Raw genomic sequence first — 144,179 nt, 5'->3', positions numbered from 1 at the left:
CCTATTACACATCTGCAAAGTGACTACTCTTATATGACCACTTCCTCCTTGTCTGCCATGGTTTCTCCATTAGCTGAGGCTGCAGTTACCTACTAACAGCTGTGTGAGCCCATGAGGAGCTACCTGTGTCCTTGAGCAGCTCCTCTGGCTAGCTGCACTGGGTGACTGCATGCACCAAGGCAAAAAACCAGGAGGTAATAAAAAAATGTGCAACCTAACACACAGGTTAATGACTCCTTCTTCAAGCAACGTAGGCCCTACTCCCTGCGACTTCACCCCTGTACCCATCATATATTCCTATGTGTTTTGTACATATCTCAGTATTTTTAGGCCTCATTAAACAAGAAGTAGTTTGCTTCAAAATTCCACCACACACTATTTGTACCATGTACATGTGAAGAAACTGGCCTCTCCTTTGGAGATTTATCTTTGGAATGAATTTCCACGCTCATGGTCACCACAACCACTTATGCAAAGAGATATTTGGGGTGATTTTTTCAACCAGGTTACTCAAAAATTGTTAAAAAACATATTAGCTGTATATTCTGGGTTGTTATTCTTTCCTGAAACATAAATGCTGGTGGAGAATAAAAAGGGGACCAAAGAAATGTCCTGCAAGTCAGTCTGTGTGGGAGCATAGACCTTTCAACCAAAATGAATCCATCCTACCCACAATCTATAAAATAATCTGTAGCAATTTTCAGCCATAACTGGAAAATTCCTTTCTGTTATTTTAAATTTCTGTTGGTTAGATTAAGGATGAGTAGTAGCATTTACCAGGCTTAGAAGTATATTACTGCTCCTGCACTTATTCTTTCCTAAATGTGACCTTAAAAGAAGAGTTACTCAAATTTCTTGTTTGATCAATTCTTAGAGCTGGCTCTTTGGCTCTTAGAGCTGATCTTTGCCTACTTCAGGCTGTTCCTAAAGCTCAGCTCTCTTGGGTCTTCTTGGTGACTTCTTAGAAGGAGTAGAAATCAGATTTTGGATCTTTTGAGCTCAATCCAAATTTGTAGGAGAGGGCACGCTCTGTGGGAGAGGATCCTTCACAGGCCTGTGAGCATGTCAGCTCCATGTGACAGCTAGAAGCATTTTGGGCAGGAAACACTTTCACATATCAAAATTGAAGATGAGTTGACTATGCTGTTTGGAAATGAATGGGTAGCACCGTAGCAAGGGGAGAACAAATACGTAGTGAGACTTTATTATACCAATATGTATATTGGTATAATACAGTCTCACTACATATTTTATACCAAAAAGATTCTTGGAAGAACAGATAAAAACCTGAAGGTTTTTGTGCTGCTTTTAAATGGGTGTATAGCTATGGTGTTAGCCTAGCTGGACCCTCAGAGATATTGCATGAAGCTGGAAAATGGACAGCCAGCACAGGCCTCTCATCAACTCACTAAAAGAAAGTTCACCACCCAGAGCATCATATTGTTTTTCCTCACCTTAATAATTCTATGATTTGAGATACACTGGTATAACTGATATACTAGTCTATTTTATTCTTAGTTCCTGAAAGTGTTTTCACAGGCAGAGCTATTTACTCATAGCTTTTTATAAGGTTAAAGCAACCCTTCAGTTTGCCTAGCAGCAATTCTCATCAGTATTCAGGAGCAGAAAGACACAGTAAAAGAGACCAGGCAGCCAATATGACAGTGCCTGTTCCAGTATATTTTGAATTATTAAAGAAATATTTTTTATATCTAAGATAATTACAAAGGCAGAATATCAAGGTCAGTGCATGAGAATGTTAAGAAAAAACAATAAATGCCACAGATAACTAATTTATCTCTTGGGAATGTTATTTCACACACTGACACATTTTCCTCTTTATCATCAATCTATAAGACTGAGTTCTGTGAAGTACTTTAATTAAGCTATCATCAGGTACTTATTTATGGTGTCTCCAAATGATGTTATCAAAATGCAATAGTTTTTTTCCCTACCTCCACTCTATAAAATATCCTAAGACCAGAATATTTTACAAACAAATATTTTCAAGCCTATTTTATATGTTTATCTTGAAAAGCTGTCAAACTTTAATTGCCAGCAGCCAGGGAAAGCATATACTCTTGAAAAGTAACAAGTCCCTGTTACTTCTTTTCATCTGGCTATCTGATAAAATTCCTTTAAAATTTGTATTCAACACCTCAGAATCCATGCACACAGGGCTGGTATAATTTGTCTTTCTGACACACTTAACCCAGCAAGTGAGTTCCTTAGTCTCTTTGATAGAACAGTAAGATTAAAGGCAATTATTTCACTTTCTCTAAGACTTTGCACAGTGATACAAGAATCACTACTCATCCCTGCAGTAGGTCAGACCAAGCTTATTCACTTTCTGCAAGTTTGATTTAGCATGAGTAGAATGATCATATGAAAACCACTCAAACAATTATATATTATTTCCCATAACTTTTATAAATGTTGTCTGTGAAAACATTTGTATAATTGTATGCTACTTTTACCAGCCCAAGATTTTTCTTTTTCTTAATTGCCGAGGAAAAGCTGTCTCTCATGGATTCCATAGTAAGAGCAGTCTTCGCTCTGAGTTGACAATATGCTCAGCCTTAGTTCATACCGAGAGATACATGGTTAGTAGCCAAAGCAGCAGATAATAGCAGCTTCATCTTTTGAAAATTACATTTGAGAAATCCACACCTTGCATTCGAATACTCGCTACGGTTTGCTTTGAGAATGTTAGTTTTTATCAGTACTGTGAGGCTCAGGAATCCAGTCATTAGTGCTATATTCAGTCTCAGACTTGTATCTCCCTGCAAAGTTTAAAAGTCAGTGTTGTTAACTTCTAATGATGCCATCTCCTGGTGACTGGTGCTTATGCTGATGTTGTTATTGAGGAGCAGTACAGAGGAGATGGAAAATAAACAGTAAAACTCACAGGACTCATGAAACATGACTGAAGTAGGTGTGTGTTCACACTAAGGATTTTGTCTTGGAATATGGAGCCAGACTGCAGTGGCGAGTGCTCTGTTAACTGCAAGAAAATAATCAGTGCATCAGTTGCTGAGGGCAGGTTCTCTCTTCCTATGCACTTGCACAGTGCCCAGCACAGAAAAATCTCAACCTTGGTCAGGGCTTGTAGGCACATTAGAGACTACAGGCTGCAAATACTATGACTGTGTTTTAACACAATGGTGCTGATTGTAATTCATGTACATGGATTTTAATGTTAGTGTTTACAATTAATCAGCCCACAGCTACCTAATAACGCCTCATATTCTTTTGTTTTCTGCAGGATTTCTCTTTCTTCACTTGTGCCACCTCCATTGATTGTGACATCAAAGCCTGCTCCAGAACTGCCCTCATTTGCTGGACATGTATGCATGTACACACACTCCCCAACATTCATGCCACAGTGCCAGCTCATTTGCTTTATAGACTTTTAACAAACAGCCTTTCTGCAAATACTAAGTGAATCTAAATTCTTAACACTGGTGTTAACACTGGCATTTTTGTCTCCTGGTGAAAGCTGCACTGTCTGCATTGGAGTAGTTCTGTGTAAAATAGTAAAAATGGCTCTGTCATTTTAATAAATTTATGGGCTTCAGTATCTTCCCATGTGATCCTCTGGGAGAACAAGTTACTCATAATTCTTGCTTTTATAATTAACTGAATTTGCTACATCTTTCACTGGAGTGTCTATTTTTGTATGTTAAATCATACCTGTCTATATTTTTTTCCTGAAATTTCTACACATTTCAGCATCATTTACAAAGAGAAAATGACAAAATGCTATGTAATATTCTGTTAATAGTGTCACTACTGCCAAGTAAATAATGATATTTTTCTCTTGTTCCCATGGGATTTTGTACTGCCTAGATACTATAATGGAAACTCAGGAGCAGATTTTTTGCCCACTGGCATTTAGTTTTCACATTGTCTCTGCATGTTGATGTACTTTTGAAGCTAAGACTGACAATCTTTCTAACTAAGCTGTTAACAGTAAAGCAATGGTTACATAACCAGTTTTGGCTTGTCTAACTGTGGCCCCCCCTTCACTTTTGCTGCCTGTCTCTGTTGCATCCCTCTGTCAGTAAAGATCTGGGAATTAAGCCAATAGAATGAGAAAAGAACATTTCGGATGGAGAAGTGAATGGACCTGTCTGACTGTGGATGATACAACAACAAAGAGGACAGCGGACACATGCCTTTGTGGTCCTGTTGTCTACTCAAACTACTTGAGAAAGTTGTAACATTGGGTGCATATACTTGGCTCCTTGAATTCATGTTTGCTACTTCGTTTTACCTGCATGGGTGATTTCCTTTTCTGTGATTCCCTGAGTTGTTAGACTGGAGTTTGGCCTCCATATATTTTAGCACTGTTGAACTTTTGCAGTTGTTTTTGGTTAGCATAGCTAGTGATAAGCATATCATGTGTGCTCAGATAAAAGAACAACGCGCATAAGAATGAACTTAATTGGCTTTTGTTTCAGGTTATTGCACTGCTGGAGACGTACTGCACAGCACATCTGCACAAGTCTTTTTCCACACAGAGAGTGTCCACACAGAGGGTGCTGGGGTATAGCCTCTGTGAAGAAGAGTGGAAGGCAGAGACACAGAGCTAAGAGCATGCTGCAGTATTATTTCCACTAAGAACTGATGTTAAAAGCAATAAGAAATTTCTGTCTCTGTTACCAAAATGCATCATAAATATCATTGACATGATTTAGCAAACCAACACCAGCCTAACAGAGAGGAAAATCGAGCTCAACCCATTTTAACATCACATGGCCTCCATAACACACCTTCAAAGCTAATTAGGTGTACTGGCACATTGTTTCCCAGGAGATTTCCTTCTTGTGCAAGAAATATCTTCAGTACTGGTGCTATATTAAACAAATTTGAGGTGAGGAAACATAATGTGGGGATTGGAAGAACAAGACCGACATGTAAGCATAGGACTTGACAAGTCTGATAATATTTTGGTTTTTTTTAAAAAAGGTTTTTGTCCAAGAAACACTCCTTAAAAGAATTCACGTACAGAGTCAGGTGGAAAGGTTCTTTGACACCAGTTTTTATTTTTGATCCTGACTCTCTGCTTGTGGTGCATAAAGATGCTTTTGCAAATAGTGTCTTTTCATCATTATACCACTTCTTTAATTAATTTTTTTCCTGATACTCCTTTTCATATTTTTGAAAGGACTTAATCTTGATGATTCAAAAACATGTAACACTATTTTCCCCACAAAACTTCCTAGAATTTGACAAGAGCTTTTATGTCAGCACAGGAGATAGAGCTATTTGTTTCTTTGGTGAGAAAAAGGTTTCTTTGTTCTTTTGTTTCTTTCTCATATATATGCATATATGAGATTTATTCTTGTTTGTAACACTTTGTAATGATTTATAAGTAGGATGGATCACAGGAATCTTTCTGTTTATTGGGAAGATACAAACATCGTATTGTGGAGAACAGGCAGAAAGACACATTGCTGGTAAGAGATGCAGGATGTTATGTGCCATTCCTACAAAGGAATTTAATGATCAGCACTGTTTGCTGTCCAGTGACAGAAAACTCTGTGAGGATGGGTTGAAAATGACTGTCATAACCCTGCCAGAACCAGTTCTTTGATTTGGAGCCTCACAGGTTGAATGTCTATTTCTGCTCACAGAAAGCCAGTGAAAGGTAACAAGCCATGCCCCAGACAAAGTGTGAAGCTCAGAGAGGTGTCTCAGCTGTCAGAGAAAGAGATCTGAGTCCTTGGGACCAGCTGCTGGAGGCTCAGCTGGACAGTGTGCTTCCTTTAACTGTAATGCCAGTGCCTTTCTGGCTGTTTGCTTTTGAGACTTTACCAGTGCTTCTGCCCTCATAGTACATTCCCAGCATTTCATCCAAATGTTATCAAACAAACAGTACCTGAACTGAAGCCTCACTTCATTTTGATTATAAATTGTAGTTTTGTAAAGATATGGTTGGGTTGCAGCAGATGAAGACAGCTGCTAATGCAGGCTATTTCTGTACCACATGTACCTGAAGATAAATGCTGGACCCAACATGCATAAGGCATCTGGTTTTATTCCAGTGACATATGGCAGCTTCACGACCTTATCAAGAAGTCACCCTCACAGCAGCATAAGCCAAGGGCAAGGTCAATCAGCCAAATGCAGCGGTAATTACAGGTTTTATTATCTTCTCTGACCAAGAAGGTGCTTTGCAATCACAAGGAGTACTCACAAAGCTGGGTAATTTTGCAGAGGGCAAGCATACAGCTGCTGTGTTGTCGTTAAGTCTCCCATGTTTGTACATGACTGTGCTGTAAAAGATGAGGCAGACGGTGAATTACAGATGATGATTGCAGGGTTAGATAGGTTTCCATGACATATACTCCTATAACTTTGGAAAATGCTCCTAAATATATGCTTTAACTTTTACCTTCTCCTGTGTGGATACAGGAGTTGGACTTGATGATCCTTTGGCTACCTTCCAACTCAGAATATTCTATTATTATGTGATTCTAATTCACAGGGTTACTCAATATGTGAGCCAGCCTGCTGTATTATATTACCCTTCCAACTGATGGAAGACAAAATATAAAGTTGCTGTATATTTGCTCAGCTGTATGAAATTTGTGGGTGTAATGGCCTGACACTATGAGAGTTAATGAGAGATGAATAGCAAAATACAACCTTAGCAATCTCAAATATGCCGATTAAAAACAAAAAGGACCCCCAAATAACTCTGGATAAACAAGTGTGGGAAATTGCTTCTAATTCTGTTTTGGCTGGCTTCTGTCTAGGTGAGAGAAGGCTATTGGCACCTATAGGTACCATTAGCACTTCTCAGGGGCAACTGAAACCTTGATGGGCATAAAGTCATCTCAAGAGATAACCATCAGATACTCAGAGAGACACATAAGTGACACTTCCTCAGTATCTGGTACCTGGAAGTTAGCTTTTACAGGTTTGAGTGTGCACCTTGGTGCACTACATGGCCTTATGCAAAACGAATCCCTTCCTTTAAACGGGCAGCGTGTTAAGGGCAGATGGCAGCATCGCCTGCAGGTCTGTGCCTAGCAGCAGAGCTCCAGCTCCCGGGCTCTTGGCTGCAGAGAAGGCAGCCTCTTCACCACGTTCTTACTCGGTTTGGGCTCTTATCAGCTGTGGCATGCCCCTAGGAGTGATGGAGGCTGGAGCAATTGCAAGGGCGAAGCCACTGAGACCAGCTGCAGGCAGCACCATTTGTTTTAATTCTGGAGTCAGCTGCAAGGAGGAAAAGATCTTGGGCTCTTGGGGCCCTGTGGATGATCCGATAAATACTTCTCTTTGAGGGCCTTCCCGCTGCCCAAGTGGAGCTGCATATAGAGAAGGCACATGCATGAACTTGCTGCCACAGATGCCTGCTTTGCTGGGATGTGCCATGTTTGACAGAGTAGTGGTCTGCGAGTTAGCATGGTACTGAAGAGTAAGCATTGCTGTTTGCTATAAACAAACCTTGGCAAAGTGCCTGTAATTGCACTATTAGAAGGGAGGCCAGGCCTAGATGGTAACAGGGGAGGAAAATAATGCTTTCTTTTATCTGCTCTTGCAGACAGCTGGAGACAGATAAAAGCGGAGACAGTTTTAACCTAAGCAAAGATTGTGACTGTATGCTTTCCTTTGTTCCTCAGTGCTTTCTGTTTTCCTCCCTCTAAGTTACATTTTTATTTGCAAATGAGACTATGCATGGGGCAGCTTCTGCATGCTTTTTCATTTTCCACTCTTCTTCTTTTACTTTAACTTAAGGAGATAGGTTTTTCTTCTAATTTGACTCCTGTGGCTGCCTCTGCTTCAGAAGTATGTGAGTAACACAGACTGAACTTCTACCTACGCCTCACCAATTCCAGAGCTCTGACAAAAAGACAAGATGAATACCATCCACAACTGACACTGAGGGAGTAGTTTTGCCATAGTATGGTTGATATAAAACCATCCTGAAGCAGAATTTTCAGATTTTCCAGTAACAGAATGCAATGGGATAAGATAGAGAGGAAGGGAACTGTTATCTTAAAATCAAAGAAACAAAAACTGTTTTTTCATCCAGAGAAAATTTTCAAATTCTGGCATTCAGAGTCAGTAATAAATTGCACTGACATAATCAAAACTACTTATGCATCTAAGTTCCCCATGCAATGCTTTGAGACTGTAGAAACAGGACCATGCATCTAATCTGATGCCCTGCACTAATATTTTGGTATGGCAGAAAAATACTTTTTTTGCTAGACATTTCAGTTTGTCTAATTCTGCAAATCAGACCAACCCAATAATGAATAGCTTCATTGGGGTGACTCTTGCAGGCACATAGGTTCACCTGCATACAGAGTTATTCCAGTTCAGATTTTCATGATTAAATCTGCTGTGGGTGTTATTGAAACAGAAATAGCTGTAAAACCTGTATTAAAACACCTTTTCTTTTGCTAATTGCAATCTTTAATGGCTCTGTATATTTTCTACAGGGATAAAAAATAAATATTACTTCAGATGTATTTTTACTGTGCTATGTATTTTCCTTTAAAAAGTAAAGACCATTTGAAGACTTTACAAGATGTATTGCTTACAGACTTCTCAGGTATACTTGATGGCATACCTGAATGATATGGCAGACCAAGATGATTTCACAATGGCATTCCTGAAATTTCAGCCTCTGTAAAATAAAGGCACAGATATTTTCCTCCAGGTGTTCTCTTTGATATATATTTATATCCTAAGATGGTCTGTGGAAACACAGGCTGATGGGTACAGACCAATTTGTGTGAAATAGTGACAAAAGGACCATTTCTAGTTAGTGTATCTTATGTGAAGTGTGAGAAGCCTTGTCTCTCAGCACAAGTCTGGAGTTGGGAAGGAGTAGTCTGAATATTTGCAGTATTGAACATGAATATGTTTTTATACAGTAACTCTCTATAAAAGTCTGATTCTGAGTAGTCATATATTTAAAGGCAGGCACTACATTGTGTAATTTGTTGGTATTGCATCCTTTTCTCCTTAAGAACTGGATTGGCTCGATTTGCAGCACCTAATTAATAAAGGATTAAAATTTTAAGGATTAAATATATTGAATTTTTAAAAGACATTAAGAATTTTCTTTATCAGTGATGTCTTTTTAGTCAATAAAATTATGAATCTGATTGTTTCAATGTGGTACTTCCACTCCAAAAGGATGAAGATACATTTTAGGTTTTTCTTTGTTTTTTTTTTTTTTTCAAAACAAACCTGTTTCTGCTTTATAAACTTGCGTTAAAGTGCACTTACAAATATTTTGTATTTTACAACCAAGATATACTAAGTTTTAAATTATATATAAATCAATATATAATTGGTTATTGCTGTAGAAAAAGTTAAGCAAAGTTGCCCTTCGCTGTCACTTTAAAAAAGGAGACATTCATATTTCTAGGGTATAAAAGTAAATCCCCAAAAGACAAATAACCATCCCTTATGTGTTCTTAATAGACATACGATTCCTGCCAGGCAGATTATGCATATGTACAATTTTGCTGTAATGAATAAGAAAGAAGAAGAAAGAGGAAGAAGAAAGACTATGTAACTTTTACGATTCTTTATATTAGAGCTTGAAAGATATCTACTCTTAAACCCCTCCTTATGGCGTCAAATTACTGTTTGCTCATTCTACCCTGTGCTTTTCTTACAAGATAAAATATAATGACAAATGGTAGATAAGAATTTTCAAGTTTAAATAAAGTTAAACAAAAATTTTCAGAAATGAAATAAGTTTTATTTGTTATAAGAGTTGTACTGTGTACAAAAGAAATTACTATAACTTACAATACTTCAGGCATAGAATATTGGGGGTGTTGCTTCCACTGGAAGAGCAGTATTTTGAGAATAAAGAATCGTTAGAATCAGACACTGATAGCAGTATTAATATAATAATATAATAATAATAAATACTTCATATTCATATAATCTGAATTTATAATAACCCAGGTATTTCAGCATTAACTAATACATCTTAATCTGCCTCCAACATGCAGGTAGAAGAGTCTTCTGTAGCTCATAGAAGAAATGTATGATTCATGGTGAGCGTTCCATCAACCCTGAGTATTTCCCCTTGTCCAGTTTCACAGCTGCCAGCTAGAAGAACTCCAGAGGATGGCGAGCAGGCAAGTGACTGAAATCACTGTTTGCTGTAATCTTAAACCATTAGAATACAGTCTGATAATTTCCTCTGTTTCCGATGTCAGTTCTTAAAAGAAATAAAATCAAGAAAATAAAATGGCTAATGAGTAAGTAGGTAAATTTGAAAACATAAGGTTTTTCAACATACTTGAAAAGTCCTCTGACATCTCACAGGTACTTAAGTTAAAGGTATCAGCTGTTAAAGCCAATCAAAGGGACTATTCTCAGGGGAGAGATGTAAATAGATGTCCCATCAATGATCGTTTGAGGAGCAACTGATAGCACTTATCAGCTCTTGCAGGCAATAATCTCAGAATAATCAAAAGTAAATACCAAGCAAAAGCAAGAGGAAGAACTTCACAAGAGGTGAGCACCCAAGCCTGAATGTCGGCTTTTAACCCTTCCTTTAACAAGGGATTTAGCTTTCAGCAAAAGCAGAGAAGCCATACCCTCTTGTACGTGAAAGCCACGGAGTCCCTGCTCAGAGGATTCTCTCTCTACTGAGACCTTAATTGCCTCTCTTAAACTGAGTTCAAGAGCAGCAAGCAGTTGATTGCTTTTACAGAGCATAGGGTGACCCATAATGTCTTTTGCTCCAGTATGAGGAGCAATAGGGCTGATTCAATGCTAAGCATGTAAAAAGTTTAATGAGCATGTTGTGTGATAAATTTAACTGCTCAATACAGAAGACTCCGAGGAAAAAGCTGTTCTGGTGGATTTCTTTTTTTTCTGTCTAGGGTTACAAAGGTAGGAATGTCACCTTTTTAATGTTTTGATTTACATCTGAGATGGTGCTACAACTCAGAAGTCACAGCTTCAAGGCATTGATACTCAGGTAGGAATCTGGTCAGGAAACAAGAGACTGCTTGGGGTGCAAATGAATCTTGAAACCCTTTAGGTCTGTTGTTTTCTTACCCTGCTAAGGAGTGATCTTGGCACAACCGAAGGAAAGCACAAGATAGGATTGAGATATTATGGGTGGAAAGGGCAAGAATATTTTGCACTGATTTTGCCACAGAAGAGAAAATATTATTAAATCCTTATTAGTGATCTTAAGAGTATTGAGAACTGTCTGGATCAGTCAATTCTCCATGGAAAATAATACCAATATAGCAATTCTTTAAATCCTTGTGCTAGTTGATAGACTATTTTCAAAAATATTCAACCATTTATTCAGGGAATTTCACAGGCTGATGTAGTAAGACTACACTTAAAATGATAGAATGCTTTTTAGGAGACTAGGTGGCACAACTTTACATTGATCAGAATAGTGGTTACACATTTTTTAGTGATGAGTGTGTTCAGACTTTAAAACTCATACAAGAATATTCTGAAGATTGAGATACAGATCTTAAAAAAATATTCAGATTAGTTTTGAGTCATTTAAGCATGATGATTGATGATTCTGTGTATTTAGTAGACACAACTTTATTCTCTAGTGAAATCCCAGTTTCTATTTCCTCCACACCACTATACACTACTGTTTTTTCTCTTTGCCTTAGAAACATGTGTTGTGCTTGGATTTAGTTTACTTGTACAAATTGTCCCGGTTAAGTGGGAAATCATAGATGTACAGATTTTGCAGAACAGATAAGTGTTTAACCTCTGTAATTTTCAATTGGAACGGTGGGAAGTTTCCTACTGCACAGAATTATGAATATCTGAAAGTGTCTTTTGTGCTGTACTATATAGTCAAAGAGCAGTGCTTCTTACTGTCTCACTAATTCCTTCTCTAAAGCAATGCAACCCACTGTAGAAGTCCAACTAGGGCTCATACTGCATCCTCCAAATACCCCACCACTGCAGAAGGCAATTCTGCCACCCAGGAGTGAAAAATGCTTGATTGAATGCCATTTCTTACCGCAGTTACTCCGCCTTATTTCCGAGAGACAGTGCAGTGTTCCATAGGCACACCGACACAGCCAGCAGTCCTTCAGCACCCAGACGCCGTGGGGAATGCTGCCGCAGTTTCTGTCAACGACAAGGGAGACATTCCGTACATCCCTGACCCCAGCACAGAAAACAACCCTTCAGAGCACCACACTCATCTCCTCTGATTTTGGACTGGTTGTTTTTACCCTAGCCGCTCATCATATTCGCAGTGTCTGCCGGTGAAGTACTTCAGGCAGGCACAGAAGGTCCCCAGGATACAAGTCCCTCCATTCTGGCAGCAGCGTCTGTTCAGTTTTTTACCTGCAAGACAATATTTACAGAGGTTAACAAGCATCTCAGGGGCTCTGGACCTCACCTTTTCCTCTCTTGTTCTCTCAGGTCTCTCCAGTTTCCAAAGTCTCTTAAGGATATCTAGTTTTATTGTCTTTAAAGACAATAAAATTATATGCCTGTTAAGAGTGTTTGTTCAGCTAAACCCAGTTTGTTTAGTTAAGGATTAGAAACAAGCTACTAGGGATTACAGGGTGGTGAAGGAACAACGCCTGGCAAATTCTGTAGCAGTAGGACGTGTTCAAGTGAAATATTTCACTGTGACAGATGCAGGTTTCAATCACACTAAGAAATGAGGCATTTTTATTGGGAAGTGACACCTATTTTTGAATACAAACTGGGAAGTTACTTGGTTTTGAGGTGGAGGAAATGCTTCCTTAAGCTTTTCTCAGAGTCCTGGGGTTGAGCACCAATCTAAAACTTTATATATGGGAGGAAACAGAATACATTTTTTTTTTCCTGTTAGTACTGTTGCTTTCAGGTAGCTTCAAACTTTTTTATAAAATTAACATTTTTATGGCCATTAAATATCGTGAATTCTAAACAATGAACAGAATGTTACAAAATTTTACAGATGCTCTTGTAAACACGAAGTGCCAAGAACTTCTTCATTCTTAGTATCCTTCCTTGTTTTTCCTTAACAATTTTGCAAGTGAGAGATCTTCAGTTCTACCTTAAATTTTTATCACCACTTATTAAGTGGCCATGGGTATAATTGAAATGGGTGGTCACAGAAAACCAACAGGCTGGAATCTTCCAGGACAACAGTTATAGCAATACCATATTAAAATTTTTAAAAGTAATTTTATGTCATTGTTTACAAAAATAATGTTACTTACTCTCTGTAATTCCAGTGAAAGGTACTAAAGACCTGGAACTCTGTTGCTTTCTACTTTCGTAACTCTGATTCATATCACTGAGCGCATTTGTAAAGGTCCCTTCGTTCTTGGGCTGCTGCTTTAGCGCTGTAGCATTGAGACCTTTCACAACTTCTTTCCGTTCTTCTTTTTCAGGGCCTAGACAAGAAGTGCAAATATGTCAGGGAAAGGTAGTTTGTGATGAAGAAATGCGTACTGTAAGTGTGGAAGAAAAACACAGCGTAGCGGGGAGAAATATGAAGTTCACTTACTTTTTTCTAAATGAACAGCCTGCCAGACCAGAGTCAAAGTGAAAAGAATTCTGTAAAAAAATAAGAGAGAAAAAAAAGATCAAACGAGAAGTAAATTTGTGCTAATAAGACACAAAACGAATGGTGAGTGTGTGAACTTGTAAAAGGAATGAGCATCCCTGGCTAGAGAGGGTCCCCGACATCTCAAGCCAACTTACCTAACATGATTTCCCCAGCACATTTTCCTGCAGCCAGAAATAGCCGCGAGGTCCTCCGGGAGAGCTTGAGCAGAGGAAGAAGTCCAGAGCCCTCTGCTTCAGGCTGTTGCACCGCAGACACGGACGGACAGGGAGAGCGGGGCTGGCGAAGTTTCCCTCCTGCCGTGCAGCTCGCAGTAAGGCTCAGTCTCCAGCCGGCCGAGAACATCCCTCGGGGCTGGGACTCCCCGGCCAGCCCCCGATTTACATGCACTGCTGGAGGGTGGAGCAAGGTGGGGACACCTACTGCTGGGGGCAGAATTAAGAGCCCATGAGCCCAGCCAAAAGCACAAGGCGGCTGGAAGATCTCAGGCCCAGTGTATTTCTCAAGACAGAAAACTTTGTACCACCATATAGTGCATAGGAAAAACAAACAAACAGACAAACAAACAGACAGACAAACAAACAAACATTAACCAGAACTGCAATAGGTATATCATAAATGGGAGTAGGTATACATGAGGAAGGTTAAAAAGCCTCAGCTCTACCTACATGCCTTGCCTCTGCCAGGGTTTTCCACCAGGGATCTGCTTTATGAGATTGTACTGCTTTGCAGCAGAGATCCTTAAAACCTGCTTTTGAGATTTCTACTAAATATACTGGAAAAAGCTGTATAAGGTCCTTGAGGGAGGATTGTTGTCTCACCAGAGCTGTTAATAACTGTTTTAAACATTTTCTGAAAATTTTTACTGTTAGTAAAATCAGACCCTTTAGTGGGTATTCCTACTCTGAGTTTATGCAGTAGCAGCAGATACCTGGATATAATTTACTGTGTGTACTGAAATGCGCTAGGACCACACACATGGCTTTGCCATGGCTCAGTGTCATGAGCAGAAAGACCTGCAGCTGGGCAGTGCTAAAAAAACAGCCCTAGGCAGGCTTTTCTCATCACATTTCCACATTTTGTACCACCAAGTGCACATGGCCTTTGCTTAAGTTGTGGCAGGAAACTGAAGCAATACAACTTGTTTTGTTTTGGAGGGGCATTAGAAGAGGGATGTTTTCACTGTGTCACCGCAAACCAAGGTAGTACAAGTTTCACCTTGGCTAGACCCAAGATCACATCAGAAGTATGGGTCAGACCTCACTGAAGAAATGGCTGCACTGACTAAAGACATCATCCCTTGTTTGTAAGTCCCTGTGGCTGTCACTTGCCAGATTTGCCCCATCTGAATGAATGGTTTGGAAGCTGTAATAACTTCTCATCCAATTTGGTACAAAGACTGGCTTAATTTACAAAGATAGCTGTCCTAATTAAAGTTAACCCTCTTGGCACTAAAGAGGCACGAAAGCAGATGGAGGGTGTTTTTAAGACAGGTTCTCTTACACAGCTGTACACTGCATGGGTAACAAGCAAGAGGAGTTGGAAACTATTGTGAAATTAGAAAACTGTGCTGTAATTTCTATCATGCAAACACCGGGGAAAGTCATACAACTGGAAGACTGCAATCAAGAGCTTCAAGATATTCAGAAGTTCTTTATCTCCAAATTGGAGACACTGGGATTTGATGGATGGACAGTTCAATGGATAAAGAGCTGGCTGGCTGTAGCCAGGGAGTTGTGGTCATGCCTCTGTGTTGAGGTGGAGGCTGGTGATGAGTGATGTCCTCAGGCTCTGTTTTGAGAACACTGCTCTGCAATGTTTACCTCAATGACACAGACGGTGGGATCGAGTGCAATCTCAGCAAGTTTGCAAATGACACAAATCTGAGCAGTGCAGTTGGCACAACAGAAGGATGGGATGCCATCCAAAGGGACCTGGAGAGTCTTGAGAGTTGGGCCCATGAAATTCAACAAGTCCAACTGCAAGGTGCTGCACGTGAGCTGGGGCAATCCCAGACCTGAGAACAAATGGGGAGAAGAACTTACTGAGAGCATACTTGTGGGGTTGGGTATTCTAGAAGATAAAAGCTGGATATGATCCAGCATCAAGTGCTTGCGTATCAGAAAGCCAAAAACGTCCCGGGCTGCATCAAATATGTGTACTACAGGTTGAGGGAGGGATTCTTCCCCTCTGCTCTGCACTGCTGAGACCTCACCTGGAGCACTGCATCCAAGTCTGGGGTCCCTAGAACAGGAGGGATGTGGACCTGTTAGAGTAGCTCCAGAGGAAGCCACGAGGCGTTCCAAGGGATCTGCACCTCTCCTACGAAGAGAGGTGGAGAGATTTGTGGCAGTCCTGCCTGGAGAAGAGAGGGCTCTGAAAAGCCCTCATTATGATCTTCCAATACCTTAAGGGAACTTGAAAAAAGGAGAGTGAGGACCTTTTTATATGGTGAGATAGTGACAGGACAAAGGATAATGGTTTTAAACTGAAAAGGGGCAGGTTTAGATTAGCTATTAGGAAGATATTCTTTACTGTGAGGGTGTGGAGGCCCTGGTGCAGATTGCCCAGAGAAGTTGTGGCTTACCTATCCCTGGTGGTGTTCAAGGATAGACTGGATGATGCCCTTAGCAAACTGGTCTAGTGGAAGGTATCCCTGACTATGACAGGGACGTTGGAACTCACTGATCTTTGGGGGTCCCTTCCAGCCCCAGCATATTCTATAATTCTATGATCACATGCTCTTTCCTGTCTTCTGGGGATACACTGGTCTTCAGCAAGAGGACAGAAGAGCACTGCTGAAGATTTAAAATGGCTCTTTCCTTTGGGAATGCTTGCAGGGAGTGCTCTGCAGGGCTACACCTGTCTTAGGGGATCAGGCATTCCCTGTGTTGATGCAACAATTGGCTCCAATTGTTCTAAGCTCAACCATTTTCTTGTAGATACAGGCTAACCCTTTGGCTTCATGGCCTCTTGTTTCATGGTGTGCTTTATGTTGCTAGCTTAAACAGATTTAGATGAAGCTATATTCTTGTTCCAGACTTTTATTGAAGTATTGTGCCTTTTAGAATTGAGAGTGTGTGATGTACGTTGTGTGCAATTCAGCTAAATCAGCGCCAGAACTTTTATCCTAACATTTGTGGGTAAGATGTTTCACTGAAAGCATGTTATGATAAAATCACAACATGTTAATTCAAGAAGGGACTTTGGTTTTCCTGTCTTAAATAGCAGCACTTTTGATTGCTCTCACCATTATGCTGTCTGCCCCTGCCTGCTATGATTGACAAGGGCTTCTAAACTAAACTTGTAAAACTTTAGGTGCTTGCTTAAAACATATCATATTTTAAATACTGTCATAACAAGAGATACTGTTCTGAATTAGGACTATAAAATGTTTCACACAAATAACAGAGATGTCATTTTTGCACGTATTCAGAAAACATGTATGTGTTATCCACACTTGAAAATGTTTACTTTTAGAACACTTACAATTTGAATAACTCTTGTTTTCATTTGAGGTTCTCTAACTGTATAATGGGGCTAGTATTTTTACTTTTAAAAGAAGAGCTGTAGTTACAGTTATTCTAGGGTTTATTTGCTAGTGCATTAGGAAGAAAATATTATTTTCAGTTAGGTCTAACCAGTAGTATCACTTTAAGTTACAATATTCAGATACATAAATGCTGTCACTTACTATTTAAATTCTTGTTTCCTCATTCCACAGATGGAAGACAGAAAAAACATAAAGAGAGATACATAAATAGAGGAACATCACATAGTATTTTTTTTTCACTAAAATGCAGTCAATGTAGTTCTCCTGGAGAGTTTTATGGGTACCAAATTCCCTGCCCTATATTAGTGGTAACATTCAAAATGCAGCTGCCAGTGAAGAAATATTGATCAATTTTCCTACCCTGTGCTATTTGCTTAAGATCAGAAGCCATTCCTGCTACTGCAGGAGCCAACAACCTAGAAGAACTGTAAATGTCTAAACATTTCTTGCTTTTGGTACCTTGTTTCTTTCTTCTCCCCACAGCCTCACCATCACGGCAGGCAGAGGAATGGGGACAGGGAAAGCTGCTCAGATGCTGCTGTTGCCTGACTGCACCAGCGGTGAGATCGCTGTGACGCTGCAGGAAAGTGCTGCTGTTTGTTGTTGACAGAATCTGCCAGGGAGTGATTGCTTCTGGCAGAAGGATTTGTGAGGAGCGGCAGTAAGGGTAGACGCACTCCTTTTATCAGCTTCGAGTAAGATAAGAGTGGAGCCAACCAAAGTGCTGCTGCTCCTGAGCATTTCAATCAAGCCCTGCATACACAGGAGATGGGTAACCATTAATTAGGGGTGTTCAGCACAGTTAGTTCTGACAACAGATCAGGTAGCCTGTGTGGCTAAGTGTGATAGGAAAATGTGGTGCTACTTTATTGGTGCCCAAAATTCCTCTTGTGCTCATGCCAGGAACTGTAGGTCGGTGGCCTGTTTCTTCTGGCCCTCTCCCAAAATGCAAGTGAGCCACTGCACTGAGAGCTGAAGTGTGGATAGCACACGCTGGGTTTTGGTATTAGTGTTTCATTCCGACTGTATTGCTCTGTAGCTACTCTGTGTTTTTGTAAACTTCAGGATAAATAGATGCCTAAAGCCTGGAAGCAGCATTGGAGCAGTCAGAAGCAAGGATGAAGAAAATGTGAATGTTCCTGGTAGCACTTTGAAAACCTGTTCAGGGTCTGCTCAGCTCTGGTCAGTACAGTCAAAATATCTGCTGACTAGAAATCTTTGGATTCCAAAATTCCAGCTTTGGGTTAGCACTAGATCTCTAACCACACTGGGCAATGTTAAATCAGCTATGCAGAGTATTATGGAAAATATCAAAAAACATTGAGCCTCCATGAATATTTATTGAAATATTGGAATTCTAGGCTTCTGTGAAGGAAAACTCTCAGTCAGGGTGACTTACACTTCTCTGAGGAAAGGGCAGACCATGGGAAATCTAGACTGGGATGTCTCAGAGAGTGTTTAACTCATTATATTTTGAGCATAGTGGAGAGAAAGACCTAATACTAGCCAGCCTGAGAGTTGTTTCTTTTTTTTATGCTCTTTGGCTTGCCACTAAGGCTTTTGACATCTACCCAAGTGTTTTTTTCTTTCTAAAGGCTAGGTAAGACTTTGACACAGTTTAATTGAATGATTTTACAGCATCACAGAACTTTCTCAGCAGAGGCTGGTCAGACTGGCTCTTATTACTGTCAGGAATTTCCTATAGGATCATGTAGACGTTACTGCAGTTGCCTCTGCATTTCTGTGTATGCATGCACCGTGTGAATGAGCAGTATAAATTACCCAAACAGCTTTTTTCCATTCCACGTTAAGAAAGGTTTACATTGGCTTAGTTGGAATTGGCCACTAATTGACTTGAGAAAGTAATATGCAGGAAAGTTAGATATTGTGACTGGCACCACTTAACTAGTGCCACAGGTCCATGATGAACTTAGGCAGGATAAATGGCTGCTGCTGCTGCTAAAAGGGCGAGTCCCACTTTATCTTACACCATGGGCTGTTTGTACTGCCTCCCTCCCTCATGCCGTCACTGATGTTTGCTCAGCCATGAATGAGCTGAAGCAGAGAGTTTATCTGAATGAAAACTCAGCTTTGGGAAAAAAAAAATAAAAAACAACCAACAGTCTTCTGCTGGATTTGTTCCCTGATGTGATTTGCCAGACGAACACTAGGGCTGGCAGAAGCAGAAGGCAGGGAGGCTGTGTGACAAGCAGCCCCTTTCTGTAGCCGAGCTGATTTATAACAGATTAAATTGACTATGGAATGTGTAAATAGATTACAGTGCCTATATTTAAATTGTTCTTCTCTTCCCTAGGAAATAAACCATAAGTAATGTAGCTGCTGATACAATGCTGCCTTCAGTGCTCTCACCCTATTACCATTATACACAGAGAAGTACAGCAACATCCCACATCTCTCTGACAACATATGGATGAAGTTTACTACAAATGGGATGGGATCAATATTACCAAATGAAAGGAAATATCTACAGCTCTCCCTTGGAAAGGGAGCCTTATGCAGATGTCATACAAAGTAACACACTGTCACAGACCAACACAAATTCGAGGAATAAAACAAGTCTCAGAGCATCATGTAGCTTTTCCCTCCTTTGAGTCTAATGGTTAGTCATTAACAAAATACAATATGATTTTATCAAGATTTTGTTATGAAAATAAATGTAGTTCATGTCTTTTGTGTAGAGGAAAAAAAAAATAAAAAAGAGAATTTGTCAGTACACATGGGAAGTGATTAAGAAGATCCCAGTCATCCTCCTCTGAGGGAAAGGTTCTTTGGCAAATAAATCAACACTAACACCAAGATACTGGAAGACTGAGACTTTTTTTTCTTCTTCTTCTATTTCAAGTAAAAGCTTTTAGTATTTTATTGAATAAAAATCAAGTACTGAGAGAAAAGGAATTTTGCATAATTATTTATTTTGAAGTTTGATAAGATGATGCTTTTAAGCACCACAGGCTCTGCAGAGAGACAGAAAGTTTTTTTGAAAAAAAATTAATTTTTGAATTAGTAGAATTGTGCCCAAATTTCTGGCTGAGTACACTTCTCTTCCATATACTGTCTGGTGTGTATCTCTATCTTGTTAACCATCCAGGAAGTTGTTTGAACATTTCAGTTTAAGAATGGGCTCTTTCTGTCTGCATAAAACTTACAAGTCTTGTGGTGTCTTGTTATGGGGCCACGTGGGGATGCAGTCTTAGTGCAATCATGCACTTAAGCTATATTTTGCTTGCAAAATTACTTGAAAAATCTGTCTTTACCATAGACAAAATACAATTGCTTGAGTTTAATGGCATATTTGATCTGGCTCTGCAGTCTTGTTTGGTGCTCTCAGGTGAAACTAGAGTGAAATTTTTACCCAGTGAAGTGATTCACCCTAGCAGTAAAAGCAGAAACAATTTGAAGGTTGAATATCTGTCAGTTGTTTCCATCACTGTTTTCATTTGTAAGTATTTTGGTGTGGTTTAGCCTGCTGTTAACAGTCCTGCAGTAGGATATGGCACCAGAAAGCTTTCTGGGTTTATGTAGCAAGATACAAACTATGAATTTCATAGCAGCCTTGAAGGAATCCCTGAGGAAGTGATGATCCCACAGCCCAGTTCAAGGATGGAGATGCATATCCCAGGCAGCCATGAATGGAAATCCCTGCATAGATCTTGCATTTGATCTTTAAGCTAGCCAAATATGCTGGCATTTCTTTAAGATGAAACTACACATGAAAGCTGAAACAATGTTAGATAGCAAATTCTCAAGTCAAGCATAGACAGAGATTTGCATTGGCAATAGTGGCATTTAACCTCTTATGGAAATGGATCAATTTGTGTACCTGGAATAAACCTGTCTTCTTTATTTTTTTTTTTTCTGGAGCTAGTTTTCTGGCTTATGAATTGAAGCATCTAAGCAAGAAGTCTTGTGGGGAAAGGGGGAGTGAGGGAATTTGTGGCTGAGAGATAGAAGGAGGTAGGCAGGACATCTTTTCAGGTGTTGTGAGCTGTCAGATTATCCTCAAAATTCCTCAGTACCTTGCTTCATCCTTCTTGGACTTAGCCTTTTAGGCGGCAGGGCTAGCAGGCAAAAATGAGAGATTCAGCAGTTATTTTAATCAATGGTAATAACACTTAAATGTTAGTGTCAATAGAAACACTATATCATAATCTGTAGTGGTGTGAGCAGGCCAGCCCTTCCTTTTGTCTCTGGACCATTGCTACACTTGAGGGATCCTGTCCTTTGTGCCAGGCTGGGGCTCCAGCTCGGCCCTGGCCCAACAATCTAAAATGTGCTCCATGTGACGGGGCAGATGGCTGGTGCTCAAAGTGAGAGGTGTGTGTTGAAGCCGAACTTCTGCCACTACAATGGCTTCATTTCTGCTCCATACTAGCTGGGCAACTGCAGGAGCTGAACTGGAACTGTGCAGGTCAACATCTCTAAAAACCATTTTTATGGAGCAGAGGCACTACAGATGTAATATGCTTGGGAAAAGCTGCAAAAATAAATTTTAATATCTTCATCCAGGCATTCAGAACAGGTTGCTGTCTCAAAGTGCAATTTTGAAAGTTTCTAGGGTCTGGGTGTTGGCCACAGCCTGTGAACTGCTTCTGAGAACAAAAAAATCCTATGATAAACAACAAGCAATATTTCACTCACCCCATGAGTGAAATCTGGAATACAAGGGTTATTTTAAGGAATTAGATTACACATGAAGCTCCAGAAGGAAATGAGCTCTCTCTCCTTCAGCAAGGCTGGACTCCAGCATGCTGGAGGGCTCTCTGCTGGCAGTGGGATCAATGTGGGAGAAAGCAAATGCAAAAGTGGGATCTGCTCAGATGGAGTCATGCTCTTAAGTGCAGAGCACATCTCAACATCCTGTTGGCTTGAGGATTCTGGCGTCACTTTTCCTTATTGGTTTATGTGCAGATTTAAAGAAAAGTGAATGTTGTAGTTCCATATCTGTTACTAAATGCAAATAGTAATTCTTACTCTTGTTCTTCAACAAGAAGGAAAACAGCTATGAGTAACATAACTAATTATGACAAAGCCTGCCTGATGGCATTTGTTAGTTGAGAATGGATAGATGGATTGAGAAAACCCAATTTTCTAGGTATTCTTCAGGTTAGGAACATAACATTGGTGTGGTAGGCAGTCACTCAACCACAGAAACCAGTGTTTTTTGCATGAACATTGTTAATATGAATTCATGAAGACTGTAGGGTAGAAAAAGTCTGAGTCACTTAACACTGGTATATTGTGAGCAGTTATGTTAATGATATGATTGATATAACATTGAACACTCTGAAGAGGTACTTCTTTAACCCAGGAATGGTAAATTAAAAGGAGTTTTTTTCTGGAACACAATTGTTCTTGATAATGAGGGCTACGAAGGGCACAAAACAGGATGCCAGCTTCAATTCCACCCTATGAAATTGTATAGTAGTGCAAATTTTTTTCTGTGATTTTTATGAGCCCTCTGACTTACTTCTCATCTCATAAGCCGTTTCTCCTCAGCTGTGCTGCCAGATCAATATGGTCATCCTTCACTGCAGAGTAAAGATTAAAGATTCCAATAACTTAATTTAAATTTGGTCCTTTAACAGAACAAGCATAGAGGACAAAAAAGTTTAATTGACATGACCATATTTAAAGAAAGTCTTCATCCATGTGCTCAGCTTGTTTGAATATGAACACCTGAATGACTGAAGAAGGAAACAGAACTTTTGAAAATATGGTGATTTTTCAGTAGTGTTTACCTTAACGACCTTTAGGGTTTAAAAAAATATATATTGAGCAAGTTTAATAGATTACCACAGTGTCCTGAGTCTCCAAGAGACATAGAATCCTGAAATGAGAACTCAGTGTGTGTGCATTTTGATTATGTAGTTTTGTGTGTCTAAAAATGAAAAGAAATAGCTGGGGAATTCCAGTGAGCAATAAACTTTATCTCAGGCAATGGTAGCAAGAAAATATCTGCAAATTTGGGATGACTTTACAGTTTGAGTGTGTTTTTGACATTTATGGTGGAACTTGGCTTGGCTTAATTAATTTCTACTGGTGCATAATGGTTGCTCTGGGAACAGTTATAAATTTCCTTTTTAAGTGAAAATCTACAATTTTCTCTGTTAAATCTTCCTGTGTTTACAGGGACACAGGAAGATTTCCATGGGGCTGTGGCAGTTCATCATTAGAAAACTGCCCTTCATTTCTACACATAAAAATTGACAAGACAAAAATGCTTTCTTTTCTTAGTAAATTGTGCTGATGTTTATCTAGTGATATAAAATCTCTTCTTTGGTCTTTTCTCTGTTTATGAGTGTATTAGTAATAGATTAAATCTATTCAGTGGACCAGATTCTGCTCACAAGAATAAAGCCACAAACATTTGTGGGAGAGAAACACAATTCCTGATGTAGGTAAAGGAATCACATCATCATGATATACCCTCTGATATATGGAAGTGTTGTTCAAGCTGGAGCTAATCTCATTGAAGTACCCCTGCCCACCAACCCCACAGTGATAAATCTGTACTTGCATGCATTTGTGTTATGTGCTGTTGTCAAAATTATGGCTGTCTTCTATAAACTACTGCAAAACATCTGGCAAAAGAATTAGCAAGTTAGATGCAGAGCTACATTAGTGAATATTTAGTCTAGCGCTCTTTTCTGGGTCATGTTAGCACCCACATAATGATCAGATCCAATGCCATATGCACGCCTGACCTCAAGTGATTACACCACGATAATTTTTATGTGTCTTGTCTTTGCTGTCATTTTATTCTGAGAGTGCTCTCTCCAGTTAGGCTTGTGTTTTCCCTAAAATTGCCACAGCTGAGTATATAGATGTCTTCTGAGCACACATTGCTATGTTAACTATTTAGGCTCTGGCTGGAGTTTTTCAGGGCTGTGTTGGGATTGGAGGCTAATGTGTGTCTTCCTGCACACAGTAAGGATCAAAGTGAGTTGTTTTGGTGTTTTTAACCCCTTCCTACACTGACTGTGCTGGCAGGTTGGTCAGTATTTATCACAGTGGCTGAAGATTCACCAGGACGTCCCAAGGCCAACCTCTCACCAGGCAATATAGTTTGCATTTCATACTTTTGCTGGGCAATACCACTTCTCAGCTTGGCTGCTATCAGCCAGGGTCTTGTAATTATGTTGGTGAGTGTCTGTGCGTGCTTTTGTTCAGGCTGGGCAGAGCAGCACGGCCAAGCAGGGATCAGCAGAAGGTCTCAGAAGGGTACAGAGTTACTCTGCACAAAGTCAGTCCAGCTCCTCATTAGTGACTGGGACTTTTGCAGCATAAGGAGCTTTGGGAAAGCATCTATAACCTTCTGCAGATAAAAAGACCAGAACAATGATCTCATTTTGTACGAAACCGGTCTTTCAATGAGCCATCCACTTCTGTTCCCTTATGTCCACTTGGTCACATTCCTGATAGCAAGAGATTTATAAATATTTATATATATATATTTACACCAACAAGACAGAATGCCAAGCATACTCAAAAAGTTTTGAGAGAGTATTTGGGAGATTTGGTTTTGTGGGGTTCCCCTTTACAGACTACAGAATATCTCGCTTCTCCTCCAGCTGTGAAAAGACTCCCTGTCCATAAATTGCCATCTCAGGAGGTCTCAGTCTTGCAACTCCTAAACTGGGTGGCAATACTAGACACAAAAAAGTGTTGTCTAATGAAGAAATTGCACTTAAAAATAAAAAAAAGACAAATCACAGGGACTACTGGAGTACTTTAGTGAGGTTTAGAAAGAATAGGGCAAATAATACATATCCAAGGTGACAAAACCTGTAGTCTGTAAACTATGCTACTACATATACCAGAGGTAGTTAATTTATCTGTTTTAGGTGAGTGGTGCTTGCTGCTCAGACCACACAAGGCAACACCAGTGGGTGTGGCATTACCGCTGTGGGCTTGCTTTTGCCACAGGATTCCAGCCTGCTTCAATGCGTTTCTGAGAAACTAGGTTTGCTGGTATGATGCTATCATGGAACAGGAAGGATTGGGTGTGAGTTTTCAGTTGCCTGTGTGTGATCAGCCTGAGCAAAAAAAAAGACTTCAGGCCAGAGATCAGTGAAACTGTGAACAAGAATTTCCTGGTTTCTACTCAACTTTACGTCTCTTAGATAGTGACTTGTTGGTGAATTTTTTAACCAAAAAGAGGGAGGTAGGTTGACAAAAGATTTTGCCATCATTTATTTTCCAGTCTGATAATTTAGTCCCATCTGGTTTACAACACAGCTTGCCAAACACTTGAGTAGCCTGAGAGGAAGGTGAAGTAGAGGAAGTGGGAATATTGATAATTTTTATTGCTCCAGAAAGGGCAAATGAATGTCTAGTAGGGAGTAAAAGACAGAAAAACCACAACTAATTTGAAAACAATCCATTGCTAAAAATTCAAATAAAGGATTTGTTTTGGTTTTTTAAAAACAGGGTCCTATTGTCAATATAGCTTATTCTGTGCAAAACTTTCATTATGTCAGAAGTTATGTCCATTCCCAAGTGTCCATTTAGCAAAAAGAAGATTCATCTTTGGAGGGAAAGGTAAAAAATAAAATGCTCTGTGTTTATGACAGAGAATTTCTGTGCTTGCTAGAGGTACCTTCAGGCAGCCATTCCACGAGTCTGACAATAAGCATGTAGTCTGTAACTATGGTTTTTTGGAAATGTGACAAATTGGAGAGGGCTTGTTTTCTAAATGAGATCCTGTGGAAATGTATTGTTTTGACAGAGTATTGTTCAGGAAGAAGGACTCACCTTCAAAAAAAGGAAAATAACTTGACAGTTGAAGCTCTCAGCTGGGATTTGTGAGACCTAGGTTTCAATTCCTACTTTTTCTGATTTAGCCTAAAAAATGAACTCAGACTTTCCTAAAATCTAGTTTTAGTGACCTATCTAAAAGACTATCAGTTATTTCAAAACTTGTCTGTGCTCATCTGTTTCTTTCTCTTTTTTTTTTTTTCAAATTATTTTTTCAGTTTTTAAATAATAATAGTAAAAAAAAGAAAGTAAATCCTTGGCTTTGTCCTGATGCAAGACAGGAATACATTTTACATCTCAACATTTGCAGGACAGGGAATCAATTTTCTGCCCAGCTCTGTCTGGAATATAATTATGGTAATTTTAATATCCTCAGCTTTAATTCTTTTTATTGATCCTGTTATTGACCTGTGTCTTCTTGTTACTGTGTAAATACTGGCAAAGAAACAGGTAAAAAATAACAGTTACCAGGTGGCATCAATTAGTTTATTAAAATTTTTCTGAATAGGGAAGGAAAGAACGTTTTTTTGGTGGAAGTCCAAACCTTTCCCATTCTCTTCAGTGTAATCTTAAGTCCCCAGTGTAATCATACCCTTTCTTAATTGCAAGTATGATCTAACTCTGCTCTCAGATTCACACTGGTGCCTAAAAAAATCTGTCATGGCCTAAAGAATGCTAACTGGGGTCATCATAAAACAAAAATAAAAGTCCTATGTCCATTTTGAAGTCATAATATAGGGAAAAAAAAAGCCAGTAATGGACACTGCGTTGACTGCAATGATTTCCATAGTTTTTCAAATATTACAACAGAATTAACTGCTTTGCTTAATGGTTGCAGAAATCAGGGGTGGAAAGGAGATAGGATACCCTCACTCCGATTGCGAGTTTACACATGATATAAATTCTTGACTAGCTGCATCTGGGCCATTTCTGAGCTTCTTCATTTCAGATGTCAGAGCACATCTGGCATCCAGGGCATACACACCACAGTCCTTGGATCCCGTCTGTTTAAGTATGTTTTGTGCATAATTAAGTGGGTGAAGGGGAGATTGCCTTTGTCAAGCAACTTGGCAGATTGCTTCTCCTGCACAGTCAACGAGAAAAAAATTTCTATACCTGTGTATGCAGTCAGACATTTGTTTGGCAGAAATGTACACCTTTTCTCTTTGGGTAGTCAAAGCCAGCTCTTCCCACAAAAGCTAACTGCAACTAAACTGTTGGTTTTGAGCAGGATTATTTTCACTGGTTTTATTCTAGTAGAATTACCTCATGCAGGCAAAAGGCATTATCTCTTAACTAACTAACTAACTAACTAACTAACTAACTAACTAACTAACTAACTAGTCAAGCTGCTTGTTTTCATGATGGGAGTGAATGGCTTTGATACAAGCAATTGCAAATTGCAATTGCAAATGAATGAAACAAATCCAGGGACCATTTGTCAGAGGGGGTCTTTTTCTGTTGCTCTGAGCTTTTGTTGCTCCTGCTGGTTCTTCTGATTCCCATGTGTAGATGTGGGAAGCTGGAGGGAGGCAAAACTGTAGTGCAACATGGCAGTCGAAGGATGTGCAGCTCTATCATGTACTTGGTGTGCATGAGGATGGCCAGGACTGTGTCCTCTGCATCTGGCCTGGGAGTTGTCTATGGTGGTGTTTTTGGGGAAAGCCAGGAATGGGTGTTGGGACAGTCCCAGGCCATGGCTCCAGTGGGGGTCATTAGCCACTACAGGTCAGCTCTTTTACTCACTGAACCAGGCAGGACAGGACAGATTGTAAAAACCCAAAAAAGGCCCTGAGCTTTTGTGGCTCAGAAATGTGTTTTTTCTGAGAGCATGTGACAAAATAGAAGGTAAAATAATAAAGAAAACCACCTGAAGCCTTCAGAGGGAATAAGGGACTATTTTTGGTTAGAAGTTTAGGAATTGAAAAAAGGTTAAAAGCAAAGCCTACAGACAATGAAATGAAACTTAATCTGTTTGCAGGACCTCTGGACTAGACTGTAATCTGTGTTAATGTCACATTACTTTCCAAGGATAAAATTTTAAAATTAACTCTTGTTAATTATTTTGTTTCTTTTGCAACCACCGTGCTTTGCTCCCATCATGAAAGATTTGTAAGTTGTACAGTTTGGTGTTCTTGCACATATATTGTCTTAGCTTTGTCAATGGGCAAATATGGGCAATAAAAAAGAAAGTTTTGAAATCCAGATTCAGGTCACTTTTGCATTTAGACATTTGGAAAAGAGTAGGAGAACAAAAAGGGTTTTCTTGAGATTAGCATTTTTGGTTTTATAGTTTTTTTCCTTTTGAAATTGTTGTTTGGACAAACCAAAACATGACAAATATAATGAGGAGAGGGGTAAGTAGAAAATTTAAATATCTTAGAAATTTGAAAAAGTAAAGTTTGAGTGCAGTCATGCAACTTTACTTTCACAGAATATAGATTACTTGGATGTGGACAGGGATATTTTGAGCTTGGTCTGTCCTGCCAAATTTTGTCTGTAGAACTTGTCTTTTTTAGTAATAATCTTCATACTCATGTTTAAAAACAGGTTGTCTGCCATGTTTAAAGGCAGGTTGTCTGGTTCTCCACCCATGTAGCTCAATACGGACAATGACTTATAAAGGATTTTGCTCTAAGCAATGGTTTCCCTGAAAGTGGGAACACAAAAACTTCAGAGTTGATTAATAGTCTCTTCTTTTCCTAAATGAGTTCAAATTAAATTGATATAAAATGGACGTTGTCTTGGATATCGTAGTATATTTTGTGGGGCACAGGCTGGGTCACACAAAAATATTACCTTATGGAATTGAAAATGTCTCTTTTTTTTTTCATCAGAGGGCAGTGGGCTTCATATTCACTACATAATCGGAACAAGTATCTGTTCAATTGCTGTGAAAGTGCTGCCACGTGAATACTTATTTTGGCCTCCAGGACTCTGACATCTTGGTGAGGGAAATTACTGCCCAAAATGTAACCACAGTGAGCACAAAATTTGTGGGACACGCTGATCAATCTGTGTGAGGAGTCAAAAGTATAGGGAATAGAAATTCCCTACATCACACACAGATTAAAAAAATGGTTTTGAGGGCATATATATCCAGTCCATACCTCATGGAATTCTGTCAGTCCTGACTACTTCTCCAGCTGGAGTGATTAATAAGTACTCAACAAAAATCACAATGACTGTGATATCAATTTATCCCTTGACAGGCAAAGGTTCTGCTTGAATGTCTCTGGTAGCCAATATCCCCTCAGCAGCTCACCTGTTGGGGCTGCCAAGGCAGCTCCTGCCAGAGCCCAGGCTGCTGCCCTGGCTAGTGACATCTTTAGGATTTCCTAGGTACTTGAATGGATTGCTGTTAAATGCTTATGTAAATAAAATTCTGAGCTAACAGTGAAAAAAAATCACTGGGTTTGGGATATACCAGGGCTGGAAGAAGCAGCAGCTGTAGTTACACTATTTAAAGCCACAAAAAAGCAAAATGTCTGTTTTCAAATTTTCTTTCTGGCCAGTGTTAGGCCATGATTATGTTCTTTTTATTTCTATAGGAATAGGATGAGACATTGAACAATGGTGAGACCAAAGGGCAAACAACTGTCTGCTTTAAACAGTAGAGTGTGATGAGACTTCTCATATTCCTCACCTTAATTTGCTCTTTTAAGTGACACAGCTTGAGTGTTCAGAGTGCTTTGCTATCTGGACTCTGCTAGTGTCAAGAGCTGTTGGCTAGCTCATGAGCTGTTGGCTTCAAGACATATAATCTGTGGGACTTTTGTGCTCCACTTTCATGATATTTTATTGATAAGAGTTATACCAGAATTTTGGACAGTAGATGGCTGGAGACATGTATTCCAGCCCAAGGCAATTTAAACTCATGTCTCCTACATCAGGTAACGCCCAACTAGACTCATAGCAGAGTGGATTATACTTCTAATCAATCCTTTGAAGCTATGTGCCCATATATCAAAAAGCCCTATGAGCTATACAGAACTAGGAAGGATTAGTCTGTAGTCCTTGTGTGCTGACAAATATATATATTTTTATCACAATTGTCTCTATGGAAATCATAAAGAAATCTGTAAATGGATGCAGGAAGCCCAGACCTCTGCTTTGAAAATGAGTGCACCAGAGTAAATCAAAAAGTATGACTGTAGTTTCTTGCTCCTCTAGTGAGCTTCTGGGCTGGCACAACTTCAGCAGCTGCAGTAAAGGATGCCCCTACTGATAACCTCTAACATGGTGCTTACAGCCCTCAGCTTGTGAGTGAGATGAAAGTGAGTTGCTCTGCTAAGAAACAGACTTTCCATTTCTAGATGAACAGCTGTTTGTAAAAAGATGAGTGTCAGAATCATAACATTATTTAAATGCAATCAGCTGAAGAGGTATGATGCCTTGATTCCCTAAAGAATGTTGTGCGTTTTTGTCAGCTGTGCACACCAACGTACTAGGAGGAGGGGCATAACCCAATTTTAACACTGATCCAGGCAATGTTTGCCTATGAGTAATGACAAGGAAGTCAAGAACAGGTAGCCTACATTTTAAATTATAGCTCTTTACATCTGTTCAATTTTTCAAAATCCCTATCTAATACCCTGGATGGATTTATCGATAATTTCATTGTAGAAAAATCTTTGTAGAGAGGAGTCTGTCTTCAGCTGGAGAGGCCTACACTTTTTAACTAAAGCCTCCCGTGGGTTCAGCTCACCTGCCTAACTTTGAATAAGTGACTTGGTTTCAAGCAGAGGGAAATATGTGAAATGGCTCTTAGGTTACCCATGCACCTGATGAAACCTAGCTGGTACAAAAATGTTTTTATCCTAATGATCAAAATGGATGGACATATAGAATGAATGATTTTTTTTGCTCCCTAAAGATACTGGCTGAGACATACTGACATAACAGTACCAGTAGAAGCAGGTATTTAAGAGCGGATTTTTCATTTTTAAAGAGGAGACTTTGGCCTTCAATCCATTCCTATTCAAACTTTTAAACTTCATTAGTGGCCAGAATGAAATAAAATTCTGCACTAAGACTTTAATTTGGCTTTACACAACATTTTTAGGAAGTCTAAGATCAGATCAGGGATTACTGTAAATCTGTAATTTTCTCTCTGAATTGAATTGTGACATGCGCTCTGGGCCTAGTAAAACAACATAAAATGTACTGCTCTTTAATTCTGTACAGGTTTTGCTGTTGAGGCAGACAATAGGTGCATCCACTTTACCCTTCCCCCAGGCCTAAGCTGTGTGAATGACCTTAGGGAAAAAACAATGCAGCTTGTACCAGGCTCAATGAGAGGGGTGTAGCATCTTCACACCGGGGTTGCCACAGCACGGGATAATACCTGGTGAATCCTAATTCCTTTATATAGATAACTACCCAGTAGAGGGCTGCAGCCCTTGAGAAAACCTTGCTACAGAAAAGAAAGATATGAGATATCTCAGCGAGATAATTTAACTGACCAAAACTTTAAAGCATTTTCTTGTTGTAGTAATTTCAGTGAAGGGTGTGATCACTTTATATTAACTCTTATGTGCTTTTGCACTTATAATGCAGTTAAGATATTCAAACTATGGTACTGTTCAGGAATAATCATAAACAGTTTTTTTTACTGCAGTAACTTAATCTACTTTAAGTTATTGATACAGATTTAGTCTACCAGATTAGGTAACACATCAGTTTTAACTATGTAGGTAATATGGCTCCTCTCTCAAAACAGGAGGATAAATTCTAATGACTTTCATAAGAAGGATTCCTGTTTTAGAAAGCCTGAACCAATCCATAAAGAGATATTTAGAGTAATATAACTTGCAAAATCTCAGCATATAAAATTTTTTCTCATTCTGAAGCGAAGGGTGAATGGAAGGGAAAGCTTTCTCTCCACTTACAAAATAAATACACTGCTATGTGCTAAAAAAAACCCAACTGATTTTCAATTCTAAAAAGGTCAAGCAAACAATTTATGTTAAGTGTTTACACCAGCATCAGCAGCTCAAGATGATCACTCAGTCTTCTCGAAGAGACAATCAGCTCATGAGATGGATGTATTATCTATAGGTTGATTTTGGGAAAAGCGCCACTTATCAACAAAATCCTCAAGACCCAAAAAAATAAAAAAAACCCTAACAAAATAAAACAACAGACACCCCCCCCCCCCCCCCCAGCTAAATAAAAAGTAACTGCCCAGTGGAAAGAAAGATAACATATTATTACACCAGCATATTATTCAGTTACAACGAAAACCTCAAAATTATGAAGCCAATTGCCAAGATTTTGCAGAGAAAGGGTTAATTTTAAACATATGGGAAAAAAACCCCAGACTTCGTCACAAAATATCCTGTGAGCTTGCAGCCTGGCACCAGCTCCTGCTGTGCACAGCAGGAATTTCCCCTGCAAACTACAGCATATACTCACAAGACACTAAAGAGGATCAGAATTCCTCCTGATCCTCCTTGAGGACTACATATTACCTCTGGCTTTGTCAAGAGGACATAGATCCATCCTGAAATGGGGTTGAAAAAAGTATTTATAAGCAACAAGATAGACACAGATTCAGTATTAAAAATGTTGAGTTTTGCTAGCGAAAAAATTCACCCAAGTAATTTAAGTGAGGACAATCAAAACATTCAAAATCCTTCCTTCCTTCCTTCCTTCCTTCCTTCCGACACTTCCTTCCGACACTTCCTTCCGACACTTCCTTCCGACACTTCCTTCCGACACTTCCTTCCTTCCTTCCTTCCTTCCTTCCTTCCTTCCTTCCTTCCTTCCTTCCTTCCTTCCTTCCTTCCTTCCTTCCTTCCTTCCTTCCTTCCTTCCTTCCTTCCTTCCGCCACTTCCTTCCGCCACTTCCTTCCGCCACTTCCTTCCGCCACTTCCTTCCGCCACTTCCTTCCGCCACTTCCTTCCGCCACTTCCTTCCGCCACTTCCTTCCGCCACTTCCTTCCTTCCGCCACTTCCTTCCTTCCGCCACTTCCTTCCTTCCGCCACTTCCTTCCTTCCTTCCTTCCTTCCGCCACTTCCTTCCGCCACTTCCTTCCGCCACTTCCTTCCGCCACTTCCTTCCGCCACTTCCTTCCGCCACTTCCTTCCGCCTCTTCCTTCCTTCCTTCCGCCACTTCCTTCCTTCCACCACTTCCTTCCTTCCGCCACTTCCTTCCTTCCTTGTTGTACTGATACAGACATTTTCTGTAGAAATGATGAAAAATATACCATAAGTATAATTACACCAGCGACATACTTTTTTCCCCTGAGAATCAGCAGAATCCATACTTGTATTTTCAGCTACCTCAGAGGAAGATAAAGCAATAGAGAATCCATATCATGGCTGGAGTTGCAGTGAAAAAGTTGATAGATACTGCTGAATGTAATTTTGTAAGACAGCAGAACTCATAGGTCAGAATGAAAAATGTATGAAAGCGTTTCTTCAGTGAGACCTGTGCTACCAAAATCCCTCTAAAATCAGCTTTTTATTATGGTTGAGGATCTTTGAAGTCAGATATTCATGCTCACAGTGCTGGCTGTGCTGTATTTCTTACTAGTTCTAGGTGTTTGCTTATATTATATGTCTCTGTGGTACTTTTTGAAGAAGCACAAAGAGAATTGTTCAGGTTTGGCCAGAACTTTGGCTTTAAAACTCTTTTGTACTGTTTTGTTTGTACCCTCACAAAGAGGTAGATTTGGTGCGAAGTGTTTGTGCTCCTCGAGGTTTTCCTTTTAGTTGATCAGAGTGTAATGAAGACACTTCTGAAGTACCTTATAGTCAGAATCTCCTGCTAAAGCTACGTGTCCTGGAGGAAATCTCCAAAGAAAGGCTTACCTTGTCAGAGGAGGCTTCTTTGCTTTCGTTTATATCACGGGTGCTGTTAATTATCGGGTCCTTTAAGACAAGGCTCTCACATACCTCAATATTCAGCAGTGTAAGCTGTTTAGCTAACAGTGTTGCTGTTTTCCTCTTCCATCTGCTACTATTGGACACCTAGAAGCCAAATCTAAACTTACAGTAATAACTGAATGCCTTGGTGTCAATCTGTCCGCTCCTTTTTCAGGGATGTCCACCACAAAAAAAAAGTCTAATTTGGAACAACAGGGGTAGCAAAGCGCCTTTTGTTTTCAGATTTTTGGCCTGCTGCATCCTTTAACATAACTGTAGGATCGCCCAAAGGCATGAACTTGGTTTGCTTTTTCTCCTCAACTGAAAGGAGACCAAGGTGAATCGGGACCTACTTATCCATGTGATGCATAGATCCTTGGACCTTTCAGTTCACCTACTGAAAAGATTAGGTCAGACATTATTTAATTAGCAGTGATTATTTCTGTTTAATATACCTCTATTTGACTGTTTGGGTTTTCTTCTGTTCCAAACACTTAAAAAGAAAATTAGAAATTCCCATTGGTGGTGGCATGTGAGGCAAGATAATTGAACAGCTCAGCAAAGAGTCACAAACCATGACCCTATATTCAGTTTGTCCCAGTGGGTAAAGGTGATTAGACCTAACATTTTGATTCAGGCCTCATCTTTACTTTAAAGCTTCACTTGACTGCTTTAAACAGACCACTGATTGCCTAGATGGATTTTCAGTGCTCCACAGCAGCAGACTATTAACCTATTTAGATGGTATCTAAGGTAGTAATGAGATTAGAAACGAGAAAGGAAACCGGGAGAGAGGGAAGTCGAGAAACTCAAAAGCAGGTTAAAATTTTGGTACTTTTTAATGAAAGTAACAGAAATAAGGGTCAAATTGTCCTGCAAGTGAGGGTGTCTAGTTGATATGAGGTAATTCTTTAAAGACAGTCATGTACTAGCTATAATTCTGAGACAGGTTAATGCCAGATAACACAGAGTTGTTAGAAGATTTTATGCATTTCTCCCCAGTGGCATCTCCTCACAGACTAGCTGCAGCCCTTGGGAGCACTCTGTTTGCAATAAAACTAGTTTTTCTGGATTACAACTCTGTACTTTCCAAACTTTCACTAAGGTCATTAAATGCAAACTTGCTTCAGCAATTAAATTTTCATCCAACTCCCAATTTGACGGCCATGGCCCTAGAGCAGAGCAACTATTCCTGACTTCAGACAATTAAGTGCTACTTTCTCCAAGAGGAGGTTTTCTCTCAGAGCTATGCTGTCTTTGGATCCAGGTTTTACACCTTTAAAACAGTAGTGAATTTTAATTAATTCCTAATTTATCTGTATTGCCCATTACAAGTTGCCATCTTCACAACAGTAGGATCTGTTTCTCCCTATCTTTGTATTGGGCCCATCTTTGTGAGATCTTGATGTTGTTTGTTAGCAAATGAGATGTTATTGTAAATCAGATTTGCAACACTCGTAGTTGCTAATTTTCAGGGAATCCCTTCAGGCCAGCACTTTGGGACCACTGGGGATCAGAGGCTTTCCACAACAGGTTGTAGCTATATTTTGCCACTGCTTTGGTTAAAACAAAGGCTGAACATTCTACAGCCCTGCAGCAGGAGGCAATTTGTTTTTCATGGAAAACTGCAGCCTATTAGCAGTTGTGAGCACAAGCTATTGCCCATTATAGCCACTCTTAAAGAAGATTGCATGTGTACACACATGGAAAATTCTTCTGATTCACTTGGGCTATACAAATCAGGGAATGGCCATACTGAGATCGAAACCAACCTTATTTAAAAATCTGTCACTCAGCAAAAAGTCCAGCAAGTGTTATGCTGTAAAAATACTTTTCCAGAGAAGATGTTCTTAAAGCACAAAGATATCCTATAACCACAAAGTAGGTATCAACTGCGGACAAATATGAGATCTGAAAAATGGAAAAAAATTTCAAGGATTAACAGGGGAAACATAACACTCCAAAAAGCCTTTTTTTTTTTTTTTTTTTTTTTTTTTTGCTTCTAATAAGAGGTAAATGATTTAAGGGAGACCCTGGAACAGTATTATGAGTTATGAGCTTTGTTTGTTTATTTTGCCATGATTGAAGTACAGGCTTTGAGATGGCTAAAAGAGCTGGCTACACAATTAGATTTGTAAATCTTCACCGAACTGGCACATGAAGGGCAGGAACTATTTCTGACCATAGAAGGAGATATATGTATACATGTAAATGTCTAGAGTAAGCATGACATTCAGATTAAATTTCTTGATGAGGAAGAAGAAACAAAATTTTCAAGGTGTTATCTGATGAAGAATCCTAAGAAAAGTTATCTAGTTGCCTAGGAAAAGAAAGGTTTAAAAAGTAGTTGTTTAAACTATGTAAATGGATACAGCCATTTAATTTGCCATTTTAACTTTTGTATCAGTCATTGAAACAAATACATTATAAGCCTAGATTCTTTCCTAAAGAAAATATCTTTCAGTTCTTGTGAGGACAAAACGCTGCTTAGGAAATTCCATTCCTTTCAAGGAAGTCAATTTTGGAGAATTAGAGAGATGCTAACAGGCTTGTCAGATGTCCATGAAAAAAATGTAGATATTTAAGGGAGCAACAATGTTCTCTACATACTGTAGAAAATGACATCCTGTGTAGAAATCTCTATTTGTCAATCTCCCCACCCCCCTACCCTTTTTTCCCCCTTCACAAAAGAGTGTGAAGATCCCCGATAGTGAGTTGAGGTATACTGACAATCAGCTTGATTTTTCTGTTACACCTTCCACGGTAGTAAAGGTAGATCCCTGCAGGTACAGGAAAACATGGCTTTAGAAGAAATTTCTCATTTAATTTCTGAGGACTGTTAAAACGTACCGAAAAAGCCAATTTTGCTAGTTAAGTACTACTAAAATTTTCTATTAAATGAAGAAAAAACAACGTTGAAACCATACTTTCAAGCCCAAAGAAAAGTGGAAACTTTCTGTTCTGCTTCCATTCTGGAAAGCACAGTACAAGTAGTGTGAAAATAACCACAGATATTTTCTGTTGGTAAGACGCTGGGAAAGTATTTTGAGAATCTCCTCTTCATCCTTACTTTACTTGAGAAGCTGAAATCAAAAGGAGGAATACTTTCTGCAGTGAACATGCACATTTCCCCCTTCTATTCAAAAACCTTTTTGAGCCATTGGAATGCATTTCTGGCGGGCACTCAGGAGCACAGGAAATTTCAAAGGAGCTGTGAATAGCTGTTAACAGTTACATTCAGAAGAGAGAAGGTAGAGGAAGCTAGAAAAGCTAGAGCAGGAGTTTGTTCCTTACCTAGCAGGAAAAAGTAATGGTTTTGGGTTTCTACGTAGCTTTCTAAAATAATCTTTTTAAAACCTAGATTTCCCGTTTTATGATTTTAGCAACACAGATCTTCGACTTAGCATTTCCCACGTCAATAAATTAGACAGTTGTCCTGTAGTATGAAGTTTCTCCAAGATTCTTTTTTGGTATGTTTGATGTCCTAGTTGTAATATTGATGTCAGCAGCCTTCTGCAACCTAGCAGCTTAGGATCCTGCTTAGAGAGAAAATGCACACTATATATCTGCTGTCTCAGCCCCTAAAGCTAATTTACTTACCACAGCCATCTTGAAGTACGTGCTATGTTATGCAGAGTCCTACAAACACACTTGTAAGGGAAGGAACCAATTCCTTTTTACCATGGATAACAGCATCACAGCCCCTGCTAAGCACAGTGAAAACAAAGTGTTTATTTTAAAAAGAGCCTATATGTAAACAAGTAGAATAAAAACTTCTTTGGAAATTTTCCATTATGTTTTTGGTAATGTTTATATGTTTTCACTGTGGCTATGTCCATCAGCCACAGAAATGTTAAGACATTAACCCCCCAAAACACAAACCAAACAAACTCTCCAAGGTACAAGTTCTCCATTTTTGCAGCAAAGTTTAACAACTTTATCACTTGCTTGTAAAATTCTGTTAAAAACAGTGCTCTTTTCTTGAATCCTGCCTTCACACACATATGTTTTTGTGTTTGACCACCTGAAAGTTATAAATAGTGAATTTCTTTCAACTGTATTGAAAAAAAAAGGAAAAATATTTTAAAATAGAGAAATATTGGAAATGTCTGTTGTACAAGCATTAGATTTGTTTTGGATATTTTTTATCCTCTCCTGGACCACAGGGAAGAACGGTAAGATGACCTTTTGACGCCTTGCCTTCCCCTTTTTGTAGCTCTGTAATTGCTTGATATTCTTTCAGCAGAAACGGAGAAACAGGGTTGTCCTTCAGTATTGTATTTTCCTCATGTTATTGCTTAACGCAGACTGAAGTCACGGTGATAGGAGGAAATGATTCTGTAACACCATGTTTAGTAAAAATTCACCTCTATTCTGTGGTCAGGGAGCTGAATTAATGTATTGCCAGTAACACTTTGGAAAGGACACAGAGAAAACCTGAGAGTCTTTTTCAAGTAACATTGCACCTTAAAATATTATTTTAAGTGAAGAGATTTTGGGTATCACCAAAGTTTGAAAATATGATCATAGAAGCCTGTTTCCCTCCCCTGTTAGTGGCTTTTTACTATCAAGACCAAGTCTCTTCTAGTATAAAAATTATCTTTTTCAGGCACAGCATGTATATTTCATTTCCCAAAAGACTTTTGCGGTTTAAAAAATATTTTCTTTAAGTGGTTGGAAAATAGATTCTTTGAAAGCAGCAAGCTTTAGCTGGTTTCCAGCATGCAAGGCTTTTAATAGCTTGAAGCAGAAGCTGGTGGACACGCAGCAAGGTTACACATTTATCATAACTGGCAGCTCTTATTTGTTTTAAGTTTTCCAAAGGGAGAAAGCTTACTATCTGCAAAAATACTTTCCTACGAGAATGATCCCAGCTGAGTTATTTTGTTGTAATTATCTTAAAATAAGACAAATAATCTAAATTAAGGGCTAGAAACATGCAGAGTATTATGGAGATCAAATAAAAGTTTAGAAATTAGATAGAGATGGAGAGTTCAGTTTTTTAATAACTAGTTGAGGAGTGAAGAAATCTGCTCACAGTTAGCAAAAGACAAAGGAGAGGCAAAAGTCACTAAGGCAATTAGTGTGAATTATTCAGCCAAGTTGCCACCAGTTCTATGGCAGAAAGTTGCTCCATGCATAATCCTTAATTATAGAGTGGCACAGGTATTTACTGTCTGTGAGGCCAAGGTAGCTGGTTTATACCTCTGAAAACATCTTTGTTCCATTAGTACGCTAGGGAGAATCCAAAATTTGTGTCCTGGTCCGTTTCTGTGGATGCCTTCTGCTGTGCTCTCAATTTTAAAAACTGAAAAATATACCAAAAAAAAGAAAAAAAAAAAAAGAGAAAATATTTTCAAATCTTCCCTAGTACACTGAGTGGAAAAGCCCTTATCAAACACCAGTCTCAGCTTCATTGTGTCAGAGAACAGAAGCAGAACACAAATAAATCCATGACACAAAAAGGGGTTCAGCAGAGGCAAGAAGGACGAGTCTAAGTTGCAGTGTAGGTGAGAAAGGTGGAGGAATTCCTTGAAAGTTGTATATATGATAAAAAATTTAGCAAAAAAAAAGTTCATGTAAACAAAATTCTAATCCACTAGAAAAGCAGAGAAACCTTTCCCCTTCAGTTGCTAAAAAAATAAGTCAAGAGCTCTAAAAGAGCTGTAAAGAGGATCTTGACCTTTCTAGCCTGGTAGGAAGGCTCTTTACTCATCATCCTTCTGTATATTTTCAAAAACAAGGAAGGAATAACAGCGCATTCTGTTGCCAAGTGTCTCTAGCCGTTGCTTACCAACGTCTGTTTTCAAGAACAGCTCGCTGTGAGAACTTGAAGCAGCTTTCCAAGCTGTGTCCGGTAAGGTTTAAATGCTACTACCTCTGCTTTCCTGCCTAGCAAGCTAGTCAATAAGCAATTGAAAGGCAATTATCACCTGTCTACCTCCCACTCCCAGTATGGATATTTCCACCACAGCTCACCCGAGTGAACATATGTCACAGCAGATAGAGGCTGCCAGTGTTTCTGGCACATACTGCCCCAGTACTGCACACATTTTGCAGCAGGTGTCAGAGGCAGATGCATTTTCACTGATATTCCTAGGATGAAGATTTATTTACAACTACACGGACATAATTACCCCAGGAATATTTTGGAAAGCCAGCAGGTAGCGCAGAAAGATTTTTGTGAATGAAAAAACCTATATCTGTAATACATTCAAAGAAATATCTAATTAAAAGCTAAAAACTGCAGCAATGAGTTGAATGCTTTCTCATATTCGAAAGAATCCTAATTATAGTAAGTCTAGGATGTCTAATAGTGTTGAGTCATGCAGTAGCAGACAGCTTTAATCCATTTCCTTCCTTTCCAAACTGGAGCCATGGCCATTACTTGGGCACAGAACGGAAAGCTGTAAGGAATGAAGCCTTTAGAACTGTCAAAGCTTCATGAAATCACAGGATCTCTAGGCAGGCTTAAGGATCTGCCAAGACAATACAAAACAGAATGCCTTGGATGCTAAGCTTGCCTTGTATGCAGGTGGTGCCTGCCTCAAGGAAATTTGCACCTGTTAATTTTAAATGTGAACAAATCATCAGGTGAATGTCAGGCAGCTGGCCAAGGCTCTTTAAGCCTAACACAAGTAATCGAAGCTTTGTGGGCATTGTAAATTACACATAAATTGCCATGTCAAAGGACCCAGCCCTTTGAGAGAAATAGTTTGACAATATGCATTTATGTACTCGTTTTGGAATATAAGGTCAAAACACAAGGTCAAGGCAATAGAGAATAAAGGACTAGAAGCCATATCTCCATTATATTAAAGAAAATTTCAAATGGGGTCTAATAAGCAGAGAATTCCACTACTGTTGAAATTAGTGGTGGCCCCTTGGGTAACCACTGCTTGTGCTTTGAGTACACCATCATCTGCAGCTGCTTGGGATGGATCTCACAGGACTTGTGCAGTTTACTGAGTGCACAACAGAATGGCTGTACTGCAGTCCTTGGAACAAAAGCACCTTCTTTTCGTCATGTGCAAAGCTGTGAGAAAAATGTGTGATGATTTGCTAGGCAACTTGGGGAAATGGAACTTTAAAAGCCGCATAAAAAGAGGTGATAACTAAAATTTAACTCTGGGATACCAGCATTCCTTACACTTACACATTTAAGCACACACACAGATACACACACACACAGAGATATATATATAAAAATACATATATGCATATAAAGCAAAAAGAAAAATCTGCTGAAACGGAGGAGCAACATGTATTCCAAGTTGTACTACCTTAAACGCATGGACTCCCTTGCAACACTTGCATGGTTTTTTCAATACTTTCTTTTTTACTAGCTTCAGCTTCTTGGCGTTAAATTGAGCTGGCACTGTTGCAGGCCATTTTAAATTGATACTTGCAGAACAGCAAGAAGTGTGAAGCTGCCAATGAAGAGTCAATGAGGAGCCAGTGATAGCTGTTATCAGCTTCTCCACACAAATGTCCTGAGTTTTCCAGCTGTGCGAGCCTTTCCAAGTTTGATTAAAACGGGATTAATTTTTTTATACACATACACACACACACACACACACACACACACACACAAAATAAATATGTGAACTGTTTCATGTGGGGTTACAAGTTATAACCCTTCAGGAAGATTTACATGTGAATGCACTCCTTTTCCCAGGGTGAGCTGTGACTTCAAGCAGCAGTGAAAATTTTTTATCAGACATGCTCATACAATTTTACAAGCAGTTTGCATCATTTCACTGTTGAGTCAGAACTGGGAGAGGCTATGCTTCAACAGTGAAGCCAGTGAGTTGGTTATGACATTATCCATGTCATGCTGAAAATACAGAAGGTTCCTGGTGTCTGAGTGAGGCTGAGTTTTTAAAATTTTGTTGGTATTCATCAATATTGATGTGATGCAGCGCTTTCTGGATTAGGGAGTGGAGGTCATGCAATTTAATACGGAATACGTGAGCTACTCCCATCCAGTGAGCTGTTCCTTGCCATTGGCTGATCACCTTCTCATTCCTTCAGAGAGAAAACATATTGAATAGCAAAACAAAGTGGTTGTTTCATCTTTGGTTTGTGACTTGAATTGGCTCACTTGATATCAGATGGGGTGTTTCTCGGTCAAAGGGATTTAGAAAAGAAGGAGTGGGAGCCATGACTTCTGCTCCTGTCAGTTTGCCCTGTTCACCAGTCCCACTGAAATCATCCTTGGGCACAGAATTAACGGAATATGTAAAGACAAAATGTTAAATCAAAAAAACTGGGTCAGAAAAACCACAACCTCTCTCATCTGCAGTGAGATGAGAGCACACAGTTTTTAAGACCTCCATGGGAATGTGAATATGCTGGTACAAGGACTGGCCACCAGGCCAAAGCATATTTTTATTATGGACAGTATCTGTGGAGATGTATTCTCATTTTGCATCAAACTGGTTAGACAACATAGGAGGAGTATGTGCTGTGGTTGCTTCAACTACATATGTTAAGTTCCCAGCTGTGTAAACTGGAATTTATTAAACTGTGTTTTTGTCTATATGTTTTCAGGAAGAAGGGTGCCATGAATGTATCAAACATGAGCAGCAACTTACAGATCCTGCAAATCTATTTCTTCTTTTCCCCACGTTTGTATTTCTAATTGCTAAGGTATAAATCAAAGAAAAAAAAGGCTGTGTTAGTAAATGTACTGTGAGTTTTCCCCTTGTGTACCTGTAAATCCTAGGGGATGATGTGGACATGGAGTTTTAAATGATCCTGAGTTAGATACTGAAGAAACATGACTCCAGAGGAGAAACTGAATGTCCTATCTTCCAAGAATGTCTCAAGCATTTATGACTTAAAACAAATACTATACGACATTCCTTCCCAATTCCCACCCCTGAGGGCCCACCTCCCTCTCTCATTCTCCACCTCCCCCCCTTTTCCCTCCCCCCCAGTTATTTTAAAATGGTTTCATATCCTGGTGAACAGAACATAAAAAATTGTCTTCACTGATGGGGTAAATAACATGCTGGGATTCTTGGGGTTGTCCTCTACAGAGCCAGGAGTTCAACTCTGATAACCCTTGTGGGTTCCTTCCAACTCAGGATAGCCTGTGATTCTACCCTATGCTATGAAATCTCCCTCTGCCTCTCTGCTTTATTTCTTTTTCTACTCTCATCTGAGCAGCCCACTTGTGCTGGTATGTGTTAGTTTCAGAAATCCTGTTACAAACTAATTGTGTTCTCAGAAAGCTGCTAATGTATTTTGCTGGAACTCTTTCTTCTGAGTTAATTATAAGCCACAAAGAGAACTGTTTAGTGGCAGAGTTGGTACAAGGTAAAGGACAGAAGTATTCACCCAGGAGCAGAGAAGGAACTAGGGGCTTCAAGGAATTTTCATACACCCAGGTGTGCTTTTCTGCCAAGGAGTCCCCAGGCTGAGGTTTGCCTCTCCTCATCCCTTGCTTTTGACCTGAACATGTAAGGCAAGAAGGAACAAAAAACCTTCTACCTTTTGATGAAATTGAGCTCAGTTCACTGTGTCTCATGGAATCATGCCTCGAACACTACACTCAGGCTTGGACTGCACACCATCATAGAGAACTGAGGCCTGTATACACCCATATATGCTATTCAGATCTTTGTCTGAAGGCAGAAACTGCTACTGTTCACTTCCAGAACAGGTTATTGAAGACATTGGGAAATTTTGGATTTGACTCCCAAAATCTTACACCAGCAGGCTGCTATCGGTATGGACCAGACACAAACAGGGAAATAGTATTCCTAAGAGATGCCTTGCTTACACTGGTGGGAAATCATTTAGAACGATGCAAAAGTCTGATGTGTTCATTGATTTTTAGCTGATGATCATGGCAGAGGACAAACACAGCACAGTAGGTGCTTTTTACTCTACTGGAGCTTATTCAAGATACTGTCATCCACACTTTAGCCAACCCTATCAATATTTATAGTCAACATTCACTATTATAAATATAGGACTTTAAATATCTGTGTACAATCCCTTCATAGAAGACAGAAAGACCTTTGAGGTCCCTGGAGCTTTTCTGAAGACCCTTAAGTCCCCTAGAATCTGCTCAGTAGCACTACAGTCATTAGTTCTCTGGTCAGCAGTCCAAAAATGTTGTGCTTGGTTGTCTGAGGGTGAAACTTGAGTTTCCCATGTGCTGAGCTAATTTGGCTTTGCCACAGTCCTGCTTACCTAGGGATGTGGAAATGTGGGACTCCTCTCTTCTGCTGCAGGTCTCCCCACCTGCTGAGGTCTGCCAGGCACGGATTTCAGCTGGCAGAAATTAATGCTGCCAAAAGAGATGGGATGTTTTTCCTCTTATGATTTAGCTCCCAAAACCTGCTGGGTCTGGAACAATGCAGGTACCAGTGTTAAAAGAAGAGAAGGGCAGATGGATATGTCCAGGGCAGAGAGAAAGTTAAAATGACTGCAGGAGGTCTAGTAGCTTTTTTTTTTTTTCCGGAAGATTTTATCCCAGTTTCTTCTGCCTCCTACCGGAGGCCTTATGTAGTTCTCCAAGAGATTAAAAACAGACTTGAATCAGTCACAAAGTGTCTTTTCATCTTTTAAAAAAAATCTAATTTTGGTGCTCCTCCGTTACTTGCTTATTATATAGATCTCAAATTTCTGAAATACAGTCTTCCAGTTAGCCTTGTTAGATTGAAGGAAAACCATTTAAGGCACAAGCCACCTGGGAATCAATGGCAGTCAGAAATTTTTTTTTTGGCACCTATTGTTTGTGGATACTCAAAGTGCTGATTAAATATTTTTTTTTCTTCTCCAGTACTGAGAAACACAGATTTTAATTGATCTGCTTTTCACAGTGTGTGCTTTACTTAGTTCATTTGGTCCTGGCATCCTGCATGTTTTGTAAATATTGCAGAGACAAGAAATCTGACTGAGGTATCCTTTATTTAGTTCCTGTGCTTTTGCAGGACAAGGCTGTGCTAGCCTTTGCACAACAGTGCAAACTGGCTGTGAGTAATTATATCTCCTTGTGTTCTAGCCTATATTTTCAGGGTAGAACACAAGGAGAGGGCTACACATCTCCAAACAAATGAGATGCAGGAGCCTCTTTTCCAGTAGCACTGGAGGAATCTGATGAGCTGGTGAAAAACTCTGTCTGACTGGTGCCTGCAATAGTAGGAAACTTAGTTCCTGAAGTTGAAAAGGCCTTCCTGGGAGATATTTTCACCGCAGTGACCGTCTAGAAAATGCTGTTTCAGTCACACCTCTTCTTTTTAGGATATTTTGTTATATCCATTGTAGTACCTAAGCACTTCATATGACTTTTTGAATCTGTGTTAGAAACCTGTGTCCTAGTATAAATGTACATTGATCTGTTTCTGGAAATAGTTGAAAACATAACCAAATATTTCCATTAAAATTATTCTCTGCGTCTCTGATTCTAAGCATTCTGAGAAATAATTATCAGTACTACTGATGAGTTCACTCTACTAGGATCTGTTCCACCTCAGACAATAATCTATAAACCTGTAATACAAATATTAAAGCTCTGCTAAAGGTTGGGTTTATTAAAACTTCCCTTCCAAATCAAAGTGATGAATTTGGATCTTAATGGGATAGTTCATTGAAACAAATTAAGCACCATTTAAACTGTTTTAAAAAATCATTACATTCTACTAGATTAATTACTTTAAAGCTATTGTTTAATCTGTATGAATTGCCCAGAGAGAACAAGGGTCCTTCATCCTTTCTTACAATTCATCTTCTGTTGTGATAAACTGCTTTGTCTCCACTTGTAATTACCTTCTGTAATTGCCACTGCCCCCTCTTGTAATATTTGCTTGACAGACTGAAAACTAATATATATTTAATGATTGTAGCACCTTTAATATTTGCTGTTGTCAACAATACAAAGCTCAGCTGTGTAAGGCTATACTGGTAATGAATAATGCTGTTGTTATTGTGCTGCTACTAGTGAGTTGGTGTGATGCCTTTCATCTGCAAAGGCTGGCAAGGTCTTTGAGTGTGTCTTCTTCCACTTGAAGACTGTGGCACACAGGACCTGATGGTGGGTCACTGTGATCACAGGAATGATTAACAAATGTGTCTGGGCTGGCAAAATCAGTGTCAGTAATCATCCCTGAACCAAAGCACCTGCCAAACCCAGGTTCTTCTGTAGGTGACTGGTGGGACTTCTGGAGCAGGGTGCCACATGCACCCTATGTACTATTCACAGAGCTTCCCAGACCCTCAGGCTCTCCATGGCACGAGGATATATGTCTTGTGGCTTTTGGCTATGTGGAGATTTATAAACTGTAGGGTCAGCAAACTTGATGTCTTGTCCCTGCAGTATAGAGGTTCTTCTGCAAAGAGCCTGTACTCTGTTCCAGCTAAATATTTGATTCTGATAACTAGCCCCATGAGCCATGTGTAGAGGAGATGTCTTACTGTTACTGGGTGAATTACCTTATCAATATTAATGTGTGCTAAGAATGTTCATAACATTAAAACTTCTCCTTATCCACCTTCAATACTCCATTTTTAGTCTTGTTCTTTGTATTTCTCTTCTATTAAGTAAAAAACTTGTATTCTATATAAATGAAAACCATTAACAACCCATCAAACTGGCACAATTAAGTTATTTCTCTTCCTTTCAGGGCTCTTCCCACAGTCTTTACAACTGAAATATTATAATGGTGTGTTTTGAGGATGAACTTTCATTCAGTGTAATTTCTCTCAGCTCTTTTCATAACATAGAGAATGAAATAAATTACAGAGAGAAGCACTACAAAATTAGCTTAACTCTGATGGCACAAGGTCTGCAGTGAACACAAACTTTTTGTTACTGCCCTAGATTGAGTTTTATTGCTCTAGTTTGAACTAGCTTCTTTTGTGTCACTTTGAAACTGGAAATTATTTTACTCATATGGGCTCCAAGCATAAGAAATTCACTTGAACTCTTTTAATACTTATTAGGTCATTCCAGTGCAATCTAAATTTAGTTGATAATCACTAGCATGGCACTGATTTGAGAACTCACCTAGCGATTTTTTTTGCTGTGTTTGTCTGAAAGTTGCTTCTCTTGAAGGAGATCTTGTTCATATTTATACTTTCTCAGCTTGAAGTAGGTGTAGGTATGGACCAAAACTCCGTTGCCTCATGGCTCTGTCTTCCACTGCAAAGTTATGATAAGAATTTTGAAGAAGCTCAAAAATACTGTGGAGAAAGGAGCAGAAAAGGTGTCTGGCAGCACATGAGCAAGAAACAAGTTTTAAAACCTCTCAAGGCAAATTTTTTCTTTGAGTCGCCTGGGTTGCACCTTATTTTGGTCAACTCTTTCATCTGGCTCCTGTGCCCTCCAAGAAGTGCCTCCTGAGTCAGCAAAACATTAAAACTACCTGGCATTTCTGCTGTCAGCCCAAAATACTGTTGGCAAACATGCCTTTACAGTCTGCTTTTACTTCAACGCAGCTGGTAGGGAGCGGGCAGTGGGCAATGCAAGGGCATTTAATTATCATGGCCGGCAATCCTTGGTCATGAGTCAGAATCCCAAAGTCTCTCTGAGCCTTTACCCCAGTGTCATCTGATGTGTCAGAATGGTGATATGAGGTCAGATTACTCCTTCTTCTCTGTAAAGACAGGAGTAGGCACCTGGCACTGCAGGCCAAATCTGTTGTCTGATGTCACAGATTTTCCTCACTCACTGGTCTGATTCATGGCACCTTCATGAGTTGTCACTGATCTTTTGTTTCTTGCTTTTTTTGTTTAATTCTTTGGGGCTTCTTTTACTACATTTAATCCAATTTAACCTCATTCCCTTTATGTTAGGGTCTCTGAAAAGGTCAGTCCTATTTTATTTTCTATTGTTTTCTTTCTGTGTTGGCTTGCGACAATTATTTCTAAGCATAAGATGGTTAAGGAATACCTACAAAGCATGTGGGCTGCAAAGAATAAAAAAAAGGAGAAAAAGGATAAAAGAAGAAGTTAAATATAGTGTAGTTTATTGGTGAACCATTTAGTTTATTAGCAGTAGGTCATGAATTAAAAACAAAAACCACTGGATTACTAGACAGAGACAGCTTCTCCTCTCTGTCTTTTCTATCTGTAACTAGTATGGCTACACCCAGGATAATTTCTTTCTGTAGCCTAGTAGTAGGCATGAGGAACCCTTTGAACTGCATATTGTATATGAATGGCTCAACAGTGGGACTGCTGGGATGAGGCAGTCATGCTAGAGGGTTACTCTGTGTTCTAGTAACATATTCTTGCATGTACCTCCACTCCGTAAAATAGACTCCCATCTATCTCTGAGGCTCCATGTGGCATGCAGGAATAAAGCAAAAAGCAGGTATTTATGTTCATCTCTCCATAGTAGAGTGTAGTTGAAGGCAGAAGAACTTCAGGGTTCAAGGCTGCAAGTGCAAGGAAGTGGATGTCCCTTTAATTTGGACAATAGATGGCACCATTTGTTTCTTCTTAAAAACACCACCTTCTGCTGTGGTTTTGTAAAGCAGCAAGTCTGCAGGAGGAGTGTGACAACAGGGTCTGCACTACTTCCTAGCCAGCTCAGAATAGGAACCTTTCTTTGTTTTCTTTATTGTACCACAGGGGAAAGCAAGGGGGCAAGAGCCATAAATCTGTGTGGGTCCACGGTGTGCTTTGGCTCTCACAAGGTAGAGAGTTGCTTGAGAGAAACACAAATAGGCTACTGTATTGAATTTGTGTGGCTAGGTTTTGATAGTAGGGGGTGCTACAAGGGTGGCTTCTGTGACAAGCTGCTAAAAGCTTCCTCTGTGTCTGGCAGAGCTAATCCCTGGCAGCTCCAAAGATGGATGTGCCATTGGCCAAGGCTGGGCCAATTAGAAATGGTGGTAACGCCTCTGGGAAAACAGATTATGAGAAAAAAAGGTTATTGCACTGATGTAATTGTGGCCAGAGAAGAGTAGAGTGAGAACATGTGAGAGGAATGACTCTGCAGATATCCAAGGTCACTGGAGAAAGAGGGAAGGAGGTGCTGCAAGCACTGGAGCTGAGGTTCCCCTGCAGCTCATGGTGTAAACTACAGTGAAGCTGCTGCGCCCCTGCAGCCCACGGAGATCCACAGGGATTCAGAGATCCACCTGTAGCTGGTGGAGGAGCCCCATGCTGGAGCAGGCAGGTGCCTGGGAGATGGTTGTGACGCCGTGGGGAGTCTGTGCTGGAGCAGGCTCCTGGCAGGGACCTGCAGGCTTATCGAAAGAGCAGCCCAGACTGGAGCAGACTTCCTGGTAGGGCTTGTAAATCCATGGGAAACACACACAAGAAAATCCTCTCCTTGAAGGACTTCACCCATGGAAGAGTGACCCATGATGGAGCAGTTCGTGGAGGACTGTTGCCCATGGGATGGACACGAATTGGAAAAGTTTGTGGAGAACTCCTGTGGTAGGGTCCCCACACCAGAAAAGGGGAAGGACTACTCTCCCTGAGCAGTGGGAGAAGCAACTGTGATGAACTGGCTGTAATCCCTGTTTCTCGTTTCCTTGTGCTGCCAGGGCGGAGGAGGTAGAGCTGGCAAGGAGGAGTGGTAGGAGAAAGGTGTTTTTAAGATTTATTTTACTTCTAATTTTCCTGCTCTGAATTTGTTACTAATAAATTCAGTTAATATCCCCAGTTAATGCCTGTTTTGCCCACGATGGTATTTGTGAGTGGTCTCTCCCTGTCCTTATCTCAACCCAGGAACCTTTATTTTATTTTCTCTCCCCTGTCCATTTGCAAAGGGGAGTGACAGAGAAGCTTTGGTACGTGCCTGCTGTTTCCTCCTGACCTCATGGCCAGCAAAGATCAAACTGAATTTTCCTGTATTTCCTCTCATTCTTCCAGGTTTAATTGTCCCTAGAAAACTAGGAGCTTTGTCCCTTGACAGTGCCCTGTTGCACCTTGATGAAGATATGCACACCCAAATATATGCATGCGCTATTTCACTGACTTGGCCAGGGTGGAGGGATAGCTATGGTTGGCTCCCTTTAATGACACATCTAATGAGGCTATCTCCTAAGCCTGGCTCCTACCAAAAAACCTCCTGTTCTCAGCAATTACTGGTCAATCAAATGTAACACACATCTAATTTCTGTTCATTCACACCAGCGGGCTCTTGGTGGGCTCTTGTATCTTTAATTTGTTGCACAATTAAATGTAATGAGAGAGATCAATAGATGACATGCCCATTATTTAGTTCAGAAAATGTTTCTTAAATGAGGTGATTCAGTTCAAATCAGGTATAAGTGTAAGTAGCTCTAAAAGGAATCTGTGGTTGGGTAAACTCTGCTTCCACTTACAAATGTGTACATCACTCACACAGAGGGCTGATCTTATGTCAATTCTAATGTAAGTTCTTATATGTTCTTATCTTAGGAATCTTTATAACCTTGTTAACAACCTCCTGGGAGGACCTCAATCAGTCACAGCCTTGTTGTCTACTCAAAGTCTGTAGTGTTTTGCACAGTTCCCTATTTCAAGCGCTACATTTCCTCCTCGCAGTGCCTGTGCAATCCTTCATGAATTCTTAGACATGCTTCCTGTAATGATTTGAATGTCCTTGCACATTTACTGGAAGTTGACTTACCTCTGGACAAACAGTCTTAATGAGTTGAAATGATTTTTAAGGTATTTATGAAATTCTGGGGACAGGGACAGATTGTCTTGTTGTTCTTCGGGAGTTGCTGATTCCCAGATTGCTTGGGAGCTGCAATTTTGAGGACTTCTGTATTAACTCAACAGAGTCTCAATGAAGTCTCTAAAGAGCAGCAGAGGAAGGGTTTGTTTTCAGAAGAGCTGTACAATCTCAACAAAAAAATACAACATGAACCACAAGCCAAGCCTGCTGAAGCATCTGTGTGACAACAGAGTTAAATCGGCACAAAAGGTCTCACAGAACAGGTAGGACAGCAAAACAGAGAAAAGAACTCAGAGCCCAGAATTATGAGCATTGCCTGAGACTCAACTCGTCATACTAATGTTCCAGGCACATTTCAGAACAGTCATCTCTAGGCTGTAGCTTTGTCAGGAGCTATAAATTGGGTCTTTCTTTGGTCCATACCGAGATTGCATCAGAAAGGACTGACCCCTTAATACTGAAAGGCTACAGATATAAGAATCTGACCTGCTGAAGTGATTTCTAAATGTGACTTACAGATTCTGCAGTATTATTACATTTACTCAGCAGCTCTGACAGCTCAAGACTGAAAGACATATTTTCATACGGATAATATGAAAACAAAGCAACAGGCACAATGTTTTATTTTTGCTGAACAGTTTTGTTCAGTACATGATAAATTACTGTAGCAAGTTCTATTCTTTCTTCAGCCTGACTTTGTCTAAGTCTTTGCATGGATTTTACTTTGTTGTATATTTATGGGCAATATGTCCCTAAAAAGCTGTTACTTGTCAAGTGTTTCCTTTTAGTAGATGTTTTGATTACAGCTATGCTAGAACCACTCTGTTGTCAGTGTTTTAGGTCTGAAGTGCTGGTATGAAGGTGCCTTGTCTACATGAGATGCTAAGTCTTGGCTGCAGCCTGCGTTACCCAGACACTGACCTTAATGTTTAGAGTTTTCTACTGACCTTAATTTGATTGCATATTGTTATCCTTAGAATGAACAGGGAAGACAGACCAGAAAAATGAGTGTAGATATGCTTACGCAGCAATTATTTGTACAGCAGATTATGTTGCTAGTATCTTTGTTGCCTTTACATTGTGGGTTTTCTACAAAGAAGAGATTGAGTTAAGTAGGGAAGTTTTGCTACAGCTAATGTACAAGTGGAAAAAGATAATATCTCTTGGTGTGTTTGTTTATGGTCAATTCTCATTTATATCAGTTGGATTATCTGAGTGGTGGATTTGTCAGTTTCATGGATAGAGGATTTGCTATCCTAGGATATTACACTGATTCACATGCAGGGCTGTTTTTCTTTCAGAGTGAATTTATCACTGGAAGCAATACAGCAGCTTTTCTGGAGCAGCTGGCTTCAAACTACAATAGCTTGGGCAGATCTGCAAGCTGTTTCCAAGACTTGGTTGTCAGGGACTCCAGTGCTGGCTACTTCTGTATTTCACAATAGCTCCAGTTTATGAAACTGATGAAGTCCAGCAGCCAAAATGGACCAGGCCCCTTTATGAAATGACTGTTTTTGTACCACTTCCCAGGCAATGGTCCTTGTCCAGGAGGATGATTCATTAGACTGCAGTGTCATATGAGTGCATAGATGCTGGTCAGTCTAGTGGATCACCTAGATGAGGAGCAGTTCCTGTGGGAACACTATGGCAGGCATGCAAGGCTGTGTTTGAGCCAAGGTCAGTTTGTCTCTGACACATGAATACTGCTGATGATGAAGTGGGAGGCAGGATGCAGTAGGCAAACACCTTTGAACAAACTAGCTTCTGTCACTCTAGCATGTCTTAAAATAGATTCAAACCTGCCAATGGGTTTTGTTGTTAGCAAGCAAGCCTTCTGTCTGTTCACTGGCAGAGCAGTGGGCTGTCTCTACTACTCCCTTGCTTGTGCTATTTTCATTCTATGCCAGCATTTATGTACTAACTTACAGTTTTCCTTTTCCTTCATATTTTTTGTCAAGTACACTGAGATCCACAACTAAACAATATTATAGATTCTATCCCTCTCTCCCCTCTCTCTCTCTTCTCAGTCAGTCACTTTTTAATACTCCTCTAAATCTTTCATACCATTCCTCAGTTATTTTTCCATCCTTAGTGCATTTTCTTTAATAGGATAGCCTCTTTTTATTTTTTTTTTTTTTTTTAATATAGGTGATGACTACTTCATGAGCTGATCTCTTTTCTCATTCCCTTTCCAGCAAATATCTCAAGCCTCTCCCTGTCATGGGTAAGCTATGATTGTAGTTGGAAGGTTAGCTGATCTATGAATACTTGGCTAAGGCCAGGGAATTAACTGCAAGCTCAGTTTTCTGTTACTGAAACACATTTCAGTATTTAAACACTTAAAGAACATTCTTACCTTCTTTTGCCAAAATCAGCACCTGTACAGCAAGGGATGGATCCTGAAAGAGTGAGATGGAGGTCAGCATTTTCTTAATATAATTGCTAATTAATTATTATTTAATGTTTTCACATTCTAAACAAAATATAGCCCCATATTTTCTGAGGCAGTGTGCGCAAAAGGAGAATTACACACCATGCTACTGAATATAGAAGGGATGCACTTTTCCTGCTCCAAAGTATTGTCTCCCTCACTGATTTCTTCATCAGCTCTTGCAGCTGAAGTCTGATAATGCTCACTACTGCAGGAAATCCATACAGACATATGGCAAAAACTATGCAAATTGGTGGGTAGTTTTATCAGAAAATAAAAATTTATTAGAAAAATTGGATGTGGTGATCATACTATTTTTTACTGATATTTGTGAAGACTAATATGACTGAAGAGCGAGGATATGTGATGCAGGATCCTTCAGGCATGTCACCATACCTTGAAACACACTGCATCAAAAAAGATCAAAGTGAATCCTGATACTATCTCGTTCAGACTTGAAAAAATTGAACATTTAAGCTCACAGATCATGACTTTCCCATCCCAATAGATGTGATTTCAGCAAGGTCACTGAAAGCAGAGCAATGTAAATCTAGTATCTGAAGCTTAAGCCAAACCCAGATGCTTTAGTTAATGGTTATTGTTACTGGCAGGGATGAAAAATGAGCAGAAATTGTTGAAAAAGCTTGGTTAAAAAAAAAAACAAACTTAAAAATATGAAACTATTTAAATTGAAAAGCTGAATTTCAAAGAAAAAAAAATTAAAGCAGTTTTTGAAAATATTTCTGATGAAAGCCTTTGTTTTCTTTTTAAATAACCTTCCTTCCTTCCTTCCTTCCTTCCTCCCTCCCTCCCTCCCTCCCTCCCTCCCATCATTTTCTAATTGGAAATGAATGGGCTTATTTCATTAAAGGTACAATCAGAAAATGTCAAACATTCATGCTGAAATGTCAGGAAGGGCCATGAAGGTCCTGATGGGCTTCTGTGTCCATGTCCATCTTCCCTCTTGCATCCCCAGGACCTATTCCTTTTGCCCATGGCTCACATCAGCTCCTTGATCTCATCAGCCCCTGCCCTGGCAATGCTGATCCTGCTGCAAGATGATCTCTGGCTGCCCACAGCCCTGCCCTTCTGGCCCACTAACAATAAGCAGGAATACAAGTGACAAGCGTTGTCCTAAAAAAGGTGGGCAACCATCAGCAAGAAAAAGCAGATTTTGCTGTAAATCAATCAGTCATGCAAACTGCATGGTAATAGTCTGTGTACCCATGTGTATATTTATTTGAGAATCGAATGGACATGGAAAGGAAAAGGTAGCTAGAGGAATAAGGAAAAGGCATACTAGAGGAATTCAGACTGTATATGCATTTTTCTTTTATTCTCCTTGCCCTTTTCTGACAAATATACATGAATATGAGTAATATTAGCTCTGTCACACTTCCCTTGAAGCAAATGAGATGCTGTCCTAGCACTGTTGTTTCCATCCTGTGTTGACTCATGCAGTGCAGACACTTTATCCTGCCTGTGTCTCTGCTGTAAGGCCACAGATCATGTTATCACGTTACAAATATAGCATATTAGTACATCTGGAAGGCTAGTCACGCTGCAGGGTTCAGACAGATCTGGCTGGCCATGAGCTGTGCTATGCTATAAACAACCTCAGTGTCCCACGTTGAATAACTGCACAGCACACTCAGGAGCTCTGGACACTTGTGTTCTTTAGTAGTAGGTAAGTGACAGTTTTGCTGATTATTGTGTTTCTTCAGATGTGTGGGGTCAAGGTGGAAAATGGCAGGAAAAGTGGGAAGTAGCTATCAGGTTGCTCTGGTTTGGCTGCGGATCTTTGAAAACTAATGTATATGGGAAAAGCAGTTGAAACAGAGAGCAGTATGTTTGGTGGGTATCTTTAAAGAGAGTGACATACACCCCCTGCATAGTTCCTATAAATAGATTTATGCTTGTGACAAATCCAAACTTTATAATTTAGGAAACCTTTCAAGTTCTACTCTGTGACTCAGTTATAATAAACCATTGCTATTTCATCTCAAGGACATATGCTGGTGTGAGAATGATTTTCAAGAAAAAAAATGGTTTGAGAGGTCAGTCATTTATCTTTACTGTCTGTCAGAATTTACAGTGGAATTTAAAAAGAGTTATAGAACTTCAGTTTCTGAAGGCTACTTACAGTTAATCTAACTGGCATAGGAAATACAGCCCGCTACATCTTTTGAGAACACAGCCTATCATTTAAAGTCAAATATTGTCATTATTGCTGTTGTTGCTACCACAAGCATTCATGTGCTATCATTGACATATTATTTTCTGTAGGTTAAGAGGTACTGACCAGCTCTCTTCCTCTGAACAGCAGTTAATTGAGCACAGTTTCAAGGATCATGGATGGATGATAATGCTCATTAAGCAAAGAGGTAGATCATACCAAAGAGTTTCACCCACTTGGCTCTCCTCAGATAGAAGGTAAAAGTGGAGAATTATTCCAAAGATGTCCAGCTGTCAATGTCACCTGTGTCTCCTCTCCACAGATGAGGGAAAGACTAAAGAGACAGCTGGGGTGAGGGAACTGATAAAATACAGATGCCACCTCATGACTGAGTGGTGGGGTTTAGGCCATTAGAGCTAAAATAAGTTGACTGCGGGCGTAGTTGAAAGCAGTATCATCTCTAGCTTATCTATATAAACTACCATCTTAAATCACAAAATTTAACATTTTTGCAATTGTCTATGACTGTTTTACTCTTTATACAGGTAATGATCTTGTCTCTGACACTGGAAATAGGACTGCTGTAGGTCAGACATAGGTTTTTGTTTTCCTTCTGTAGTAGAGGCAGGTGACAGGACTGAATTCTTGGATCAATACATTTAAAAAGCCCCCCCCCCCCCCCCCCCCCAGGGAGAAAAAGAAAATTATATATTTTGAGAGTTTTTAATTAGTGTCAGTTAGGACAGAGAGTCTAGAATAACATTTATGATGTTGTCATTCACAGAGATAGTGTCAGAGGCTGCACCCTCTAAGAGTACATGAAAGGTATGAAAGAGTAGCCGCAATTCTCGGGAATTGTTCACGAACCTTAAGACAAATAAGAAGTCTTATTTGTCTTATTTGTCTTATAAAAACACTGTGTTAAAAACCACAATGGATGTGAAACAAGTTTTAGAAACCTGAGAGTGTAATGGTATGGTTAAATTAAGATAATCTAATAGTATATGAAAGCCTCAGTGTTTTATTCAGTGACAAAGAATGCAAATTTATTTGCCATGGGTCTATGTATGAGAAGTTAAGGGGGATCTCTCTAATCAGTTCTTAAAACATGTTTTCAGTTTCCCAGGATTCTGTTGTATACAATCCAAGACAATTGTTTACACCTGCTGGCTACAGCTACATGCATAGATTCAACACCTTCACCAATACATAATACACTTTTGAGCTGTTTTTCCTTTGATAAGAAACAACCTCAAAATACATGCCCATTTCAAATACATCATCCCTCTCTCAGTCTTAAGAGAATTAGACCTCTCCTCAGCAATATCCAGGAAAAAAAAATAAAAAGAATGGATTTTTGTCAGAGACATCAGTCCAGTGTTTCATTAGCTTCATTGTCAATGGAAGAATAATTAGTCAGCTCACTGAAGTGCTAGGGGAATACATCTGTAATAAATCCCCTTGCATATGTAACATCTATCATGCTTGATGGCAAACATATTAGTGTTACAAGAGTTGAGAAAGTATAAGGAATATTGTAATTCAGCTGCTAATTAATCCATAATTAAAGACCTAATTAATGAATAACCCTGTGAAAAATTGTCTAAAAATCAAGATGCGAAGACTGCAGTGATAAAGAGGACTCTTGTTTGTGAGACTGTTTAATTTACATCTAAAATAGGAACTGATTAATGAAAACTGTCAGTAAAGCATTATGCTGCAGTACTGGACAAAAAAAAAAATGCACATAAAAATATGTGGAAACCAAGTTCAGCTCTTGCATATCTGTTTTTAATTTTATAGTGTTCATAGTTATTTTTACCTGAGTTATAATGAGTAGGTTAATAAAAAGATATGTTTTGTCTTAGCTGGGGAGTGTAAACAATGCAAACATTATTTATTTGTGTATGAAAGAGGCTAATGTCAGATCCTATTCATAAATGTCTCTTCCACGAAGTAGCTAAAGAAGAAAACTAAAAAAAGACCTTAATTCATCAAAGCATTCATGATTAAGCTCCATGATACAGAAAGACACTAATTTCGGAAATTAACTACACTGAAAGTTGGACTAATTAATAGCTTGAAAGTGTCAGTGTCTGTGTTTGTTTATGTAGGAGCCAGCTGGCTGAGACTGTACTCTTGAGAGAGCAGGAAGGAACATTTCAAACTCCCAAAACATCTGGGCTCATGTCCAGGTGTCAGGACTGCCTTCTCCAGCCTTGCAGCAGATTGTCCCTTTCCTCTTGTATTTATTCTGCGCTGTAGCTGCATTTATTGGATCTCTGGGGACCCAGGCCTTCAGGGGGACACCCACTGTGATCCACCACGTTGCCCTGCCCACATATTCCCCAGGACCCAGCAATCACATGCATGCATGCATATGTGCTCTGAAACACAGTCTATCTTGGATCCCACACCTCAAACTCTCACTGTCAAATCTGCACTTTTGGCAAGACTGGTGACAGCTAAACAAACCAGATTAGCAGGAAGGATAATTCCCTGCTGGTGTAGAACAATAAGAGATTGTTACTAGAAGCAAAACAAGGTAGGGAAGAGCAAGTTCCCACTTTGCAGTCCTCTCCCACTCCTCAAGCATCACAGAGAAGCACTACCCCACTTACAAGCTGTGCTCAGTTAGCAAAATATAGTTGTATAGGGTGAACATTGCCACAATTTCTGTTGCTCTTTCAATCACAGCATGTTCCTCTAATTTAATCTTTTCCTGATAACATAAAAAATGTGTTCAGTTGCTATCCAAATGTCAGGTTTCCTCTGAATTATTTAAAAACTTGAGAGATAAATGACTTGATGATTCCAAAGCACAGTGTGAGTGAGCTTATTTCCTAAGAAATTATTTGCAGCATTGATAGGAAATATTTCACTCATATTTTCTCCCATGTAATCCTGCCAGTAATACTCATTAGAGTGCAGCAGATCTCCCACAGTGATTATCTGAAATAAAAAAGACCCAAGTGAGCCAGGTTGTTAAGCAAATTGAAGAAACCAAACCATTAATAATTTAATAACTCACGTAAAACAGCAGAGGATAGTATACACAGAGCTGTGCTTTAGGTGCCATGTGAAATTAGGAGAGCTGTTAACAGAGACTAATACTGGCTGTATCTGTAGTCCCAAAACTATGTTGGACTCTTTCAGACTCAAGACTCAGGTCTTGTTCTACAGAATAGTGTGCACAGACAAGTTGGCCAGCATTAACACTAATCCCAGCTATGTTCAGAGAACTTGAAACTCTACTGTAATAAAGCCAATGCAATTTTGACTTATCACTGGCTGTATTCTACCCACTGCAGAGAAGACAGATAATACTGGTAAACAGGGAGGAGCTGTAGAAGAGTTTGGTACAGTTAATCTTGGCAGACCACAGAGTCATCATATCTAAGAATACTTCTCTTGTGCTCCTCTACTTTTCTTTTTAAAGAAGACCTTGCCTTGTCTTTTGTTTTTTTTTTTTTAGTATGCTTCTCAAGGTATTTATGAATTGATTGATCTATGTCAGATGCTGAGATAAGAGCAGAAAGGCTGAAAACTGTTCTTTCAATGAAGTTGCTGATTTGAAAAGCACTTTTTATCTGTGGAAGGCCTTCCATCCAGAATTCAGTGTTGATTTTAGCTCATTTATTATCCTTAAACATTATTTTGAAGATTGGGTAGTCCGTGGCACCTTGTGGTGCAAGAAGTGCTGGTGATGGAGATGAAACTCCTTCAGCATTAAACACCAGGAGCTCCCAAAAGGCGTCCTAATTTTGAAACATAGTTGCCTTCAGTGGTCCTCCATACTCAGGTTGGTGACACTTCTAGAGGTATTGAAAATCATAAATTTCCCCCATTATTTCCCCCCTTAAGCCAAGAAGGGAAAAAAAGTAAAAAGAAAAAGGAAAAAACCCTGAGCAGTCATCAAATGCCTGCTCAGGGTTCAGAGGTAAAGTGGAAACAAACACAAGTGGTCAGAGATCACTGCACCTATCAAGGATGGCTGTGGTAGCATCTGTGGCGTACCTGCAAACAAGAGTTGGAGATACCAATAGCTGAAGGGAGCAAGGGCATTTCGGGCACAGCACTAAACCTCTCCAGTTTTACTGAAGAGTTGACATATGAAGTATGTGTATATTTGTAACAACAACATGAATAACAATAAATAAAAAATAATACAGACTATGGACATTACAAGGTAGTTATCTTCTTTTCCAACCTATATATTTTCAACTTCTTGCTGAAGAGAGTCTGTTTCATGGCTTCTGAGTACTCCTACTATTTAAAAAAGAATCTCTGAAATAGATGCTAGAGACCAGTCTGCCTACTTTTAGGTGAATTTATACAATAAAATAAAATAAATGATAATATAAATGATAAAATAAAAAAAAAAATCCATGCAGATACTTAGGCAGATGCTTTTACTAGCAATAATATTTGGTATTAGTATTATATCATTTAAATAAAAACATATGATGAGTATCATCCCTAATATTGTAGTATTTTGCCAGTTAATCTTCCAAATACTTAAGAGCATCCAAATGCTCCAAATGCTCAATATCATTATACACATGAGGACTGTGTTTGATTTTAATAGCCCTATTTCTAAATACATTTAAATGAATAAAGATTAAGGAAAGGTGTTCTCTTTTTTCTAAGAACAGAAATTGCACATAAGTGTCTGGAAAGGCAGTTTTTCTGCTCTATGTGTGTAGGGATAGCTCACAGTAATGGGGCACCCAAACCCAAATGCTGGCAGAAAAAGAATGCTCTTACAGACAAGTACTCCGTCTCACCTCAGCTGGCCTGGAGAAGTGGCAGATTATTAAATTCACTTGATAAGAAAATGGGTCTTCATGTTGAGATGGGGCCTGCAATAGGAAGAGTCAGAGAGAATTTCTTTGTAGGGGAGGGGCTTGGTAATGTGTTCTAGTGAAGGCACAGAACCCTGGAATGATGACATTATTTATCTGCATTAAGGTCTTGCAGATTAAGATTAAGGTCTTGCAGATAACCTCTTGGGAGGTGTAAATGGCTAGGGATAAGATTATTTGCTTCCATAGATATGCACAGAGAACTCGTTTCTTCATATATAATTCTCTTGTAAATGACATTGCCTTCTTTATGTGTTCCTGAATCCCTCTTCCCCTGGAAAGTGCTGTAGGTTAATTATCATATGTTTCTGAATAGCCTTGTTTTGTCGCCTGTCTCACTAATAACTCAAAAGACCGATAAATATTAGAACCATGCTTCATCTAAGAAAGGTGTGCTGATGATCTGCAGCATGATTTAGACATAGATGTTACTTAAGTCAAGATGACTTTAAGTGGCAAACTCAGTGTAGTTATGAAGCAAGATCTTGCAAATGCAGGTCATGACTGCTTTTGTGGACAGGACTTGTCCTTAATGAAAGCAAGGGTGCCTGTTTCTTGGGTAAGAAATAGTTTTTTTGCTTTTCACTTGCTGCCATATGAGTGGGTGAGGTAATCCTCACAAGCATGACAAAAGCTTGTCCTTAATGATCATGTGTAAGTATGGGATGAGAAAGAAGCAGTGCTGAATTAAAAAATGATGGGTAAATTGGAAGAGGAGGGGTGCTGCTTTGAGCAGAGCAGTCAGACAAGGTGACCTCTAGAGGTCCTGTCTAACTTTACTGTGGTTTCTGACAATGAACAAAATGATAACAGTGATTCCCTGTGAATAGCCTAAGTATGGGAGGAAAAATAGTTGTGTTCCTAGTTGAAGCTAAGAAGTTAGAAAGAAGGGTATGATTGAGATTTTTCTCTATCCAAATGTAATTTACCACCTGTGAATAATAGATGATAGTTTTAAGTTTTCCTCTACAAGCCTAATCTGATGTTGGAAGAAAGAAACTACTGTGTATGAATTTGAATATGTATTTTTAGAAATCAAAATCATTATTAGTAGTTGCTTCTTCTGTGATAAATTCTTGCCATGCATAAGTAGGTATCCTGAAGAATCTATAGTTAGTATCAGTTAATCATAGCTTTAGCCAGTTTTCCTTCCTGGGCAATATCTCATCATTAGGAAAATGACGGTGTCTGAATTTTGGCAAATACATATTCTGCCATCATGCTTGATACTTTATGCCCATTTTCTAGACAAGGATATAGGATAAAGCAACAGCCCTGTGAAGATTGCTAGGTGACCTTTTCAGAGCTGTAGATGTCAAAAAGCATTTCACATTTGTCCTGATACATATTTCTAAAGCCTTAGTCACCCTGTAATCTGATCAGGATTTGTGGCTTTGCTCCTTCTGAAGAGATTAATTCTGAGGTGTTATGATGGACAGCTCTCATCTCCCACCCAAGTTTGTCCTCTGCTTGGTCTTACAGTAGAAGAAAACCCCACAATACCTTGCCGCTTAGTGCAACATGTGGGTAAAAGCTATATGTGGATAAAAGCAATATGTGGATAAAATGAACTTTTCCAACCTAGTGTTTAATAAATCAGTGTCTCAATAAAGAACGGTTGACTTAACCTGTGAGACAGGAAGGTGAGAAACGAGTCAAGGAAAAGGAGTGCTTTCACAGTCTATTCAGACTCTCTGTTGATTAAGGCCATCTAGTTCCAACAGAGGTCAAGTGTCCAGTTGCAACTTCACTGTCTCACAACAATTCAGCTTCTGCAACAGCCTTTCTACCAAAACACACTTCTATGAATTGGTCTATTAAAATGAATTAGACCCTGCAGAGTGACTGCTGGTCTGCAGTTACTGTGAAGGGTGAAGTCCTTGTCACTGGCTTTCTTTCTCCTGTAAGCAGAGGTGAACATTTTATTTTATGAGGTAAACAGTTCCTGTAAATTAGTAGTGAATATGTTTTAGAAAGACGAACCTTCCCATAGAGAATAAGGTCGCTGTTTTTATTACACTGTTTTAATGGGGTTTTGACTCAGCTGCTATCAGCTGTTAGTTCCAGATAGGTTAGGAACTATTTTTGCCTCATTTCAAGTGCTAGCAAAGATATACAAGCAATAGGTGCAGCTTTATGAACAACAAAGATAACATTTTATATAAACATCCTAAAATACAGAAGACTATGTAAATAGAATGATACTGGTCTCTGACCAGTTTTGAGCCAATACTTGTTGGTATTTGAGAGGGCCCTTCTTACTGAGATGGCTAATAATGTGAGAAGGTAGGTACCTTTGCTCTGGATGTACCTATGCATAATTCTTTTTAGTCCATGCCGTGCATTTTCCAGAGGACATGAGGGTGTTTTCCTAGCTCAGAATAAATTATTCCTTTGTATGCTATGTACTACAGAGGGATGTGAAGGGAGTGAAAGAGAAAATGTAGGTGAAAGGGGGTGCAAGAGAAAAGGGACAGTTGCAAAGTTGCAAGGGAAATATACAGAGGGGAGAATAATTTCCCCTTTGTCCTCAATATTATAACAGATAAGGACAGATAATAAATAGCTCCAGCTGAAGGACACAATGCTTTGAAAAAATGATCACAGTAGCATCTGCGGAAAAATTATAGACATGAGCTTGAAAACGCATAGGAAGGGGAGGATTGCTCTTTAACTGATAAGTAGATGGTCAAAAAGGGTTCTCTTCTACTGTTTATTTTTTCCCCCTAAGCTTATAAACAGTATAATAAATGTGTTCTCTAATAAAACCTCACAGAAAGTTTAAATAACTGACTTTCCTCTGTTGGTAATCTAGCTACAGTTTATGAGAGCCAGTATATTGTGATGATTGTATCCCCACTAGTAACTCTCAGCAAGAAAGTATAGTTCCACCTCTTTTATCAAGATTTTTTTGTGTACTTGCATTAGAGATTTAGTGGGTAATTAGTTCCCTATGTTAGTACTGAACCACTGTAAGGAACACCATCTTGTAAGTCATGCTGTGTTTCACACAGAGAATGGATGGGTTGGACAGGACCTTAAAGATCATCCAGTTCCAGGACAGGGGTGCCTTTCACTGGACTAGGTTGCTCAGACCCCCATCCAGCCTGCTCTTGAGCAGGGATAGGAAATCTACGGCTTCTCTGGGCAGCATGTTCCAGTGCCTCACCACAGTCACAGTAAAGAATATCTTTAGAATATCTAATCTAAACCATCTCTTTCAGTTTGAATCCATTCCCCCTTGTCTTATCATTACATGCTGTCTCCATCTTTCTTGCAGCCTTCCTTCAGGTACTGGACCGTTACAGTTACTCCAAAGTCTTCCCTCCTCCAGGATAAATAATCCAAATTCTCCCAGTCTTTTCTCAAAAGAGAGGTTTTCCATCCCTTTAATCTTCCTGGTCGTCCTTCTCTAGACTAGCTCCAACAGGTCCATGTCTTTCCTGTGCTGAGGAACGTAGAGGAGGATGCAGCACTCCAGGCTGGCTCTTCATGAGAGTGGAATAGAAGGGAAGAATCCTCTCCCTCAACTGCTGACCATTCCTTTTGATGCGCTCCAGGACACGTTTGGCTCTCTGGGCTGGGAGTGCCCATGGCTGGCTCATGCCCAGCCTCTCACCCACCAGCACCCCCAAGCCCTTCTGGGCTGGGCTGCTCTGCATCTGCTCATCCCCAGCCTGTGTTTTAAGGGGTTGTCCTGACCCAGGTACAGCACCTCTCCCTTGGTCTCCTTGCACTTGCACTTAGTGCAGCAAGTTGCACTTGTGCCAAGTGGGAAAGTGGAAAAATAAGTGGGATATTCCCATAGGCCCACTTCTCAAGCTTGTCCAGGTCCCTCTGGATGACATCCCATCTTTCAGGTGTAATAACAGCACCGCTCAGCTTGGTGTCCTCTACAAATTTGCTGAGAGTGCACTTAATCCTTTTGTGTATGTCATAAAGGAAGATATTGACTAGTACTGGGGCCAATACAGACTCCTGTGGGACACCACTTGTCAGTGATGTCCATCAGGACTCTGAGCTATTGACCACTACCCTCTAGACGTCTCTGTCAGGCCAATTCCTTTCCCATCAAACAATCCACCTGCTGAATCCATGTCAAATTAGAGAAAACGACATTGTGGGGGTCTGTGTCAGAGGCTTTACAGAAGTCCAGATAAATGATATCTGTTGCCTTTCCCTTGTCCACTGCTGTGATCCCTCCATCACAGAAGGCCACTGGGTTGGTCAGGCAAGAGTTGCCCTTAGTGAAGCCCTGTTGGCTATCCCAAATAATTTTCCTCGTCTCTCTGTGCCTCAGCATAGCTAGTAGGATGATCTGTTCCAGGACCTTCCCAGGCACAGAGGTGAAGCTGACAGTTTGGTAATGCCCAAGGTTCTCCTTTCTAACTTTTTAAAAGATGGATGCTGTGTTTCCCTTTTCCCCTCACCAGGGACTTCCCTTGACTTCCATGACTCTCTGGATATCAGGGAGATTGGCTTGTCAACTACATCAGCCATTTCCCTCAGAACTCTTGTTATGCATTCATCAGGCTTCAAAAACTTACGCATATTCAGGTTTCTCAGATGATCATGAAACTGATCTTGTGGGAGGGAGTTTTCTCTTCCAGTCCACATTCTGCGGTCCACCCAGTCAAGAAGGGTTGGAAAAGAGGTTGCCATTAAAGAATGAGTAACTAAGCTTTCTCTTTGTCCATTGTTACCAGCTTTACAGCATTTTATATCAGAAGAGGTTTATATTCTTTGAGTTTCTTTTTCTGGCTGACATCAGTTCCTAACTGTGTGCAACCTGATACACTGATACCAAGTCTCTGACTATTGGAATGTGTTTCCATGTCTGTTGTGGTTTAGGAATTCCTAATTCCCCAATTTAGTGTTCCTCCTCAAAACACACCAGACAATGCGCTGCTTTCTCACTGTGCCTGTCTTCCCCTGTAGCAGGACCAAGAGAAGAATGGAGGCACAAAAAAGTAAAGATCATAGGTTGAGATAAGAATGATTTAGTGGAAAAAACAATGAAATAAAAAAAAAATAACAGTAACAACAATACTAATAACAATGTACAGGACAGGTGAATGATTCACGTGTGATTGCTCATTATGACCTGGCGTTATCTGACTGTGCACTCCAGTAAAGTGAAAAAGGCAGGTGTGACTAGCTTACCATGTGCTGAAGTGAAGAACCTCAGGGTCCTGGCCACGACTCTTCTGGCTGCTGCATAGTCAACCTTGTTGACTGGCCAGAATAAAGACATGTTAGTAAGTGGGGACCATGATGTGTTCTTCAAGCCTTCCCCGTGTCTCCTGCCTTCGGTGAATTTTTTTGTGTGTTGTGGGGCTGGTCTTTTGATGGCTTTCACAGATAAGCAGATACTTATGGGAACACAGGAATTTCACAAATTCCATTGAAACAGGATAGCTTGAGGTCATAAATATCAATACACAACAACTCCAGATGAAGTGCTTTTGCATGATTTAAAATGAATAAATTCTTTATGAGCATTCATTTTAATATTAGTCACAGAAATTATTAAAAATGCAAAGCCTTTAAAGCTATTTTCATCAGTGTTACTTAATCAAACCAGTATTTTTTTTGCAACTTGAAAAGGAAAAAATGTAAGGAAAATTCAATGTGTAGCTGTTGCCATGGATTTTATGTAGAAATGAATAGTATGCTACATTGATGTATGCTACATTGATTACTGCCAGCACAAAACCCTTGATAAATTGGACAAGATGGAAATCATACTATGTTAATATTTCTTATGACTTCAGCTCTTTTCCCCAGACAATTTTCATGAAACCTGATAGTTTGGAGCTTTATTTTTCTCATTATTCCTTTTTCTGAAGAGTTGGTTTGTTTTTGCAGGAGAAGCTTAATGTCAACAATATGGGGCATCAGGTGATAATATTTGACTTTTCTGTCATAAGAGGACTGTGGGAAACTCGAGTTAAGAAGAGCAAAGAACGTCAGAGGAAGGAGAAAGAAAGATTAGAACAAAGTGCATTGGAGAAGTAAGACAACTTTTGTGTTATTAATTTTAACCAAATCTGTTCTTAGTATCCACTAATATTGCCATATAGTAAATATAATAAATAGAAATAGAGGTAACAAATATCATAAATATACTAAAAATAATTGTTGATTATTAAAATTTAGGGGTTTGGATTTGATTTCAATGGCATCTTACTTCCTTTCCTCAAGTGATAGTTAGAGAAATGCAGCACAAACAATACTTATGTTTCATTAGTTTCTGCTCTTTCCTATAGATCATGCTATATTAATGATATATTTTATTGTTTACCATAGACATAAATTGAAGAGAAAAATAACATATTTTTGTACCTTTTTTAATATACTGCATAAAAGTAGGAATTATAGAATTAGTGAACATATGCTCACAGGTTTCAGTACTAAGAAATACTTTAAGTATTTTATTGTGTTGAGAGAAGAAAGAAAAGGAGTTAAAGAAGTGGACATATTCAATTGCATCTGAATAGGAAGTATCAAAGAGAATAAGAATTATTATGTCATTTTTTTCTTTATTTCTTTTATTATACTGAATTTATATTTTCTTTAAACAATGTTTTGTTTCCCATAAGACACTGTTAAATATTAAACTGCATTGGAAAGTTTGGAAATGTAGGATTTATCAATTTCCTCCCTCTGAGAAGAGAAAAAAAAAAGAAATCACGTTCTGTTTTAAAGATAAAACGCACAGGGTAAAACAGTGCCCTTGTTTAAGACCACAATTGCATTGAACCTTTGAGTGGTGTTTCAGCGCTCTCAGGACACCCTCACTAGTAGATTCTCACTGCCAGGGCAGCTGCACTGGCGACAGAGCAGGAGGAGACCAGGATAACACAGAGTCTGACGGTCCTTTCCATGGGACCTTTCACTTCAAAACAGCCATAGAAGCAGTCTTGGTTTTCCCACCTCTACCAAAGCTTACAATAAAAACTGTAATCCTAAAAAAAACAGAAGAAAAAAAAAGGAAATAAAGCAGTTCATCCTTCAGATTGAATTCTCTAACAAGGATAAGCATTCATTTTGGTGTGAGCTGTGTCCTGGTTTCAAGTAGGATAGAGTTAGTTTTCCTCTTAGTAACTGGTACAGTGCTGTGTGTTGGATTCAGTATGAGAATAATTTTGATAACACACTGCTGTTTGGATTGTTGCTAAGTAGTGCTTATGCTAAGCCAAGGACTTTCCAGCGTTTCATTCTCCGCTGGTGAGGGGCTGAACAAAGAGCTGGCAGGGAGCACAGCCAGGACAGCTGACCTGAACGTGATATTCCATACCATAGAACTTTCTTCTCACTATATAAATTGGTGGAATTGGCCAGAAGAGAGTGATTTTGATTCTCAGAAATCAACTAGGAGTGTGTGAGCAGGTAGTATTTGACATAATTTATTTATCTTGGGTTTTCTTTCTCTCTTTTCATTATTATTATTGCAATGAATATTAATATTATTATAATATTTTACTTTGTTTCTATTATTAAACTATTCTTAACTCAATGCTGAAGTGTTACTTTTTTATCCTGATTCTTCTGCCCAGGCAGATGCTGGGGGTGCTGGGGAGTAAATGTCTGTGTGGTCTTTGGTTACCATTTGGGGTTAAACCATGACAGCTGAGAGATGGATGTTTGCTGTTTCCCTTATGGTAGAAAGCACAAGTGAAAGGACTGGGGATTCAACTTGATCAAACCTTATTTCTGTCCTAATGTGGACAACATGTCAAAATTTCCCTGCCACTTTTTTTTTTTTTGGTTTTGCTTTTCTGTGGTGCAGAAGATAACTTTTGAGTTCACTAGTACAAAAGCAAATGTTGCATGGTAAGCTCTCTCTGTAAGAGGGAATAAGGGCAGCCTTATGTCCTCTGAGGTAGTTAATTTGAGCTCCCATGGCTTTTGTCAGTTAAGAATATGTTAAGAATAAGTTCTGATAGTAACTTGTATTTTCCATGAAACCAATGCATTCTCCCTGTTTTTTTTCTGCCTGTTGTTAATTATTTTAGACACACTTCTATCTGAAAGAGTGGAGCTTCAGCGCTTTTTCTGCATTTTTTTCCACTAATGAAGTCCAAATTAATTCTCACTCAAAGATAGGAAATTTGAGATATAATGCACAGAAATTAGAGTTCCCAGGTGCACCCACTGCATGTGCAAAGGATCTTCTTCTTCCTTTAAATAATTGCAATTTGTGTATTGTACTTTGTTTAGTTGTGTGTCTTCGTGTACTCAGATTGCTTTCCAGTTAGTTCTACTTGTAGAGCTCCTGGGAAAAAAAGGAGGAAATACATTAGACTTTGTCTCCTGAGTATGAGTGATCAGTATTTCACCCACTGAAGCAAACAGCAAAGTTCATGTTCATTCTCTTGGTGCAGGCCTTGTAGAATGGTCAAAGCTGACAGAATAATGGTCAAAGTAATAAGAATATTAGTAATAATATGCCAAATTCAGTTAAAAGAAAATGCTCTTTGTTTTATGAGGTGTGCAGTGACCATTGGCATTTAGGTCCTAAATGTCAGCTCACAAGTTATTTCTTACATGCTTTTCAGTGCTCTCATATGTTGGATCAAAAATATGAGAACACTTTGTTGATTTTGAGCTTGAAATACAATTTTATCTATACTTTCAAGCTTTAGCTTGAAAGTATAGATAAAATTGTATTTCTAATTAAATAATAGAAGTAATGTTTCCATGTATAAATACATTTCATTATTTTATGGAGTTCTACATTGACTAAATTCAGGCATCATACTCAGGGATTAAAATTTTACTATTGTTGGGTAGGTCCACTGAAATCAATGCAAGTTCATACTGTGCCACAGTAAGAAAGTACTTTTGATCCAAAAGGATTATTCCCAAAAGATATTTAGAGAGGGGACTTTCCTGAAATGAAGACTACATTCTAGGATTTGAGGCTCTAGATATTCACTTTTATCAGAAGTCAGAGTGAATTCTTAATTAGTGTTGAAATTAATAGAGTTTCTCTGCAAATACACTCATGCAGCAGAGTTTGGGTGGGTTTATTTTTTTTTTTTTGTATTTGTTTCTGTTTTTGTGGGGTTTTTTTAAACATTTTTCCTCAAAGAGGTTATAATTTGCTAATGCCTTTGAGATTGTGCAGTTCCTTTATATGCTGTGTTACTATGTAAAATGACCTGATAATATGCAGTGAAATGTAATATGTATTATTCAAGGACAAACTCCCAACCAGCCTCTAGGGACCTCTGTTTGCCTTGGGGCAAGGTGATTTAGTTCATGTAGCCTCATTAAACTGTAAGTTGTACGATAATTTTTGACAGAAGATTTTCTTCAGAGGAAAATCCCACAAATGAATGAAAAGCTTCAGCTGAGCATTAATGCTGAGGTCTTGTAAAGATTTGTTTGCAAGGTAGATATTTATTTTCTTTATGGATTTAATTAGGTCCTCTGTTTCCTCTTTGGTTTTGTGGGACTGTGAAAGTGTGGCAGTTTAAAGAACACATGTAAACCAACAACTAAATATAAAACAAAAAGAAATGGAACAGTTTTGAGTAGGCTTTTTTTCATTTTATCTTCTTGGTCCTGTCAGACAAGTCCATTTAAAATCTCTCATAGGATATGAACCACAAACTGATAAAAAATGTGTGCACTGTCGTGAGATTTCCTATATGTTTATGAAAGGGCATATTATGGAAAAAAGCGTGTATTTATAGCACTATTTTATATTTAATCTTCTAGATTTTTGTAGTGGTGATCTTTTGTTAAAGCCATCTTTTATTGTTCCCCAAAATCCTGAATGCTTGATGACCTTGATGTGGTATGATGATTTTTCTCATCGAGAATTCTTTTTTACTTGTTTTCTTTTATCTTTTTTTGTCTTTTTATTTTTAGGGAAAAAGAATGAATGTTTATAGTTAGGGGTTTTTTTTTGAGGGATGGCAACATGTTTGTTGTTTGTGTGAGAAGTAGGTAAAATAAATTTGAAGGCTAACAAATTAAACATCTCAGTGAGGAAATGCCAGAGCTGTTTGCCCAGATTAGCTATCTAAATCTTTGCTGTGAAATGGCACAGTCTTTTCTGTCCACCAACAAACATGCAGCAAAAATAAAAGTTTGTTCAGCTATTTCTTCCGCTGTCTCTTCTTCAAAAATTTCTTCTCTAAGTCTGGCTATGTGCATGTAAGTCAATGTGCATGTATTATTTTTTGAGTTATATATCTCTTGAATATTAAAAATAAAAAGCAACAAGAAAACTACACCTTGCTGGCAGACTGACTTTTTTTTCCCCCTGAGAGTTTACAAGTTTAATTAAAAATATTTATCTCTATCACTCTGCCAAACTTCAGTGTTATAACTCTATTTGTACCTTAACTAAGATTTCATTTGTTATGTTTATTTTTACTCTCCTACTCAATACCCAATGCAGAACTATTTCCAAGCTAGTCTAAAACTGGAGTTGGCAGTCTCTTGGCCACAAACACAAATTGCAGTTAGCAGTTTTGGTTTCGATTTTCAGCACTAATAAAAATACTGTGTTATTTCCCTTTGTTTGTAGGCCCTTGTGCATACAGACCATGTGTCTAAAGTAATGCACAGCAGTGCATTGTAAGACAAAAGCTGATGTTCAGCCGCAATCCTTTAAATTGCATGGAAGAGCCTGGCAGTGATACTGAAATTGAATCAATCCAATTGAATTTGAAGCAAATGTTACTCATCCATCAGGAATATTATTCTGGGCTGAGCTCCAGTTCTACTTTGATGGTCTTCTAAAAATTCCATAGGATTATTTAATGATCCTGTGCAGCTAGTGACTCTGATTTAGACATTGCTCAGGAGTTCTAAACTGGTGTCACCATGTAGTGTCCCAGTCAATTCTTGTGCCCTGGCTTAGAGGAAAGAGTGCCATCTAACGAAACTTCCTTTCCCTACCTAGGAATCACAGCTTTCCTCCAAGGGCTTCTAGTCAGATATTGAGCAGAGTATACCTGCTGAAGGAAGAGCAATTGAAAGAAACTCATTTGCCTTGATGGCTCTGAAATCCCTACCCATGCACACTTCATTTCCAAATTGGTTGCTCCTTTGAAGGGTCCAATCACTGGGATTATTGTAGAGTAATTCTTTGCATCAGGTTGATTAGATCCATTATTTTGCTGGAGAAAATAAAATTTCAAGAAGGGAACTACCATGTCCTTGAAAAGAAATATGTACAATAATAATGAAAAATATATGCCGTGAATCTTTCTTCTGAAGGTACACTCCAATAGTGAAGTAGCATTTAGGAAATGATTACCTGAAGAGGAACACAGCACTAACCAAAATGAAAATACTTGAATCTTCTGTTTCCCTGCTGATCTTGTTTCATAACTGCAACGTATTGTCCTGAAAGCTTACTGTAAAAAGGCAGTATATTGGAAAATAACTTGCCAGAGTAAAATTCCTCTATACCACATACATCTGCGTTAGTGACAGGTGTGCTTTTGTGTTACAGATATATAGATATGAAACTTAATGTTCCTTTTATTTTTGACAAACATAAGCAGCATGCAACCAGCCTTTTTTAAAATTAGGGGAACTATTTGTATGATTGAAGAGGAAATACTATAATAGTTAGCTGAGTTGGAACCTTGCACTTCATCTGGGCCCTTTGTCCAAGAAAAATATTTCTTGTATTCATAATCCCACCTAAATGAGTCTTGACTTTAGTGCCTTCATTTTTCTTACTATTGAAAATAATTGTGGGTTTTTTTTTAATCTGACTTTAACTGCTTGATCGAGGCCTAGAGGAAGATGAAAATATTTTATTGTTAAATAGTATTAAAAGGATATAAAGTTCAGGAGAGCTGAGGTTTTTTAACTTATTTGTCATATGTGGAAATGTTTTTCTGGAATATTAGGAGTCTTTAAAGTGCCAAGACCAAATATTACTTCTTAAATGTATATTAGTAATTAAAAGATTATTTTATTTGCGTGAATATCTCTTTTCTTTTTGCCTCAATGGTTTAGATGCCTTTTCTTTTAGATATCTTTCCTAAAGATTCACGTAATAGCCTCCTGATATGACAAAAATGGTGAAAATTCTGTATAATTTGAGGATTGTCACTAAATGAAGATTTTAAAATGTATTTATTTTCATAATGATCCTTTAAAAAGTACCATCATCTCAATTTTTGGACAATGACAGAGCAGAATGACAGCCATGTAGCCAAATAGATCCCTTTGGTTTGGTCTCAACAGAACCTGCAAATTTACAGCTTTGTCATCTTTTCTTCACGATACACACTGGCTTGATATAATTTGCAACTCCAGGCCAGTAAGGCTCATAGTGATTAATTTGGGTGGTATGTAACTTGAGGGTAAAGCCAGGTGTTGTAAATTATTAGACTCTTTGCCCATGGGAAATATAATGTTTTCATTCTGAGATGTACTGTACAAAATTATGCACTTTCGTTGCTCCATTATTAATTCACCTTCCATCTGTTCTAAATGTGCTTGTATATGATACCTGCATTCTTTAAAAGCCTAACAGAGCATGTTGCCATAACTTAATGTACAAGTAAAGAGAAAATTTGACACGGGATTTCCATATCAGTGTGCAATATACATGCTGAGTTCCCTAGTAGATTTGATTTTTAACCCCTGTCTTTCTTCTGAGGTAAATCACTGACTGATTTGCTTAACAACCATTTTTGCTGTATATATTTTGGCTAGCAATGACCTCCTGACTTTTGTGTTTTATACATGTTATCAGCAGACTGTCAGAGGGCAGTTTGTTTTTTCTGCTTTAATGTAACTCCCTTCTTAGCACTTTTTAAATTCCTTGTTTTGAGAGAGTAAAGTTTTAGACCCTCTGAGCCCTCTACTCTAGTGTTCCTAGGGTCTACCTGACAGAGCCAGCACTTATGTGTAGTAATGCAGCTTACTTTTTACTTTATTAATGCAGCTTACTTTATTCTTTTATTTACTTACTTTTTTATTAAGACCTCTTATTTCTGTTAAGTTTCTAACATTCTTAGAATTTATACTGTCAGGAATGAGCCAGTCATATTTTGGGCTTGAAAGAAGAGCAATGAACACAAAATTCCCCATTTTGTATTGCACTTTGTGCATTTTTTTTCAGTGCACTAAAGTATGCACTGAGTGAAATATTTATTGCTTTGATAGAAAATGAACGAATTCCATGGAAATGAGAGGGTAGTAATGCAGAATTAAGCTTCAGAGAAGGACAGAAAACTCTGTCTGGAGGACTGGAGAATGTCAGAAAGAGCAGAACAGCAGTGGTAAGTAAAATCTGGAATATTTCAGATAAAAGGAATTCTACTCGTTTGATCCTATGATCCTTATGGCTCCTGCGTCTTATTTGTTCAGATAATTTTTCTCTCTTAACACCTTTCCCATACCACTTCACCTCCTAGCCGTACAGAGCTTCTATATCTATATAGCTATACTCACTGGTACACAAGTTTTGGAACAAAATATGAGTAGGTGTTTTGTGTCTTGTTTATTTTTCCATATAGTATATGGAACTATTGTTTGGTAGCTTTTCCTAGCAACCTCTTGCTATTACAATATCCGCACTCAGTTGTGTTGATATTTTCTGCTGTACAAATGACAGATTGTTAAAATCAGCACTAAAAATTGAACTGCCTCGTGTCAAAGCATCTGAAAGGTTTTTGAACTATCATGTCTTCTGGTATGGAAAACTCTTGTCATCTCAGCACTTCTAGACTACAGCTGGTGGGGATACCCATAGCAGGGCTGCTTGGTGGTATCAGATATTTGGATATTTCTCCCTCAGAAAATTCAGAAATATTATCCACAACTTGTTTACATATCACAGTGTGGGCTAAGGAGCTGTATCTGCTTTAATCTATTTTCTTGTTTTTGTTGTATTAAGTAAACTCAGACAATATCAGTCAAGATATTGTGAACAGTTGGTGAACTGTGCTAACACCTTGACTGTGCTAACATCTTGACTGTGCTAACACCTTTAGTTCACTCTAGGGACTCCCTGGGCTGAATGGTTTTCTGTCGGTCCAGTCTATTTTTTCTTAACTCACTTATATATCACAGCTTGCTGTGGTATGAAACATTCCACAATGCAATAGACTCTGAGAGAAACTAGGAGATTTATTTCAAATATATTTTAGTATTCTCACACCTCCCCTACTGATACTTTTTAACACCTGGAATTCTTCCAGATGTTGACTTGTGAAGTAGATCTTGATCTCTCTAATGAAAACCGAAGCCAAGAATGAATAACATTTCTGCAGCTATCAATAACTTCTATAACTATTCCTTTATTTCTCCTTTCATATTTTGAGAAGTTATTCCCATCATCTTTGTGAAGCTTCCTTAATCTGATATGCTACAAATCCTTTTCCTACTCATTTGTATACCTGCAGTAACTTCATTTGCTTTTTTGATGTTTGTCAGAGCTCATGTTTCTTTCTAATTTTTTTTCATTTGAAGATAAATACAATTTTATCTTTTAAAAAATATTTCTGTAATTTTTGAAATAAGGGACAAAGAGATCCTTACTGTCTCTTCATTAGAATGTGCTTAGTCTGAGTTTGTCCTGTCTTCCTATAGTCTGTCAACACTTTATCCATAAGAGTGCTCTACACTGTGGTTTCATATCCTGTTATGAGTGTCCAAAAATAATTTATTTCAATAAGATTTTGAGACAAGCTTCTTTCACCAAAGTTTGCAATTGGTTTCTTGCATGTGGCTTAAAACCAGACATTCTCATTTTAATACTGACAAATCTGGGAGTTTTTTATGATGGAACCATGACATTGGTGGATAGGGGCAAAGCAATTGACATCATCTACCTGGACTTATGCAAAATGTTCAATGCTGTCTCGCATGCCATGTTTGACTCTAAATAGGGGTCATGGATCTGAGGGATGGACCCTCTGGTGGATAAAGTCCTGGCTGGGTGGCTGCATGCAAAGCGTTGTGGCCAGTGGACCAATGACCAAGTAATGAGTGGTGTCCCTCAGGAGTCAGCGCTGGGGCCAAGGCTGCTCAGTATCCCTGCTTTGGCAACATGGACAGCGGGATCAAGGGTACCCTTAGCAAATTCACTGACAACACCAAGCTATGTGCTGCAGTCATGCTGGAGGGAAGGGATGCCACCCAGAGGGACCTTGACAGGCTTGAGAGGTGGATTTGTGCAATACTCATGAAATTCAACAAAATGAAATGCAAGGTGCTGCACCTGCGTTGAGGTGATCCCAGACATATTACAGGCAAAGCATGGAATTGATTGAGAGCAGTCCTGAGAAGACTTGCAGGTGATATTTGAGAAAAAACCAGCAATGTGTGTTTACAGTCCAGAAAGCAGCTGCCTCCTGAGCATCAAAAGCAGGTCAGGGGAGGTGATTCCATTCCTCTGCTCTGCTCTTGTGAGACTCCACATCCAGCTCTGGAGCCCCCAAAATAAAGATAATATGGACTTGTTTGAGAAAGCCCAGAGGAGGCCATGAAATTGATAAGAGGACTGGAGCACCTCCCTTGTGAAGACAGGCTGAGAAACTTTGGGTGGCTCAGCCTGGAGAAGAGGAAGTTACTTGGAGACCTCATAGCAACCTTCTATTATCTGAAGAGGGGCTACATGGAAGCCAGAGAGTCTCTCTGGCAGGGACTGTAGTGACAAGACAAGGGAGAATGCCTTCAAACTGAGAGTAAGTTTAGACTAGATATTAGGAAGAAATTCTTTACTGAGGGTGATGAGGCACTGAAATAAGTTGCTCAGAGAAGCTATGGATGCCCCATCCCTGGAAGTGTTCAAGGTTCGTTTGTGGCTGAGGGGAGAACTTGAGCAACCTGGTCTAGTGGAAGGTGTCCCTGCCCATGGCATTGGGGTTGGAAATAGATGATCTTCAGCATCCCTTCCAGCCCAAATAATTCTATTTTTTCATGATTCTGTTTCATGTGACTTTTTTTTTTTTTACATCCTAGCATTGTAGAGAAGAACCCCATGATTAAGTGGTAATACGTGTAAAGATTTTGTTACTTCCTATTTGAACTTATTAAATTTGCATGTGTTTCTCTTTCTGGGACATAACGCATTTGCTTTCTCTAGGGCTACTTTATCCTGAACTTTGTGTCCTCCTTAAGCTCTCAGTTTTCTTCAATCCTTTAGATTAAAGTTTCTGTCAGAGGATGGAGATGGCATAAATGAGTCTCATGTACCACAGGATATAGAATTCAAAGTGTGAAGTCAGATTTATGATACAATGAACCCTGTAGAGTCTTGTTTTGGTGTAAGAAAGGCTTGTTTTAGTTAATCAACAAGTTCTTTAATTGACTAAACTGAAATAAATCTCTCCTAACTAAAAGCATGAACTCTTGACAATGCTTAATTATACCAGATTGAATTTGCTCCTGAAGCTATGAGAAAAAGGTTGCTGTGGAGGTGATGTAGAAGCTATACTGAAACTGAATCTGAAATCAGTTGGCATGTGATAACTTTGAGCTTTACCTTCTAAGAAGATATTGGTGTAAAAATTAAAATATATCATTATACTTGATCCAGAAAGAGCAGGGGAAAAAGGCACTTCATATATTTTTTTCCCCAAAGAAAATGCTTTCCTATATCACCAGAAACTTTATTTTGTTTATGCATGTAATTTGTTCTGTGAGAATATATTTCCTATCCTACCAAAATAAAGGGTATAATTTTTGCTCTTTTCTGTAAGAGTTTGCTCAGTCTCCACTTTTCTGTTATTCTCTGGGTCTCACTGTTTTATAGTCAGTGAATGAAATCCTGATCACTTGAAATCTATACGTAAGTCTAGAAAATCTCAATGTAACTCCAGGAAATGCATATTTTCTTAGTATACATATATAAAAAATAGTCAATACCTTAGATGAATAATTATATTTAAATAAGTACTTCTGCAAACACAGATTAAACTTTAGAACTTACCTGCCGTATTTTTTTTACATGAGCATTTTTTGGTATTATTTCAGGATAAAACAGGAATGGAATTTTATACTAGAGTGCCGTAAGAAAGGTATTCCTCAATCAAAATACCTCAAGAATGGCTTTGTGGACACCAATGAGAAGAACCTGGACACCCATGGAAAGAATCCTCAGCTCAAGGAGAGTCATGCCTTGTCAGATGGAGTAAATAAAGAACAAAACAAGTTTATTTTTCAACTTTCTGGAGAACAGTGGACGGTAAATCTAATGGAATATATGTTTCTGTTACTGAAGAGTTTGGATTTCTTAGACTGTATATTTTAATCTCACCCTTTTTATGGCAAATATGAAATTGATGCTTTTACTCAGTGTTAGAAGTGACCAAAAGTATTTTCTACCTCAGCCTGAAATAGTGGTTTCATTTTCAGGTATGAGTATTTTAAATTCTCTGCTGATACATGTAATTCATCCCCCTCAAAAATTTTGGTATGGGCAATAATATTACAAGGTCTCTTTCTCTAAAATTCCCCAGTGCACAAAGAGACATGAAAATAATATTTGTTGGCTTATTGCTGTCTTCTACTAATCAGAGATCTGTGTTATTGCTCTAATGGTGTGATAACACTTTCTCAAGCTCTGCTCAGTTTAAAACTAATATTAGCATCAATCCACAAGGGTCCTACTGAAAAAATGCTGCATTTGAATTGCAGATATGTTTGATGTGAAATAGCAGCTTGAAGATAAGACATGAATTAGTGCTGGCTTGAAATTGAGCAAGTTGGGTTACAGCTAGTCTGAAGATTTCTGGAATTTTAAAAGCTTTGATTGAACTCTATTTGTTATTAATGATGAAGTGAAATTAAAATTTTGAATTTTTCATGTGGTATTGTCATTCCAAAAAAATAGAAGTCAAAATGTTGATAAAGAAGCTAGAATTATTTTTTGATTGGCCTGAAGTGTAACTTTATCCTAGATTTGATCTTGAATCTCATGGTGGTTTCTTTTTCAATTTCCATTTTTTTTCTTTGCTTTAATTTCCTTCTGAATAAACATAAAATATTTGAAATTTCTGGGCTATAGAAAAACCTGATTCCCATTCAGCTCTACTAAGGAGACTCTTTCTTCAACTGATACCAATCACTGACCTGGTAGGACTGGTTGTTGGGGTGCTAACACATCACCATATGTCTTCATTCAAGAACTTGGGATTTTGAAAATTATGTTTAAGATGTGTAGTTAAATACTGCATTCTTTTGGGTATTGTAAACCTTAGTTAACAGGTACTTTAGTTTAGAGGTACTTTAAGAAAAAAAAAAACAAACAAGAGAAAGGGATTATAGCTACTTAGACACTGATATAGTAGAACCTGCAAATATCTTCAATGTATCAGGGTGTAGAGAGTTGCACAATTCTCTGTTGCTTATTCCCTTTTGTCAAACCATTAAAATTTTGCTTTGGCATAATAAACTAGGCTTTACATTAGGAGACAAAATCAAACATGCACGTGTTGTTATGTTTTCCAGAATATTTAATTTTAATTAGATGTTCTGAAAAACTCCATTTAAGAGAAATTGATGTACTGTTATGTATATTATGCCACTTTGAGCAGTACATTCCTAACCACCATGGGTTTTGATATCTTCTTATCAGATGCTCAGTGTGTCCATATAAAACAGCCCTCAAGTCTCATTGTCCAGCTCTTGCCTAGCTAAAGTGGGTTTCCTGTTTCAACAATAAACTTACACAGTTCAGATGTCTGCAGACAAAAATACAATAACAGCTGATTTATTTAGATCAGTGCTCCTTTAAAATTGAAATGTCACTTTCTAACAGATGACAATTATTTTAAAGGTGTGAAAACTCACTTGACAAAGTTCTGAAAGAAGTGTATATCCACTTACTGCAGAAATTTATGTCTCTTGTACAAATCACACCACTAATTTTGCTTTTTAAAATCTGAACTGTTGTTTCTGAATCAAAGACAGAATCAGATAGTATCGTCTTTTCTCCTATTACTTTCTCACAAAAAGAAAATATTCACATTTAAGCAAAATGAATTTTTAGACTATAAAACCAATGCTGCAGTCTTGCAATCTGCACATGAATAAAATATGTGGACATATGACAGTTTTCTCAGAGAAGTCTGTATGTTATGTAGCTGGGAGCTGTGGTATCAATTGTGGTTTAGGTTCTTTTTGTGTTTTGCGCACAAATGCATCTATGACTTGAAAGTTTCGGTAATTAAGCACTCAGGGAATTGGAGAAGTCAGAGCTGGGATTACCTGTGCAGATTTATGGGCACATAACAAGCTGGATTTGCTGTTGACTGGCCACTTACCATTGGCAGCAGCAAAGAGCACAGTCCTGTAAAGTATCCATTTGGGGACCAGCTGCTGAATCTTCTATCTTCCTTTTACCTGATAAGTATTTCTATTATGTTTCCCCTTTTCTCCCATCAATGAAGCAGTAATATATCCTCTAGACAGTTGATAGCTAAATCTGAGTAGGTTGTTGGTGTGACTTAGAGGTTTAATTTTGAGAACAAGGCTTGCTTCTGAGCTATACCATTTCTTTTTATGGATGCTGGGAAGCTAAGTCACACAGAGGAGTAATCCCCAGCATAGGGATGTGGCTTTAACACATCCTTTTCATAGGTCAGAGTGCCCAGGCTGTCTAGATGGTAAAAATGTAGCCTGGTTGGAAAGAAGCTGCTGCTTTGTGCTCCATATTCATATAGCATCTGGCTTACTGATACTGCAATGTGGAGTAGGAGGTTAAAAAGGGAATTTGTAAAACACTCTGTGATGGAACCATAAAATTGTTTTGCCTGGAGAAGACCCTTAAGTTCATTCAGAAAAACTATTAGCCTAGCAGTTGAGAGATGTAGTCATTGGCTTTGGTAATGCTTCAGCAAAAACCCCATGAGGCTATCTGGCACCTGGAGGACATGGTCTCTCCTTATCTCTGAGGATACCCTGCACAGCAGAGTACTTGTGGATACATAACTGTATTCACCCAGTCACAAGAGTTTGGGATAGCTTGAGTAAATATTTTGAAAATAATCTAGGTCGTGCCTTTTTGAAAATAATGTCAGACGCTCTTCTGAGAACCTTAGTAAAGGTGAAAATCAGAGCAGATCACATGTTTTGAATTCCTAATAGGAATTCCTTCCTTTTAGATTTTGTGCCACCTTTTTCTCTACTTCTCAAATATTGTTTATATGATAATGTATTTTCACTAGGTGGAGACCCACTGTTCCTTCTAAAGTAATTATTTTAACAGATCTGAGAAAAGATAAAGCTCTTTGACATCAACAAAATAGTAAGGGAAAAAAGGGTAATAATTTTGTAATAATTAGCCTTTAACACTTTCTGGTATATTTCTACTTTTAGTGTTCACGACTCCTTAAAGGCATATATTTCTGTGAAGAAGATGAATAGAGTGAGTGATTTACGGATTTAAAGCCAAAGTGTGGCTTTAAATTATGACACAGTGTTAAAGTAGACAGGGGAGCATTGCAGTTTGTGCTTTTAACAAAGGTAGAGTGACAGTGAGATCAGTGAAAAGAGACCGGAAATTAGAAGAATCAAGTACAAATCAGGTTTTCTTAAAAGCAAGAATAACAGTCTTAAACATGATACAGGTTTGATACAAGGCACTGGTCATGCCTTGAAAGGGATAACTATAGAAATGAAAACAACCTTGATTACAGGAAAACAAAAGGAGAAAATGTCAGATTGCAAGAGCGAATGACACACTACAGCGTTCTGTGTAGCTCACATGAAAGTAAAAGGCTCCCACCAAAAAATACTAGGTTAGACAAGTAGGCACAAAGTAGTAGCTAAAGAGCCTTGAACTTAATTTTACAGTATATGAATTCTGAAAAATATGTTTTCTCTTTATGCAGACCCTTATTAAGTCCCTCTGAATCTGAAAGACATTTTGTAACTTGGGTTGTGGTTACCATGCCTGTCCATGTAGGTAGCTTCAGCCTATGGGCAGTGGTTGATAACTACATTTATGACATAATCTTACCTGCCAAAGCTCCATCTGGCTGGGGCTGTTAGACAACAACCTTAAGGTTCAGGGATCCTTGTCTCCCTTTTACATATTGGACGAATATTTTAGGCTGGACACTAGGGAAAAGTTCTTCACAGAAGGAATGATTGGGTATTGGAATGGGTTGCCCAGAGAGTTTGTGGAATCATTGCCCCTGAAGATGTTTAGGAAAAGAGTGGATGTGGCACTTGGTGCCACGGTTTGACAAGGTGGTGTTAGGTCATAGGCTGGACTCAATGATCTCAAAGGTCAGTTGAGTTTCAGCTAGTTAATTCTGTGATTCTGTGGTTCTGTGACTCAAGTGTCCACCTCCCATGGGTGTGCATTTCTGCCAGCTGGGGACAGTAATCAATCAGTATTTGCAGTTAGGTAAGAAAAAAGCATACCATAAAAAATTGTCTGGTCTCATAATGACAGAATCACAACCTGACATTGTGAATGAAATTGAACGGGTTTTCACTTCTTTTTCTCTCATAATAAAAAAGGGGCAGAATCCGGTTGTATTGCCCCAGCAGTGAGTCTGCTAATTCTTCTTCTGTTTGCAAAACATTTGGGACTTTGAAAGCATGACAGTGATATGTTGTGCCACAAGTAATTTCCTATTTCCAAGGTATGTTCCAGAAAAATAAAATTACTTATTTGAGAGTTTTACAGGCAAAAACACTGTGAAATATATATATTTGTGTGTATCTCTGTTTAGATTATAGACCTTTGAATTTTGTGTTTGAATTGGATGCCTAAGAAAAAAAAAGCACAATTGATGCAACACTTGAGAACCTCTGTACACATAAACATGTATCTACTCAACTAAATTAGTTCTTCAGAGAAACAGCACCATTAGAACTAGAAACTGAGGCAAAATAATGCCATGAATATTCATATGAATTTTTAAACTAAATCACTTTAACTCTGGTTTTCCCCTCTGAGTGTTTGCTTTCTGCTATTAATTAATGAATGTTTATTCTCTAGCGAATCAGTGAATTTTAAATATTTTTCACAAAACATTCAGGATAAACAAATTTTTAAATGCTGTGATATCAATATTGGCAGAGGAAAGCTGATGATGCTCCTTAAATATAGAGTAGGACTGCTCTCGGCTATGCTACTTTTCCTAAGTAGAGGATTTGGATGCATACCTACTTTAAAAAACTTTAATGTCAGATGTGCAAGTAAGTGAGTGGTGATAAAATTCTTTACTCATGAATCATGATTTTTGTGCATTTAATTTCCTCACAAAACAAGGCAACAAATAACTATATTTGTATTTATTCTCACAATTTTATTGTCTAACATAATATGTATTTTCACAGAGAACAGAAAATTTCCATTTGTTATTCCCAACTGTTTCTCACAGTGATGTATTTATTTCCTACAGAGTCAAAAAACATTGCTGCATTGAATGGACAGGGAAAATCTCTCTTTCACTTATGTAAATTCCAGAGATTTCCCCAGAGATTTCCCTCTGGGAATAAAAAAACCAAACCAAACCAAAAAAGACATTCCTGACTCAGTCATGACCACATTTATTATTAAAGGGGGTCTCATGACATCCTATATTTCATAGAATCATAGAATCAGTAAGGATTGAAAAGACATTTAAGTTCATTGATTCCATCCATTAACTGCCAGGTCCACCAAATAACCAGTGACCCAAAACGCCTGGGGAATGTTTACCCTGGTGGCTCTGCCGGGATGTAATCCCTCTTTCCTTCTGGGCTCCAGTTGGTCAGGAGCTGGAGTGCAAGAGGCATGGGAGAGGCTAAGGGCAGGGTCTCTGCTTGGCCCATAGGAGAGGAGCAGGGGGGTTCTCCTGCTCTGCCTGTTGGTGTGGGCTTTGCCTGCTCTCCTATTTCTTTTCTCTCAAGAAGCAATGGGCACAAGTGAGGAGGGTTGGCAAATCATCCTGTTTGATTGACATGGCCACAAAAAGGCCCCCACATTGCTCCCTTGGGACTGTGATGTCCCACCACAGACTTGTAAATGCTCACGATTGAAAGGGATGACAAAAGCCAGAGGGTCCAAAAAAGCTCACAGGCTTTTATCAGTAAATTACTGTTACCATTTGATATTAAATTGCTCTGCCCAAATAAAGGTGCAAATGAGACCAAATACTGGTATAACACCAATTTTACTTTGTGTACCAAGCTTATTAAGAGAATGGGGAAAAAAAGACAGAGGTGGGGAGGAGGCAGAGAGAGATAAAGTCATAGAGGAGATAGTACAAGCAGAAGATAGCTACCAGTAAGTGCTTGTTTAAAGAATACGCTGCAAATGTTATTAAACCTTTCCTTACACCCCCTTGCACTTAAATTTTGGTCGTGGTCATAGTCTTTGATCACATTCTTCATCCATGGTGGTAATGTGAAAATACCATACAGAGGGAGAAAAATAAGGATGAAGCAGAAGAGATAACTCAATAAATCATGTATGAAACAATTACCATTCCAATAATTTAGAAAATAAATCCAGTTAACATTGTCATTCCAAGTTGCAGTAACCATGAGCCCCACCCTAAGGAATTCTAATGATCAGAATGTAGACATCAACCAGGATGTATACGTGGGGCTCCAGCCATTAAACCAGTCATTTGGCTTCATAGGTTGAACAATTCCGCAATTTAGCCAGTTATTTCTTTCATCTTAGCTCACGCTTCCTTAATGGAAGTAGAGGCATAATGAATGGTTATATAGCATTCTGTGTTGGCTAAATTTAGAATTCCATATATATTTTGTTCTTTAAGAAATTGATCTTGTAAAGCCTTTTTTGATACTTGCTGGGCTTGCAATTTTAGTTCTCCAGAGGCATACTTTGTCCAGTTGCTTGATGTATGCATTCGCCATGTTATGTTTTCTATTGCCCTTTGATGTGGTCTGATAACTGTATAAGGTGTATTTTAAATCTCAAAGCTAATCCAAATGGTACAAGACAGTTCCTCATCTTGCAAATCCAGGTGTCATTATAGTCCATAAATTATATTTAGGGATACTATGGGCCCAAAATAGTCTTTAACAGGCAGTGGGTATGAGGGATTGCCCAAAATAGTCTTTAACAGGCAGTGGGTATGAGGGATTGCACAAATACTGCCTGTTGGATATGGGTCCAGTGCATCTTGGTTTCCAGGAACTGGGCCCAAAGTCAAGCCACAGGGTGAAAAAGTCCCAAATTAGGCCTGTGGGGTATGTGCTTGGGAGTGGTAACATCCCTCAGTGCTTTGTCAAGGGGTACCATATTGGGATAGAAGTGCAGAGATGACTGACTATGGGCAGAGCTTCTTGGGTGACCTTCCTCCTTTTTTATTTGTGGCACAGTTACTTGCTACACTGAGGTTAATGTCTCAGCAGGGACACAAACAGCACCTCCCTTCCCAAGATTTTTTCTCTGAAACAGGGCACTGAATTTTATCCTCTGGGATCTTTTAACCCTACATCTTCAAGGTGCTCAATAATATAGTTTTGGATATTTCCCACTTTATCTGTGTCTGGACCCTTAATCAATACATCATCAATATATTATTATCCCCTCATCTGCTGGAATTGTAGATATTTTTGCGGTAGAGTAAAATGTGCTAGCATGGAGGAGTCCTAGTCTCCCTGCGGTTTTTGGTGAAAGTGTATTATGGCCTTCCTGTACTATGGCAATAACTCAGCAATGTTAGGCACTGCTGCTGTTAAAGGTGCAATATTAGCATTTAATTTTCCATAATTAATGGTCAATCCCTATTTTCTGTTTGGCTTTTTTACTGGCCAAACAGAATTGTTACAAGGAGAGTGAGTGGAAACAATTATCTCCTTTATCCCCAAGTCTAATATCACATGAGAAATTCCCCCTGGACTTGACTGCAGGTCCTTTTTATAAAGAGGTTTTCCTGCCCTAAAGGCAGGTATACCACTTGCTGTGCAAATTTGTCATCATGAACAGTCCATTCTTTCAGACGTTTCTAGAAATGCATTTCTTGAAAGCTTTTGTGGGTTTTGGGTGGCCTTAATATCCCCCTGCAGTCAAATGCTGCACCTTGTTCACATGCTTAGGTACAACAACAGGTTTGTCCTGTAAAAGTGCTGCTCTGCCTGAGCCAGCACAGTCTACTGTGTGGCTGTCTTCTCAAGAAGAGCATCCTGTTCTTTCCCATGACATGTTATTACGAAAAATCCTTGGTTATTATCAACAATTCTTGTCTTTTATTAGCAAAATACTTGGCTTGATCCACAGCTATCCATCTGTATATTGCTTGAGACATACACATTAACCTCTTATCATTTGGGATTTTACAGGGATTCTGCACAGGCTTAGGACCAGCTGCCATCTCCAGAGGTCCACCTGATGCTGGCAGGGGGATGCTATTACTCTGGCTGTCTCGTGATGCAAGGGCACTGGAACAACTTGCACAGAGCACCGAGTGCCCTCCTGAAGAGGGAGGCCTGTTGCATGGGGACAGCTGTAGGTGCAGATGTGCGTGGGATACGCACAAATGACTTCCTATTGCATGCCAACTCCTCCTGCCAGAAAGTGTTTTCTCTGGAAGGGATTCTTTCTCTCATATCCCACATGTCATCACCTTCAAAGTTGAAAAAACATTCTTCCTCCCAATCCATGTCTTTGTCCAAGCCAAACATAAGATGCAGGTCATAAGAAGGCCTGTTATGGACCCATCTTGGCACATCCAATTTGGTTTTTGTGGGTGTGTGTAGTTGACTGTCCCAGTGCTCTTCCTTTGCCTCATGTGGAAAGGGCATGGAAAAACTCTCTTCCTTAGTACTCCAATTTTTGTCTGTCCTGTCCTTTTCTTGGGACAGCTTATGGCCTCTGCTATTTTCCCAGTATTTCTCCCTCTTAGCCAAGGCCTTGGCTGCTGCTGCTGACAGGAATGCCCCTGTTGCCAGTCTTCTTTGCTGCCTCCTGACGACATGAGCTTCCATCTGGCTTGATGTGGAGGAGCTGGGGCGTGACCAGCCGGGCCTGTGAATTACAGATTCCTGTCTCTCTCTGTCTGCTGCTCTGGATGGTGCTGTAATCCTCATACCCCTCATTTCAGCCTTCCAGGGGGGCTCATAAAACAGGGTCCAAATTGGGTCCATTTCTCTGTTTCTTAGAGGTGGGTTGCTGAGGTGGGATGTTCTGTTGTTAAAACCCCAGTACTCTGACCACGCCTGATGTGTGAGGGGCGGGGGAGGCTTCTCTTTTCTAGCACGCCAACTTTGGATTTCATTGTGTTCCACTTGAAACTGGTGTTGGAGGTTGTAGAGTTTCAAGCATTCCCTCTTCTCTACCAAGATCTTCTTGGTCTCTGGTACTTCCAGGACTGCCCCTGCTGCTGCCCCTGCCCATCGCCTGCTGGGGATGTGGGCTTCCAGAGGGCTTGGCGAGGAGCTGGGGGGTGGGCTGCAGGGGCTGTGCACAGCAGCTCCCTGGCTCTCTGCTTCTGCTGCTGTCACCTGCTTGATGAAGTCAGAAGCTGCTGCCTTGGACATCTCTTGAGTTTCAGTGGTGAGAGGCACACAGTGGTTGTCTGCCTGCAGTGCTGCCTATGGCTGCATGGGGCCCACCTGTGGGCAGGAGGAGAAAGATGAAGAGGAGGTAGAGGAAGAAGAGGAGGAGGAGGAGTAGGAAGGGGAGTTGGTGGTCCCATCCCCTGAGTCCTTCACCCTGTGCCTCTTTGGCAATCTCTGCCACTGAGAGGAGAGTGGTACCTTCTGAAGGAGGTGTTCTCCTGGGATTGGCCACTCCAGTCTTAGTGCTCTCTAGGTAACCTCAGGGTCAGGGCGTGGCTCTGTGTAACAATGGTCTCTAGGCACCATGAGACCCCTGCATCACAAAGGGCCCTGGAATGTGCTGCTGTGGCAATGGACCCCACACCCCAGCACCCTTATAACAGCTCAGAGCTGTCTGGGACTGAGGGAACCCAGCTGGAAGCAGAAATGCCTGGCAGTCCCTGCTTTCTCCACACAGAGGCTCCAGCTGACCTAAACCATCCCCTCCCACACAGCCCCAGTGCTTGTGGCCCTGCTGAGCTCAGCCCTGTCTGCCTTCAGCCGCTTGGGGTGCCACCACCCTGGGCAGCCAGTGTCTGAGGAGTGATGTCCAGATATCCGAAGGATAAACTAGGTGTTGATAGAATTGCCCTGTTAAGGTATATGGCTTGCCCCCCAGCAATCCTTTCTATGCAAAACTGTAAATTAATCAAAGAATGCTTGTGTGGATCAGCCTTTCACACACTGGGTGAAAGAGAACACACAGTTGTGCTGGGGACAACAGGCGGGACATGGGGACAGTGTCAGTGTTGTGCTGGGGACCTGCAGCAGGGAGTGCCTGGAACTAGCTTCACATTGTTTTAAAAGAGTGGGAGATTTGGATCCAAAATTTTATATTGGCCCATTACAGATAAAAGTATAGAGCTGGAAAAGAAACCAAATTTAAACTTAGAACTTTGATCACAGTTTTAGTTCAGACTCAGGTCTAGCAGGTGAATTATCTTCTAATTAGAGATATTATAATCAGCAATAGTTGTATGTTTGTTATTTATTTCCTTTTAAAACTTTTTTCGCTTCCAAAAATCAAACAAGTTTGAGGTATTGTTTTGCTGTTAAAGGCAAAAGACTGGCTATCCTCCAAGTGTAGGTCTTCACGCAGCAATTTATCAGCAGGCTGCCAGCTTTAGCATGGCAGCAGAAGATTACAAAAGAACACAAGAGAATCAGAGAGTAAAACAAACATAAAGCTTGTGGAAGTTTCAGTTCCCATTCCTATCTAGTTTCTAATGAAGCAAAATATCACATCAATTTATGTTTCAGCAACACAAACATAAATACATTTTAAAATGGAAAATATTGAAAAAGCACACAGTAGCAAAGTATTTGCATTCTTGTATTCGTAAAATGTAAATATGGTCATATATAGAGAAATATTCGCAGGAAATGAAAGCAAGTTGGCAGTTGGTAGAAGAATGGAATCCACTTCCATTCTTTTGAAGTAGTGTCTAAATGCATTTCTGTTGCTGCACAGAAATATCTTGGTGCTCTAAACAAGTCTTAACGCAGACATGAAGAGTTAAAAAAAAGTGACGCATTAGTAATAAATATTTTTCATTTTTTGGCTTAATTTTTCTGAAGTGGTGAATGAGTTTGATCTTGCTCTGGTAGAGAGCCTTGTATGCTGCACTGTTTTCAATGTATCAAGGAGAACTTATTTCTTCTCCCTTCGGTGTGGGAGAAGAGTGTGGCTGTTGGCTTCAGAGGACAAAGGTCTGTATTTGCCACCAAAGAGCTGCAGATAGTGTATTGTGACAATAAAGTGAAAAAACCCTTTATGTCAATAGAAAAGCAGAGACTGACCTGCAGTGTGGAGAAATAGAGTGGAATATATTGTCTGTTAATATAGACGTCTTTTCCTCTCCAATACGTTTATTAATCTCTCTCTCTGAATCATGTTTTTTCCCTACAGAGATATCTATAACTCTCCAGCTAAATACTATCTCCTCTGTACTGAATTTTCCATTCTTCAAAGATATGAAAGAGAATACTAATTGCATTTGCTGTTGTCCTCTGTTATTTTATTTTGCCGCAGAAAAATGTGCAGCACTGAAGATGAGAAATACTAACTAATGCCACAAAGTTGGAGAGGTTTCTCCCTACCAGCCCTGAGGCACTTGAGGCATTTTATTTTTTAATTGTCGTAAACTGGCAAATAAAGAAGATGGATCACAATGCAATACACACATACACCTAATCGGAAAGTGAAGTAAGAAATGAAATTATCATATTAAATATGGAAGGGAACGTAGCAAGCCAGAAAGACAAAACATAGGCGTTATGTCTGCATGCATAAATTTGAAAATAACTAAAATGAGAGGCAATAACAACCAAAAAATGGCTTCTGATCAACAGTCCAGAATATCTATAATTATATTTAGATGTTTTAATTTAACTAAGAGTTAAGTAGCACTATTGCTAATACAGAAGTTCAGCACTATTAAAATTTCAAATGCGTCATTCTTACAAATGTCTTGGGAAAAATATGAAATCTAGAGAGAAAAAAAAAGAGGGCAATATCATTTTTATGAAAAACAGTAATTCCTACTGTGCCATATTCTTCATGCATAGGAAACAATCTGAAATTTATAAAAGAATCAAAGCCCGAAACACTCACATCTCTTCTTACAGAGCAAAGTTAGTGGCAGAACCTCTTCCAGATTATTCATTCCACATGTTACTTGTGCACAGTGTTATAAAAGCTAGGACAGACTGGTAAATTATGCAATGCTTAAGAAAGTGGGGGTTAAATGATCTGATCTTCAACTTTTGGAATTTAGTTTTGTCTATTTCAAGTCCAAAGAATTTGGTGACAATTCAAACAAAGACATGTACATCTGAAGCGACTACCAATTAATTAAAGCAATTTTGTAAGAATGTAAAGCTTTATAAATTTAGGTTTCTTTCATGTATTGAAGACTTTTGTTAAATAGAATTATCTGAAAATAAGTCAGAAATTACAGGAAATTTCAAAATTATTTTGAATTTTGAAAGCAAAGGATTTTGCATGACTAAATAAAAATTACTTGCAAATGTGGACTGATTTAAAATTTGATTTTGTTTTTAAATTTTAAAATCAATTTCATTGTTTCTAAGGAAATCCTCTAAATTTTTTTAAACATTGCTGCAGCATCTTAGGAAGTTAAGCCAGGTGATATTTGTATATAGTATCTGAAATGGTTTCTGTTCCCTCTTGGAAAACAAGTTTTGAAGCATTGGCAGGCTTTCAGAACAAAATCACACCTCTTTTTTTTTTTTTAGCAAACCCTATTTAGATATTCTCTATGCACTCTTCTGTTCTGTGCTGCATTTTACTACATCTTGATGTGTGAATTAAAGCACTGAAATGTGTTTTAAAGAAATCCTCCATCTGGAAAAAGGAAATAATGTGTGAGACACCAAACAAATTGAGTTCTTCAGATAGGTTTCTGTTTTAGAGCAAATAATTGCATTAGGAGTTAAAAAAATGGATATGTGATGAAGACAGCTGCAGCCCTCCTCAAAAGCAGACAGCTTCTGTAAGGCTTTGGCAAACTACTATTCTACATCAAGATAATTAAGGCAAAGTGCATTTTTCTCCTTATTTGGAAACAGAGTAACAAAATTCTAAGTTCATGCTTTCTGTTTACCAGTTCTTATTTCATTTACAGGAACTCCCAGATTCCCTGAAAGAGCAGATCTATCTGAAAGAATGGCATGTGTACAACACATTGATACAGACCATTCCAGCCTACCTTGCACTATTTCAAGATCTGAGAGTACTGGAATTGTCAAAAAATCAAATCAACCATCTTCCAGCAGAAATTGGTGAGTTGGTCCAAGATATTCAGATACTTTATACTCATGCCATTTAGCTCTATTGCAGGGAAATGAGCATCCATGGATATTCTTGTTAATTTACTGGTAATTGTCTTCCTCATTTACACTGAACAGTCCCCACTACATTTTTATATCTCTCTGTCTTTAATTATACTTTCAAATTTGCACTGAGAGCTATGAATATGGTACAGGAAAATGTTAGGACATTTTTGTTATCTAAGGCAGTTATTGCTTGCATTCAATAGATGGAGAGTTTCTGGGAACAGGTGGTGTTTTATATGTCTTACAGATTAAGAAAAATAGAAATATTAGAGAATTTTAAGCCTCAAACAAGATGAATTGAAAATAAGATTGTGGGAAAAAGGAAAAAAAAATAGAATCCTGCAAAAAATATACATTTTAATTTTTTTAAGAGTTCAATAATGATCTTAATTTTTTAAAGACATAGAGAGTAATTGATTCATAGAAAAATTTGAATTGGAAGGGACTTTAAAGGTCTTCTAGTTCCAACCCCATTGCTGTGGGCAGGGACACCTTTCATTAGACCAGGTTGGTCAGAGCCCCTTCCAACCCAGCCTTGAATGTTTCCAGGGACATTGTTTCCACCACTTTTCTAGGCAACCTGTGCCCGTGCCTCAACACCCTTACAGTGAAGAATTTCTTTGTGATATCTAAACTAAATCTACTCAACCTGGTGTTATAAGTTTTAGAGAAACAAATTCTCAATGCTTAAATACTTTGGCCCTTGCCATTTTAAGCTATGTAACAATAATTTTAATGCTTGCCTAACCTATGTTTTTAGGTCTTACAATAGAAAAGCTTGTTTGACAGATTGTATTGGTATTGAGAGGGATTTACTATTCTTACAATGAAAAAATATAGCTGTAACAGGTGGCATGTTTGAGAGCTGAAGAAACTGGGCCCATTGTGGGCTCGCCAGTGTCAAGCTCATGTACCTAGGTGTACTGATACCTCAGCCTTTAATTTGAAATACAGCAGTCCTGAGCTTTTCCCATGAGCGCCATTTCTTATGTACATTAAGAGAGAACAGTTTAATGACTGAAAACCTCACCTCTCTTGATATCAAAAGTTTAACTAAGAAAAAACAGAAAGAGGAGGAGCATCCTGAAACACAGAAATCTGAGCTAGAACTTTCTACTCTTTTAGTATTCTATTAGTCAAGTAACACTCATGTTTTTGATTTATTTACTAGGACTATATTTTAGAAAGAAAATTTTACATAGACATTGAGTTCTATTTTATAGCTTCAGCCTAGCATCTAAACAAACCAACAGCTAGTAAACAAGACACAAGCAGGACATAATGGACATAAAATGAGCACTAACTATTTTATCAGCACTTCGATTGCAGAACTCATATAGGTCAGTGAGTTTAATGGACAAACACCTTATAAGACATAGTTTGGAAGACAGTGGAAATAGCATGGAAGAAAAGTGAAAGGCTGCTAGTTTCCTGCCAGATGCTACCCTAAGTCATTGAACAGAGAGTTTTAAGGGGTTGTTGCTTAACCATTGAGGCAGGTAGAAGCAGGAAAATTTTTCTTTATTCTTATAATGTTATGCACTGTTAATGAAAATGATTCCGAAAAAACCCAAACACTAATGCTATTAAATCTCTTTCTACAATAAAGGCATGAATACAGATCTCAGAATTACAGAATTGCTAAGATTGGAAATGACCTCTAAGATCATTGTGGCCAACCATAAACCTATCCCCAGGGTGTTCGTCTCTAAATCATGTACCTAAGTGACACATGCACACATTTTTTTTAGCATTTTCGAGGATGGTAATTTTACCTGTTATTTGGGTGGCCTGTTCCAATGCCTGGCCAACTTTTCAGTGAAGAACTTTTCATCTAATATCCAATCTAGACATCCCCTTGTGCAACCTGAGGTAATTGCCTCTCATCCTTTCACTTCTCCCACTTTTTACATGGGAGAATAGACTGACCCTCACTTTGCTACAGCCTACTTTTCAGGCAGTTGTAGTAGAGAGTGATAAGGTCACCTTGCTTTTCTCCAGGATCAACAATACCAGCTCCCTCAGCTGCACCTCATAAAATTTGTGCGCCCCAGCTCTGTTGCCCTTCTCTGGACACTCTGCATCACCTCAGTGTCTCCGGTTTGTGGATTAGAAGTGGTATTCCCTAATTTAATGTTCCCACTGAAGCACTCCAAACCATGTGTCACTCACTCATTCCTCTCTCCCTCTCCCATCCCCTTTCAGCCATGTGGAGACGAAAATTTGAGGTAGAAAATGTAAAGGTCATGAATTGAGATAAGAACAATTTACTAGCAACAGCTGGAATGTCAGTTACAGAGCAAAGCAGTGATACCCAGCTGCACTTACTTGACCAGAAGAGACCCCTTCTCCTACCCCTGAAAAACTCTGTGAGGCGATACAGAATAACCTCTGGGTATTAGGAATGCCCCCTCCCAGCAGCTGCAAAATTTAACCCTCTCCTGGTCAAAACCAGGACAGGAGCCCAGAACTGAACACAGGATTTGAGGTGTGGTCTCTCCAATGTCGAGTACAATAGGACAAAAATTTCCTTGGTCCTGCTGACCACACTGTTTTTGATACAGGCTTTCTTGGCCACCTGGGCACACTGCTGGACCATATTTGACTGGCTTTCAACCAGCATCCCCAGATCCTTTTCTGCCAGGCAGCTTTCCTGCTCCTTTTTCCCAAGTCTGTAGTGCTGTCTGGGGATATTGTGACCCAAGAACAGATCATGGCTCATATAATTTCTATTGGGCCATTGTCCAGCTGGTCCAGATGACTCTGAATATCTTTCCTACCCTCTATAGATCAATCTTCCCGCCCAATTTAGTGTTGTTTTCAAAGTGGCTTAGGGGACACTTGATCTCCACATCCAGATCAACAATAGTGACTTTGGGTTGGACTCAATGATCTTTGGGCTGGATTTGATGATCTGGGTTGGACATAATGATCTTGAAGGTCTCTTCCAGCCCAGTGATTCTGTGATTCTGTAATAAAGACTCTAAAGAGGGCTGGGCCCAGCACTGAGTCCAGGGGAACCCCATTGATGACCAGGGGACAAGTAGGTTGCTCTAGTAGAAGGTAATGCAGAGCCTTTACTAGACTTTTTTGGGAAACGAGGAAAAAGGTCTCATTGTTTCTAGTAGGAATCACTGTTCTTTCAACTGCATTAAAATGATGGGATTTCTACTCATCAGTATCTTTTATGTAATTCCCATTTATTCACTTTCCCTCCAATATGTTTATCTCACTAGTTTATACCCATGATTTATTTCTTTCAATGTTTTTGTTGCTGTTTTTTAATGCAAATATTTGCCTGGAAGGGCCAGAGAATGTTAGAAAATGCTTTATTGTAGGGCTTCCCTCAGACATGGTATTAAAGCACTCATCATCCTCCTCTCACCCGAGAACTTTTGTTCAGAAATTTTATTTTTCAAGATTCATTAAATCTAATAACTCCTCAGTGGAAACATATATTTGAACATTAGACACTGCATAACTAAATTTAGAGGTTTGCTAAGCTATAGATATTACTTATACATACATATATATTATATATCTAATCTATATTTATATCTATATCATCTATATCTATATCTAATATATATATATCTATATATCTGTATATATATATATATATATATACATGTAACTATATATAATTCTATATTGCAGTAGTAATTCTAGCTTATCCAGAAAATAATGCATAATCACTCATGTTGTCTAAAATTAAACAATACAAAAATCCATTCCAAGACTGTTCAGCATTTTTTTGCCAAAACTTCCTGATGTTTTTCAGTCTTACTGAATGTTGTGTGTTGATAGACCACGTGTTAGTAAGGCACTGGAACTGCTCTTTTTGTTATGGCATAAATTACAGAGGAGCTTTGTCTTAATTTTTGTAATGCTATCTTTGTTTATGTGTAAGGGGATATGCTTGCAGATTGCAAATAGCTGTGCTTTTATTTCATGTACTATATATACATACAGAGATGAATATATAAATGTGTATTGGAAATGTTAATTATTTTCATAATGCAATATTATGGAGGGTCTTGGATGATTAGAAATTGTTGAATACTGCTTCTAAGTAAAATCTTTAATATTTTAAGTATACTAATATATAAGTCAACTTATCTACTAAATTTTCACAAGGAAAATTATTGATGTGGGTTTGATTTTGGAGCTCTAAGCAAAGAGTGAGGACTGAGTGTTAAATCAGAAGGTAAGGTGTCTGGAAATGTTAAGTGCTAAGGTATTCATCATTTTGTTTTTGCTTACAAAATAGCAATAACTAGTTAAATATCACAGCTCAAATGTACTTGAAAGCAATGACAGATAGTTGATGTTGGCAGTGACATACATCTTGTTGAGTCTTTAATCTTCAGACAGAATTGAAGTCAACTTTAGGTCAACAAATCGTCCAGCAGAGGATAACCTGGTGAGGCATATTATGACAACTTTTGATTCTCACAAGAGGTAAAGGTATAAGAGAACATCAGGTGATAAGAATATTTTCAATGAAAAGAATCATTGCTGCAGTAGAAGTTTCTGGACTTCTGGAATATTGATGTTCATATTCCTGTTTTACTAGATTTAGAAGATAATGCTAGTCTCTGAATCCGAGAGAAGAAGGAGTTGAATCTATTTTCAGATATTTCCTATCACATTTTTATAGTTATATATGTACATGAACAACAACATATAGACAGCTGAAAATACTTTTGATTTGATAGTTTTTGTGTAATAGTAAATATTTTTATCAGAAAAATAAAAAAGAAAAGAAAAGAAAAGAAAAGAAAAGAAAAGAAAAGAAAAGAAAAGAAAAGAAAAGAAAAGAAAAGAAAAGAAAAGAAAAGAAAAGAAAAGAAAAGAAAAGAAAAGAAAAGAAAAAAAGAAAAGAAAAGAAAAGAAAAGAAAAGAGAAAAGAAAAGAAAAGAAAAGAAAAGAAAAGAAAAGAAAAGAAAAGAAAAGAAAAGAAAAGAAAAGAAAAGAAAAAAGAAAAAGAAAGGCATTGTCTATTTAAAACGGTTTGCCTAGGAATAACAGAGAAAAAATCATGAATGAGGTGTAGCCAGGGGATTTTCTTTATCTTCTGAGTGAGATTACAACTTTAGCTTTGGCTCTGTGGCTGCAGTGCAATTCCTGCATGTAAAATAGTGCTAGTACATTAGTAATTGCTATAACTGAAACTATCCAACAATATTTTCTCACATTCACATAGGAAATAGTGAACTGGAGTTTCATATATTGCCAAAGCCTTTACGCTGGCACGGAACTGTAAGGTTATACTGGGATTTTTTTGTCCTGTAAATTATACTTCTCAAAGAGCTGTTAATAAAATATTTGTACTGTGTCCTCTCCCATTTTTGATTTTCCAGGTATTTAGGACTAAAAATAACTGCTTTTGAGGCATACTTTATTAAGAAATCACAGCAAATTTTTGTCTCTTTTCTAGGCACAGTATAAAATTTCCTTTGTTCATATCGTTAATTCAATTTTCTAGAACTCAGAAGGGAAAAGTATTAGTAATAGAATTTTAAGTGACTTCTTGATACCTAAAATAGCTTTTTCTATTAATAAGATTCCCAATGTGTTTTGTGAGTTTCCAAGAAGAAAATACATATTCTCATCTTAAATGCCTATTCTGAGGAACTGCAAAACTCATCTATTATGTTTGTTATTTATTAAGAATTCAACGTGATTTTTCCAACAGCCCAATCTTGTATGAAACAGAGGAAAATTTTGTTCATACCCTCCCTTTGGAGAGGCAGTATTAAACACTGGTGTCGCAAGTTGACCGTTTTTATGAGGACATTTTGGACTCAGTTTTCAATGGCAGTCTCTCTTCTCACACTTCCTGAGTGGACGGCACTGAGGGCAGGAGCTGGGGGAGTTAAGTCACTTGCACTGTAAGCAAAGATCAGGTTCATGACCATCTGAGGAGCCTTAATGTCAATGAAAACTGATGAGATGCATCCCAGAAGTTTGAGGGAACTGCCTGATGTAGCCACTAAGCTACTCTCTGAAAGGCATGGCAGTCAGGTAAAGTCCAGGGGACTGAAAGATTGAAAATGTTGTGCCCATTTTAGAAGGAAGCAGAAAGGACGAAAGGGATCATGTGAATCTCATGAGGTTTAACAACACCAAGAATCAGGTGCTGTGCTTGGGTTGAGGCATACTCTGGGGCCAAGCACAGGCTGGGGGATGAACGGATGCAAAGCAGCCCTGCTGAAAAGGACTTGGTGGGTGAGAGGCTGGACATGACCCAGCCATGGGCACTCCCAGCCCAGAGAGCCAAACGTGTCCTGGGCTGCATCCAGAGCAGCGTGGGCAGCAGGGGAGGGAGGGGATTCTGCCCCTCTGCTCTGCTCTGCTCTGGGGAGAGCCCACCTGGAACCTGCATCCAGCTCTGGGCTCCCAGCACAGGGAGGACGTGGAGCTGTAGGAGTGATATCAGAGGAGAGACACAAAGGTGATTAGAGGGATCGAGGGCCTCTCCTGAGATGACAGGCTGAGAGAAATTAGCTTGTCCAGCCTGCAGGAAAGAAGGCTCTGGGGTGACCTTTCTGTGGCTTTTCAGTACCTGAAGGAAGCCTATAAAAATAACTGAATAGCTGTTTACAAGCTCATGTAGTAACAGGACAAAGGGTAATGGCCGTAAAGTTAAGGAGAGTAGGTTTAGTTTAGATATTAGATGTTCTTTCCTCTGAGACTGATCAGGCAGCTATTGCCCAGATAAGCTGTGTATGCTCCAAGGCTGGAAGTGTTCAAGACCAGACTGGATGGGGCTTTGAGAACCCTGGTCTCTAGTGAAAGCTGGCCTTGCCCATGGCAGAGGGGCTGGAACTAGATGATCTCCAAGGTCCCTTCCAAGCCAAGATATTCCATATTTCAATTATTCTATGCTTGCAGATTAATGTAAAAAGTTTACCAGCATTTTCCAAGTGGATCTACATTTAATAGGATCTTTAGATGATAAAGGCATTCTGTAACCTCATCTCTGTTTTGTCTCTGACACCTTTTTAGAACCACTAATGTAGGCTTGTGTAAAAGGTGAATTTGTACTAGCATTATTAGAATGCTGCTTTGCTCATAAGAAATTACAGAATTTAATTACCAATTCAGGCTTTAAAAAATGAATTAAAAATTTAAGCTGTGAATATATGCAACAACTATGACACTGGATCTCTCATCTAAAGAAGAAATATTAATTTGGAAAATTTTAGGGTGGCCATGGATTTAATTTTGGCTTTTACTGCCTCTCCATGGAAAACACAGAAATGTTATCTGCTTAATTCCAGAATTTACATATTTTTTGAATGAAAATTCAGCAACATGAAGCATAGGTGAAAGGAGTATTGTACAGCAATGATTTTAGTATTATTGCTTTTAATTCAGAAGTTGTGCTTGAATATTATATGAATGTATAAGTAACATGTGTGGGAGTCAAATCCTGTTTTGCATTTGTACAATCATGGAAGAGATGTCACCTCCTCTCTGCCTTCCTAAAGAGCTGTATTACATGCTCATTAAGCCTGATTTTACTGGGCACCCTACCAAGATGGTGGATAACTTCTGCATTAAGAAAACATAAATAAGCCCCTAGATGCAGGTTTCAGGGTTGTGAAAGTCCATACTGCCTTAACACCCTTCTTTTTCCCCCTCCTCGAAATGGCAATGTCTGTGGTATTTGAAGAATATTTTGAGATTCATCCCTCCACAATTTTGTGTACTTTAGGTCAAGACACAGGATTTGAGAATCTTTAGTTTTCATATATGTTTTTTATAGTCACACATTTGTGCTCTCTCTGACAAAGTTTGCCTAGCAGGTTTCACTCTGTAATCTGGATTACCATTCTGACAGCTCATATAACCTAACTCTATCCTTATCTACATTGTTTGTTACAAACATTGTAAACAGTTATTTACAGGAAGAAATCAGAGATGTGGTGCTGAATGGAAACCAGGTTGAAATAAAAATTTTAAAAAGGAGAAGCAAGTTGTTCCCAACTCATTTGGTTTCTACCTTTCGAAAATATGACTGAGCTTCAAGCAGTAGATCTTGTCTACCTGGTATTCCATGACCAGCTTGATACAGAGAACTATGGAAAATGAATGTTTGACTCTAACAGAAGGCACTTTGATGCCACAATTGTAAAATGAGCAATTAAACCAGAGTCAAAAATGTGTTTACTTGGAAAGAGAAAGTGTTGGTCATGAAGGAGGTTATTTGTGGATTTTCTCAAGGATCAGTCTTGACACTTAGCAATTTTCAGGAATAGGGTTACTGAAATTTTCTGACAGTGAAAATTCTGAAATTTTCACACAGTTTGTCTGTGTGTTGTCACTACAAAACAGGTGGAAATATGGTAAGGCTGATGAGCAGGTAGGATTCTTAAAAAATACAGAGATTAAATTCACAGTTGCAGAGCTCAAGATCATGTATTCAGTTTTCGTGCAGCATGTCAGAGATCATTAAATGCAAAAATGAAATAAATGAAATTCCAAATCTAACAGTCACAGGAGGACTACTCAGTAATTTTAGATGAGAACAGATGCAAAATAAGTCTATTAGGACCATTTAAGGAGGGGATTTTTTATTTTGTCAGCAGAGACTAGAAAAAATGGCTTATTCAGACTAGTAAAATTAATTCTGAGATGTCTGTTAACTATGAAAACATCAGAAGTAAACACCAGGTAAGGAAAAAAAATTATTGAAAGATGAACTTGACAAAGGAATGGATGTTTATAAAACTTCTATAAATAAATTTAGGCAAGCAATCTGAAATTATTCCAAATGAAGAAAATTGAGAAACCCAGTAACTTCTAATAGTACCATAACAGCAGCAGATGTGAAAAATAAACTACTTTTCAAATGAAATGTTAGAAATGAAAAAAATGTGATTATGTGAAGTGGTCATGCAAGGATTTTATCCAGGATATCCTGGTTAGTCTTATATGTTTCTTATTGCCCTAGAGGGCGTGTTATTGTTTGACTACTGCTCACTTGTCAGGTGGCATAACTTAATCAACTGAAGAGCCCAGAGGTGAAAAATAGCCCCTATAGAATTCCAAGAGATTGCTCCCGGCAGGCAGATCTTGGCAAGCTTCATCCCATTCATCTATGTTGTCCTGCATTTGTTATGGAAATAAAATTCAATTGCATGACTCATGCCTTTTCCCAGTAATTTTCATAATCTCAGTCACAGCAATTACTGTAAATTGACTGTAAGATCTCTAGTGCCCTTCTGTTGTGTTAGAGAGAGACTATATATGACAAGAAAAAATGTGATGCATTTTTTACTTATTTTTTTTCTCATACCTGCAAACCATACTGGGAACATTGACATGCCTGTTAGGTGCTGTGAAAACCAACCTGTGCTTGGGTGCCTCCCACTACCCAGAAAGGCTATTATATTTTTGTGATTTCATGGTTCTGCTCCAGGTCTCTAATGCATCAGAGGTGACCACCTGAGCAGAGTTGGATGAGTCAGTGACTATCATGTTGGTAACACCAGATGCCTTGCCTAGTAGTCCATTAGTAGTTAGTTCTTCAATTACTAATGGAACTGAGAGGCAGAACTTTCAGTGACTGAAAAATTAGCAACGTCTGTTGTGGTTTAGCACTTGTAGGCAGCTAAGCCTCATACAGCTTGCTTAGCCCCCTGCAGTCCTGTCTCCCACAGGAGGAGGGGGAGAGAAAGGGGAAGGCAGAAGTGAGAAAGCTCATGCATCAGGACAAAGAGAGTTTAAAAAGAAGTAAACAAATCAGTGATGCAAAAACATTTACCACAAATTGATCCACATTCAGTCTCTAAGCAAAAGAGATCTTAAAACTTACTCCCATTCCACCTCTGTCTCCTGCTTTTACTGCTGAATGTGACTTACAGCATATTCCTTTGGTCAGTTTGGATCCAATGTGTCAGCCTTGTCACCTCTCAGCCTCTTGCCCACTCCTAGCTGACTCACTGGGGCATCAGAGTGAGAAAAAAAAAAAATTGCAGTATTACCACTGTTCAGTTATTACCATTGTTTGGTTATAAATCCAAAACATAACACTATATGAGTTGCTATGAGAAGCACAACTCCATTCCAGATAGAACCAGTACAATATTCCAGTGCTGAAAGAACAGGCAAAACATTCCAGGGTTAATGAATAAATGGCTCTTCTTTCATTCCAATGGGATTTGCTCTCCTTTAACAAGGGATTAGTTGGTTGAGGAAGTAAATTCTGATTTTCTGATTCTCTAGTTTTAAGGCATTTCTGTCTCAGTCATAATTTTGTTGCAATGAAGTGGTAAATTCATGATTATGACACTTAGCGCGTGATATAATATCTTCATCTACATTATGATACGAAACCTGGTGAGGTTTCCTGATCAGTAGACTAAACTTCTATAATTTCTAGGTGCTTAAAATGTAGTTCACATGTTGACACAATTAAATTTGTTTTATTACCCCAATGACCCTTGTCAGATAAGAGTGTACTGGCAAAACAATGCCTGTTGTAGTCTTACAGAAATCTTTTCTTCTTTTTTAACTAAACCAGCAGCTTACAGTAAAGGAAAACAAGGTCACTATCCTAAAAGGAAAATTGAATTTTGAAATACACCTCAGTTTCTGACAGAGATAGAACTCGAAGGAAGCTGGGTGGAAGACCCTGTGTTTTTCATTGTTATAACTTGTTGAGATTAATGTAACATAGTTATCACAATATATGCCTTGTCTGCCACATGTGAGATGATTTGGGTGGTCCAGTCATCATTTAAAGACAATGTTGTGTCTAAGGGAAACTGTGGGTTTTATGTAAAATGCTGAGTGATCTGGCAACTGCTAGTGTTGGCATAAAACTGCATGTCTCTGGCCCTGGCAACAGCAACTTCTCAGGGAAAAAAATGTAGGACTTTCTACTCTTTATGTCTCTTCTCTGTCCTTTTCTGTGGAAGCACTAAATACCCTCTGGTGAGGATTTCCATAGATTGCAAAAGGTGAACAACTCTAAGCCAACATTTGCTTTGGAAGAAGTTTAACTAAATGTTAATGTCTTAAGGATAAGAACACTACTATGACACTGTGAGGACTCTTTGTATTCTGCAGTGTCAACCAAATCTAATGAAACACCAGATTCTTAAAAAAACCTGGTTATAAATAGAAGACTGATTGTTATGATTTAGGTGGTACCCCCAATTCAGTGGCCCCCCAAGACTCCTCAAACCATGCACCACTCCATTTTGCTCCCTGGCTTTCCCCTTTTCCTCTTTCTGTAGCACTCTCGAGAGGAGAATGGGAGGAACAAAAAGTAAAGATTGAACACTGACAGAAGAAAAAATTTACCAGAAACAGCAATAAGCTAATGAAATGTACAGTAACAACCACAATGCTAATTACAGAAGTTACAAGAAAAGTCGACATTCACACAGAAAAAAACCCTGACAATAGAAAATTAATAAATCAGGCAGCTCCCTTCGCCATGGTTACTTGCCCAAACCAGAACCCCATCTTGCTGGAAGAAAGTCTCTTTCTCCCACTCTTGACTATGATGTGAGGTGGTATAGAATAATGTCTGGGTCCTGGCCATGCCGTTTATCAGTTACTGGAAAAATTAGTCCTGTCCTGGCCAGACCTGGAACTCTGATTTATGTAAGGTTTTGGTTGCTGTGTCTTCTCTTGCATTAAAAATATCTAGTCTGCTTTGAGAACTTGTTGACAATGAGACTGTTCTTTCCGAGTTGCCAACTGCTGAATGCATTTGTGTTTCTTACTTCTGCATTTCCTCCTATATGCTGTATTCTCTCACTGGGTAGAAGAGAATACCACAGGAAAATAAATTAATAGAGGGAAATATTGTAGATGTTAACAAGCTGAGTACATACAGTTAATATCCTTACAGGAAGGGATGCCATCCAGGACCACCTTGACAAACTTGAGAGGTGGGTTCATGTGAACTTCATGGAAGTCAACTGGGGAAAGTACAAGATCCTGCCCACGTGCTGGGACAATTTCTAATATTGGTGCAGACTGGGGGTGAATGGATTGAGAACAGCTCCACAGAGAAGGACTTGAGAATACTGGTGAATGAGAATTGGATGTGAGCTGGCAATGTGCATTTGCAGCCCAGAAAGCTAACGGTATCTTGAGCAAAAAGAGTGTGACCGGTATGTTGAAGCGAGGGTGTCACTGTGAGACTCCACCTGGTAAACTTAATCCAGTCTTGGGGCTTCCAGTCCAAGAAAGGCATGAGCCTGCTGGAATGGCTTCAGTGAAGGGCTGTGAAGATTGCCAGAGGTCCAGAACACTTCTATGAAGGAAAGCTGAGACAGTTGGGAGGGTTTAGACTGAAGGAGAGAAGGTTGTGTTGTCACCTTATTGCCACCTTTCAACATTTAAAGTGCACTTATGAGAAAGGTAGGAGGAGACTTTTCACCAGTGCCTGTACCGACAGGACAAGGGACAATGGCTTCAAATGGAAAGAGAGTAGGTGTAGATTGGACCTAAGAAATTTTTTATTGTGAAGGTGATGTGACATTAGAGCAGTATGCCTGGAGAAATTGTGCATGACTCATCATGGGAAGTATTCAGACAGATTGGACAAGGCCTTGTACTAGGTGATTTTTGAAGGTTCTTTCCAAATGAAACTGTGATTCTGCAATTCTGTGATTATTCATGTAATACAAAAACCAGGCTTTCCATAAAATGTTCTCATTTTGCTATGTATTTACTGATTCCTTTGCTACCACATTAGCTGTTTGATACTTTCAAATGTCTTCCAGTTTGATTTTTTCACAGAATAACTTGCATTTTTTTTTCAGGATATTGCATTTTAATTATGTTTCTAATCCTCTTTTTATTCACAATTACGTAAAGTTATAATTTGAAGAAACAAAAATCTTTGTAAGTAAATGTAGCATAGAATATTATAATGGCCTTTAAATTAAGCCAGTAGATATGATAAATCACAAAAAAGAAAATAATGAAACACATGCACCCATCCATTATATAATCAAAAGTGTGTTATGCAGGATACTAAAGACAGAATTCTTGATGTGAGTTTAGTAGGAGTCATTATTCTCAACGAGGAGGTTGTATAAAAGTTGCAAAGATGTGTTTCAGTTGGCAGGTAAATACATTTTCTACAGTGGCGAAGCCAAAAGCCAACTTCTCTAGTTTCAAATGAGGTCAAGAGGCATCTCATTGTTGGAAGAAACAAGATCTTTGAATGTCTTTGCTGTCTCCTTTCAAACTCTCTCCAAAAGCATTGCTGATTAAGGGCACTATTGCCCCTCAAAATGTTAATGATCCCTGCAGAAAATATTTATTAATCTTATTCATCATCACAATAAGGAGCTTTTTCTGTGCTTAACTGAGTATACCTTTTATTTTTGCTTTCTCTCTCTTTCTTTTATTTTTAAGTACACTGATTTGAATTATCTTACCCTCACAGGCTGCTTAAAAAACCTCAAAGTGCTCAATGTGAGTTTCAATAATTTGAAGTCAGTTCCTCCTGAACTGGGTGATTGTGAAAATCTAGAAAAACTGGATTTGTCTGGAAATATGGAAATAACAGAGCTCCCATTTGAAGTAAGATAACAATCTATGTTTGTTTCCATCTTTTTTATTTGGCGTAAAAGGTATTTTATTACAGTGTTCAAATCTTTTCCTAACAGATTAAATCATATTCCTTGAAGTTTTTAACAATAATGTTTTACTAGTAATATAATTGAAAATGCCTTAAAAGCACTTAAATAGGGCCAAGGTACTTTGTTTTGGTTTTCCAGTAACTAAATTTTACTTATATATATTCTGATATATTAAAGAGGATAGGATCCTAAAGGGGATTTGGCTGTGGTAATAAGCAGAAGGCTGCAAATAGCTGTTTTCTGTAAAAATAAAATACATCTTGGTAGTCAAATTCACATACACACTTTGTTCCCACTGTCTGTTTAAGTTTAAAAACTGTATGGAAAGTTCTACAAACAGCACTGCATTTTGCTATGAGCACAAATATCTCTCTGAAAAGGATATTACATGGAATGCCATGAATGTATAATAGACTGAGAAAAGAACTCCCAGGCATGCACCAGAATTATTGTCTTTCTGTTGGCTGCATAACTGCTCTCTGCCACAGCTGCTCTGAGACTTATTGTCAGGGGGAAATAAAATCATTGGCTGGTACCTAACCACAATTTTTGCTGTCATCTGTATTTCTCAGGTTCTTAATATCCTGATTTCTGGGGGGTGAGTAGAGGAACCTTCAGGGAAAAGTGTCAGCCTCTTCTTTACTGATTCCTACTTTTTCCCTAAACATCTGTTACTGGTAATTCATTGGCAATGTTGGAGTGGATTAAACTTATGTGAGATCTGATTTAGCCCTGCTTATGTTCTCTTCTGAGGAAAGTAATAGTAATTAATTTTCTCCACTGACTTTTCATAGTAAAGAAATTTATTTAAAAAGAATTGCTAAAAAATGAGTGAACAAAATGGAAACAAAGAGTGAACCTTCACACAATAAATGCACCTGGAAAAGAAATGCTAACAACAGAATAACCAGTGCAGGTGTCCTTTCTCCTGCCTCTTCTCCTTTGGATAGCAAAATCAGTGACTGAAACAGATAGAATTTAACTAATAAAAAAGAACCATAATGGAATCAGGAAATCAGATGTCCTGAATAGGCAAATGAATTAAACAAAATTATCTTAGAATATTAAGATATTGTGAGAATATGTGAGTATATTCAAACCTGTGGATGGTAAATTTACTCCCAGTCACTCCTGTTTTAAAACCACTGAGTGTTTTCCCAGCTGCTTACATATGTCTTGTAGTGGAAGGATTTACCCATGTTTATGCAATATGGGTAGCCTTTGCATGGAAACCTACCTGTGCATAAAAGTCTTTACAGGGCTGAGCCTGAGAGGCCGATGTTTCTTTTGGAGAGCTCTAAAATATTGTTTCCTTCCTAAAGTCTCCTATTCAATGAAATTGAAAGCCACAAAAGTGAGTGTAGGTTACGGCCTAATTGTTCACTTAAAACTTAGGGAAAAAAATTGGAGTTGTGCAAATAACTATATATAATAGTAAAAACTGCAAGCAACATCGTATTAGTATGGTACAAAAGGTGAAGAAGAAAAATATTGGCATTATTTATTGTGTTTCTCTGGAGGCCGAAACTCAATTTATATTTGTAGTGATCTGGGAGGTAGTCTACACAAGCTCTTCTGATTTAGATTATAAACTCAGTTTCTCAGAATCAAAATTTCAAGGGCAGCTTTGGAAGCTGAACATACAATTAAAGGAACACTTTTGTTGAATGATGTGAAATGCTGCAAAGTGTTTGGCCTTTAGCATACTCACTATGGTTCATATTATGCAGAACAAATGCATCAGAATCCTTGCTGACATAATAGGTGTCTAATGTTGACACTCAGACAAATAGTGATTAGCAGGTAACTGTTTAATAAATTAAAATATTGAATTAGTCTTAACAGTCTAAAAAGGGAAAACAGAAAAATAGTGCTGGGCTAGCTTTGAAAAGTCAAATGCCTACCTGTCTGATCACTTCATTCCCCTCTTCAGCATGATGTTGGGTGGAAATATTTTGAGAAATCTCATGGTTCAAGATAAAAGATAGGGAGATTGTTTCTCATTTACTTTTGTAGGCAAAACAGACTGTACTTTGGGAAGATTAATATTTGTCAACATATATTTCAATGATAAGGAACAAAGACAATAAAAAAAATCTTCCCCTCTCTCCCAAGGTCAACTTAATTGCAGATTCCTATTCCATCCCTGAGTAGTGCAGGATGGCAAGGAAAGTTATAGCCAGAACACAGTGGTTTATAGCTGCTTCTCCTTCATCCTCACACTTTTGTTCTCTCCTTGTCATGGGGGTCCCCGTGGGCTGAGCTTTTTTCAGGAATATCCATCTGCAGCAGGATGAGTCTTCCATGAGCTGTAGTGTGGAAATCTACTCCACCATGCAGAGCCTCTGCTTCCTCCTGCTTTGACATGGTATTTCCTCTGTTCTTTCTCACTCTTTTTATTTTGTCTCTTTCTCTGGTGGATCTTTCCCTCTTTCTTAAATCAGTTTTTAGAGTGGCACCACACACTTTGCTGAGGAATTTTGCTGTGTCTTGTTTTCAGTCCCTTGGAGCCATCTGGAATTGTTGGTATCCATTTAGGGCAGCCTCTGGTGTCTTTCTGCAGAGCATCTTCCCCTGAACTCCCCACACTGCCAGCACACTGCCATGGACAAGCAATACAAGTATTAATGACCACAAGTTAGATGATATCATTTATTGTCCAATAAAATTATTGCTAACATCCATTAATCCAGTGAAATGCTCATAAGGGTTGGCTGTGTCTCTCATGTGGAGTCAGTACTAGGAATTGGAGATTATAATAAAGCAAATATGTGCAAGCTCTGTTTTAGTAGGAGAATGGCTTCTCCTTACAAACTAGGAAGAAAGAGAAAACTTGGCAACCAATAGAAAAAAATAACATAGATGGTTGATAAATATGTTTATCTTCTCTTAGAAAGTTAAATTTTTATTTGACTTTCAAGTCCTTAAAAGTTTCTTCTGGGAAGATTAAAGAAGTGTGTGAGAATGGCATCAGTATTCTTCAACGTAAAACTTAGTGAGAAGTAATAAAGGCCATCTGCAGCCCAGTAGAAATTATTTAAGGGTTTTTTTTTGCGTAGAGTAATGGCCAGAGAGACATCCCATCCAAAACCATTACGTTATCCTTGTCCAAATGCACCTCATGAAGTGGCTGTATCAGCCTATAAGAAACATGCATGTCCAAGTGCCTGGACTATTTCTATTTGGAACTGTTCTCTGGAACTGTTCCTTGAGGGACATGCCCTGTACAATAGCATCGGGAGGAAAGCACATTACTCACTTGTCTGTTAATTTCTAGCAAAAAGTTCTTTCTCTGCTTGTAAAGGCCACTTTCAACACTCTGTACGTCATCTCACTAAATCTTAAAATGAGGTAATCTGATGCTACATGAAAAAAAATTGAGGATGTGTACTCTCATATTTTACTTTCTCAAGGATTAAGACTTTGTACCATTTCATATTATGTCGAAGGAAGAGCAATCTGTTTCAATGTCTAGCTTTCAAATTTTTAAAATTTGTTCTGTTGTTGGATGTCTAACATTTTTAGATTTAGATATTTACTAGACATTATTTAATTAAATATTTATATATTATGTCTAACATTTGAGATATTAGTTAAAATCAATATTTGATTAGTACCACAAGAAGTAAAATTTGGCAGAGAAAGCTTAGGGATCTGCAGTGGAGTTCAAGTCTATATTAGCTGGACTTGCAAATAAGCAATGTCTTCCTCTGGACATGAGTGAAAATATAAATTGAAATAAAATATATTTATATATAAATATATATATATATTTATAAATATAAAATATAAGTGTACATAAGAAAGGTCAACCTACATGACATTATGATTATGTAGTCAGCTTGAAACAGATACTTACAGACCTCAGCAGCCAAGTTTAACAGAGGAAGGTACACTATGAGGCCTAGGGCACAATCCTCCCTGATATGACACATACCTTGTAAGATTCTTAGTTGGAGAGGACTTTGTTCTTCTAGCTAAGATGCTCAGGAGAGGCATGCCTGGTACCTTATGCAATCCCTCTCTCACCACAGTGTCATTATACTATAAACTATATATTAGTAGTTACAGGGAGAAGGAGATGGATAGATTTATTTCCAAATTTCTTGTCTATTTTGCATGTGAATTTAAGCATTACTATGATGCTGGCATTTGTATTTTAGCTGTTGAATAGAGTTCCTCTCACTATTATCATCATACAAGTTATGCAATAAAATTCTTCTTCAGGAAAAAGCCCTGTATTATAAATAATATATTTTATTATTAAAGTTAGTGGAAAAATTGCTGTGACCTTATTTTCAGGTGTGCTTTCTTCAGAAAGTATTTCTTTCTACAATTATTTACCGAACCACACAATTAGAGTTTCCTGTGCTTGATATTTCAAAAAGACAGCTTTGTTGTGGATTCTTTTCTTTCTGCCAATAGTTTTGCTGCAGCCAACAGCAACTACGTGACCCAGAGAAACCTCAATGAGAAGAAAGGGAATATGAAGAACTTCTAATTTCCTCCATCCTACCATCTGTTACAGCACATGCTGTCAGTCACAGGACAGACAAGCCATTCCACAGTACCAGGAGTGAGACAGAAATGCTTTTGCTAGATGTTCTGATACAGAAAACAAATTTAAATTTTTTTTCGACATCATTGTGCCTTGAGCAGTGTTCAATACTACATCTGAAGAGTCTCAGTAAGTGACCAGAATTTTTTCTGTATCATCTGGGTAGCGCAAAATGAAGAAATTAGGGACTGTTAAAGCATATTAAGAATTTGTCAAGCAGAGTGAGTATCTATGAATACCTACATCTTCATGTCAATCCTGTATATAGTGATCTTTGAAATTCTGAGAAATTAAAATGTTATGCTTCATGGTTGCTTTAACACACTGTGTTTTCAAAAGATCAAATTAAATCTTGTTTTGTATTTCTGATGCAGTTTCAGTTCAGTCCTAATATAAGCAAGAAAAGACATGAAGACCTTTCAAAATCATAGAACCATAGAATAGTTTGGGTTTGAAAGAATCTGTAAAGATCTAGTCCAACACCCTGCCAAGGTCAGGAACATCTTTAACTAGAACATGTTTCTAGGGCCCCATCCAATCTGGGGCCCTAGAATGTTTCCAGGAATAGGATACCTACTACCTCTCTGGAGTGCTTGTACCAGTGTTTCACCACCCTCATTGTTAAAAATGCCTTCTTTATATAATCTATTTGTAGCCTCTTTTAGTTTAAAATCATTACTCCTTGTCCTATCACAATAGTTCCTACTAAAATCTGTCTCAATCTTTACTGGAAGCCCACTTTAAGAACTGAAAGGTCACAATGAGATCTCCCCTGAAACCTTCTCTTTTCCAGGTTAAACAATGCCAGCTGTCTCAGCCTGTCCTCACAGAGATGGTTTTCCATTACTCTGATAATTTCTTTTGTTCTCCTCTGGACCTACTCCAACAGCTCCACGTCCTCCCTGTGCTGGGAGCCCAGAGCTGGATGCAGGTTCCAGGTGGGCTCTCCCCAGAGCAGAGCAGAGCAGAGGGGCAGAATCCCCTCCCTCCCCTGCTGCCCACGCTGCTCTGGATGCAGCCCAGGACACGTTTGGCTCTCTGGGCTGGGAGTGCCCATGGCTGGGTCATGCCCAGCCTCTCACCCACCAGCACCCCCAAGTCCTTCTGGGCAGGGCTGCTCTGCATCTGCTCATCCCCAGCCTGTGCTGGTGCTGGGATTGTCCTGACCTAAGCGCAGCTCCTTGTACTTCATGTTATTAAATCTCAAGCTGCTCATGTGGACCTGGTTCCTGAGCTAGTCCAGGTCCCTCTGGATGACATTGCATATGTCTGGGTGACATCATCACATCACATCACATCACATCATCCAAACACGTCAACTGCACCACTCAGCTGGATGTCATCTGCAAATTTGTTGAGGGTCCTTTTGATCCCACTGCTTATATAATTGAGGAAGATACTTAATAGCACTGTTCCAATACAGACCCCTGAGGCACGCCCCTTCTCACCAACTCCCATCCAGATATTGAGACATTGACCAGTATTCTGGGGATAACACCACCCAGCCAGTTCCTTATTCACTGACCTCTCCAGCCATCAAATCACACTCTCTCCATCTCAACAAGAAGTATGTTGTGGGGAACCATGTCAAAGGCTTTACAGAAATCCATACATATGAACCCTTTCCTTACCTGTTCATGGAGTTATTCCACTGTAGAAGGCCACTAGGCTGACCAGGCAGAACATTTCCTTGGTGAAGATCTGCTGGCTGTCCTGAAACATCTCCCACTCTTCTGCGTGCCTTAGCATAGTGTGTTGGGTTTGCATGGTCAGGTTTTGGTAGTATGGTGCTACAGGGCTGGCTTCTATCAGAAGCTGCTAGAAGCTTCCTCCAAGTCTGGGAGAGCCAGTGCCAAGGCTGGGTCAGTCGGAAATGGTGGCAATGCTTCTGTTATATTTAATAATGAAATAAAAGTTATAGTGCAGCTGTAGTTGTAACCAGAGAAGAGTGGGGTAAGGATATGTAAGAGGAACAACTCTGCAGACATCAAGATCAGTGCAGAAGAAAGGGGAGGAGGCGCTGCAGGTGCCAGAACTGAGGTTCTGCTGGAGCCCATGGTGCAGACCATGGGGAGGCAGCTGTGCCTTTGCAGCCTGTGGAGCTCCACATCCAAGTGGATGCAGACATCCACTTATAGTTTCACCTTGGCCTTCCTCACCCCACCCCTATACAAATGGAGTATGTTCCTATTGTCTTCTCAGGCTACCTGTCCCTGCTTTTGCTGTGCATTTGCTTCTTTCCCTTTAGTTTTACCAGCAGTTCCCTGATTAGCCATTCTAGACCCTTCTCATCCTTGCCTAATCATTTACGCCTGGGCGTAGAAAGGTATTGTGCATAATGGAAGGCATCCTTAAATATCTACCAGCTCTGTTTTTCACCCTTGTCCCTGACATAAGTTTCCCAAGGAGCTGCTATTGACTAAGCCCTTGAAGAGCTGGAAATTTGCTTTCCTAAAGCTCAGGGTCCTGACTTTGCTCTTCAATTAACTCATATTCCTCAGGACGGTGAATTCCATTAGTGTATGATAACTGCAGCCCAGGTTGCTTCTAATCTTTAGGTAACCAATTAGTTTACTTGCATTGATGACCTATGGGTCCAGGAACATATTCCCTCTGGAAAGGCTTTCTATGGTCACAGGAGTTATAACTGGTGCTATTTTTCTTTGCTTACCTGAAAAATATAATTATAAATAGTTCTCTCTTAAATAGTTTAATAATGCTAACAGGTGTGACTTTAAAAAACCCCTTGACATGATCAGGGATTTATTAGGCACTAACATTAGTCACCTATGATTTTCAAACACAACGGTATCCAGAACAGACATAAATAACTTTTTACGCATTAATAAAATTCCAATTGATATTTTAAAACTGTGGTTCAATAACTGGAAAATTTTCAGTCTCTTTTGTCCTCTTTTTGTTGTCTGTCCAGTCCTCTTCATCAAAGCCATACATTTAGCAGGAAAAACAGGGGCACAAGCTCTGTGCATGTGTGAAAACTTCAAAATAAGTGCCCACTGGGCATTTTCATATTACTTCTTGTTTTTGTGATCAGTGACTGACACATCTCAAAGTCATTACCTGGTAGGTGGGAGACCAGCCATCTCTATAGAAATGTAAAATGTTAGGTTGCTTTACCAGTACATTATTCCTCAAATCCATATGCTTCCAAACCTGTCTTGTTTCATTGCTATTTTTTTTAATGCATGTGACAATTATAAGTAAAAAATGTAATCAAATGTACCAGACATTAGCTTCCCAGTGGTTTCAGCATCCAGTAAGGCACTGGGAGAATTCCCCCACAGGTCCTTCCTGTCTTATTAAATGGGACTATAAAGAATCTGTTGAATCTTTATGTCTGTAAGATTTTTTATAGGTTGCAAAGGAGCCACACATCATATTTATTAAAAATGTTTGCAAGTTTTGCTAAAAATGGAATTTTATTTGTGAAGGTTTTTCAGGACCACAAAGCAGACAGAAGTACTATAATTATGGGATTAGCTTGGAACTGGGAAGCCAACTTCTGGTAAATTTTTCATTTTAAATCACTAGGAAGAGTCCAATTGACTGTAGTTGGGCCATCATTTCTGTACATACATTTTTCAGTATCAGAAGGGGTTTTCCAATTGCTTGGCTCAGTTGCATCTCCATTTAATCTTGTCTTGCTTTGCTCAGGGCTTATATTCTCTTTGAATTTGCTCAAAGCTCATGATGAGTTGTTTTCCAGTGCAGGTGGTCAAAGTGTCAATCCATGCAAAACAACAGCTGTGTTATGGAACTGGTATAAGATGCAATATCAAACATTAACAGGAGGGGTGTGAAACCCAAAAAAAGCAGGTGCAAAGGTGTTGGGTGTCAGAAGAGATTCTCAGAGGCCTTACTGCTGCAGGAGTTCTCATAAATGTTTTAATAGTTGAGGGGCTAAAGAAGGACACAGATCTATGTTAGGAAATAGGATTATGAAGTTAAGCATGGGAAAATGTGCCAGTTGATCCCACTCTTGACACTGTGCTTCTAAAGCCTTCTAATTTATACTGCAGCATTTTAAAACCACTTCACTATCAGAATAAGTCAGCAGCTAATAATAACAGTCCACTTCACTGGAGAGCTGACCCGTGCTTACCTCCATGCTGTGGTGCCAGTGACCTTTCCTTTACCTTTCACATTAGTTCAGTAAAAGTAGTATCACCTTTCGCAGTCTAAAATGTTTTTGTAATAGGGAATGACAGACAAGTAGTTTTACAGCATAAGGGAAGACTTAACAACGACCAAAGGGGCATAATGTGAGCATTAAAACATGGCTATATTATTACAAAAAGCATGAATATAACTGTAAAAGAATTCAGTGGTAGGAAAGAATATTTGGTACTGTTCCAGCCCTGCTTTCTCTCAAAACAGCTCCAAATCTCTTTGAAAGCAAAATAGGCTTTCAAAATTCTAATAATATATCCTTCATTCTTCTGTGAGATAATCTGAGGCAGATTTTATACAGCTACTGAATAGAAGCAGAGAGCAGAACAAATACATAGTACTACCAGACTTCCATGTTTTGTCTTGCAGAAAAATGTTTCTGGTGCCAACATACCTGAATTGATGGGAATCAAAACAGTTATAGCTGGAGGGAAAGAAAAGCATGCTTTTTTCCATAAAGTACAGATGATGAGTGGTATTATTTATTCCTTAAGAAAAATAAAGTTGGAGAGTATAATTGAAATTAATGTATTTAATTTAGTACTGAATATATTTCTATCAGTTGTTAACTAATTACAGGTAGTTATATGATTGATTGACTCTTCACAGCTGTAAAAAGCACCTCGTAAGGCTGACTGTCTTTTTTATTCATCATCATTGGTCAGTGGGAAAGATATGAAGACAGAGATAGCCTGATCACTTGAAAGTAGACATCATCCCAGGATTTTTTAATCTCATATAAAACACGGGTAAGATCTCTGCCTTACTAGTCCTGGATAAAAGAACATAGAATTGTACTCAATATAAAGTGGAAGAGATGTTGAATTTGTGTGGGAATTCAAAGAAGGATATGTCTCAGTGATTCCTGCTTTTGGCATCCTGAGATGCATCTCACAAGCCTGGACTTCTGTCATTCTTAACTGTATAACAAAGCAGGGTGAACTCAGGTTAAGAAATGAATGACTGGAAAGCTTGGAACAAATACAAAAAAAGGAGACATTTCTTCACTAGCTGTTTAGACTATCCATCTAATTAATTATTTTTACTTGTCACAGAGCCATTTACTACTGATGGAGTTTAGAAGGAGATGTGTAATTTTATGAATAATGAAATCAAGTGTTATAGAGGTCATGGAAAAGTTAAAACACAGTTTTGTAAGAATAAGATTTCCAGACTTCTCTTATCTTTTACTTTGCAAAATCAACCTATGTTTTTCCTATCCATTTTTAACTGATATGTGTTCTACTGGATTCCCTATCACCTGCTATTACTGTAGCCACATCAAAGTGTTTCTTTCTGGATTAATAGTCTTGGTTTGCCAAATTCTGTGACTCAAAATTTGAGATTCCAAGTGCCAGTTTACTCGTGCAGTGTGGATGTGGGGTAAAAGTGACCAGTGCCGCCTGTGTGTAGAGTTTGTGTGAAGAATGTGTATGGCTATGCGACAGGACTTGCCTTGACTGTGTCTGGTTACACGGTGCCCAATTATTTGGCTGCATCACGGGGTCTGTGTGCACCACAGATGTCTGCTGAGGGTTAGCTGCTGCTGACTCCTAGCTTCAGCTATGTCATATGCGGGCTGCCATGTAGTCTTGAGGCTATGATTTCATTTCATCTTGAAATACAGACGTGGTCAGTTGAAAATTATGTCTGAAGGGTGTGACAGTGGTAGCAGGGGGGCTTCAAGTCTCTGGATCACATGTAGGCATCACCATTTAATGACTTGCTGTTCTTTTCTGCCTTTATGGTTTCTCTTTGAATAGACTCCTTTCATTTAAGAGAGTTGGTTTAAGGAGAGGCCAGGCTACTTCAAACTGTCTTTAATATTGTTGAAATATTTCTTATTCTCAGATATAAAATGCTCTTTGAAATAGTGGTTAGAGGCAACAAAAAAAAGATATTGAGATTAGAGATTGTGCTGCTTCAGAACTGTAGAATGTTGAACAACATTTTTCAAAAAACGGGAAGAAATGAGAAGGTTCTAAAATTATAGGTAATCTTAAATCTCAATTAATTTCATTGCCATAATTAAAGTCTTGATATACTTGTTATATTACATACCTGGAGTGGTCCTCAGCATCTCAAGACTAGAAATCAGGAAACCTGTGTTCTACTTTCTATGATGTAATTCTTCACCTTGGTAAGTGACTTCCTGCCACTGTGTTTGTGTTCCATTATTTCCATTTGCTTGTAGTGACTATTAATTGTACTGAATCACCACAACAGAGAACTCTTACTGTGTGTTTTTTAGAGCTTTTCATCACAGAGATTTATTTCCAGTTTTTTGTGCTCTGGTAATAATGATATTAGTAGAGTAATAAACCCTAAATTGCAGATCTGTTTTACAAAAAAATTAAACTCTTAGATGTTATGATATTTGAATTCTCAATAAGCAGTATTATTTTACAAGAATACTGGTGAGGTGTTTGTGCTATATTCTGAGGTTGAAACAATTTGAACTGTGCTTCTTTGAACTGTGACATAGAAATAGAGATTTTCATTATTTGTGTAAATGTCATTTTCCTCAGAACTCTGCAAAGTAATTTAAAAACATGTTGTTGTAAATTCTAGAATCTAATTGTGTAAAGGTTTCATTTTATTGAGAGGTGCAATGATTTTTGGCTATGTTGCTCTTGTGAGGAACATTGTCAAAGAAAAATATGTCATGAATTACCAATTCCTCACTCAATTGTTCTAACCTTTACAGCTTTTCCTAATCTTGATTTAGGTCTTTCAGAACTACTGCAAACAAAAAAAATTAAAGAAAATAACAAAGTATTTTCATTCTGTTATTATCTGTTGTTCATCTCCAAATCCCATAATTTACCTAGAGGAAAAATTAGGAATTATGATGTTTTGTGTGTAGTGTTGTTTTAATCAGTGGGAAGTAATTTGGGATTAGTTATTGTATATCACATTACATATACATAAAATGATTTATTTGCTCTGTTCACCACTAATGCATAGTGAGTTCAAGAGTTCCATAAAATTACTTTTTTCATTTTTCCATCTTTTCCCAGGTTTCAGTCAGTTTAAGAAATGTTCTTGCATTAGCTTGCACTCAGTATTAGGTTTTATTTGCAGTTGTGAAAATCTTGACAGCTTCAGATGCATGCTGTTAATAATAAATGTTACTCCTATGTATTTGCTCAGCAGTCATACTTTCTTTTGTTATATTCATGTTTTTATATGCTCAAAGCATTATATAGGTATTTGTAAAATGTCATGGCCACAGAAAATATTATCTGATATGGCAGATGATATACACAAATATGTCAAAGTTTTTTGTTTTGTTATTAAAAAATTATGGGGACTGTATATGCCTCTAGCAGCAATATGTAGCTAAACAAAGATAAGTAGCTTGGATGCAATCTAGAGGGAATTGAGTAGTAAAACATCTGTTTGTAAGCTACTTATATTGATATAGGGCATGGAAATAAAAGTATAAAATGTATCTGAGCATGGTACTGTTTCAGTACCATGAAACCTGATTCTACACAATTTGTCTTCTGAACAGCTATGCTGGGACAGGCCAGATGACTGATTTTGTTAGCCATTTTTTTTCTTGTTTTTTTAAGAGACACAGGACAATATTTAGCAATCCAAGGGGCTTCTGAAACAAGCTTTCAGCTGCATTCATGCCTATATCTACCTGAGGTACTCTGAGCCAATGGAAGAGGTCTTGATATAATTTAGACTTAGCAGCTTCTAGAAATACAAGAGCATCTTGGCTACACTGAAGACCTGGCCAGATATATTCTATGCAGGCAGGTGCAATTTTTTCTTATACACCATTAGTGTATAATAGAAAAAACCCAATCAACCAATTAAACAACCAACAAAAAACCCAAGAAAGACATAATTTCCAGGCTTTCCAGTGAAGAGCAGGTGATTGCTATGTGACCATCCTTACCAAAGATTTTATGACTGAGTAGTAGTTCTAGAGTATTGCTCTCCAGAACCTGTGTCACATCTCTGTAAATTTCACATTAGGGGAATTCTACCTCTAAAATGCATCTTGAAAGTCCAGCTTCATTACAAGCTTTCTAAGGTGTTCATTTTTACATTTATCAGATACCTAATAAGAACAACATAATTCAATGGATCAAGGTTACTCAGTCACAGACTGGATGGAGTAGTGCAAAATAACAATGAAGCACCAAGAGCTGTAAGAATTCATAGCCTCATGCTCTTAATTGCACCAACAAATTCTTAGAAAGTAGCCAAATAGCTATTTGTACAAAATCTTGCTCACTGTACACATAACATATGTGCCATTCCTTAGCTTTCTTATCCAAGTCAGGAAAAGACCCCTTGCATGTCTGATTATTTTACTAATATTAGTTTTATTTTCAATTTGGTTTTGCATGTTTATGTCAAAGCACAACATAAAACTTCCTAGAAAAACTGTTATAAAATAGGGAGAATAGAATCCTTTGGGAAGAGATATAGTCAAAATTTTTCCTGTTAGCTTTGTCACTACCTGAAGAAAAGTAAATAAAAAATCCATGTGAGTCTAGTAGTGCTATAAGAAAGGAAGGAAGAGGAGGAAGAGAAAATTTGGTGTAATCCTGTCAAGCAACAAAACAGTGGCCTATTTTGTTGAATTGTTGACAGTGTCCTCAGTTGCAGGTTTGCATACTATCAGTGTCATACACATGTGGTCTGTGAAGTTACAAGAAAAATAACTTTTATAGTGGATATTTTGCAACAATATGCTGCACTAGACGTGGTCTAATTCGAGACGGGATATGTCACAGTGTGCAAAGTAGTCTTATCTACATTGTGAAGTTCACAAATATGGGGATATTCTTCATGAAACTCCTGCTTCAAGAAGACAAATCCAGATCCAAGTTGCAGGGTTCTCCTGCTGGTAGGCAATTGTTGACAACTGCTGTACTTCTCAGTGCCAATAACAGCAGAATCTTGTGCGCTTTGGTGAAGTTACTCTGTGCCGTGACAAAAAAGAATTTCCACCATTTCTGTTTGCAAGGCAAAAAAACCACAGAGGTGCCTATTCCTGGTATCATAAAGATGCCTCACAAACTGCAAATCTTCTGACCTCTGCTGCTGAGGTAGAAGTATCTTTTTGGCTATAACATTATGTCTTCCACTTAATTTATTAGTAAGCTGATTTCTGGCTGACATTTCATGAAAGTCTTTTTTCCAAGCTTATCAGGCTATCTCTGGTTGATCTCGTGTAGAACACGGATTGTTGTCGTTGCCCAGCCCCAGTATATATGTGGTGAAATAATTTCATCATCAATCATCCAAATGGGGTGATTGTAAAAAATTGGAACTACAGAACCACATCCTTTTATTTCTATTATTTTCTCCCACAATTTCTTTATTTTGCATCTGTCAATATTGTATCATTACTTGTTTCTCTTGTGCTGATATTACCTCTTCAAACATCCTTGAGAATCTTTTCTTTTGAAGTGAATGGTTACTATTTTATCAATGTAAAATGAAATAGCCGATGTATTATGATTCTTTGTTTGAGCTGTCATCTTTGTTTATAATATATTTTTTAAGTTGCTGCACAATAAAATTTCCATATCTTTTGGATGTTTTTCCTACATCCCATTTTGGAAAATAGTGATTTATTCTGGGTTTTAGAATGAGTTTGAATTAGCTCAAATGGGCATACTCAGTTTTTTGAACCAGAAGAGTAACTTCACAAGATACATTGTGTTGTCATGGCAAACCAGAATCCTAGTACATGCTTAAATCATAATTAAGATGGTACTGTCTGAAGAGTATTTCTTCTGAATAGTATTGCTATGCACCTTGAAGCAGAAATGAAAGAATGTTTTTGGCTTTGTCTCTATTCTGTTGTAAGAGTAAACAATATTGATAATTTCTTGGTGAAGGAACAGAATATATCTTTAAAGAGTCTTTTGATAGGTTCAAAGGCACTTTGTCTCCAAACATACTGGATAGGTTAGTTAATGTCCATATGCTACTGACATTGCTGTTCTTCCTCTTCTAATGGTTTTTAATTGAAACTTGTGAAGAGTACACCCCCAAGGCGAGCTACTGGACCTATTTAAGTCAATGAAAAATCTTTAATTGACCTTTAGTAGAGTCTAGTTTTCCCTTATGAAGTGTGTCCTTAATTTACAAGTTTTGGAAATTTGGATATGACATGACTTTATGATGGCAAAGCTTATGATAGCAAATAATATATGCAGAGTGTGTAGCTGCAGCATCAAAGCTATGAAAATTTAACATGAGTAATCAATGTAATTTTATTTTTTGGGACAAAAGACATATTTGGCTTTAGCCCAGGAAATCCTTAATTGTGTACTTAATTTCATGCATGTGACTCTTCTGTTGGCTTAGAACAACTCCTACATTTAGACTTAAATACATAATTCACATTCTTAGGGATTTTAACTGTATGATGATAGCCCTGTCCTCATTACTATGTAATTCTTCAATCACCTGTGAATGATCAATACCTGATACTTTTGTGAACATTTTATGTGTTGCATGTATTTTGTAAATATTGAATGAAACTGATTTCCTCAGTTTTTTTGTAGAGCTAATGAAAGATTTATACATACAAAAAACTGCTTTAATAACAAGCAAAGTCCCTTTCTATGAACTTCTAATACTAAGATTATCGTAGCTACATTTACATTATTAGACACTAAACTTTAGCTTTTTGGATGATGAATGATGAACAATGAAAGGGGACAATGTTAAGCTTCCAAGTAAATTGTTTGGTATAAGGATAACAGTGGTTGTTGGTGGGTTAACTCTACAAAATGTTTAGGATTTTAGCACTGGAAAATCAGAACGATGCCATCACAGTGAAGGCTGTCTTTCACTTGCATTTCTTGAGTATCGCTTACCAAGATCCAATCAGTGAGAAATGCCTCTGCCCTATTTAAGGTGCAAACAACACCATATGCTGAAGTTAACAGCACAGATTTTATTTAATAATCAGTGTGAGGTAGAAAGAAAGAAGTGGAAAAGGCAGAGGGGAAAGAGAGATATAAAGTAGAAAATATTTGCCACCCATGAATCCAGCAGCATCCTGCTGGTCCTTAACCACCCTGGGATTCTTGGTAGTGGGGTTCTTAATGTCTTTCAAAACTCTTATACACTACTTATACAATTTAGCAAGCAAAGGAATTAATGCTTATTGGCTACACTGTTCTCTTATTCTATTAGTCATGTGATTATCTCACTTGTAATGATTGTAAAGTCTATGTCCTTAGTTTTTCTCTTCTTTTGAGTTGGGTTTCTTGGGTCAGTGGGCTGTGAGTCGGTGCTCATGATCTTCCCCTGCAGGAACTACCTTCTATCCAGATGAACATAATTTCAGCACAGTTGCTGAGCTGGCTTTCCTGGAGCCCATAAATTCTGCTTTCTTTGTTGTCATTATCAGTGATAGATTCTTCATCCCAAGCTTTGTTAACCTACCCCAAGAGATAACACTCAGACAATAGCACCATCTTAATCTTATCTCAAGCTCCTGTAGGGGTGGCTTAATTTACCATCCAAATTCCAGGTATCCACAGAGGTCTTTTTAGAGGGGCTCCAGTGATTATGGATGCTATCTATACCATAGCTTGGGGTGAGCTTTGTCTGACTGGTAATAAGCATATGAGCAGCTGCTTCTTTGCAGAGTTTACTGCAGTGTGAATTTTTTTCCGGATGCATTGTCCAGGATGTAGTACCCAATCTCACCTCTACCAGGCCTGGAGTCATTGCCATCCTGTCACTGATCTCACCTCCACCAGGCCTGGAGTCAGTGCCATCCTGTCACTGATCTCACCTCCACCAGGCCTGGAGTCAGTGCCATCCTGTCACTGATCTCACCTCCACCAGGCCTGGAGTCATTGCCATCCTGTCACTGATCTCACCTTCACCAGGCCTGGAGTCAGTGCCATCCTGTCACTCCCTTCTGTGCTTATCTCATCTCTTGGCAAAGTCCTTCCCCTTAACAGTGGCCTTAACAGTGCTTGAGACAGACAACTGTGATCTTTAAGGCATTACACAAGATACAACCAAATGAAGTGCTGTTTGATTTCATGTATTTTTGGGCTTCAGAGAGTTTTGTCACAAGACACATGAAATTAGTACTCTATTTCTAAGCCATTGGACTGACTGTTGAATGCCTTTGCCTTATCAAGTTTAAGAGTCCAGTTTAGCAGTTTGATGGTGAACTGGGCTATAAATATACAACTATATCTTTGTGAAAGATATATTCTGCCTCTAAAGATTCTTTTACTAAGTTTCTGTAATTGCTGCTTTTATCCATGAATGTCAGTGAGATTAGAGAAGAGTTTACACTTTCAGCTCAATGAAAGAAAAGATAGGCACTTGGTTTGAAGTCATCATATCTAAGTGGATGACTATGTAGTTTTCTCCTAGGGTGTTTCTTTTTCATATATATCCTACTGTGTTCAGCAGGTTAATAATGGATGTCAATCTATGGGAAACAATATATGTGATAGCCTACATTACTGAAGTGGTACAAATTTTCTCTGATGTCTCTTCTGAAATTTCTGGGCAAAAGCATAATTTGTAATCCATGGATAGACATTCCTTTGCATATCTTATCATGTATTGACTTTGATGGGTTGCAGTTTCTGCTATTTACATGTCACTGGAAATTATGGTATTTTAACACAATGTTGCACCTTTTAATGTGTTGATGCTAAGTAGTAGGCAATTCATGGTAAATAAGCATGCAACCTTATGTGCAAATCCCTTTCACAGCAAAAAAGCAGAAGAAAAATAAAACCACACCCATTAATCAAATAATAGTTCAGTTCAGGACACGTCCTCTTCTTTCAACTGGAGGTTTAACTGCCAGAGAGAAAAAGAGGAGGTGGACATCTAGAATGTTATCTGAAATAATTCTATGAACAAAATTATGAATATAAATGCTTCAGTTTGTCGAAGAAAAGTAACAGGAATGATTAAACATAAGTACCACAATAAGTCTGTTGAGGTAGCTAGACTATTAAATATGGCTATTTTTTAGAAATGGAACTTGCATAAAGTCTATGTAGTGATTGATTCAAAGTTGCATCATAAAGGAAAATAGTAAAAATTAATGTCAAACAGAAATGAATGATAACTTAAAAATTATATAGGACCCATGCTTGTTTGAAAATGAAATGTTGCAAAAGGTGTAAAAATCCATCAGTCCTTTAAGAAGAAATAAAATACAGAGTGTTTTCTTCAGAAAATATAATACACAGCTACCATAATTTCCAATGCATCATCTATCAAATGCATTTGTTGGTAACATATCATGAAGATATTAAATTAAAAACTCCATTAGGTTTCAACATACTCTAGAAAATGGACAGCTTTGTTAAATATAACCCTAAAAGTACAAGTACTGAGGGCCTGCAACATACACAATATAACTTGGCTCCAAGTGCTCTGTGGCACGCTGAGCCAAAATTTTTATTGATTGAGTAGATGGCCTTGTGTTTTGTTTGTACATTTTTATGGGAATACAAACTGCTGAAAGTGTATATTTTAATCTAACCAAGTATTAAACCAATCTATATACCACACTATTTGAAAAATGAAAGAAACAACTATATTTCTTAAAAAAAGTAATACTGCTATATTAAGATAGCTTGTAATATTTAATTCAATAAAGCAATTTCAGGGAAGACTAGTTGAAGAAATATAAATTTACCATCTAATCTTAATGTTATCAAGTTATTTCAGTGTGATGGGTGACTACATGTAAAAGTAAAGTGTTTAGGAACTTGAGTGAACAGTAAAGAAAGTATATTTTAACATGTATCTGCTACTCTGTATTTAGAGGTTGTGGCTTTTCTTCTTTGGGGGTGGTTTAAGAATATTTTGGGTGGTATTTAAGCTTGTGGGATATTATTTTAGTTCTGTACTTGCAAAATTTTTGGGAGGAGAGTTTGTTGAAATACATGTATCAGCAGTTTTAGTAAGTTATTCTGAGTTTAGAAAAACTTAAAATATTTGCTCAGGATTTGCAATTGTGGTAATAATTTAAAACCACAAAGTTATTTCAGTATAAAGATGGTGTCAGTTGTTTTCCATACTGTCCTGTTGCTACATTCTAGAAGAGTTGCTGTGCTTTCTGTTTTTCTGGAAAATAGATTCAGTATCTGGAAAATTTACAGGGTACGATGGAATGTTCATTGCTCTTAGTCAGTCCCCAAAATGGCAAAATGGTTGGAAAGTAAAAAGTGTAACAATAAAATGTGTTTGCCTGCTCTGAATCTGTGGTGAGACATATCCATGGTAATGACTCACCAGGACTGTTTTAAGACAGTAGTGGCGGGGGGAGATTTTGAAATGATGCCTTTTACTTCAGGAACTCTGAACCTCTATTTTGTTTTTGAAAGATAAACTTCATTGTTTAGTCCTGTATAATAGGATAGCTTCAGTAAACCTTCCTGAAAATATTTCTCAAGATGATAAAATTCTGCAGCTTATGAGGTTATAACTGGAAAAAAAGAAACAGCAAGCCAATAGCACCCAAAAAATCCCAAACCAAACAAGAAACCTACATCCTACAAAAAAACCCCAACAACAACAAAAACCCCCAACGCTACAAAAAAAAAAAAAAAACAAACCCAAAAAAACCCAAACCAACAAAAAAAACCACCCAAAAAACAGGACAAAAAAACTCCCACCAAAAAACCCTAAAAAAGCCTCCATCAAAAAGCCCCTAAAGAAACTAGGTATGTCACATCACTATGTTGTGAATATGAAGATTTTAAATACCAAGGGTTAAATTAAGATAAAAGCTTACCAGGATTGCAATAACAAGGAGCTGGGATAGATTATATAAAAAAAAACTTCAGGTCTTAATTCTTAATAATTAAAAAATAATTGTCAAGGATTCATAATATACTTTAGTACTTTATCATTTGTTCATATTTTATCTTTTGCTCACCTCGTGTTCTGCTCACCTTGGAAGTGATAAATGTGTTTGGTTAGAGGTTTTTTTTTTTTCTATATTCTAAGGTACCTTCAGGTAAAGGCCAAGGAAATTTTTTGCTGCTTTTTTTTCTGTATCATGATCTGTAGAGTTTGATTGTGGTGGTGACTGATGATTAGAACCTCAGAAATACAATTTCTATTCTATAATACTTTTTTTGTTAACATTTACACTCCTTTGACATTCACTTTAGCTAGCTGCATGGTTTTATGAACACGGGTAGAGTGCATAATTGATTCACTACACAGAGAACTCTATTCAACATATTAATTTCTTTAACAGGTATATTTTACATTTGTACTTAATCTTCATTGCATTTAGTGTTTGCTACATAAAAATAGAATTCTTTTGAAAATTATTTCAATAAAATATCTAGTGTACTTTATTATATATTTAGTTTGCAGTATGGAACATGAGTTTTTAAAGATATTTGAAAAATATCTGGACCTAATTATCTGTTGGCTTAAATTGATAGTTTCATTTTCTAATCATGTGCTAGTAATACACTCTCAGTGCACAGTAGAGTTATAGTGAAGGCAATCTTTGTAATTTTGATAGGAGTTATCAAATCTTTGATTTTGAGAATGGTAACTTATTAGTTATAAAAATTGTCTTTTATTACCTCAGAACCAACTAATTTTCTGGTTCCAGACCTGTCATCTAAACCTGTAGGGTTTTAAAGAATAAAAATTTCATCCAATCCTCTGATGCTGTTGGAAATTTGGGAGGGTAGGGATTTCTGAATTACTTTTTTTATAAAATGATGACTAAGAGACAAGGCTGGAAAATGTCTGAGTAAAAAAAATGAATTCTTATCTTTCTAAGTGCTTTTAGAGGAATAAAAATGCTTGATGAATGAAATGTCTTCTTGTATTTGCAAAAAGTAACTAAAATAAAGCACCACTTCTTTCTAGCTAAGTAACCTGAAACAGCTCACGTATGTGGATGTGTCGGCAAACAAGTTCCATTCTATTCCAATTTGCGTGCTCCGGATGTCTAATTTGCAGTGGTTGGATGTCAGCAGCAATAGCCTGAAAGATCTCCCGGAAGACATAGACAGGTAGTTTATATTTTAATTCAATGACAGGTATAGGAACTCTAAACTGAATTTATAAAGTAAAAAGCTTCCAAGGGACACTGTTGATAGAAAGTCACATTTGGAATACACATCAAGTATGTTTGCATAAAAATATTTCTGTTATTGATGGACTGGGTCTGAGAACAAAAGCTAATTTTACTACCTTGTTGGTGACAGTCAGTTAACAAAACATATTTTTTGCTGCTTTCATAATAATTTGTCATTTTATCTAGACATTGGTTTTTTGGGAAGTTCACCAGATATACTCTGCTCCAGTTCCAGCACAGGGAATTCACTATATGGAATTGGCAACTCTCAGGAGGGTAGATGGGGAGGAGAAAGTGAACTAAAGCATTTAAGTTACTCAAAGAGCCTGATAAACTTTGTTAATAAAGAAGAAAAATACTGGTAAAATTCAAAAACCACATTGACAATCCTCCCCTTCTACTCTGAAGGAAATACAAATGTATACACATATACTCAATCTCCCAGTTTAGATACTTTGAACGAGTTTTTTAAAAATCATTCTGATCCCTTTACTGGGACTTGCTAGCTGAGAAGCCACTTTTCTTATCCCTGAGCTTAACTACTCACTCTAGAGTGCTGCAGCAACTTGGTTTATGAAACTTTACCTAGCCTTAAGTGAAAAAAACCAGACATATTATCTAAAGTTTATTTAAAAAAATATTCAAGATTATTTATTTATCTGGGAAAAGAAATTCCTGAGGCAGAATAAACTTCACAGAAAACCCATTCACTCCTAACTTTTGCAAGGCCTTTTTTGCTGGGCAAAAAGACTTTTCTGGGACGTGGTGTAATCACAGATTATTCTGACAGCAGCACTCGTCTTAACTTGTGTTGATAATTCTCAACATACAACATAAGCTTGCTGTTTTTTCCCAAGGGATCTGACCAGAGATTTAACTAACTTCAAAGAGTTCCTAAGAAGATATTTTTCTTTTAAGGAAGGATACCCTCTCAAATTATAGACCTTTTTTCTCCCTGTAACCTATATTCCCTTAGCTTCAAATTATTCTCTTTCTACATTTTATCTTCTCCATTTTGTAGTGAGTTGTCAGATTTGATGCTAGAATATCATAATCAGACAATAAAAAATGTGATTTTCTTTGTTTGACTTTGGGCTCATGTGCATTCAGAAGACTAAAAAATGTCACGACAAACCCTGCACCAGTAAACTAATACTCTCATGATTTTAATGCCTGTGGTGTCAAAGAACCTCTGTGAATTATCATTGTCTGTAATACCATTACAACAATCTATGATTAATAAAGATGAGTTGACAGTAAACTGAAGCCTTACTTAATATTTTTACCTGAATTTAAACAAACCACACGGGCCTGATAAGAAAAGCCTACCAACAGTGTTTTAAGAATGGACTCTTCCAGTCAAATAAGACAAATATTTTTCATCTATTTGCTATGCTCTTTGCCTTCTACCCAATATAAAGAATAAAGGCACAGGCACAAATTTCTATTGTATTAGGAAAAGCCAGGGGAAATAAAACAAAAGTTCCTCCACAAAACACTGTCATTAAATTGATTTCATTGGGACAACTTGCAAGAATCTTTTGACGAGGAGCTGGTCTTTCTCCTGCTCCCCACAGTATTAATTACTACTGAAAAACAATACATGGAGATGTACTGCCTACCACAGACATACCTAATTCATAGAAACCAGCATATGGGCAGAAGTGTGACTTGCTGGCCTGTATTTTTCATTAGTTGCAGGATGCACATGGTGAGGCTTTATATCATGTTCTGTCCACATTTTCTATATGAAAGCACAGTAAATTTTGTAACCTTTTATCCTGAGCATGCTTCTGATTACTTGTCAGAGGTATGCTATAGTGCTGACCCGGTACTGGAGATTTCCATTAAAGTTGATGAAATTTTGTGAAAATAGTGTTTGAATGACTTTTTAAGACACAGATGTTCCATGCAATTGCTCCTGTTATACACAAGATCAAGTCAGTATTACTATCTTGGCTGGATGTTCCTGTTTGAAAGAAATATTTTACATCATCTCTGTCTTTGACATCTTTACAGGTTAGATGAATTGCAGACACTTCTCCTACAGAAAAACAAGTTGACTTATCTTCCACGAGCTCTTGTCAATATGCCAAAACTCAGCTTGCTAGTTGTCAGTGGGGATGACCTGGTTGAGATACCCACAGCCATCTGTGAGTCAACCACAGGTTTAAAGTAAGTAAAAGCGAGAAAGAAAAGGAAATATTCTTAAGAGGATAAGATAAGATACACCCAGAAGAAATGCTTTCAGCAGAATGTTTCTACAAATTCTGACACAATTTATATCAGAGTGGTAAAGGAGGCACTGAAAAGATTGAAAATTACAGAGGACCTGCATTTTCATGACTTTCATCTACCAGTTACCTCTATTGTGCATCTCTGTGTCTAAAGTGCTATTCCTGGGTAGACTGGGTCTAGCAGCTCTAACTCTGGAGTTGCAAAACTGTGCTTCAGATTGGGACCAGTAGCCTGGAATCTAGCTGCTGACAAGCTCCATGATGACAAAAGCATCTTGCTGGGAGAGGGAGATATGGCTAGGAAAATGTTGGGTAAGGTCACACGGGTTTAGTAGTTCCTTGCTGTAAAATACCATCTTATTGGTGCATGCAGGATAGGACTAAAAGACCTAAATTGTAGTCTGCAGTTACGGAGACATTGCATTTCTGCAGGCAATGTTCATGTTTTTATTATGGAACCATTTCAGATTGAATACTGGATCTGGCTCAGAGTGGAGTTAGCTGTGGGTGAAATTACCTTTCCTCTCTTAGAGCTAGTCCTTGCACTGGTAGCTAGAAAGGTGCTGATAACAAATGCATCAGTGTTTTTAGCAGCTGCTGAACAGCAGTGGCCCATCACAAGGCTGTCTCTGCAACTGTCCCCTAAGGAAGCACTGCAGGCTGAGGGTGAGCTGGAGGCTGCGAGGGGACACAGCCAGGACAGCTGGGGACACCAGCCAGAACAGTTGACTCCAATTGGCCAGTGGGATGTTTCATACCATATGGTGTCATGCTCAGCATATAAAGCTAAAAGAAGGGAGAGGGGTGGTGGATCATGTGTTATTGAATTTTTTGTCTTCCAAAGAAATCAGCTAGATATACTGAGTCTCTGCTTCCCAGGAAGTGGCTAGACATTACCTCTTGAAAAGTAGAGAGTAATGTTTTTGCTTTGCTTTCCTTTTCTTCTATGCATAGGTTTTATTTTTCTTATTAAGCTTATCTACAATTTTTGTATTTGCTATTGTCCCTTTATTTGCTATTCTGCCTAGTTGAAGAGAGAGGTGTTTGGTGAGTACCTGGGATCAGAAATTTGCAGCAATTCATTAGAATTTTAGAAAGCCATACGATTTGTTGGAACATGTGTTCTTTTGAAAGCAATGACTTTGAATTTTTTTCCTTCTTGGAGTAAAAATCAGAGATTTTTGGAATGATATGCACTTATTTGCACATGATATAAGTTGTTTATGTAACCACTTAGTTTTTCACATGCAAAACGTACCTTTACATTATTTTCAGTTACAAAGTAATGCATGTCCTGTCATGTATTGTAAAAGACGAGCAATGCAATAACTAAAAAATGGAGGCACATATTGCAGCTAAAAGATTCTGGGAAAATTCCAGATTGCTAGGAAATATTGCTAGGATTAAGTTCATATTGCTCATTAACAGATGGGGAAATTACAGTGTAGTCAGTCAGAACCTCTGTAATAAAGAACTATACCTGTTATTACAAAGAATGATTTATGTAGATAGATGGAAAAAAGATAAACCTGATCGTTTTTATATGGAAAGTGGATTATAGAGAAAGTTCAATTTGAAATCTGTATTTCTATAGTAGATGTATCCTAACTATGCCATAGTGCAAAATTGAGGTAATGTTTTTTACATTTCTGCTTCTGGCTCTGGTAGCAATTTCTAAACTGTCATTCATGATGGCCAGTGATGTTCAGCTGCCTGTACATACATTTGTGTGTTAATCTTTGTCTAGATTTGTAAGTCTCAAGGACAGTCCGGTTGAAACGATTGTATGTGAAGACACTGAAGAAATTATAGAAAATGAACGTGAACGTGAGCAAGTTGAGAAAGAGTTTATGAAGGCCTACATTGAAGACCTAAGGGAAAGGGGTATGTGTAAATATGCAGTAAGCTTTCTGCAAATGCAGACATATATTGTGACCGTTCATTTTTAAGAGGACAAGCAATGCACCCTTAAACTCTAGTTGTCTTTTATGGTATTAATAATGTGAATATAAATGCAGACATATATTGTGACAATTCATTTTTAAGAGGACAAGCAATACACCCTTAAACTGTAGTTGTCTTTTATGGTATTAAATAAGACTAATAGTGAAATGCCAAATCTGCTTTGCTAAAAGTTTTGACCCTAATTAACACCTTTGACATTGAAAAAATGCATACAAAATTAATTGCGTCGGTATATGCCTTAACCTCAACTGATTGATGGTGTACACAAAGAATATTCTCATTCTCTAGATTTACTTCTCTTGGGATTAGTATTAGTGATTTTGAATTTCTTAAGAACTGCTACTTCTCCACAAAAAGGGTAGTATATATATGAAAGCCTCATTGTATTGGTAGAATATTATTTGACAATATTATCTGCTTCAAGATACTATCTATTTAACCACTGTACAATTATAGCAAAATACCTGCTTTTATCTTTATTACATCTGAAATGTAAAGTTGCATCTGCAACTTTACATATTTCTTCATGTTGCTGTTCTGTTTTTTATTTACCACCATTGAGAAATCCTTGTTTTCTTGAGCATTCTTTAATAAGATTTGTGAGGGAAAAAGGGGAAATTTTCCTATGATACAGAATAAGCCATAGACTCATTTTAATTCCTTAATAGTTTGTGTGTAGAAAGTACTTTTTGTGGAATGGATCTTACAGTAGATTTTCATTCCTTGCATTTAATTTAAGTAGTCTATATAGTGGTCCTGCAAAACCTGTTGAAAGAGAAATATATAGAAAGAGTGTGACTTCATAATACTTTTCATGTTGTCATGCCAGACTTCTGTTCCTTAACATCTAGAAGTTGATCATATGAATATTCATTTTGTCTATTTCTAAATTGAAGCCTGCTATAAAAGGGCTGGACTCTGATAATGGTAAAAACAGTGGTTAAAATGGAGGGAAGAACACAATGGAGGAAAAAACTTTGGTCATAATTTGACTTTAGAGGCAGCCATAAAATATGTAGTGATGGAGTTGTATCTACAGTCTTAGGAAAAATGGAGGTATGACAGGCTGCCTGAAACCTTGCCTTGACCCTATTGAGCACAGGCCAAGTTTATGCTCTTCTGCGGCAAAGCAGCTCAGGGATACCTTTTTCTTCCTTCCTAGACAGAACTTACTTCCCTGCTCTTTATAAGGAGTTTGGATCATTAATAACTTCTGTATTTCCCATTTCGGAACTTTTGTGCTATAGATAATTCCAATTGCTGCTTTTGAAAAACAGACTGTAGAAGGAATATCTTCTATAAAATATGAACCAGCACAGAGATAATTCTTAGAGTACCTTTGAAAGAAGACCAAACCCAGCTGTTTCTGGCTAAGGACTTCATTTATTTGTGCTAGATTACATAGCTGAAGTCTGAGATTTATTTCTTTTTTCTCTTTTTGCAGAGTCTACTCCTTCCTACACTACAAAAGTAATGCTCAGTCTCCAGCTCTGAAGATAAAAAATCCCTAGATCTCTACTGAATATCTGAATAACTCTTTTTATCCACCTGAATAGTAAACACATGAAAATATACATGGTCAGAATGACATCAAAATCATATTGAATTATTTACTTGTTTCTGTAGACTTTTCAAGTAACTACAGATAAAATAAGGAGCAGTAGAACCTTCATAAGATGCTGTTTCACATTTTAAGTCAACATGTTTGTTTTCAACTTCCCCACAGCAGCCACTAATTTGCATATGGACCTGCTGAAAGTAAATATTCACTGTAATTAAGTATACACAGGCATAGATGAAGAATGAAGACATTGTATGTTGTAGCTGAAACAGTGAAACACAAAACGTGATCTTAGGAAGAGATTTGTTTTTATAAAAGGGGATACACTGATTTAGAAAATGAATGTGATCTATTGTTTTCTTAAGACCAAATACACATTTAAGTATTTAAATATTCAAATGAGAACACACCCTTGGTTTGCATTTATATTCTGTTCTGCAAGAAAATTGCTCTTGGAATTTTCAGTTTAGATAAGTTTCAACAACTTTACATATAGAAACTGTAGCACTTCTCTTTTTATTCAAGTGTACTTAAGCTCTAACCTGTTTTTGCAAATTCAAGTACCAATGTGAAATTTCTGTGGTAAGCAGTCTTACAGCATAGTAGTGTACTAAGTAAGACTTTAAGGCACTAAGCAGTGTCAGCTAATACTATCAGCAAAATGATGTTGCAGGTCTTATATTAATGGTTTCAGATCACAGGATTTTGTGGACATTTGTTGGAATTTTCCAAGTAGTGTAAGAATGAGTTTTCTGGTAAAACATTATTTTGCTTGCTATTTAATTATCTGTTTATATAAAATTATTTAAGTGTATATAGAGTAGAGTTGCAGAAACTTAGTTTTAAATGTATTTTGTTTAATAAAGCAAAATTTTTAATCTAAAAAACTTGTGACTTTGAGAATTGAGACTCAAATTAGACTCAAATTATAGATTTTAAATGGTCCTAAACTTATGAGTGCAGTTAGGTGGGACAATATTTGCATCTTCATTTTTTGTTATGGGTGATCTATTTTCAGTTTTGTGCAGTAGAATGTCACTTAAGTAGCTATATTTAAAACACAAAGCAATGAAGGATATGTTCCTCAGGCTTCCATTTAGAAAAAGAACTTCAGATGTTTTCATTTCAACATTGTAGCATTCAATCTTTTAAAAGAAAAAAAATTAAATAGTGGGTGTGTTATTTCCACTTACAGTCTTCTGCAGTTATATTACTATCAAAATGTAATGATACTCAAAATGGTGTCTAGGTGTTAATGCAGATTTAAGCAAGTTCTGATCCAGAGGTAAGTTTAAAAAAGTTAGAAAAATTGGCATTGATCTGAAGCAGAATAATAGAATACTTTTTTTAAAAAATTATTATTATGAAGATATTGAAATAGAAAAAAATAGTGCCAAAATGATCTCAGAGAAATTAGGCTATGTGAAAATATCTTACCAAACTTTCTTTTATTGAAATTATAAATTTAATTTATTAACTATTGATATTGATGTAATAAACTTCTGTAAGACATCTATTCTGATGTTGGTTGAAATGCTATTTCTAGAATTCTCTTATAGTCTAATATGATCCACTGAAAATTATAGGAATGGAAATCACAAAGGCTGTATTTATAGAATGGAGATGCAACTACAAAACACTAGGGATGCAAACACAGTTAACAAAACAAAAGTGCCTGTGTAAATTCTACCATCAGCAGTATTGGATAAATAACAGAAAGTACATTAATAGAGAAATCGTTAGTCCTTAGCATTGCTGCTAATCTTACTCAAAAATTTTTTGCTGTTCACAGATAAGAGTGCTAAAAATAATTTGGAGACAGAAACAAAAAAATAGCATAAATAAAATCCATGCATTTTTAAGTTCATTGAACAGCATTGTTCACATGTCCATTTGCTTGTCAATACTTACAGATGCAAGATCACTGTCTAGAAGCAGGATTTTTTAATGAAGCAGGCAAACATAAGGCAGAAGACTAAAACTTGAACACACATATCTGAGTTAGAAACAAAAGGTCTGTTTTTCCATAAAAGTGACCATGGGGTTACTTAAAAAACACAAATTCTCAATCACCAGCAATCTTTAAGTTCAGGTTAACACATCCCTAAAAAAAAATCTGTAACAATTAAGTCATGGAAAATGCAAATACAGGGGTTCCAAATAGTATTCTCCAACTTGACTTCAGACACCTTTCAATCCAATTATGATGGAATCACATATTGATTTCAATTGGAAGGGACATTCAAGGATCATCTATCCCAATCACTCTCTCATAGGCAGGGACATCTTTCATTAGATCAGGTTTTTCAAAGGCCTGTCCAAGCTGACTGTGAATATTTCCCATGATGGAGCACCCAAAACATCCAGTGACTCACCAATCTTGTCATAAATAATTTATTCCTTAGATCCCATCTAAAAGTAAATCTACTCCATTTCAGTTTCTTACTGAAACTTATCCTTTGTCCTGTCACTTAAAATCCTTTAAAAAATGTCTTTCTCGAATTTTTTCATAAGTCTATTTATATTGAATAGCTGCAATAAGACTTCTTTTCTCCAGGCTGAACAATCTCAATTCTCTTAGCCTTTCCTCAAAGGAGAGGCACTTCTGCTCTTTCCTCAAAGAGATGTTTCAGTGATTTTTGTAGCCCTCCTCTGGATCTACTCTAACAGGGCTATATCTTGTGCTGAGAATGATGCAGTACTTCAGGTGGAGTCACAGGAGAGCAGAATAGAGACTCATCTCCCTCGACCTGCTGGCCTTGCTCCTTTTGTTGCAGGATAGGGATGGTTTTCTGGGCTGCAAGAACATAACTAGCTCATGGTCTATTCTACATTCATTAGAAACCGGCATACGGGCAAGTATCCCCAAGTCCCCCACAACGCTGAAAGCTTTTATTCCTAGCTCTTGTAGAACATTACTTCCTCAAATATTATCCATAGATAAGAATTTTTTTGTCACCATTGTTAACAGAATTTTTAAAATACCTTTGTTTTAAGGGGAAGATGGTGTATGATGGTCTCCATTACACCTAAGACATGCAGTGGGTAATGCCAGCTGCCAGCTGTTCCTGAAATACCTAATTTCAATATAATTCAATTTGAGCCATACTTTTATGTCTTTTGCATATTTATCATATGATATTAAATATAACTTTATTAGAGTCGTCCACTATAGTAAAAAAATATGCATATCAAAGGTACCTAATTTTTAATTAGATCTAATTGTATTGCTTTTCTACCTGTTTTACTAGCAATTATAATTTAAACTATTATCTTTCCTAGGGAAACAACACTACCAAAGAGAGTTCTGTTATTGGCATGTTTAATACTTTTTCAGTTTTTGAAAATGAATAATTTTATGAATGACAGCAGTTTTGTGTACAATGGCAATTTATGTTATTTACAAGCTTCTGATGTCAGGTACTTAGATACCTTTAGGAAAATAATGTGCTTTTTCTTTCACACTGCATTTTCTACAGCTGCGAAACTACACCTCCTAAAAGTCAACAGTTTATTCTACTTTACAAGGAGCTGCTATTTCAAAGCAGCAAGACTGGAAGTAATTGAAATGTGTCTTCTAGAATACTCATGGGTTCAATGTGCAAAAGTAAACCAGAAAATCACACTTAATTTTGCTCCTTTTCTTTATTCTGTATTGTGGCCTTGTTTCTAAGGATAGCCAGGAAGACAAACTTATAAGGATAGCAAATAACCTCATATTTAATAAACAAATGTCTAGGAATAACATAGTCTTGCATCAGATATTGGCTTAGTTAATACTGTACAATACATTCTTTTTATTTTTCCCCTCTTGAGCATTTATGAAACATCAGAGCTGATTCACTGTGTTTACTTTCTGCAAAGGAATCACGAAGCAAAATGAAAAATGGAATGGACTTTTCTTAATGTGGTAGGCTCTAGGTCCTGGTTTGTGGAAGATTTAATAGAATCATAGAATGGCTTGTGTTGGAAAAGACCTTGTAGGTCACCTAGTTTCACTTTTCCCTGCCATGGGTAGGGACACTTTCCACTTGACCTGGTTACTTAAAGCTCTACCCAACCTGGCACTGAACACTTTCAGGGATGGGCATCCACAATTTCTCTGTTCCAGTGACTGATCACACTCTGAGTAAAGAATTTCTTCTAATGTTTAATTTAATTCTAATATAAATTTTTAAATGGGTCCCCATTTGACCTAAAACCATCAGATTGCATAAAAAATAGCTTTCCTTCTTTTTTTAAGTTCCTTTAAGGTTGTGTAAATTTGCTAGAAGATCTCACCAAAGTCTTCTGTTCTCCAGACTGCACAAACCCAGCTGTCTCAGCCTGTTGTCATAGAAGACGACCCTCAGCTTTTGTTTATGGCTCTCCCAACAGGTCCACATCTTTGTTGTGCTGAAAATCCCAGAGCTGAATGCAGCACTTCATGTAGCGTCTCACAAGGACAGGGCAGAGGGAGAAAATCCCCTCCTCCAACTTGTTGGACATTCTGGTTTTGATGCAGCTCAAGACACAGATGCCTTTTCTAGGCTGAGTTCACACTATTTACTCATGTCCGGCATTTCATTCACAACAACTCCAAAGTCCTCATCAGGATTGCTCTCAACAACTTCTCCATCTGTGCTCACATCTGGGATTACCCTGACCCAGGTGTGCAGCATTCACATTCTCTGAAAAAATTCCTTTGCCCAGGATTTTTCTCCTGGGAAGCTCAGAGGCTTCAGAGTAAAAGGAAAACAATTATTGTCTCATTTGCTTCTCCTGTGTGGAATGTGTTTGGAGGTTGTTTACCCAAAGGTGATTGCCTCATTGGACTCTGGTGAGAGTTGTTTTGACTCATTGGCCAATTATGTTCAAGCTGTGTTGAGACTCTGGAAAGAGTCACAAGTTTTCATTATTATCTTTTTAGCATTCACTAAATATCTTTTCTGTATTTTTTAGTATAGTATAATATAGTATTTTTTATTATAATATAATATTATAAAGTAATAAATTAGCCTTCTAGAAGAGAACATGGAGTCAGATACATCATTCCTGCCTTCATCGGCCATCCCTGCAAGTACAATATAGGTGCATCACCTTGCACTTGGCCCTGTTGAATCTCATGAAGCTCTCATGGGCACACTTCTCAGGATTGTCCTGGTCCTTCTGGGTGGTTTCTCATTCTTCAGGTGTGTCAATTCCACTCAGCCTTGTTTCATCTGCAAACTTGCTGAGGGAGAACTTGACCTCACTGTCTGTGTAATTGACACAGATATCAAAGAGCACAGAGCCCAGAGGAAGCTTGCTAGTCATCAGCTCCACCCAGACACTGACTTCAATTCCCTGGATGTGTCTGTCCAGCAAATTCTTACTTACCAAGCAGTCCACCCTTCAAATCCATGTCCAATTCAAAGACAATTGGTCTTCATTTTGGACATAAGGATTCTGTGTGGAACAGTGTCAGAGGTCATACTGAAGTCTAGATAGATGATATTGATCAGTCTTTGCCTGTCAACCATTGCAGTTGCTCATCACAAAAGGCCACCAATTTGGTAAGGCCAAATTTGCCTTTAGTGTTGTGGTTATAGAAAAAAATGTATGTAGTTTCTGGACTGTTTAATTCCATACCACCCACATTAATGTGGGGCCTTGGTTCAGATGGGGCCAGAAGCAGAAGGGTTATCATCTTTAGCTGGAGGGAGCGGGTGTGGAGTGTGCAGGGTCAGCCCAGCTCATCCAACCCCTCTGTGCTACCTGCAGTCCCTGTGCTGGCTGCCTCAGATCACTTTCTTGTCTTTTATGCGCCTTAAAATATTTTCTTGGAGGATGTGCCACATGATCTTCCCAGTCACAGAAGTGAGACTCCCCAGTCAGAGAAGTGTGACTCCCCAGTCATAGAAGTGTGAACCCCCAGTCTGCAGTTCTCTGTGTCTTCTTTTCTCCCCTTTTTAAAAATAGGAGTGATTTTTCCTTTTTTCCAAGTATTGGAGATTTCACCTGATCACTATGACTCTTCAAATAGGATGGAGAAACGCTTGGCAACAGCATCACCACTCAGGACCCCAGATACATATCATCAGGTCCTGTAATCTTGTGATTATTCAGCTTCATCAAGTGATCTCAAGCCTGCTTTTCATTGACAGTGGGAGAGAACTCACTCCCCCATCCCACCTAGATGGGGAATTTGGGGACTTAAGAGACACAGGATGTCTGGTGGTGGGAGAAGTTTGAAGCAAAGACCTTTTTGAGTATTACATCCTTCTCCAGATTTCTCTTCTCATCTACCAGAGACGGGAGTACACTCTCCTTGGAATTTATTTTCTGACCTACATACATATAGCCCTTTCTGAGCTGGAGATCTCTTCACATTTTGGGAGAATCCTTCCCTAATTCCTTGCTGATGATTTATAGGTATTTCCTTGCTGTTTCCTGGGGGTGCTGTTGTTTCCTTGTTCTTCTCTGACATGTGGAAATATCATACTTTGCTGAGTATGGTTTAAAGCTCTGCCAAGAAGTCCAGCCAGTTTCCCTCTTAGAACAGGCTCATCTCACGCAGTCAGGTGAGCCGCATTGACTGTCAGCTATTTCTCAAGGGTGCATCCTAGATCATAGAAGCCAAAACACCAAGCATGGCATCAGCCATGCAGTCAACCATTCTCTTGACCCATTCATCTTCTTTCCAGGTCCCCAGTCTCCAGCTAGGGGTATAGAGGAGAACACTAGCCATGATTCTGATCCCTTCAACATCTTTCTGAAGGATGTGGAGCCCCTTTTCATACTTTGTGAACTCCTTGTTGCAGTCTAATTTGGCCCTGTGTGGAAAAGTAGGAGTGCATGGTAGTTCTCTGGTTTTACCAGGTGTGGCAGTCTCTTTGTGACCTTGGGAATGTGAGCCCCCAGTAGACAGCAAACCTGTCTAGAGAGGTCCAGATGGCAAATGAGTACTTCAGCAACTCTCAGTGAGAAGTCAGCAATTACCAACAATGTACATGCCTTTTTGGTGTCACTTTCTGCACAGATTAGCACCTGCTTCATAATGGATGGGAGGAGGTTGGGAAATAAGGGTTTTTCTCCTGATTTTGAGACCTCATTTGAACTGGTCCTCATAAATAGAACTGTAACTCAGCATAACTCCAGTTCTGTACATCTAGAGTAACTACTATACACTGAGCAATTCAGGAAGAGTCTCCTCTCTTTTCAACAGCTGAATCTGCTACTTGGGCTGATTCCAGCTGTGACTACATTCTCTACTGCAGTTTGCTCTCTTCTTCACTTCACTGGTCCATTAACAGTTCTGGTATTGCTGAGTGCAAATAGGCCATTTGCATGGTGTTTTCATTATCTGCTGACTGTCATTAATATGAAAGGATCATTACTGTCTCTTGCTACTCCCTGGAACTTTCTGTTTTCTTGGCAGCTGCAACATAACTACTCAAGGTTCAGCAAAATCTTAGTAAAGATGCTTTTTACATCTAAAATGCAATTGTATCTTAAACATATTGCCTTGGCTATGTTCAGAGTTTCTATTTTTCATTAATACTTCTAACCTTTTCCTAAAATCAACAGTGACATTTATAAAATAATGAAATTAGCTGTCAAATCCTGGTGAATAAATCTATAAAGAAGAATACAATATTAGAGACCTGAAAATCAGTTTTAGTCTATACAAGAGCAATATTTGAGTTCAAATTTACATATACAGCATTGCATTTTCTTTTTCATTTTGTTACATAGGTTCAGACAATTTGTAGCACAGTCACCCTTTGAGCCTGTGTATTAGGTAATGACATAAAAGAATTCATTTGCAAAAAATAATTTGTTATACTGTAGGGCTCTAAATTGATAGAATATTATTCAGTGTTTCATTCTTATTCAATGTTTGTTGATTTCAAAACTGTAATAATATTTCACCTGTGGTATCTATACAAATTTTTGTCAAGATAAATATTTGCAAATAAGTCGATCCAAAGTTTGTGGTGCTGCCCTGGCCCCAGAGAAGTATGCCAGGTCATCTGTTTGCTCTGAGGGCATTCAGAGAAGGTGAGTTCAGTGGTCACATATTGGCCAATTCAGGAACTACTACTGGCAACACTTGATAAAAACAGGCAACTCAAGGAGATTAAGCTATTATTTAAAAAAAGAAAAGAAAAAAAAAGTAAGTACGCTTTTGTTTTTACATTTCAAAGAGGTCTGTATTGCCAGCTTTACTTTCCCTATAGCTAAGGAGGCTGTCTGCTAAAGAACATGTTGGCATATCGTGGTACCTCATGATTCAGGAATGAAAGTATAAAGAAAGCAATAGTATTTTAATTGCATTAAAGTGATCTTTGATGACACCTTGATATGGATAAAAAATATATATCTGCTTTTATGCTATAAGTACACCTTGCATATGTTAGATAGTCTTCCTATAGAAAAGTTTCTGCTCAGATGTCGTCCCATGGTTCCTTTCCCCCTTTGGATTAGCTGAAGAATATATTTTATTAAGCTAAAATACTTAGTGCTTTCAGTTTCAGAATAATTGAGAAAAGACTTCAGGATTCTGTTTCAGATTTCTGTTTCCCCTCCCCTCAGAAACTATGTTTAAATTCAAATCAGAAATAAGAGTAGCTCTGAGAAGCTCAGGTCAATACGTAAGACAGTTTTAAATATTCAATGCCAAGTGCAGGGAGGAAAAGTTTCAGATGAAATCTCTGAAGTCACCAGTAAGGTATCTTTGTCAGAGTTTGACAGCAAATTTTTTTTCTAGTGTTGTGTTAGCATAATTTATTCTTCATATTTCTTTCGGTCCCCTCAGGGAACTCATGTGGATTAAATTTTTTTTTTTATATTTTAATTCTGGTAAATTCTCTGTTTGACTGTTTCTACTATCACAAAGGGGTTTAGTAAAGCATTTCCTCTGGAATAAATGTTCACCAAACTACAGCCTTGCCTCATTAGCAACCAGCTTGTGGAGAAGTTGTAGGCTATCCATTAAAAATTACAGTTGTTGGCTCCTGACATTTTCTGATCCATTTAAAACCAATGTAGCAGATACACAGGGGAAGTGCTGCTGTGAACTATCAGAGTAACAGTTGTAAGTGGCACCTCTGTAATATTGGAATAGGAATGAACTCTGGAAAAAACCCCTGTCAGCCATGTTTGTAATACTTAAGTATTGCATTTTACATGCAATCTTCTGGGAATTGCACTATCCATTATACAAGGAATAGTCCATTCCTTGTGCTCTTTGCAGTTACTAATTTCAACAGCTTTCATATCTGGCTTCCTCAAAAGCTCCCATTGAATTCTTTATAATATATTTCTATATTTTATTTGAAAACCATATAGACACAAATATCAGAAACAAAGAAAACCCAAGACATAAACACTGACTGAGAATTCATTGATCATTCCGTTACTTATTTTGGAGAGAGATAAACATTTCTGGGCAGGCTTTCCATTACAATTTTTAATTTAATCAAAACATATAGATTATTCAAAGGGAAAATGGTAACTATCATTGTGTTTTCAACATTAAAAAAAGAAATTTAAGTCTTTAATTATTTGTTCAGTATCAAGGGTCAACTGATTGGAAGGAAACACTGATGTGAATACACTTTGAAATATGGTTCAATGTCTTACTGGAATCCAAAGTGCAAGACTCAGCTTTTTTTAAGGCCTTCCAGTTTCATGGCATTTTTCTCCTATTTAATTTTCTAAATTTCTAGGAGGCAATATAAGGTATTTTCAGGATAAATGGTGTGAATGGAGGAACAGGCTTGAGGCTTTAGGAAAGACAAAGTTCAAAAATGTTACAAAACGGATTTCTCTAGGTGTTTCTAAATTAAATGAGTAGTTTTCTATTGTCTGAGAGGCATGATTGTAGACTTGAGAATTTTGGAAGGGTTTTAATTTATATTGCTGCATGGATCTTAAGCTTCAAAGTTTTCATTTGTTTTTTGGTCAGTTGTTGTTGTATCTGACTGTAAATTTAGAGAGAGAATAGTTGCATGCTACATGAGACAGGAGTTTTGAAAAGTATCAGAAATGTACCTCTTCAGCCAGGAATACCTTTTAATTTAAAATGTATTGTGACTTCTCTTCCCCCCTCTGTTAATGTTACAGTATATAAACAGGTCTATTCTTCCATGTCTGAAGGGTTTTCAGATGGTACCAAAATACCTCAAGAACCTTTTTATTTCAAAGGAGTAAATTCACTGGAATTTTTGTGTGGGTTACGCACTTCTTCCTCCCTAATGGAAACTAAACCAAACAATAACAGAACAAAATCAGCAGATTAAGGAAGACTAGGGTAGTGCTGTGTAATTTGAAATTGTGTTCACTATTGCAGTCAAGGTTACTTATAAAACATCTTTATCAAGTATGATTTTTCTTTGTTTTACCTTTTCAGCATGTCTCATTATACATTTCACCCTTAATATTTTATTACTTATGTATTATGCAGCTTTAAAATACATTTGTATTTAAGAACCTACTTTTTGTCTTCATTCTGACCAAAAGGAGCATTCTGGAAGCCTACATCCAGATACAGCAACTGTGGCAAAAAGCAGTGTACAGACAATGAATTAGAATTTAGCTTTATCTGTAGGTAAAATTTCAGCATCTGTTGGCAAAAAGCAAGGACTGACTGGCTTGCAGAAATTCTGTAACGCAGGGACAATAGAGACTGTAGGACTTTTTTGGTTTGAGAGGGATGGTAAACTAAGTGTAGCATTTCATAGACATAGAGATTTTCTTTTTAATGTAAAAAAGACCATATGCTGTCTGCTGTAGTCCACGTAGCTCTAAGTTCAGCATGAAAGACTTTTATTAATTTATGACTTACCAGTGGTCTATAAAAAAAGTATGCTTCCAAACTTGTATGAGCTTGGCTTTCTGAAGTTTTAGAAAGATTTCTAGCCCAGAAGATTTAGCTGCTCCTCATTTGTGTCACTTCAAGACAAAAAAAAAAATCAATATATAAAGAAGTACTACACTGTGGGAAGCAGGAAGGTAATTTTCTCTGAATCTCTGTGGTCCTCTGTTTGTGGGAAAGAAATTTTCATTTTCATTTTAGAGAGGCTGTACTTGTACATAGAAAGCACAGCAATTACACCTGTTGATAGAAACTGCCATGGCTTAGTATTGTTCTTCTGTCTTTTGTAATGTGAGTAGGAAATTTCCTATTGTAGCCGTGTCACACATATAGACGTGGAGTGAGGAGTCCAAGGGTATGTGCAAGGCCATTTCCAACTCATCCCGATGCAAACTGCTCCCAGTTTGTAGGGCACAGGGGGGACCATAGAGGCCGTCTGTAAGGGCAGATAGTGAGACAAGTGGTGTATCTGGAAGATTTTTGTGGTGACAAGCAAGCTACCTACTCATATGTCTTCTGTCTGACAGCAGAGTGCTGAGGGAATGGCAGCTAAGTGCAAGGGAGACTTGCTTTCTGGTCTGGTTGAGATTCTTAATGTGACATATTTTTGGCACAACAAGTGGCATGAACAAAAAGGAGGCTGGAGCTGACAGATGCTGTCAAATGTGGGAGATGGGTAGCAGCCTCCAGCCCCTTCTCCCTGCTCTTACTGTATACCTTGATCTTATTCTAAACCCTGGGAGAATCTGTCTAGCTGTTCCCACACAAACTCCCACATTCACAAAGCACAGCTCTTACCCATCCAGTAATCTTAACTTCTCTTATTTAGCCCTGCTTGTTGTGGTTCTGCAAAATGCACCCATAGTAGGGCAAGCTGTGCAGAGCACCTTGGTTCACTGGCATTTCATGTCCTTTCCTTGCCTGGCTGGAGAAAATGTGCACGCCCAGGATTGGCATTGTTATGGTTTGGGCCTGGCAAAGCCAAAGCCCCCATGAGTATACCCTCTACCTGATATCTGCTGTGAGATGTGAGCAGGAATAAGCAAAGCAGGCTCCAGCTTAAACATAAAGAAAAATTTATTAACTAAACTATACACAATTACTAAACTAGACACACACACAAAAAAAAAAAAAAAAAAAGAAATCACAAGGAGAATGAAAAACTACACAGAAACACTTCCCCCTCCTCCTCCAGATCCCCAGTACAATTCATCTCCCAAAATTATCCACACTCGGTCTGGCACCACCCTTTAGAAAATCAAATCTTCAGCTCATGAAGAGTAGACGGAGTCCTTCCTTGTACCACGGACTTCTTGTCACAATTAGCACCGCCCGGAGTCCTGCTGTCTCATGACATCTCCTTTCCATGCCAAGGTGCTCTCACCACCAGGCATGGGATGGGGCAGAGGCCTGCTTTCAGGGTGGGCCTTTTAAGGATGCCTCGTCTCGTTCCAAGCAGAGCACACTCTCATCTCTGGGACCTTTGTCCCCCCCCCATTTCTTCTATACCCCCTGGGGCCGAGGGGTCTCAACACCAAACTCTCCTGGCTCTGAGCCTCCGCTTCCCCCTGCAATGCAGCCTCTGTATCACCAGGAAACAGTCCATGGATCTACAACAAAAGAGTCCAGCAAAGTTGCCACTCCATCTTCCCCCATTCCTTCAACGTCTCTCTTTCTCTCTGCCAGACCCCCTTACTGGCCTGTTTCTTCCTTCATCTTCCACTCTTATCCCTTTCCTAGGAAAGGTAATGTTCCGTGAAGTTCTCACTATCCACAAGAGTTAAAAGCTCTCCCAGGCGGCTGGGCTGCTCGCTGGCCCCCCCCCCCCCCCCCCTTCTCCTCCCAGCCGTGCTGCCGGCACATGATATCAAGTTTCAAGGTAACAGCACAGGCTGCATTCTCTCTCCGTCTCCAAAAAGGGGGGGGGGGGGGGGGGGGAATAAGCAGGTCGCTCGATGCTCCCCCACCCTTCCACCGAATCCGGGCCTGCCGTAGATGGGCCACGTGGCTTTCCCCTCCCCCAGCCCAGCCAGCAACTGGGCCGGGGCAGGGAGGCCCAACCCTTCATGCCGGAAATCCCAAGACGGCTCTGAAGGACAAGAGCCCTGCTTTTAACTCCTTGGGTTTGTGGTCTCAAGAGGCGGATACAATACCCCACTGGTCAAACCGGGTGCTCATCTTAAAATCCGAACACCCATTGGTAACCACAGCAAAAACAACATATCCCAGATGTCCCATTTCCGGTCAAACCACGACAGGCATGCAGCTGCTGAAAGAGGCTTGTCCAGCACAAATGCTACATGTATCACTCTTTGCCTTATCCTGGGTATTGGTGTTATGGCCTAGAGGCCAACAAAAATATGTGTTACGTCTTTCAATTAGTCCCATTTCACAGCCACTTTAGAGAGATTTGGATCAAATTATTAGGAATTGTGTTCCATAGGTATACTTTAGACTACAAAGATTTTGCTCCCAAGTTGCAGTGCTTCTGAAGATTACTGTAATATCTAGCACTTTAATATAAAGCCTTGCCATGCATTAGATGTAGAAAGGTTTATTAGAAGGGAAGCTATGCAGCATTGGAGTGATTGATTCCATATAAGTCTTGCCTTAGAAATCAGTGGCATTTTGCCGAGTGAAAAGTGTTCCCATTATCTGCTTTGACTTTTGATGTCATGCTAGAAATTTTCAGGAAATTACATACACTCATATACATTAATTTCTTTTGCAATACCAAGCCGTAGGGTAGAAACTTGCCAGCGTTTTAGTGTCTGTCCTGATCAGTTTGGTTAAAGAAAATAGCATGAATTTTATGTTAACATTATTCTTCTTTTTAATCAGGTGTTTGAGTAGAATTGGAGGGAGAAGACTCCAGCAGTGAGTGCA

At 38.4% G+C, this 144,179-nt stretch overlaps 2 protein-coding genes across 3 annotated transcripts; one reads left to right on the top strand and one right to left on the bottom strand.

The window, feature by feature from the left end:
* Positions 1-10,082: 10,082 nt before the first annotated feature.
* Positions 10,083-13,795, bottom strand: LOC132086923 (cryptic protein-like). Its single transcript, XM_059492888.1, has 6 exons — positions 13,690-13,795; positions 13,493-13,542; positions 13,203-13,379; positions 12,219-12,333; positions 12,002-12,111; positions 10,083-10,207 (listed from the first exon to the last, which is right to left on the bottom strand). Exons 1-6 carry the CDS (start codon positions 13,710-13,712, stop codon positions 10,083-10,085), a joined length of 600 nt encoding a protein of 199 aa, XP_059348871.1. The 5' UTR covers positions 13,713-13,795.
* A 40,616-nt stretch (positions 13,796-54,411) lies between these two features.
* On the top strand, positions 54,412-131,340 carry LRRC2 (leucine rich repeat containing 2). Of its 2 annotated transcripts, none has more exons than XM_059492122.1 (9): positions 54,412-54,508; positions 65,731-65,876; positions 76,831-77,041; positions 90,018-90,174; positions 103,655-103,791; positions 124,480-124,625; positions 126,710-126,865; positions 128,675-128,811; positions 130,337-131,340. In XM_059492122.1, exons 2-9 carry the CDS (start codon positions 65,752-65,754, stop codon positions 130,384-130,386), a joined length of 1,119 nt encoding a protein of 372 aa, XP_059348105.1. In that variant the 5' UTR covers positions 54,412-54,508; positions 65,731-65,751; the 3' UTR covers positions 130,387-131,340. The 2 variants fall into 2 exon arrangements, with proteins under 2 accessions (XP_059348105.1, XP_059348106.1); XM_059492123.1 differs by lacking the exon at positions 54,412-54,508 and adding an exon at positions 55,111-55,254.
* The last annotated feature ends 12,839 nt before the right edge of the window (positions 131,341-144,179 follow it).

The sequence above is a fragment of the Ammospiza nelsoni genome, chromosome Z (assembly GCF_027579445.1).
Source record: "Ammospiza nelsoni isolate bAmmNel1 chromosome Z, bAmmNel1.pri, whole genome shotgun sequence".
NCBI classification, from domain to species: domain Eukaryota; kingdom Metazoa; phylum Chordata; class Aves; order Passeriformes; family Passerellidae; genus Ammospiza; species Ammospiza nelsoni.
Note: the sequence above shows the minus strand (reverse complement) of the source record. Positions and strands in the feature narration are given on the sequence as shown.

Bases quoted from the DNA above. Each gene is read 5' to 3' on its own strand.
- LRRC2 (XM_059492122.1), top strand. From the start codon at position 65,752: ATGGGGCATCAGGTGATAATATTTGACTTTTCTGTCATAAGAGGACTG. The intron at 90,175-103,654 runs GTGAGTTGGTCC...TTACCCTCACAG, and splicing joins CCATCTTCCAGCAGAAATTG to GCTGCTTAAAAAACCTCAAA. The intron at 128,812-130,336 runs GTATGTGTAAAT...CTCTTTTTGCAG, and splicing joins TGAAGACCTAAGGGAAAGGG to AGTCTACTCCTTCCTACACT.
- LOC132086923 (XM_059492888.1), bottom strand. From the start codon at position 13,712: ATGTGCTGGGGAAATCATGTTAG. The intron at 12,334-13,202 runs GTAAGTAACATT...ATTGTCTTGCAG, and splicing joins TTTCACTGGAATTACAGAGA to GTAAAAAACTGAACAGACGC. The intron at 10,208-12,001 runs GTAAGAAATGGC...ATTTCTTTTAAG, and splicing joins AATAAGGCGGAGTAACTGCG to AACTGACATCGGAAACAGAG.